We start from the raw sequence: 118,554 nt of genomic DNA, 5'->3' as shown, positions 1-118,554 counted from the left end.
AGTTTGGCAGAAGCTGGAGCTGCCAGGGCTCCTGGGAGGGATGGATGCCCAAGTGACTGCTTTGGCCAGAGAGAAGACCTTCCTTTTGGCACAGGACTAGCACAAGTACTGCCTTTGCTGGCTTTCACGCAAAGATGGCCTCAACCTACAACGTTCCAAGTTGGTTTTTAGCTCCTGTAGTGATCTGGGATCCTCTTGTCAGCCCTGGGAGAAAGGAGGTGATGGTTTGCTCAGCAAAGCCAGAATTCCCTGGCTGTCGCCTCCTCTTTGGTTTCCTGCTTCCCAGGCACTTTGAGGGAGGGGTGGCTGAACTGCTGGGCACCAGTTCTAGCTTGTAGCTCTTGCACCATTAAATGCTGTCTTCAGAAAAGCCCTTGGAAAAGCCCTGTCTGTGCTATGGGCTCCATCGGGGTTATGATTGATTGGAAATGTGGGACCCAGACTGAAAAGGGGGAGAGGGGGCAGTGCAGGTGCTGTAGCCAGTGCTGCCCCCCATGCTCTGCATGCTGCCCCATCGCTGGGGCTCTTCCCTGTGAGGGTGCTGAGGCGCTGGCACAGGGTGCCCAGAGAAGCTGTGGCTGCCCCATCCCTGGCAGTGCTCAAGGCCAGGTTGGACACAGGGGCTTGGAGCAAGCTGCTCCAGTGGAAGGGGTCCCTGCCCGTGGCAGGGGTTGGAGCTGGAGGAGCTTTGAGGTCCCTTCAATCCAAACCATTAGTGCCTCTGATCCTCCCTTTAAAGCCGTTCCTGGCCGCAGGAGCAGGGTCCCGGTGCAGGGGGGAACTGCGGAGCACCGAGGACACCGTGCGGCGGCCGCGACAACGGCACCGGCTGGGGGGGTGTTTGTGGTCCAGGCCCCGGTGAGGAGCACGGAGCCCAGCGGAGGGCTCTGGGGTGAGGCTGCAGGGAACGGGGCGGCGGGACCCGGCGTTTGGGTCTGAGAGCATCCCTGGGGGGTGGGAGGTGCTGAGAGCATCCCTGGGGGTGCTGGGAGCATCCCTCGGGGGTGGGAGGTGCTGGGAGCATCCCTCGGGGGTGCTGGGAGCATCCCTCGGGGGTGGGAGGTGCTGAGAGCATCCCTCTGCTCGCGTGCAGCCCTGGGGGGCTGCATTCCTGCCCCTCATGGAGCACCCCTTCGAACTGGAGGAGGATGGACGGGAAGAGGGAGCCTTCTCCTCTTCCAGAACAAGCCCATGTCTCCCAGCACAGCCAATCTCCGTTCCGGCTGCCTCTGCACAATGAGAGTCTTTGGCTGTTAATGACGGGTTTTCCTTTGTCCTTAAGGAACCTTTCCCACACAGAGCACAGCCTGATGCTGCTCTGCTTTCCTTTCTCATCAGCACTAAGCCTTGTTATTGCAGCGAGGCTGCTGGCCAGGGCTTAGGGTTCAGTGCTGCTGTGCTGGCTTTGTTAAGCTGGAGCAAGGGGAGGAGGAATCCGCTCCCTTTGTCTGGCTGCAGCACAGCTGGAGGCTGATCCTTTGCTTTCTCCCTGCAGAAAGGCTGGGGAGAGTGACAGACAAAGCAGTGTCATGGGAATAAACCCGCTCCAGGACTTAATGAAGGGATGTCAGGGGCTGGGGACCAGGCTGGTTGGTAATCAAAGCTGGGGATGTGCCCAGCATTTAGAGAGGGAGAGAAAGAGCAGCTCTGCAGCGAGGGGCAGCTCCAGGTCAGCTGCCTTTGTAGTGAAGCTCCCATCACCAAGCAGGATGCCTGGTTCGGCCCAAGCAGCAGATGCTGTGGTGCTGGCTGCTCCTGCCTGGGGCTGCTTTTCCCTCTGCACAGCCAAGTTTTCCCTTGCTATAAAACTCCCCCAGGAGTCTGTGTCCACGTCTATCCCAGTTCCAGGACTGGGAGCTTCCTGGGCAGTGTGCTCTGCAGCCGTGTCCTGCTCGCTCTGCTGCCTTCTCCCCTGATCCTGCTGGGAAAGGCAGAGGCTCCAGGCACTGTGTGTCCCATCTACAGCACTCACACTGCACACCAAAACTGGCTTGGTCAATGCTGTTCCTGACCCCCAGCCTCTCCTGGGCTTCCTTGCTGTTGCTGGACTCCTCTGGTGGTTCATCCACAGACCCTTCTGGACCAAGAGCATCTCCCATGGGTTGGTGGGTTCCCAGCTCCTGAGCAGCACCAGGTTATTGAAAGTCCTTTCTAGGCTCATCAAAGACTGGAAGGAGGTGCTGTGGGACTCAGCAACAGCCACGCAGGCTCCTCTGAGAGCCAGCGGCTTTGTGCTGTCCTCCGGGTGATGGGGGACCCTGCGCCAAGGCTGGGGAGCAGATTCAGTCGCACCCTGCCTCTGTGTGTGTGTGCTGGGGATTGTTTTCCAGCTGGGCTGGGCTGAGCAGTGCAGGATGCGCTCCTGTTCTCCTCGCAGTGCTCTGAACGGCAGATGGCATCCATGGGCTGAGCGCAGGCTGGACCAGCACCTCCCGGCAGGCAGGGGGATGGAGGCGCTGGCTCCCAAGTGCCACTGGGGCTGTGCAGGGATCCTGGCTAATAAGGATCCAGCAAACAGTTTGGTGTGAGGATGTTGTGCATCTTCTCCAGCATTTCATTCCCATGAACAGGATCACCTGACTGCAAACACCTTGCAGTAGCTATGGCAGAGCTGAATCTGCTCTCAGTCCCCCAGGCACCCTCACAGGGAAGAGCTTCTGCCTAAGAGCTCAGCTCAGTCTCCCCTGCGGCAGGTTAAAGCCATTCCCCTTGTCCTGTAGCTACAGGCCCTCGTTCAAACAATGTCCTGGGACCAAGGGCAGTGTTCCCCAAAGCCACCCGAAAACAACCCATGGTGTTTGCTCTTCAAGGCAGGGAGCTCAGTGAGCTGCCACGTTCATCTCCCACTGTGAGCATCACTGGTGGCTGTTGTCTAACACTGATGCCAATTCAGGTGTGTAAGGGGTGTCTTAGCATAGAAGACCTGTTGATCTCAAACCATATTTGCTGAACCTTTCAATTGTGGATGCTGGTGCAAAGACAACCTGTTAGTAAAGCAAATACAAAATAACTGGGTTTCAACCCAACTTTCCTTCCAAAATACACAGTAAATATGACCTGCATTGAAGAGTGGTCACCAGCAACCCTGAGAAGGGATTGCCTATGGTCTGTACTATTTTCTTCTTGTTTAATACCTGTATTATCTCTCAGCCTTGCACTGAGCGGGATCACATTTCAGTACACCCAGTGCTCTGAGCAGTGCACTGCGGTACTCTTCCTTCCTGATCGTCACTGCATACATCTGCCAGCTCCCTCTGCCCCTGCGGAGCTGCGGGGGGCCCCGGCCTGCTCCCTCTGCCCAGGTTTCATCTCCCCATTGCTGTTCTCCGTGCGCCCTTGCCTGCAGCCCAGCCGAGCTCTTGCAGGTTTCCAGCTCCCTGATGGGGCTCCGCGAATCCCGGCGCTGGCAGTGGCCGTGTCCTCGCCTGAACCCCCGCTCCTGGAGGCTGTTTGCTGGGAGCCGGGATTCCCATTGCCAGCGCCGGGGGCTGCTCCTGCCCGCGGTGATGCCGGGGCTCTCCTGCCCAAAGGCGTCGCTTCCCATTGCCCCAAACAGCCCGCGTCTGCATGAACAGCGAAGGACAGCCTCTGGCAGACGGGGCTGTGGAGCAGGAAAGCCCCCTGGAGCTTCCCATGGCCTGGAACACAGAGCGCTGCTCTGCTCGGCTGGTCCTGGCGAGGAGCAGGGATGCTCTTTAAGATCAGTGCTGCCCTTTCGTTATCATTTGGCCAACGCTCCCCGAAAGGGACCCATACTGGTCTGAACGCTGTTGCACAGCTTCAGAGATGAGTTTATCTTTGGATACCTGGGCATAGAGCTCCTCCGTGTGCCAGAGCTGCAGTGGCACTGGGAAACACCGGGATGTGTCTGTTATAGCGGCTGGGAGATGGGGTCCTGAGCTCTTCTGTGCCTGGTTCAGCTGCAGAGCAAGCAGGACACCAATGCCAGAGTCTGTCTTTCTGCTCCCTTCTGCTCTCCTCCCCACTCCAAAGGAGATACGGCAGGACCTGGCTTCACAGCACCACAATGCAAATGTTATCAGGTTGATGGGGTTCGCAAAATGCAGTCTGGGCACAGAATCTGCTCATCAAGTGGTTCCCAAGCTGGGAAACATGAGCATGGCTTTACCCAGGGCAGGTGGCTGTGATGGATGGATGGATGGATGGATGGATGGACGGATGGATGGATGGATGTGGTGTAATCCACATCTGCAGTGGAAGTGGCCTCTGCTATAATCATTAGATGTGGTAGGCAATAAATGACTTTTCAAAAGGCCCTTATTGGTGCTAATGTGTTTCCCTCCTTCTGCTGATGGATGGGGCACCCCACTGGGAGGGTCAGAGCGAACCCAGCTTCCTCAGAGGACCAATGGCTTTCACACCTGCCCGAGCACTACTGAGGAATGCTGCCAGCTCGGAATGCCACTAACAGCGGTGATCATTAAACCTGGCATTTCAAGGCCTGCTGGGGCTCTTTCCCTGTTGGAGGGCTCGCTGCTGTCAGCTTATCCACAAGCAGAGGTGCACAGAGCTTTGCTGCCACCAAACCCAAAGGCAGAGCCCTAGGCTTTGCCCAGAACGTGGCTGTTCTTAGCACTGAGGCCGCGCTGGAGCATTTAGTCACCAACAGCCAAATCAGCACCAAGTGAGGAGCCTGCAAGTGAATAGAGCTTCCGTCAGGACAAAGCAGCGAGGTGATTAGAGGAGCGTTAAGCTGGTTTCCCTGACACAGAGCCAAATTCCTCGTTGGCTTTCACGTCGGTTTAGTGGACACGCACTGAGGGCTGTGGGGCAGCCCGGCTTGGGATTCCTAAGGCTGCAGCTGGGAATGTCAGTGGATTTCCCCACTGCCGCGGTGCTGTTACAATGGAGGATCCTTATCAGTGGATTCCAGTGGACTTAGATCTGTGTCCCTTGACATTTCCATTAAAATAGGCTTCCTGAGCCGGTCTAGAACAAAAGCGTGCCTAAGCCTGTGTATCAGCAACAGCACAGCAAACTGCAGAGGAGAATTTATCTGCTAGAAACAGAAAGAGAAGCTACCCAAGGCTTCCTTTCATCACCGGGAAAGCCTCCGGGAAGCATCTTTATAAACCAACGGGGCTATTAAACGTGTTTAAAGTGCTTTCCTGGCCCGGTGGGCTAAGCCAGGAGCTGCTGATAGCTCTGCTGGGCTCACCCGGGAGCTGCTGATAGCTCTGCTGGGCTCCCAGTGTTTGGGGCACACAGGCGGCTGTAACTTAGGAGAGTGAAATCGCTTTGTTTATTGCAGTAATAAGGGAGCTTTGGACCTTCCCCCTTCTCCTGCAATCTCTGGGCCGTGCCTGAACAGGATCCTATCTGTTTACTTTGACATTGAAATTGCAGCAGTTGAGTTAATCTCATCTACGCCTTGTTTATCTCCCCTATGGGCCCTGCTGCCCGTTGGTTCGCAGAGGGAAGCACAGCTCCTGTTACTGCACAGTAAATAATTCATTATCACAGCTCTGCTTCAGTGTCTTCCTCAGGCAGGCTCGTGTTAAACCAGGGGGAGAGATTCACCCCTGGGTCATGGTGTGTCGGGGGAGGTTGGAAAGGATGCAGGGGCAGGCTGGAGCTGCCAAGCTGTTCATCCCTGGCATCTTGTGTGGAGCGGAGGAGCCACATGGCCACAGGCAATCAGAATTAGGAGCAGTGGCAGTACAAGATATCTGTGTGTCTTTAGTGCATTGCAATGATATTTCATCTGTAGTTTGTCCAGCACTGTGATCTGTCACAGTGATGGATGAGCAGTGTTCCGGTGCGTGGCTGAATCCAGCTGAACCCTGCAGGGCAGATGTCCTCAATGGGTGATGTTATCATCTCCATCCTCCAATACCCTGATTGCAGAACCACCCAGGGCACGGTGACACTTGTCTGGGTCTCATCCTGACGCGGAGGTGGCTCGGCTGCAATGCGCTGCTGCTGGGACACGGCACAGCTCCGTCCTGAACCGCCTCAGGAACACAAAGCCCGCAGAGAGGGGCCGGTGCTGGATTAAATCATCCCTCCCAGACGCTTCCAAACCCCTGAGCTGCTGGAAGTGGTGGGAAAATCCAGCTCTGAGCGCGGAGATGAGTAATGCTGCAGCTATCTCTTTCTTCGATCAATACGGTGTGTCCTCACACATGCCAGAGCTGGGCAAGACCTCTTGTTTTGGCTGCTCTGGGGAAGTAATTGCATTCTTTTAATATCTCAAAACAAAGATTTACCACAGGGGCAAAAGAGACCACACGGGAGGTGCTGCGGAGCCGAACAGAAGCGGCTGGGAGAAGCCTTTGTGTGGGAGCACCCGAGCAGCCACTGATGTGCTCCCCCAGTGCTCCCCCCACAAGCCGGGCAGCCAGGACGGGAAGCATGGTCCTGGGATGAGCGCGGTCCGGCTGCGCTTGCCCGGGGCTCTCACTGATTTTGCCCTCAAGAAATGTTTTATTCTGAGTCCCTGGTGCAGGTTGAGGCGCTCAGTCCCTCCTTGCAGTCTGTGTGTGTGTCTCGGCTGGATGTGCATCTGCCTGCCTTGTGTCCCTGCATCTCTCCTGGGGTCTGACACCCAGGTGCTTTGCCCCGCATCCTCCCAGTGCTCTGGTCCTGGGCTTCTTAGAATCATAGAACCCCAGACAGGTCTGGGTTGGAAAGGACCTTAAAGCTCATTCACAGGCAGGGACCCCTTCCACTGGAGCAGCTTGCTCCAAGCCCCTGTGTCCAGCCTGGCCTTGAGCACTGCCAGGGGTGGGGCAGCCACAGCTTCTCTGGGCACCCTGTGGTGAAATCACAGCCTCTTCTCAGCCTTTGGGTCCGGGTCTCTCCCTGCATCATCCGGAACCTCTTCAGCTCCCCATAATCTGCGGGACCCTTTCACAGCCGCTGCTTCCCCTTTGTGCCTGCGCTGCCTCTGCCCCCTCGCACCCAGCTTGTGGCTGCCCCCCCGCACCCCGGGCTGCGGCTCCCCCTTATCCCTGCTCTCTGCGCTCTCCCCCTCTGCCCATGGGTCTCCCCCCGCCGTGGGGTCTCCCCGCAGCCCGGCCCCCCCCGCTCCTCGCACCGGCTCCCGGGCGGGGCGGCCGCCGCCTTGCGGCCAATGGGCGCGGGGGGGGCGCGGCCGCAGCTGCTTTTAGCGGCCGGGGCGGGCGGCGCAGCCGGTACCGGGGCTGGAGCGGGGCATGGAGCGGGGCATGGAGCGGGGCATGGAGCGGGGCATGGAGCGGGGCATGGAGCGGGCGGCGCTGGCCGCGGAGCTCACCAAGTCCCCGCGGCCGCTGATGAAGAAGCAGGCGGTGAAGCGGCACCACCACAAGCACAACCTCAAGCACCGCTACGAGTTCCTGGAGACGCTGGGGAAGGGAACCTACGGGAAGGTGAAGAAAGCCCGGGAGCGCTCCGGAAAGCTGGTGAGGAGCCTTTCTTCCCTTCCCAGCCTCCGCGCATCCTCCTGGGGAGCCGGGGCGGGCTTGTTGAGCATCCCCCCGCGCTGAGCAGCGCGGCCGCGGTGCCTCCATCCCTGTTCCCTAGCCCCAGTGCGGCCCCGCAGCCGGTCCCGGCCCCGCTCCCCCCGCCGCAGCGGTGCGGGAGAACCCAGCACCTCCGGGGGCTGCAGCTCCTCTCGCCCACTTGACCGCGCCGGGCTTCCTGGTGAAAGGAGCCCACAGACATCCGGCAGCCCAGAGCAAACACAGCTCTCGAGTCTGAAGAGCTTTCCCCTTCCTCTCGCCCCGGTTCTTGGCTGGGTTTGATGCACGCCAGCAGCACCCGGCCCCTCTGAATCAAGGGGCTCTGTGTGACGTGTGGCTCAACCCAGAGCAAAGTGGTGCAGTGCTGGGAGCTTGGAGGGGGGCCCCGGGGAAGTGGGTGCTGCTGTCATAGCATGGTTTGGGATGGAAGGGACCTTAAAGCTCATCCATGGCCATAGGCAGGGATGTCTTTCTGTAGCCCAGGTTGCTCCAAGCCCATCCAACCTGGCCTTGAAGCCACACAGCCCTGTCCTTGGGGAATCTGCAAGGGCATAAGGGGAAAATGACTGTGATTTCCCTGCCTCTGCTCCATCCCCAGCACGCAGCGGTGTGGGATGGACCCCACGAAAGGCACTTGCACATCCACCAGCCTTGAGGCCATGGGTGAGCAAGGAGGTTCGCTGTGACCAGTGAGACTGGCCCAGCCAGCCTCAGATGGGCAGAGCAGGGTGTGAGAACAAGTCACTAAGAGGCTGCAGAGGCATGGCAAGGGAAACAACTTGAATGTGAGAGGTTTTCTTGTGTAACGCGACAGCTCGTCATTAAGTCCCATCTGTGACTTCCCGCAGCCGATCTGATTCGGAAGAAGCTGCTGTTTTGCTGCATAATCAGGGCCTTGAAATGCAGCTTCCACCCACAGCCCTAGAAGGGTCCCTCCCTCGGGATGGGCGAGAAGTCTTGGCTTTCCCTGCCTGCTCCTCACAAAGCTGGATCAGGGAATCTGAACTGCAGGAAAACCTACCGGTGTGGGGAGCCCCTCAGGACAGGGCCTTTGACCAGCAGCATTGGGCTGTTGTAACGCAAACTGAACACGCAGGCCAGTGACTCCTCAGTAGGAGATAGTCACAGCTTTGGCTAACGAGTGCCTCATCGGACTGGCCCGGTAGGAGCAGGAGGTTTAACCGCGGATCTCCTCTTCCCACAAATTCCTTCTTGGAGCACTCGCTGTTTCCGGGCCTGGTTAATCTGCAGTTTATCCGGAGCAGGGTGCTTGTTTGCTCCTGCTTTAAGTGGCTTTCACTTCCCAAACACCGAGGTGTGAGAGCAGGTAGTGCCACCTCCGCCGGTTGCCCTTCGCGGGATCCCATGGTACCGGCTGAGGTTGTAAAGCTGGAGCTGCTCCATCCATGGGGTTTGCCTCTGGCTGATCAGAAGCTGCCCCTGTCAGAGGCACTGAATATTGAACCATCTTTGTACTGCCCAGCTTGCTTCTTTCCCTCTCAATTTGAACCAACCCACCAGGACTTAGCCTGGGGTAAGATGTGTCTGATCAATTGGTCAACTGCAGGAAAGACCAGGCTCCTGCAGCTGGTTTTGGGGGGGGGTTCCATGAACGTTCTTTGTCTGAAAACACCATGTTTTATGGTTAGAAAGCCTTTAGGTGAAACAATGCTCATGCCTTTTGAAGTGTGCCCTTAGAAAACTGTTGTGTCCCTGAAGCATCAAGCAGATTGTTTCCCTTTCCTTTTTCCTCCTCTTTGTCCCTGCATCTTTTGGGTTGAAGGCTCAGCATCGTGTGCCATGGTGGTGTAAACTGCCCTGTGTACCTGTTTGCATGGCAGCATCCGAGCCCTGTGGGACTCACTTGCCCTGTCTGTGGGCTTGTGTGGTGTCAAGGGGAAGGCAGCACCTGGAATATTCCCAAGCAGCAAAGCCTCTTTTGATCTCCAGCGAGGGGTGAGCCCTGGTCTCTTCCGTAGTGGGTTGTAATCCATATTTCATGGAGCATGAAATGCAGCACTTTGCAATCTGGAACAACTTCTGAAGTGCTGCCTGAGGTTGTAGCTTAATGCATCTTTCAGCAGCTGCTGAAAATACCTGTTCTGCCCCCAAAACTTTAATTAAAGCCTCTTTGACTTGGAAAGCACTTTCAAGTTCTCCAGGCTCCTACAGTGGGACTTCTTGGGGCTGTTTCCTGCAGGAGATTCTTCTCATAGCACTGGTGGTGAAGGCGCTGTGTAGGCTGGGGCTGGTCCCCATTTGCAGGATGGGCAGGCATGGCCTCCTCTGTCTCAAGGGGAGATCCTCTGCTCTCAGCTCTCTTGGGTAGGGGATGGTTTGGAGCAAAGCTGCTTCTCAGCATCCCTGAGGAGGGAAGGGATGGCAGGGACCACCCTCCCTGCAGGGCTGCACCACCCCCCCCCCGAGGGGCTGCTTCAGTGTCTGTTGTAGATGCAGACCCTGATGGTGCCGTGCCCTCACTCTGTGCTGTGCCCGTTACAGGCAACACTCAGCAAGGGTAGCCCTGGGCTCTAACAGTGCCCTAAACCTGCTCCCTGCTGCTGCAGCCCTGCTCTGGAGGTCACTAACTGCAGGCTCAGAGGCGAGGGCGTTCTCCAGCCCTGCTGGATGCAGCCGATGGCATCTCCCGAGGCTCCCAGCGCCGGCAGCCTGGAGCCGCCGGGGTTTTTATGGGCTGTGGATCCTGCCCTGAGCTCTGGCTCGGCAGCGGATGTGCAGGAGCACCTTGATCTGCAGGCAAATGTGTTGGGCTGGGTGCTGAACCCCAGCAGGGAGGTGAACAGAGCGAGCCAAGAGGAATTTGGGAGGGCAGGAGAGGCTGATTTGCTGCATAAAGGCTTTGCCTGCGTTCTAATGGGGGTCAGGAGCAAAAAGCTTGTTAAACTTTAACCTGTTCACTTAGCGCAAAGGTCATGGAAAAGAATAGCTGGCTTTCGAGAAGCTATTAAGCACTTTCAGCATTGCTTTGTACAGAAACCTGGGCCTGGGTTGTTGAACTTCCCTTGGCCGGAGTCCATCCTGCTTCGTTACTTCAAGCCATAAGGCTGGTGCAGGCACCATGCTCTCATGGTGCACTAGGGGCACCCCCTGCCCTGGCCAATGCAGCAGGGATGTGCTCTGAGGCCAAAGGGATCCCATGGTCACCTCTCCCATGCCCACCTGAGCCCTCAAAACTGCCACGTCCTTCTCCCATGAGGACACTGATGTGGTGGCTGAGTTCTTGCTGCTTTAATGTCTGGAGACCTGCTGTGGGTACGATGGGCTTGGCTTAACAAAGGCTGCAGCCCTGCTCCGAGCCTTTTGCTGCTTGGTGGGCCCAAGGAGTGAGGTTTCCAACCCCCCTAAATCAGAGGGAATCACGGCTGAGCACCCATCCTGCACAGCCAAAGCTGGAGGAGGTCCCTGTGCAGTGAAGCCATGAACATCACTGCTGTGGGGGCTGGTGGGTGCCCATCGCCCCTCTCCCCGTTGCTGGGAGACCAGCGTGGGGGTCCCTTTGCAGGATTAATGCTGTTCTGCATTCTTGCCTGGTAGAAATAAAAGAGGTTCTGCTGGATTCAGTTGTAAATTCAACCCTAGGAGCACATTGTCTCTCCCCAGCCCCTTTGAAAGAGGATTAGAAGGCATCTATTCTCCAGCCTTTACTCGTCTTTCTCCTCCCCTTTCAATTTCCTTGTAGAGGATAACTTGAAAAGCTTGGAAAGGGGCTGCATCATCAGCGCTGGGTCTCCTCAGTCCTGTGCTGGGAAGGAGCTGCTCTTTATCCCGGCCTCTCTTACCTCTCCATAATCAGCTCCTTGAAATAAGCATTTCCAGGGAAAGCAGAACCTGGTTTGTTCCTTTTCACTTTCCTGACCCCGGGAAGACGTCGGTGTTGTTGTTGATATCTTCCAAGTCATGTGTGCCGGTCACATTCCTTTGGCTGGCTGCGGTCCAGCGGCGGCTGGAGCCGGGGACACGATTCCTGTAAGCCACGGTGCATAAAGGAGGAGCAGGGGCTCGCCACCTGCGGGAGGAGGCTTGGGAGCTCCTCTAGGAGGAGCGGGCAGCAGGTTTCCCTTGGGAAGTCTCAAACCCTATTTGCTAGAGTGCATGCTTATTGGAGTTGATGGAGAGGCTGGGCCACTGATGTCCTGCTTGTGAGCCCCTTCCCGGAAGAAGAGGGTGGGTTTCTTGCTTGGCATCAGGCTTTGGGAAGGCACAGCATTCCTGCCTCTGGCAGATGGGTGACCCTGTGTGCGTGTTCCCATCCGCAGGTGGCGATCAAGTCAATCCGGAAAGACAAAATCAAGGATGAGCAGGACCTTGTCCATATCCGGAGAGAGATTGAGATCATGTCCTCCCTCAACCATCCCCACATCATTGCTGTCCATGAAGGTGAGAGCCCTCCTCTTCCCTCTCCTCCCCTTTCCAGCAGCATCCCCAGGCACCCCAGGGCTGGGTACCAGAGCAGGATCTGCAGTGGGGCTCACATTCATGCTCTCCTCCCCCTGCTCATCCAGAGCCAAAGCTGTTGGCTGTGTCCGGTGACTCAGTGCTGCCGGTGTCCCCCTCACTTTCCTGCAGCTTCGAGGGGAAATACCTGCTCCAGAAATAGCCATTTCCCATCCCACCCCCTCCTGCCTGGAGAGGGAAGCTGATTCCAGACAATGACGTGGCCTTTGGAGTCAGGAAGCTGGTGAGAGGATGTGCCATGGTGGGGAGCTGGTCCCCATGAACCCAGTGCTGTGTGTGGCTCGTTGTGCTTCATGCTCATCCCAACCACGGCAAGTGCTGGAGCAGTGGGAACCTGCAGCTATGCTCTCAGCCTTAGGCAGGAGCTGATCTCGGTGGTGGAATCCTCATTCCCTCCCTGGAGCATAGGAAAACCAACCCACAGGGAGCTGGGAGAGTTCTTGATGCTGCTTTATGGCCAGGGCTGCCCCATTGCCGAGGTGTGGGGCAACACCAGCCAAAGGGGAACTTCTCAAGCTATAGATAGGACCAGACTTTGAGCAAATCCCAACTGGGTCAGTCAGTCTTTGCTGAAACCCCGGGTGCCCTGTGCTCTTCATGGGGCTGGATCTGCCCAGGTTCATTGTGCTGGGCCAACACGTGGCCGGTGCCACCTCGCTGCTGTATGTGAGGTATCCAAAGTCCTTCTGTATTCCAAACAAAAGCGAGTGGCTTGGCAGCTCCTGCGCTGTTTGCAGGGGCTGAGTCACTCATTGCTGGAGCTGAAAATGTGGAGGGAGCGTTCTGCAAACAGCTCTTGGCTTGGACGTGTGGGAGCAATGGGGACACAGAGGAGGGCCCCATGGCTGTGCCTACCGGGGGCTCCATCGCCTTTCCCCTTGGCAGGGCTCTATCTAGTGAAGAACCACAGGTCTTGGTCCCCTCCTGGCAGAGCAGAGCCCTTTCTCCTATGGCTGCAGCAGCCCCGGTGGCACTGTGGGATGAGGGTAACAGCTCCGCCATCCCCTCCTGCACAGACCCCAACACCTTCTGCCCTGCAGAGCAGACCGAGGGACGGGCAGTGGGGTGGGAAGTGTTAGAGCCACCCAGGGAGGTGCTGGGAGCTCGGAGCATCCCTCTGACGGGTTAACCCCCACCTCCGGCAGTGTTTGAGAACAGCAGCAAGATCGTCATCGTGATGGAGTACGCCAGCAAGGGCGACCTCTACGACTACATCAGCGAGCGGCAGCGGCTCACGGAGCACGAGGCGCGCCACTTCTTCCGCCAGGTCGTGTCAGCCGTCTACTACTGCCACAAGGTGGGGGAGCACCGCGTTCCCACCGCGTTCCCACCGCGTTCCCACCGCGTTCCCACCGCGTTCCCACCGCGTTCCCACCGCGAGGGTGCCGGGGTCAGCGCCTGTGGGCCCAGCAGGGCTGCAGTGGGCCAGTTGGGATGCGATGCTCATGGTTCCCGCAGTGCCACCCTGCTCCCAACAGCACCCGTGTTGGGATGTGGTTTACAGCTCATCCTCATGGCACACCGGGGGCATTTACTGCTCCTCTGATCGCTGTCACCGCCTCCTGGTTGCGTGACCTGACTTTCCCTTTCTCAAACGTGCTGTAAAGTAACCCCTGCTCCCCCTTCCCTTGTGCAGAATGGGATTGTCCACAGGGACCTCAAGCTGGAGAACATCCTTCTCGATGCCAATGGGAACATCAAGGTGAGAGCCTGGCCATGCTTTGGTGTCACCCAGCACAGGGGTCTAAGGGATGCTGCCCATTGGGGATGGACAGGGGGTGACCACAACACCCCATTCCCTTAGGACACATGCTTCCCAGGGCTGTGGAGAACCATCTGTCAGCTCTGGGCCTGCTGCCATCAGCCTGCAATGCTCTTTACCCAGGAGATGGGGAGCCAGGAGGGTGCTGGTCCCTGCCCCTGCTGTCTGTGCCTGGCAATGGAGCCAGAGAGACTGCAGAGCCGCAGTGCTGCCCAGTAACACCAGAATGTGTATATGTGCCTCCTGATAAGAGGGCAAAGTCTGAACACTGAGGTCAAAACCCGCCCAGCTGGATAAGGAAGGGCTCTCCCAGGGAGATTCCCAGCTTCACTGGCCCTGGGTGATGCTTTTTGCCTGCAGCCTCCCAGGGAGGAAGGACACGGCCACAGCTTGGAACTGGTGATGGACAGGGTGCAGGGCTCTATCTCTTGGGAATTGGGACCTTCTGCTCACTGCGAGGGGCTGGTGCGAGGGGGATGGTGAAAGCTGTATCTAAGTGGAGCAGACAGGGACTGAAGCAGCCTCGTGTGGCTGTGAGGGAGCTGGAGGCTCTCCCTATAACCACACCTTTGCCTCTGTGCCCTGTGTGCTGATGATGGAGCCACAGAGCTGCCATGAGTGGGATGGAGCAGCCTCAGGGGTGGGAAGCCGGGCTCCTGCTGCTCCCTGAGCACACCAGGGTGCTAAGCACAGCGCTGGATGCAGCCAGCCTTGGAGCTGGGGAGCTTTGGGGTGATGCTGCTGGATAACGGCTCTAAATCATCTTTTTAGATTGCAGACTTTGGCCTGTCCAACGTTTACCAGCAGGACAAGCTCCTGCAGACATACTGCGGCAGCCCCCTCTACGCATCCCCCGAGATCATCAATGGGAGGCCATACAAGGGCCCCGAGGTAGGTGATGCCTTACCCCTGTGTGCGGGAACCTCTTGTCCTCTCTTTGCTTGCACTCGGGGAAGTCGCTGGTTCATAGAACCACAGACTGGTGACAGCCCCCCCTTGGGGCTGCCTGGGGGGGTCCTGCAGCCAGGGTGGGGGCCGGGGCAGCCTGGTCCTGCTGTGCCCCCTCTCCAGGCTCATCTGTCCCCCCGGCAGGTGGATAGCTGGTCCCTGGGTGTCCTCCTCTACATCCTGGTCCATGGCACGATGCCGTTCGATGGCCACGACTACAAGACTCTGGTCAAGCAGATCACGAGTGGGGACTACCGGGAGCCCACCAAGCTCTCAGGTAGGCAGATCCCCAACCCCCTGTGTGTGTGTGTGTCCCCTTCCATGGGCAATCCTCAGCCCCTGACCTGCCCCTTCCACAGATGCCTGCGGGCTGATCCGCTGGATGCTGATGGTGAACCCAGAGCGCCGCGCCACCATCGAGGACATCGCCACGCACTGGTGGGTGAACTGGGGCTACAAAGTGCCCCTTGGGGAGCAGGAGCTGCTGCGGGAGAGCGACTCCCCCCTGGCCACGGTGGCAGAGTGGCTTCGCCGCTCCTCGCGGCCCCTGCTGGAGAACAGCTCCAAGGTGCGATGCTTCCTGAAGCAGCACCTGCCCGGCGCGGCCCTGGAGCGGCAGCGCTCCCTCAAGAAGTCCAAGAAGGAGAACGACGTCTCCCACGCGCTGCAGGAGGTGGCCCTGGCCCCGGAGAACCCCTCCAAGTCCATCCTCAAGCGGCCCAAGGGCATCCTCAAGAAGAGAAACTCCTGCGAGCAGAAGGTGCCCGGCCCCGGCCCCCCGGCGGCAGTGCCCATGGGAGAGGCGAGGGGTGAGGATGATGAGGCGGCTGCTCCGGGTCTCACCCGCATCCTGTCCTCGGGAATGCTGCCTGGCAGCGCGGCCGCCGGAGCAGTGCCCGCAGCCGTGCCCAAGAAGGGAATACTGAAGAAGCCCTCGGCGAGGGAGTCGGGGTATTACTCGTCCCTGGAGTGCTGCGAGTCTGGGGATGTCCTGGATGCAGCCAGCTTAGACCTCGATGGGAACGTGTTTGCTGACACCCCGTCCCCGGAGCCGGGCGCCCAGGGTCTCCCTGCCCGCAGGAAAGGCATCCTCAAGCACAACGGCAAGTTCTCCTCTGGCAGCACCGAGGCGGAGAGTCCCCCCGGGCAGGGCTTTGGGGGGTTCAATGAGGTGCCCCTGCCCCAGGCGCCCCGCGCCCGCCCGTCCAGCGCCGTCAGCGAGGACAGCATCCTGTCCACGGAGTCCTTCGAGCAGCTGGACCTGCCCGCCCGCATCCCCACCGGCAGCAGGGGCATGCGGGGCTGCGTCTCTGCCGAGAGCCTGCTCCGCCTGCAGGAGGAGGAGGCGGCGGAGGAAGGGCGCAGGCTGCGCCGCTGGACCGTCACCCACTGCCGGAGCCCGCTGGTGGAGAGCAGCGCGGCCCGGAACGGGTGCGGCAGCGTCACCGAGCTCTACAGCCGGGCCGTGCCCATCGGCATGAAGCTGAGCTGAGGGCACCCCCCCACCGCGGTGCTGTGCGCGCCTGGGGGTGCGGAGCCGCGTCCCACACATTCACCTTGCAGCCTTGTGCCCTGCGGGGCATGGGAGGGGGATGCCCCAGGACATTAAATGGACCAAAGCCCCAAGTGATCCCCCTTGGAGGGGCTGCGGGGCCCGGAGGCTCCTTGCTCCATCCTGCCCTCGCAAGCAGGCTCATCTCATGGTGGGGAGGGTGAAACCGGGGGGCTGGGTGGGTGTTTTTGTCTTTGCACTGTATTTTGGCTGCACAAGGTAGCGATGGGGTGGGTGATATACCTCAAACAAGCTGGACATGTAGCAGGGTACTGCGGAGGGCTGGAAGCTGCTGCAGGGCTCTAGGCTCTTGGGATGTGCTGGCAATGGGTCCATAGTGCCCAGACCCTGGCTCTTCCCTCTCCTGCACTGAGAAACACAACTGGATCTGGCCAAAACCCATCTGAGAACGCTCTGATGCCAACGTGGGGTTGGGGGGGGGGGAATTGTTGCTTTTTAATGGTGAAAGGAGGAAAACAGAAGTGCCTTTGGGGAGGCACCACTTTATTTATTGCCTTTGCCCACCTTGGTGCAGAGCTGCAGCAGCACGGGATGTGCCTGGCTCCATCACAGCCTCCCGCAGGCTCTCTATGGAGGGATGGAGGTGTCTGTGCTGTCGTCTCATGTGCCACATGTGGAAGCTCCGTTGCACTATTGCCACCTATCCGCTGGCCCTTTCCCTTCTCCAGGGTGCGGTTTTCCCTCCTCCCTACAAAGTGGTCTTGGAAAAACCATTAAATTCAAAGCAAATAGTAGACCCGAGTTGTTCTTGTGATTGCTGTGCAGCGCCGGGGGGGCAGGGAGGTGGGATGGGTGCTGGTGCCTGTCTCAGCATCCTGTGGGATGGGGCTAGGCCTCACGGCAGTATAACTGAGAGTGAGTTAGCTCTGAACACACATCCTATGGGATGTGAAACCTCCCTGTGGCTCTGGACACGTGTTCTGTGAATGTAAAATCTCCATGCACTGTGTGAGTTTAAACTGGTGCCTCCGTGCTGTGCGTTGCTGAGCTGTGATGTGGTTCAGCCCTTTACTAGGGGCTCAGCAGCCATGGGAGGGTGATGGATGGAGGTAGGCCCTGCTGTTGGGGTACCCCAGCACAGTGATGGTGCCAGAGCTGAGCCCCTGACCCAGAGGCATTGAATGAGCTGGAGCTCGGCTGGGACAGGTAGCAGGGGCTGCCTCTTCTCCAGCCCTTTCCCCCCTCATTCCTTCCTCCTCTCCTCCTCCCGTGCCATCGAAACCGGTTTTATGGCTCTGTCAAGTGCTGGAACAATTTCCAGTTAACAGGAGATGCTCCCAGTCTCCACCATGGAGATCCTGTGGCACGGAGGCAGGGCTGCCTGCCAGCAATGCTGCCCCTCTGCCCACGGCTGAAGCCGTGGGGGGCCCAAGCGCTCTGCCCCCACTGTGCATTCCCTGCGTGCTTCCCTTGCTATTGGGAAACTCCAAGCTGCTCCGAGGGCATCCAGCTTAGCCAGGGCAAAGTCCCTGTGCCCTGTGGGTGCTGAGGGTGAAGTGGGGGCTCCAGCACTTAGAGCATCCCTAGGCTGGGCTGCGGTTTGACCTGAGGGGCAGGGCCTCCTCTTTGGTTTGATTCTGGAGCATCCCTGGGTGCTGTGGTCTGGTTCCATCAATGATGCAGGAGAACCTCCCCTCGTGCTGAGCTGGGGCGATGCGCAGGGCTGGGGAGCCAATGGAGCCCCCAGCCTGGAGGAGCGGGTGAAGGAGCCTCAGCCCAAAGGCACCCCTGAGACCCCCCCTCCGCACCGTGCCCGTGTTCCTGGCATTCCCGCTCCAGCCCTTGGCAACGCTCCTTTCATCCCAGCCCTGGTTTCCGCTGCCCCCGTACGGCAGCTCCCCCCCCCCCCCCGAGCCGGGGGCTGAGCCCCCCTTTCAGGCCACCACTATTATTAAGGGCTCTCTTTTATCCAGCCCTTTCATCCCTAGGATTCTCAAGCTCTTTGCTTCCCGAGCTCCCGGAGGCTGCTCAGCTCCATCCAACCCACTTGGTGAGGGGGGTTCGAGGGGGGTGACCGTGACCTCAGCAGCATTTCTGCTGAGAAAATGCCATCTTTGGGGCATTTGGCCCCTCTGTCTTTGCTGCCTCTGCGGGGGGGAGCGGAGCTGTGCTCCTCGGTGGGTCCCTTGCACCCCTATGGTGGGCGCTGGGCACCTGGGGGTCCCCGTGCGCCACCCCCGAGCAGCCGCAGCGCCCGTGCGCCCGGAACTGGGGGACAAAGGGGGTGCTTTGGGTCAGGGCTGGGGAGCAGGAGCGGCTCCAGCGCCACTCCCCGCAGGTCCTGCCCGGCCGGGCTGGTTCCCCCGCACCGGGAGCTGAGTCACCCCGCGGGCCCGCTCCTGCCCGGGCTTGTGCCGGAGCACGGATGTGCCGGGCCCATATTTGGGGCTTGGAGCAGGACTGGGGGGAGGGAGCCGTGTCCTGGGACCCAAAGCACATCACGGGGCTCTGCTCCCCGTTGCATCTTGTCCCTGCTCACGGCAGGGGTGGAACTGCGGGAGGGTCCCTTCAGACCCGGTCTGTGATTCTTTAACAGCCGTGCATAGAGCCCCTCTCAGAGGAGCGCAGAATGGGTTGGGTTGGGAAGGACCTTAAGCTCATCCAGTTCCAACCCCTGCCATGGGCATGCTGGAAAGGAGACGATGGCAATGCCACGTTTGCTCTCACAGCAGCCAGCTCCTGCTGATGCTCAGGGCATGGAGCAGCTCAGTGATGCACAGGCGGGTGCCCCAGGTACTCTGGGGTTTCGCTATCAGCTGCCCGCTGGCTGTCATCTCCCCAGCAGCCACCTCCGGCCATTCCTTCCGGTGGGAATCTCCTCTTGGTGGTTTCCTTTCCCTCAGCTTTCCTTCTGGAGCACTTTTCTGCCCCTGGGCCCGGAGCCAGCCCCAGTTCTAAGGCGTTTTGTCCTAACGTGGAGCCAGAACAATTAACACAACAAAGTCCCGCTGCTGCTTTCGCCTGTGATGCTTTCAAAGTGGGGCTTTTTTTGTGTCTTAGGATGCCTGCACAGGGACCTGTTTGATTGCTGCAAGTCTTTGAAGATCTGAAGGAGAGAAATCCCCACATGAAAGTGCTCCCATCTTCAATGGCGCTTTGCTGCAGGCCGGAGCAGCCCAAGGAAGGGGAGAAAGCAGCACCCGGGAACTTTGATCCTGTTCCTTGGAGCATGAGGAATGGCTGCGTCACATCTGAGACCTACGCATGGGATCCTGGACCTCACCTCCTGAAGCCCCTGGGCCCCTCTGGACCCCGGTGGTGCTGCTCAGGGAGGCAGCTCCCAGGTTGTCTCCAAGCAGGAGGGCTCTGCCCATGTCTCCAGACCAGAGCCTGCAGCACTGGGGCTGCAGCAGGAGGGGGCAGAGCATGGAGCAGGGATTTCACCTAAGGGACCACCTCCTGTCATAGAACCACAGAACCCCAGCCTGGTTTGGGTTGGAAGGGACCTTAGAGCTCCTCCAGCTCCAACCCCTGCCACGGGCAGGGACCCCTTCCACTGGAGCAGCTTGCTCCAAGCCCCTGTGTCCAACCTGGCCTTGAGCACTGCCAGGGATGGGGCAGCCACAGCTTCTCTGGGCACCCTGTGCCAGCGCCTCAGCACCCTCACAGGGAAGAGCTTCTGCCTAAGAGCTCAGCTCAGTCTCCCCTCAAACCTGCCCTGGCTTTCACCCCGCCATGAGCTGATGGGATGTGAAAGCCACACAGATGCTCTCACCCTTTACCTGAGCATCCTGCCCAGCACAGCCCCATCCTCCGGGCACGGCCGCATGGAGAGCTCCATCCGGCAATAAACCCCTGTGCGCCCCCCAGGGCCTTCCCCCATGCGCAGAGCAGGCACGGGAGGCACTGATGGGGACACTGAACCAGCCCCGCTGTGCATCACCAGCGAGCGCAGTGGGGCCCTGGCACACCCCGATGCTGTCTCGGTGCCAGGCTGCCACCGGAGCCGGCTCAACCGCTTCCTCCGGGTGCGGGTTTGGCTCCGTGCACAAGCAGGTGAGGCAAGAGACGAGCCCGTTCCGCGGGCAGCGGCTCACACGTGGGGCAGAGGTTCCCAGCTGGGGATGCAAACCTGCTCCTCCGTGGCAGTGATGTCCCCACCTATGCAAACACCACGGGAGCAAGAAGCAGGCCCCGTGGCAAACTCCCTGGTAGGTCCTGTGGGTACTGGTGTTCCCATTCCACCTGGAGGAACTGGAATCAGTAGCTCACACAGTTACTCGGGTGCCTGGAGATGCAAAGCGCAGCCTCGCTGGATCATCGAGGCTGCCTCGCTTGGCTGGGTACCACCTCCTGGGTTCCGGACCAGCCGGGTCCAGCCCTCCCAACAAACCCGTCTGGGTGCTTCTGTGCATTCACAGCACCCAGATTTGCTGGGAAATCGCCCTCCCCTGCAGCTCCCAGCGGTCCTGTGCTCCGCTCCCAGGTGAGAATGGGATGAACTCCCCCATGGCGCTGGGCTGCGGGATGGAAGCTCCCTCCTGGTGCACAAAAGGCTCTTGGCAGAGGTGTTTCAGAGCCTTCTGCTCCCCACAAGATAACGGCGGCCCTGTGCTGAGCTGGGGCAGCAGCAGCGTTCTGAGCCCTTGCCCATTGCCTTTGGCCATTTGGAGCCTGCTGTGGGGCACCAGATGCTGCATTTGATGTACACTGGGACCTGCGCAGCCTCGTGAAGGCACAACCGAGCCATGGCCTGAGCTGGTGCCTGGCTGGGTGAGACGAGGCCGTTTGAAGGGGACAGACGATGCTGCCCCGGCCCCTGCTCCTCCCTGGTGGCCTTGGCCGCAGCGGGGACCCCCAATCTCTGCCACTCCCCGATGGACCCGCAGGCCCCGGCCGCCCTGGGGACATCACCATCGGTTCTGTCTCATCTCTGTCTTCCTCCTGCTTTCTCTTGTGCCTTTCTCCCCTCACCTTCCCCTCCCTCCCCTGCGCTTTGTAGCTGCCCGACAGCCTCACTTCCCCCTCCAGCCCGTCCCTTTGATCCTAGGAAAGAAGCAATTGATCCTCCTTATCTTTATTGTGGTAGAGACATTCCCAGCACTGCCCTTAATTAAATTCCTCTTCATTTTCCTCCTTAAAGCCTCCCTTTACCCCAGCCCCAGACAAGTATTTGTTTTCAAACGTGCAATTAGGCTGTGAGATTGGCCACGAGCAGCCGGATCCACGGGGATCAACACGGAGTTCAGGGGTAACCTTGAGCCTTTCCCCTCCCTGTGGAGTTGAGACGGGGGCTGACGGGTTCATAGGAGCTGGAGCGGCTGCCCCATGGGTGTATGGGGCTCAGAGGCCGGCAGGAGCAGGGAGCAGAGGGCAGCATGGCCCCAGCACAGCACCCACAGACACTGCCCCTCCTGAAGCCCGGTGTCACCACAAGCTTCGGCTCATGTGCCTGTGGTGGCTGCAGAGGGATGCTCTGCTCTGCCCCTGCCAGCCTGCCTGCCCCTGCCTGTGCGCACCCGCGCAGGGAAAGCTTCTGCCTCGCCTGCAGCCTGAACTCCCCCTGCTCCAGTCTGAGCCCATCACCCCGTGTCCCATCACTGATGCAGGCCCTGCCGGCACCCAGGTGAGCCCCAGCGGCCCGGAGCTGCCGCCGGCTCTGCCTCTGCTCCGCTTTAAGCTTTTCCGCTCGGATCTTTGTCCTCCAGACGCGCTGCCCCCGGGGGCAGGAGCATTTCTCATGCAGAGCAGTCGAAATTCCCCCGGAGACAGCGCAGGAATGCGAAGCATTTTATCCCCGTACCAGCTCTTTCTTTAGCGGGCCTAAGCCTGGGCGAGGGGGGGGCGGAATGCCTGGGGTCCGGCCGGGTTTCCCATTCATGAGTGCCAACATCCCCCCCTTTCCTCCTCATCTTCCTCCTCCTCCTCCTTGGGACACCGCCACCTCCCTGCACTGCACTCCACGGTGTGCCTGGGTCGGGTGTCCCCATGGGTGCCTGGGTGAGGGTCTCCAAGCCAGGGTTTGCAGAGGGGTGAAGGGGGTGTGGAGCAGGGCTGAGGCAATGCCAGTAGCACCCCAAAGAGGAGGTGAGCACCTCTGGGTGCCTGCATGAGGGAGCAGCCTCCAACTCTTGGTGCTCCTCTCCTTGGGCACTAAGGATGCTGCGAGGGTGCGTTGGGAGATCCACCAGCAGAACAGAGATCAAATACCGAACCCAGGACCAATACCTGCCTCGCTCATCTCCAATAAGTGCAATTACCCCTTAGACACCAACCCCATCCATCATCATTATTGCTTCCAAGCTCACTGCGGTGACCATCACGCAGGCAAGGCAGGGGATGGGGGCCACCCCTCACCCCGGGCACCCCAGGGTGCAGGAACCCTCCAACCTGTCTTTGACTTCCCCAGCTGAGCTCTGCGTGCTCACAGTGGATACAGGCTGGGAAGGGGTGGCTGAGCCATGGGGTGACGAGGCTCCCAATGGCCAATGGCACCAGGGCCGTGTGCCCCACAGCCACCAGCGCTGCCTGGGTCCCCGCTGGCGCTGTCCCTCTGCCTTAGCCCGCTCTCAATAGAGAGCCCAGCTGCAGCTATTACATAAAGTGCAATTAGCGGCGAGGGCGAGGGAGGCCTCAATGGCATTAAGGAATTCCTCCCGGGCTGACGTCAAAGCTTCCCCTCCCCTCCCGCCACCGGCACAAAGGGGCACGTTATGAGCCCCCGCTGGGAGAACGCGAGTCCTCAGGGAGCCCCATGCGGGAATTGTCCCTGTCACCGGCAGCTCCCTCCTCCCCCTGCCCATGGGAAGGTGCCATCCGGCCCTGCGTGCCAGCCGCTGGCCCGGGAGATGGGCACTCGGCTGCACAGGGATGCATTGGGAATGTTGCTCCTGGCGGGATGGCACCACCCAGCCCATAGGCACTGCTGCTGCCCAGGGCAGGATGGGCTGGAAGTGGGGACCGGTCCAGGCAGGGATGCGGGCAGGTACCAGAGGTCCCGCGATTCCCATGGGGAGGGACAGCAGTGACCGAGCAGGAGCTGCCCCAGCACCGGGGCCTCCTCCAACCGCTGCCAAGGAGGTCCCAGGGGCTGTGGGTACCAGGACAGGAGCATCTTGGTGTGAATGCCCCGAAGTGCCACAGGCCCCTTCGCTGATGGCACAAGGGGAGGTGTCGGGGCCCATGCCCTGTGCTCCTACCCTGCGCTTTGCAGGGGATGCAGTGACTGCGGGTCCCAGGCATCCCCTGCAGACCCCCCCGAGCAGGGGGACGGGGCTGCTGCGGGCAGGGAAGGGTTAAAGCGTTAATTGAGGTGAGGGACCCGCCCTGCCCCATGCGGCATTTAGGGAGGATGCTCCCGAGCTCGTTCCGTTCTCTTCTCTGGCGGAGGCCGGGGGCCCCCCTGCGGCCGAGAGCTCGCAAAGCCCCGGTCCCTTCTCGCTCGGTAAGACCGGTAGCAACGAGGCTTTTCCGCCGTCCCCTTCCTCCCTTCGGGGTCTGGGCTCGGGCAGAACGCAGGGAGCTCAGGCTCGGAGATGCGGCTGCTCACGGCTTTGTTCCCGCAGGTACTCAACGGTGTGAAGAGAGCCGGGCCGGGGCAATCCCAAGCACAGCTTTAGGCTGGGTGGAGACTGGATGGAGCAGTGCTGAGGGGGAGGACTTGGCGGTGCTGGTCAATGAGAAGCTCCCCATGACCCGGCTTGAGCCCAGACCCCCGTGCTGAGTGCACCCATAGAGCGTGAGAAGCAGCTCAGGGAGGGGATCCTGCCCCTCTGCTGACTATGGGGAGCCCCCCCCGCAGTCCTGCTCCACTGCTGGGGCAGCAGCACAAGAGGGACCTGGAGCTGTTGGAGTGAGCCCAGAGGAGGCCATGGAGATGCTGCGAGGGCTGGAGCAGCTCTGCTCTGGAGCCAGGCTGAGAGAGCTGGGCTGGAACGTGAGGATGGGGCAGGTTCCCCAAACCCAGTGCAGCTCTGAGCAACCCCACCTCGAACAAAGGCAGCTCATGGAGATAATGGCCAGAAAGGATGGGCCCTGGGTGCCACCTGCAGCGATGCACCTGGCTTCACAGAGCATCCACAAAGGTCTGTATTGTCCTTGCTTGGTCCTGGGAGCGTGGAGGAGGTGGGAGATGTGCACCTTCCCCTCTGGAGCTGCCTCTGCCCCTCCTGTGGGACCTCAGAGCAACCCCATGCCCTGTGCATGGGGCTGTGAAGTGCCACCAAAGAGGTAAAGGGCTAAACTCTCAGCTAAGGCAAACTGGTTCTAAAGTCAGTGGAGTGGCACCATTTGTCCCAGAGGAGGCCGTGACTCTGCATATTTATATATATATTTATATATGTGTGTGTATAGATATATTACATAAATATATATGTATGAAATCATCTGGGACCCATCGGAGCCAGCATGCTGTGCTCTGGCGCAGGGGCTGCCAAGGCGCCTGCTCGCCTCCTCCTGCTCCCCCAGCTTGGGTTCACAAGTGGGACCAGTCTTGGGTTCAATGGGAGCTCACACACACACACACACACACACAGAGGACACGGTGCAGGGGCTGCCAAACAGCGGCGGATGCAAGTCCAGGGGTCCCTGAAGAGATCGGATCAGCGGCAGCCAAAGGAGGGGGAAATAAATAAGGGAGGGGGAAGCAGCGGAGGGGATCTCGCTTGTGCTGGAGCCCACTCCAGCATCAGGTCCCCTGTGCCTGCCCGGGCCCCTGTGGGCACACAGGGACAGTGTCACAGCCCTGCTCTGGGCGGCGCTGGGGCTGGGGGGGGCTGTGGGATGCGCACGTTCTGCTGCGTTCACCTTGGACCCGCGTTCTCCTTCAGCACCTGCTTTGCTTTCGCTCTTGCTCTGTCCCAGGACCGAGATTTTGCTGGCTTGGTTGTCAAGGGTGAAAGGGAAACTCCAGCCCCAACCAACCCCGCGCTTCTCCCTGCAGAAAGTTTGCATGGAGCTGGGTTCGGTCCAGCTCAACCCTTCCCACCACAGGGAACCTCGGCAGAAGGCCTCCCCACAGACCTTCTGAACAGAATTACACGTAGAAAACACCCCCAAAACCCTAGAAAAACCCTGCACCCCATCAATCTAACCAGATTCTTCCAAAACTCTTCATTGCACACCCCACCCTCCTTAAACATCCCAGGAGACCAACGGATCCCAGCCTCAACACGCTCCAAGTGCTCACCGCTGGCTGCAGCGAGGATGGAGAGACGGGAAAGCAACTGAACTGAGTGTGTGAAGAAGCAACCTGAAGGCTTTGGACCACGGTCCCCCCAGCCCTCTCCTCTGCAGGAAATGGAAAGCCCCCTGGGGCTGTGGATCAGCTGGGGAGCAGGACGTGCTCCAGGAAGTAGCTGATGGAGTCCCAGTGCTTCCAGAGGAAGAAGAGGAAGAGGACGAGCAGGGCGGTGCTGAGGATGCGCATGCGGGTCTTCATGAGCGGGGTGATGAAGTTGGCGATGGTGGAGACGAAGACGAGCAGCACGGCCATCAGGGCCAGGATGACGTTGATGAACTTGCCCAGCAGCGCCCGGGCGTTGGCGTTCTCCACCCCTTCCAGCTGCACCACTTGCTGCTGCTGCTGCTGCAGCTCCAGCTTGGTCACCCGCGTCAGGCAGGACTCCACCGCCTCCTGCAAGGGGCAGCACGTCAGCACATGGACCTCATCTGCCCACCCTCTCTCCCGCGCCCCATGAATGGAGGGTGCAGAGGGCTCTGAACTCCTACCTGGATGTCCCGTGCCCTCTCGTAGGACTGGTAGGCCACCTTCTCCTCCATGCTGGCCAGCTCCTGCTTCAGGTTGGTCATTTCGTTCTGGTGCAGCTCGGTGAGGTCGTTGAGCTGCTCCTCCAGGCGCTCGTACCTGCACACAGGGGGTGGAGGGGCGCTGGGGCAGGGAGGTCTCCCCATAGAGAACCCCTGCCCTCCTTCCCCTGGCACTGAGAACCCCCCTGGACCCACCTCACTGCTGGTTGTAGCTGGTTACGATGGCCAAAGGGATGGGTCTGGCAGGAAGGAGGGCAATAGGGATGGCAGCTCCCCATGTCCCTGGCTTAGCCAGACAAGCCCTGTGGCTCCCAAAGAGCCATGGAACGGTTTGGGGTGGAAGGGACCATAGAGCTCCTCCAGTTCCATCCCCCTGCCACCAGAGCAGCTTGCTCCAAGCCCCCGTGTCCAACCTGGGTGATGCGCTTCCACCCTGGCACCCCCCCATCCCTACCTGTACCGCTCCTCCTGCAAGCACTGCGTCATGTAGGTGTAATCCCGTTGCAGCTGCGCCTTGAGGTCCTCCATGGAGTCCTCCAGATGCGACTGGCTCTCCTTGATCTCGCGGAGCTCCTCCAGGATGGTGTCGAAGTTATTGTGGTGGCTGTCCAGCGTGTTGCACTTGGGGCTCCCCAGCCCGCCGGCTCCGGCCCCGGAGTTGCTGCCTCCAGCCGAGCCGGAGGTGGCACTGGAGCACTCGTCATCGCTGCCGTACTTGGGGCTGGAGACCAGCGTGGCGCTGCCGCTGAGCGCGCGCGAGGCCTCCTCGGGGTGCCCGTCGTCCAACGTGTCCTTCAGGTGCGCGATGTTGTCGGCGCTGCCGAACTTGTTCCGGATGAGGCTGGCGAACTCCCGCGGCTTGGAGACCACGGCCGTGTGCGTGGCCTGCGACAGACCCGAGAGCCCCCCCTTGACGCCTTCCACCACGCCGCCGCTGAAGCCGCTGATGCTGGAGCGAACGTTGGCACCCACGTCCTTGAGACCCTGGTGCATGTCCCGGAACACATCCTTGGGCTGCCGGGAAGGGCCGTTCTGCTCGATCTCCTTCAGCTTCTTGTGGTAGTGCTCCAGCTTCTTGTGCAGCTGCGCGATGGTCTGGGCCGACTTCTGGTTCTTCTTCTCAAAGACCTGCTTGATGCGGGACGCCTGCTGCTTGTCCGCGTTGTTGGCCAGCTTCAGGTACTCAGCCACGTTGTCGTCCCGGGCCTCCTGCTCGATCTTGATCTGCTCCGTGATCTTGAGGATCTTCTGGTGCAGGTGCTCGATGGCTGCTTTCGTCCTGTGCGGGTCGGGGGTGCCCTCGGGAACGTCCAGGCAGACGGTGCCATCGGTGTCGCCGTGCCCGGCGGTGGAGGGCAGGCTCAGCGCGGTCACATCCCCCTTGTCCAGCTGCGGGCAAAGAGAGAGGAGGAGGATGCTCAAGGAGAGAGGTACCGCCCTGGGCAGAGGGTGGGAGGGGAATGGAGCTGGGCAGGAGAGCAGTTGACCAGAGCGATGGCTGCATCACCAGCAGGTCATGGGGGGTTCTCCCCCTGTGCTGCGCTCTGGGGAGGCCCCCCCTGGAGCCCAGTGTCAAACCTCCACCAAACCAGTGGAGAGCGCAGGAACTGAGCTACCTGGAGGGACTTCAGTCTCCTTTTCAGGCATTGCCTTTTAGCCTCCTGCACGCAGCAGAAGGGGAACTGCCTGGTTTGGGTTAGGGTTAGGGTTTGTGGGTGTCTTCTGGTCCCCAGGGAGCAGCAGGCTGCAGGAGCAGGGACTCCTCTGCTTGCTTTCCCAAGGTTTCTCGCCTGGCAGGGCCAGACTCCTCCTGCAAGCACAAGCTGCTGCCTGGGAAGCTCAGGCACAAACCCATTCCCATCTTACAGACAGAACAAGTGGGGCTTTGGGGGAGCTCCTCGCCTGAGGCCACGCTTGGAATCACGGGCAGAGCCTGCACTCAAAGCCAGGTCCTGCCTCCCACACTCCGCCCTGGCCACGCTGCTTGGACCAGTAAGTCACTGGATCTTCCCGGTTCCTGGGGTTCCCATGCAAATCTCAGTGGTTGTATAAATGGCTCCTGGCATCTAATTAAGAGCTGCTTGAGAGTTAAATACTCTTGGCAGACCTGAATAATGTCTAATTTCCATCACACTTTCCCCGAATGACCCTTTAATAGGGATAATGCTGCGGGATCATTACTTAGGAGTGTGTTATCACCAGGAAATGCCTTGTGCGGGAGGGAGGAATGTTCTCGAGATGCTGCTTAGGAACACTCCGGCCTGCAGCAGGTCCTGCACGGGGCTGGGAAAAGGAGGAACAAACACTGGTGTTTCCTTGCATCTCCTCCTTCCCTGGTGCTGCTGTCCCGCTGGGAGCCCGCAGGCTTCATGCCAGGGTCTCAGCACGGAGACAGAGGATTTTGCTTGGGTTTCTTATCAAAGGGCAGAAATTAGAAGCAGGAAACAGACTTTTTTTTTGCCTAGATCTGCAATTCTTTGTACAGAAACAAACCAGACAGAAGGAAAAGGCAGCCCCGGAGATGCTGAAAGGGGAAAGCCCAGTGGGGCACTGAAGGGGAGAGTTGCTCAAGCTTTGTTTCCAAAGAGGGGAAAGGTTTGGGAATCACCCAAACCTTTGCCCCTGCAAAGCTGACCTCTGGGGTTTGTTCATTGGAGCATATTTGGGAGGGTAGGAGGGGTGGGGAATGGCATGGATCCAGTGCTGCTGACCCACGCTGACAGGCCTGGGCTGAAACCTTCACCCGAGTCCCACTGAAAGCTCTGTTTGCCCTCAGCCCCACCACGGGAAAGCCCCACCAGGTTATTGCTTTGAAAGCAACCCCCCAAAAGAGACAATACCGATCCCTGCAGCATTACCAGCCACTGCCTGCTAAATCCCAGCAAGCCTCGATGACTGTGCAGTGGATTAAGCAGGGGATTAATAGAAGGCACACTTTCCCTACATGCAGAAAACCTGCTGCTTCGGCACAGTGAAATGAAAGGGCTGTTTCCTAGCGCTTGTTTTCCAGGCAGGAGAGCAGGGGCTCATGTGGGATGCGGGAGGAATGCGGGACGCAGGGAGAGAAATTGTTCTTATCAACAGAATTCAAGCCAGGACAGCTGAGATATGCAAAAGGCTCAAGCTAAGGAGCTGAGCAAACAGGACCTGGAGGGCCACGGCTGGGCACAGTTATGCAATGCTGGTTTCTTTGATGGAGCAAAGCCTGGTGGTAGGTGAGGAGCTTGGGGCGCAGGTTGTGGCCGTGGCCCCAGCAGGGGCTGTGGGGGTCCCTGCACACCCAGGGCTGGAAGGGATTGAAACCCATTGCTAACAAATTGCACAGTAATTGCAGAGTTCAGCACAAAGCTCCCTCATGCCCTGAACTATTCCGGTTTCCATCCCCTTCAGCCTCCTAGGAAGCGCACTGGATGAGCTCATGCCTGGCTCCAGCTCCATACCCACCCTGAGCAAGGACTTTCCCTATGAGGAGTGACCGTGGTTCCAAGCTGAGGTACAACGTGGGGATGAAACCTGCACCAAGCACCACGAGCACCTTCAAGCGTGGAGAACACGAGTCCCACCAAGCTGCCAGGGAATGCTGGGCAGACCCAGGACCTGCTGCTCTGAGCTGGCCCCTCTTCCCCAGAGCACTTTATGGGCACAATGTGGGACAGGATCCACCCCATGGCTTGATGATTGCAACTCAAAGCCAGCGTGGCAGGGCTCTGGGTGTCCCCACGTGCATTCACAGCCGGAGCAGAGCTCTCACCGACCCTCCCAACCGCGTTACCCATCCCAGGGGCTGAAAATAGAAGCAGGAGCCCTGATTCACTTCCCAGGCTCCTCAAGCCTGCGGCAGGGACCCGAGCAGGCAGCCCTGTGCCCCTGTGTGCTCCCCTGCCAGCCCTGCACGGACACAGCAGCCCGGCAGCAGCTGCCTCTGCTCATGCACCCGCTTGGGAACGCTTTTCCTTACATAATACAGGCAGGAACGTGAAGGTTTCAGCTCGCAGCCGAGCTCCCACCCCTGCGCCGGCACGGACCGTACCGGTGGGCTTCATTCACCGAGCGCCAGCAGCGGAGGTAGGTAAAGCCCCCGCGGCTCTCCCTGCCCATCCCCATCCTCCCCACCCCAAGCAGCTCCAGCACCTACCTCCATCGCCGGCAGCGCTCGGGTTCCCCAGGGCTACTCGGTGTGGGCAGCTCGGCCGCGTCCCCGCTGCATCCCGGAGCCCGGCAGTGATGCACGGGCAGCGCAGGCGGCCATGGCCGGGGCACAGCGGCAGCTCCGGCAGCAAAGTTTGGGGGTAGCAGCGAGGGGGGGGGAGGAACACCCCGGTGCAGCCCCCGTCAGGGCTGGCCCCGTGTCCCCGAGCGCGCCGGGATGGAGCCGGTGGCTGCGGCGGGATCGCCGAGCCGGGAATCGCGCCAGAGCTGTTTACAGCTCCCAGCGCCGGAGCTTTCAGGGCTGTAACGCAACCCCCCCGTCCCTGTGGCGGGATGTTCACACGCCTCCAGCCCCATACGCTGCCTGTGCCCTGACGCAGGGGGTCGGGACGGGCTCCTGTCATCTGCTGTGTCACGTACCAGGGCGCCGAGCTCGGCAGAGGCAGAAAGCACAGCCCCGGCTGGGACCGACAACGGCAGCCGCCAAGCAGCGACTGGGAAGCCTGAGGGAGCTAAAAGCCACTTGTGCCAGGACCTGGTGGTGTCTTGGCCGACACCATGCAGCAGGATGGACCCGGATCCAGCCCGCTCACACCATGGAGAGTGATGGGGAAGGATGCACCGAGCCGATGGGAGAACAGGCGGTGCCCCGGGAACACATCCATCCGGCTGAGCAGATACAAGTGCTGGAGACGTTAAATGGGACAGCCAAAAAGCAAGCAGCGAGCTCTGGGTCTGCAGGAGCTGGTGGCAGTTTTGAGTCACCCTCCAGGCACTGCATTATTGCTGGGGCCAGTGGAGCTGGTGAGGGGCTAAAGCGAGATTCCTGGGCGGGAAAGGAGACCCAGAGCTGTGGATTTGAGCCCAAACCGATGGGGGTGCACAGAGCAGGGTGATGTGCCCACTGCTGCAGGATCAAGCCTGGATAAGAGCGACAGAGGGAAGCAGAATTCAACCCCCACACTTAACACTGTGCCACACCAAAGCCCTCAGTGCCCAGAGCTGATGCTGGGGCTGTTTGAAACAGCCGGAGATCAGAGCCCCAGACCAGGGGCTACACGAGGAAGGGTCATTTATAGCTCTGGTTTGAGCTGTTTCTCATTAAAACCCCAACCAAACGACGAGACAACAGCAGCTTAGGAAGCATTTCCAGGCACAGTGAATTGTGCAGGCCGGACCGATGAGCTGATCGTGACCTAGATGCATGTTTAATGGGGAAGACTGTGCTGCTCCCACCGCTGAGCTGAGCCCAGCACCGCTCAGCCTCCTGCTTCCCATCACCTCTTGGGCTGCCCCTCCATCCATCCATGCCCTGGCAGGGGAACCTGCTGCCTTGGACAGGCTCTGGGTGCAATGCTGCACCTCTGAGTGACGGTGCTCAGTGCTGCCCGTGCTGGCGCTGGTCCTGCCCTGGCAGGGATGGATTGGGAAGGTTTGGTTCCACAGCTCCACAAAAGCACCATCCCTTTGGTCCCTTCTTATCCTGCCAATGGAGCCTCCCTAAACCTCACCAGAGCCACCAAACACCCTTGCGACGCCGGCAGAGCTTCCCTGCGGGAATGCTTCCCTTGCTGGGCTCTGCCAGCTCCGGAGCAGGGGCTGTCTGCGCTGCTCTGGTAACCTCAGTGATGTGACAGGAGGAAACCAGCACAGCAGCAGCCTCGCCGGGCTGCTCGGAGCCAGGGAGGCATTTCCTTGGATCACCTTTATCCCTCCCAGCCTGTGCTTGCAGCCCCGGACACACGGAGCAGGGAGGAGGCAGAGCTGGAGCAGGCTCTCATGGACCGATCCGTGATGTGAAGCTGCCAAAGCACAGTTCAGCACCAGGAACTAAAACCCTTGGATGCCTTTAGCCCAAGCTCTGGATGCCGTGGCCCCAAATTCCTGCTCAGGGTATCCCCAGCCATGCCTGGCAGCGGTTTGGATGAGAGTGTTTGGGAGCAAGGGACAAACTGCACCAAGCACCCTGGGCTTCTCAGTCTGTGCTCTCCGGAGGACAGGGTCTTGGAGGCAAAAGCCTCCTTTCCCCATCTGCGTGAGCAACCTTTGTGCACACCAGTGCTGAGCCCCTTTCCTGTACGCTTGCCCATCAGCAGCGGCTGTGGTACCATCCGTACCCAAAGCACAGAGAAGAGCAGACTCCCCAGGGCAGTCACAGCCCCAGGAGCAGGAACCAGCCGTGCCTCCCATGTGGTGCTCAGCCTCGATGGGAAGGGTGAGAAGGAGCAGGGATGGTCCTGGGGCCGCACGGACACTGCAGCCAGGGTGGGGTTTGCAGCCTGGCCAAGCCTGGGGGCGTGGATGCCTGTGGGCAGGTTACTGAGGGGCATCATCTTTGGGTGGCTGTCTCTCATAGCATCACTTCTCGTTTCAGCTCAGGAGCCAGAGGTCACTTCCCATCGCTCTCAGCAGGGTGGGAAACATCCCCAGCTGCACAAGGCACTCTGGAAAACACCCTCTGCTTCCCAGCTCCCCCTTCTGGGGCTGCCCCAAAGCCCATCCGCTCCCCCCACAGCCTTTTGGGGCTGCCAGGAACAGCCCTGCTTCCTGATAAAGGACTTGGTAAATGCCAGGATGCTTGGGATGAGGCTTGGTTATTCCTTGGGCACCTCAGGCAGCTGCATTCAGAGGAAACTGCCTCTTCTCAGCTCCCCAGCACAAGGGGAATTTTAGGAGCAGCAAATAATGCAGAAGCAAGACCGGTGCCTGTTGATGCCCCAGCAAAGCAGCAGTGCAGCTTCTTCCCTCCCTTTCACACACAGAAACCCTGCTGGGATGGCAAAGAAAATCTCTGGATGGCCACAGAATCACAGCACATTTGGTGTGTGCGGTGCAGAATCCAGCCCTGAGCACCTACAGAGCCCTGGTCCGAGCATCTCAGCCACGAGACGGGTCACCTGGTGATGCCACACAACACAGAGCAAATGGTAGGCTTGGGCTTTGCCTTTATGGGGTGGCAGCTGCGGATGGGCTTAGCATGGAGAAGCAAGGAGGAATTCCGGCTGAGCTGCACTAGAGTGCTCTCAGCCGGGCTGGGAGAGCTGCATATGGATTACTGGGAGCCAGGACACTGCTCCTGAGTGCATTGGGTGTCCAAAGCAAGTGGCTTCTTGGCCAAGATCTCAACCCTTGCAAGCAGGGAGCTGCACAGAGCCCAGCAGCCGCCTGCCCATCGCCTGCAGCTCCTCACCCCGTATCCCTGGGCATCCCGAGTCCTTGCCTTGCCTAAGGAGCAGGGAGGAGAGCAGAGGGGGATACTCACAAAGACACCCAGCAGCGAATTCAGGAGCAATGTCCTCTTCCCGGGGCAGGGCTCGGGGGGATGCAGCTCTGCCATGAGGATGCCCTGGTCACTCCTGCAAAGCGCCTGGGCGCTGCTCCGGGAGGCAGCCGCATCCTCTCCCTCTGCCATGGCTGCGGTGAAGGGGCCGAGGATGGCGCAGGGAGCGCTTGCAGGGGAGGCAGCCAAGAACAAGCAGCACAGGCTGGCGAGCAGGGAGGCAGCCGGGAACAGGCTGGGTGCCACAGGGGCCGGTCCTGCTCCTCCACAACAACAGCACCGCCAAGCGCTGCCTGCCCGGGCTCAGCTGGGACGGTGCCATCGTCCCACGGGGCTCTGGGGGCAGCAGGAGGGGAGCGGATCCAGAGGGGCAGATCCCGGGATCCATCCCTTGGGCTGTGCCCTCCCCTACCCAGTGTTCCCTCACCTAACACCGCATCCTCCAGGCTAGGAACTGTCCCTTGTGCTTGCAGGTCACCAGGAGGGACACTGCAGGGAGGGCTCAAGGAGCATCCCTCACGGGTGAGGCTGCTCAGGGCCCTGAGGACACTTGGAGCATGTGGACAGACCCCCACTGCTGTACAGGTAATGGCACTGCCCTTTCCCTTGCTGGGGGACAGCACTGGAGCCAGCAGCAGCACCCCCAGCCCCTGCTGTGCCCGGGTTCTGGCCCCTCTGTCAGGGTGTTTGGGAGGCTTTTCAGCAGGTTTTGTGTGCTTGAGGGGGAAGCAGGAGGGGCAGAGAGGAGAGGAGAGGAGAGCAGGCACAAAGCAGGACCCTGATTTGCTCATCCTGACTCAGGAGCCAACCCCTGCCCTCAGTGATAACCCTGGGGTGGGAGGGGACGGGCAGAATGGAACACAGCAAAGTCATGGGCACTCCCTCCTCAGTCCTGCCCTACCCACCTTGGGCATCCATGCTGACCCCCAGCCGCCTGCTCCATCTAAATCACCCGGGACAGGCAGCACTCCCAGTGCCTGCCTGCCATGGAGCGGGAGCTGCTGGTGGGCTGGAAACAACAGCCATATGTCAACGAAGGCTGAGGAACAGGCTGTCTTTTGCTAGGGGGTGAATCAGTACGAGAGCCTGATATTCTTCTTCAGCTGAATTAATTAAGCAGCAATCGCGGGTATCTTTGTCTTCACAGCTATTATCTGCTTTTCCCAAAGTGCTCCTCAGCGCATCACCCCAACGGGAGTGAGGGAACGAGTTCCCACCACCACCCTTCGCTCACGCTCTCGTTCCCCTGTGACACGTGGGGAGGTGGAGAGGTGGGAGCTGACCTGGACACGATGCTCTCACACCTCCAGATCTGCCATGCAGCCAAGGTCAGTCCTGCCCCCCCCCCAAAACCCTTGTAGGGATGCTCCCGACTCATCCCCTTGGGATGCTGCTGAGGGGATGTGGGGCCAGAGGGCTGCAGGCAGCACAGCTTTACCACCACCGTTCCCTCTATTCACACTTGCAGTCATCCCTGGCCTGTTTTAGCTCCTTCCCCTGGGATTTTAACACCAGAACTCGCCTGAAGTTTGGGTGGGAGGGGAGGATGCACGTTGCCTCTGTCAGCAAATCCTACTGAAGAGATGCAAGGGACTTCCCCAAACACATGGAACTGTTGGCTCTGGCTCCCAGCTGGGGAAACTGAGGCAGGGAGGGAGGGGAAACCACTGCTGCAAGTCTCCTGCATGGGTTAATGTGGAAACAGCACCAAAAGCAGTGAGACTTGAAGGTCCTGTGTCTCTTTAGCTGTGACAGCACCTCCACACCTCCAGAAAGCAGGCTGCCTGTGACCCGTTCTGGGTAACCAGAGCTGTAGGAGGTGACAAACCACTTCCCTGCCCTGAAACCGATTGGATGCTGTGGAGCCAGAGGGAGCAGGGATGAGCTGGACACGCGGTAGCCAGAAAGGAAAGGCCAGGGCAAGGGAGATGAGCTCTGCCTGGTGGCCCTGAGCTGTCCCATGGCCTCCCAGCCACTGATGGCCACAGCCACCCGGGGTGATGCTCAGGGACTCTCTCTGCTGACTCTAATCCGCCTCACCCCGATATAGCCACTGACCCGCTGGGCAGCTAAATTTAGCAGGATGAATCCTGCCCGGTGGCAGCAGGGCAGTGGGGACGGGGCCATAAGAACAGGTCCAGGACCCTCGGCCCACCTCCCCCAGGCTGGGCAGGCAGCAGGGGTGTGGATGGAGGAGACAGGAGCAGGGAGATGGGGCACTCAGGCCATGGGCTCAGCTCCCAGCCTCGCAGCAGCCAGAGCTGCCCGTGAGCCCAAAGAGGAGATGTGGCGTGAACCCCCTTTAGTCCCCCCCGCTCCTCCCCTGTGTCTCACGGGAGAAGCATCCTGGGGAAGGTGGCACAGGGAGGGCCCGGGGGTGCAGCGGCCGCTGCTGCTGTCACTTGCGAGGGACCCCGAGGGCAGAGGGGCAGGGGCCGGGTCCGGTCCCTCGCATCCCTGGGGAGCTGCTCGGGGGGCTGAGAACCCCGCACTCGTGACCCGTGTGAGCGGGGGAGCCGGCCCGGACGTTACCGCTGCGGTAACGGTGCCCTCTAACGGCCGCTCGCCGGCCCCGCTCCAGCCCGGCCCCACGGGCCCCCCCGGCGCTGGTTGCGGGGGGCTCGGAGGGACCCCCCCCATCCCCAGCCCCGTCCCAGCGCGGGTCTCACCTGCGCGTGGACCATGCCGCAGTCCCCGCAGGCCTCCGCGCAGCTCCCGGGCAGCACCAGGCACAGGACCCCGCGGCCGCCCCGAGCCGGCTCCAGCGGGGATCGGGGGGGCCCCCCCGGGGGGCTTTGCCCCGCCAGTCCCGGGGCTCGGCTGAGCCCAGCGCTGCAGGGCCCGGGGGCTGCCCCACAGCCGCCTGCGTGCGGCTCCAGCGAGGCGCTGGCGGGGCACCAGGGGCGGATTAGTGAGGTAAGGGGAGAGCTCTGAGCGCGCTCCCGTCACCACGCGCGCTCCCTGCCCCAGCCCAGCCGCTGCCGGCGCGTCCTCGGGTGAACCACAACCGTCACCGGGGTGCGCTCCCCCGGGTGCACCAGCAGCCGTGTACGCCCCAACTGTGCCACCCTGCTCGGGCTGAGCACCGGCCATGCACCATGGGATGCACAGGAGAGCGATGCTGGAAGTGCCGTGGTACCCGCAGCCCTGCAGAAGGGGCGCCCTCCCAGCTCACCAACAAGCAGAGCTCCGTGGTGCTGCAGACCGGGGAACACTCATCCCATGGGCACCCACCGACCAGCTGCAGCTCCTGGAGCAGTCACACACAGAACCTCAGTCCCAAGCTGTATGCAGCTGCAGGTGGGAGGCAGGGGGATGTCGGAGCCAGCTCACCCTCATGCAAAGCTCTGTGCATGCACAGGGTGGGTAGAGAGCGGGGTGGAAGGATGCAGGGGAAGCATCACCCTGCAAAGCACAGCCTTGTCCCAGAGTGTGGCACGGGTGACAGGCCAGCAGCCCCTTCGGGGTCATGGCTTGGTGATGATGCCCACACTGGGCACAGTGCAGGACACATGAGCATCTCTGGGGTTACACCATGCGCCCCAGTGAGGACCAGTGCCTGGCGCTGGATGCTCAGCCTAGGCCATATTCCCACCCTCCTCCTCCAGCCACCCCATCTGCTCCCCAGCAGCTGCCTCTTGGGGGGATTTAAGGGGGAAGAGCCATGTGTGCCTGGCCTCAGCAAGGCAGAGGGTGGCCCAGTGGTGGTGAGGAACAGAGCAGCGAAGGTAGGGAAGGGAAAACTGCAAGAAGCCAATTACAAAGTAAAAGGCAATAGGAATCAGTAGCTGCTCAAAAAGCACTTGCTGAGGCTGAGCGATCCCACAAGGGATTAACCCAGCGTGAGCTCAGGCCCTTATGCAACAGGTGGAGAAAACAGCGTGGCATTTCTGGGGGGAAACTGGGTGCAAGCTGAGCGCTGGGGTCTGGCAGAGCAGAGCCACGTGTGCTCAAGCCTGGCAGCACCATCCAGCCCCGAGGATGAGGGCAGGGGATGGGTTTCCCGAGGGCTACAGGAAAATAATACAGCCTGACAATATCACCCAGCTCTTGTTTCTCTAAACAGGATATTTTTCCACTGCCTCACAAAGGCCCCAGTATCGCCTCTCTCCTTATTACTCTTTGTGTCATATGCAGTTAATTATTCATCCCCTTTGTGCTGCTCCGGGAGCGGACACGGACCCGGGAGCTTCTGTCCCGGTGCGAGCTGCTTGAGCTCACAGCATCAGCCATAACCCAGGGGCTCAGAGGGACCCAGCTCCTTGCAAGGCCAATGCCACAGGCCAGAGGGATGGAATTTTGGCTGCTGGTACCCAAGTTACCAACCCGGATGGCTCCTGGCCCTGCCCAAGTGCCTGGTCCAGGTGCCGTGGGCCAGTGGGGAGGAGCAGGGACTGCCAGGGAAGGGCCAGGGTGTCCTGATTTGCACATAGTAAAGGGGAATAGAGGGACCTGGGCAGCCAAGCCACTGATTACAATGATGGGGTTATCCTCTGGGACCAGATTCCCACATCCTGGCAGCGGCCCTGTCCCCACGTGGCTGTGGCAGAGGAGCAGCACTGGCACCATCTGCGAGCTCTGAGCATCAGCTGCAGCACTGAACCCCCCGAGCGAAAACAGAAAGGAAAAGGATCTGTTTGATCCTCTTTCCATGCGCTCAGAGGGCAGGAGTCTCCAGGTCAGATTTCCCCCTCGGTGCCAAGGAGAGACAAGCGGCTGGGGAAGGGGAACCTGTGGGAAGCATCACCCACAGTCCCTGCGCCCGCTGGGTCCCACTGCTGGGGAGTAGCACAAGGACCTCATCCACCTGATGGGTGCCAGGACCTCCCTGGCCACCTCCCCACCCCAGCCCTACAGCTCTGCCAAGTCACTGCTGTGTTTTCAGGTAAGTTAGGAAAACCAAAGGAAAACGAGGGCTGGATGGAAGCGTCGCCCTCTCTGCCAGCTCTGCACGAGGCTGCTTTAAAACTCACTTTGGACAGGACCCGCTTGGCCAACCCCTTGCAGACACCCAGCGCTGGGCTGCCTGGGCTCCCCTCCAGCCCCGTGCCGGGTCCCACTGCGCACAGAGCTCCTGACAGATCCCTTCCTCTCTCCCCCAGATCCCACTCTGGGAATCGGAGCTGGGCATCTCCCTGCCTCTGCTCCTCTGCAGCAGGAGCATCAGCTCCAGCAGCTTCAGGACCTGACTCACTCCCAGTCAGGGGCTGCCACTGTTGTGCACACCCAGGGTTGCCAGAGGGACAATCTCTCGACAGCATCTTGGTGTGCTCTGCCACAGCCCCCCATGCATGCTCATGCCCCCCCGGTACCTTATCGGCCAGGCACTCGGTGTCTTCGGTGAGCAGGTAGACGGCCCCGCTCTCGGCCAGCAGGATGGCAGTGTCGGTGGTGGAGGAGGACCTGGGGCGGCCCTGGTGCTGATGCAGGATGGCCGTGAGGCTGCTGTCCTGGGGGGCCTTGCGGAGGAGATGGGGGCTCCCCTTCTGCGGCTCCAAGGAGCCGCTCTTGGCGCGCCGGCTGCCGCTGTGCAGGCTGGTGCCGCGCTTGATGGAGGGGCGCGAGCGGATCTGCTGCAGCACGCGGTTGAAGGCGGTGGGGCGCGCCGGGAGGTCGTGCAGGGACACGGCGTAGGACACGCGGTGCATCTCGGGGGACCTCTCCTTCTCGTCGGGGGAGTCATGGTCGGAGGCGGCGCAGGGTGCAGCATCCTGCGAGCTCTGCTGCTCCCGCTCCCGTGAGCGCCGGCGGCTGTGGAAAAGGTGCTTGAGGCCGTGGCCGAACATGGACCCTTCGGAGAGCTGCTGGATCTTCTGCGGGAGAGGAGAGGAAAGAGCCCCGGTTACTGCCGGGAGGGGACGGCATCGCCCTGCTCAGCACCCACGGCTCGGGAGGACGGTGCCTGCCCCAGCACCGAACCCAAACACAAGGCTCATGGGCTCAAAGGGCTTCCGCAGGGCTCTGGTGACCCCACAGCAGCCCAAAGAGCCCTGGGGAAAGGAACACAGCGCTGCTCGAGCACTTCACTGGACACCCACGGAGAAGCATTAAGCATTAGTGGCCATTCGATGGCACACCGGGCTGAGCGCGGTGGCTTGGGATGTCCCAAACTACGCAGCTCCAACAGCGTTCCCCATGCTGGAGCAGCAGCAGGTACCCCGAAACGCAGCAAAGAGCAGCAGAAAGACCCTTCAGTGCAATGGGGGTTACTCCCAGCCTCGGAGCCTTGGCCACAGTGCCAGGAGCAGCTGCTGGCTGGAACAGGATCAGGGAGCGCTTCTCCCTGGGGGATTTTCCATGGCTCCTGAGCACAGCACGGACCGGGCTGGCCTCGCTTATGGAGGTGGAACTGCACCAAATGCAGTCCCTGCTGGGCAGCACTGGTGCCTGGGGCACGCTGCTCCCATGGGTTCCCTGTCCCAGGGGGCTCAGCCCTGTTTTCCCACACGACTTTCCCTGGGATGGCTCCTGGGAAGCGCGCTGGCTGCAGCCGGGTCATGCAATATGGATGTGGAACGGATCCTGCTCACGTTACAGCCGGGTCACTCCGGAGCGGGCTCCCCGCAGCCACTGGAATGCCCAGATTTGCATCCCCAAGAGATCCTGGCTGGGTTCCCTCCGCAATCCCTGGTGCTGTGGGTGGCAACTTCCAGCACTTGCAAAGGATGGATCCCAGATCCCAGGTCTATGGCAGCTGCCAGGCAGCAACTGTGATCCTGGGACAATGAAAGAGCCTCTCTCCTCCCAAAGCACCCGCAGCTCCCGGGAACCCAGCACTTCGCAAGGCACAGGTCTGCCCTGCTGCTCTGCCTGGGATTTGGAGGGGAGCCGAGCACGCTGCCTGTGAGGACACCAGTCCTGACCCTGCTGACGTTCAGGGGCATCTCCGCACGGATGTACTGCACCCGGGACTCTCCCCAGGGATGCTGGTTCCTGGAACTGCAGCACCGCATTTACTGGTGGTTGAAAACCAGTGGGAGATGGGCACAGGACTGGGAGCTGCTTGGCAAAGCAGTGACGTTTGAGACACGACCTCCGGAGCTGCAGACCATGGAGGATTTCATGGCCAGAAGGGATTCCTTAAAACCCTGGGCATAGAACCATGCAATCAAAGTTCGTGTTGGAAGGGATCTTAAGGCTCATCCAGTTCCATGGGCAGGGACCCCTTCCACTGGAGCAGCTTGCTCCAACCCCTGTGTCCAACCTGGCCTTGAGCACTGCCAGGGATGGGGCAGCCACAGCTTCTCTGAGCACCCTGTGCCAGCGCCTCAGCACCCTCATAGTAAAGAATGAACACCAGGAGTCACAAATCCATAAGGGCCTAATCCCCATCGCACCTGTAGTATTGGCAAGGAATCAGCAATCAGATCCTGTCACTAAACACTTTAATCCTCCTGTTATCCACTCCCCGTGAAAACTCCTGACCTTTTGGTTTTTCCTAGGAAATACATAATAAATCGACGGTGCTGAAGTGCTACTTTGGGAAATAGTGATTTAAATTTTATTCTATTTATAGAGTCTCTATGGAAACGGAGGCAGCATTAGGTAGGTAATAACTACAAACCCACAGATTCCTCCCATCAAGGGGATGGCACAGTTAGCCCTTTAGAAGGTCTCCACGAAAAGAAACGACCAACTTCCTTCCTTGAGTGTAACCAAAATGAAGGTGAAGCCAACAATAAAGGAAATAAAGGAGAGTTTTCCCTCCTCAGATGGGTTCTGGGCCTATCTGATAGAAACTCACCTCTAAAAAGAAGCCCGTGGGGTCCTTTCCAAGTGTTAATGAAAGAGCCTTTCATGGGCTCTGCAGGTGAGACTCCCAGTGGGATGGGAAGGGATCAGCACAGGGAAAGAGGGGAGGAGAGCAGAAAGAGGAATGCCAGCACCACTGCTCCAGGCTTGAACCTCACCTTGCCAAGCTCAAGGCTTTCCTACATTAAAGAGTTGTTGGGAACGGTCACCACAAACAAGTGCTATTGCAGAGCATTTGTTGATGGAAAGCCTCTCTTTTCCCACATTACTCCAGGGTTCTTACTGCACTTCCAAAGCAGTGGCATTTTCTGGCATGAAACCGCTCGTGGCTCAGAGCAGAGCATCTGCACGGGCTATTTTGGAACAGCCATTGCTTAATAACTGATGCAGGGGATACAGAGGCTCGTTTCTCAGTACAGACAGCTGTAAAGCACTGAGATTGATACAGAGATAGCTTTACTTCTGTTGTCTTTTCCTTTACTGCAGCCAGGGTCTCCCAGTTGGCAGCAGGGATTGTTTCCATGGACTTCAAAGGAGCAGCTCCTGCTTCATGTCCCAGGTAAGTGGATCAGTTCTTGAGACAAGCCAAGCCTGGCCAAGAGCTGAAAAGCCCCCGTTTTAACCCAAACCAACACTACCTTGCAGGGTTTGGTCTGGAACACTGCTCTTTGGCAATGTCCCACAGGAGACACCAAATGCTCCTGGTGCTGCCTGTGCCCATTGTGCAGGGATGTGCTGCAGCATTCCTGCTGCTGCCACACATCCTGAAACCTCCCAGTTCCTCACTAACTTCCAGCCCTGCCCCGACATCCAAACCTCTTACTCGGCTTTCAGACGCACACTGAGAGGATCTGGTTGCCACGACCTCATGGCACTGCCGCCCGCTGCCAAATCCTGCTTAATTACCATTGTGATTAATTATTCATGGCCATGGCCCGCCCAGAGGCTCCAGCCAAGGCTCTGCAGCCCTTTAAAGACATCGCACAGATGCAGTGGAAGACCGTTCCACCCCATCCCATCCTGCCCCATCCTATCCTATCCTATCCTATCCTATCCTATCCTATCCTATCCTATCCTATCCTATCCTATCCCATCCCATCCCAGCCCTCCTGCTGCTTTCTCCAGTGGACCCTCCTGCGGTCCTGGGCACATCCCTCTCCTCCCGCTGCCACAAACGCCAAGGAAAATGCACGGATGCTCTAAAATGGAAACGCGAGCACTCCCCCACACGCGCTTCTCCTCCCGGGGCCAGGATGAGAGCACAGCCATGTGACAAACATTAGTCACGTTGTGAGTGCTCTCCCCAAACGCTGCTCCCCAGCCACTCCAGAGCAACACCTGCAGGGCCAGCAACAGCTCCCAGATGTGGCCATGGGGATGCTGCAGGCCCCCACCAGCTCCCCGCCTCAGGTGGCATTCCCAGGGTGAGATCTTTGCTACCAGAGGAGCCAGATGTGCTCCTGGGGGGAATAACAGCGAGCGGCTTCTCCCACGCTGTCACCTCTGCATCTCCCGAACTGATTGCTGGGATGCTGCGTGCTGAAAGGCAGTGGGAAGCAAGGATGGGACCCTGGGGGATGGCACTGTGGGCAGGTGGGCATGGAGCATCCCACTCCAACATGAGTGTGTGCCTGCAGGGACACAGCACACAGCATCCCGGTCTCATCTCCTGCCCTCTGCTGCGCCTGGCACAACCCCAGCAGGGACCTGATGTCCCTCTGGATGCACCCCAACAGGAGGATGGGATCAGGGGGGTCCTGGTGTGCAGCTCCACACTGCGAGAGTGGGAACCTGCTGGGGTCCCTGCCAGCAGCCTGAGTGCTTTGGATGAGTGATGCCCCAGGAGATGATGGATGCGTCTGCTCCAGGGACTGCACTGCTCCTGCTCGAGCTGCTTGACAACAGCAGCTCCATCCCGCTCACCGCAGGGAGCCGGCTCACCTTGGCCGTGTCCTTTCCACACCAAAATATGCCTGGATGTGCGTGGGATTAACTAGAAATGTACCTGAGGGCTTAGAACAGGGGCTGGAGACCTTTATGGAGAGGAGGATTCCTCACATCCTCCCTGCAGTCTGCACAGGCACCAGCATGGAGGGTCTGGGAACCACATCATGGGGTCCCCAACCCCAGACCCATCCCCTCGTAGTGAAAGGATTAAACTAGCTGGGTTTGAGCTGCCATGAGGCAACGGGAGGTCAGTGCTTCACCCCATCCCAACCCCTATGGGCTGGGCACTGAACTTCCCATGGTGGGGCCTCCCCTTGTCTTTCATCCCCCTCCTCCCTAGGGGAGGTTCCCCAGCTCCAGGAAGCCCAGGGGAAGCTTCATGTCCATGGATATAAAGTTTGGATCAGGCCCTGGGAAAAGGGAAGAGCTTTAGGCCAGTGCCTCCGGACTCCTGCTGTCCTTGGCTTTCAGGTTCAAAGGAGGAAAAGGTGGGAGCCAGGAAGACCAAGACAGTGAAACTGGAGATGGAAACGATGCCAGGCTTCAACTTTCAACCCTCGTCTCCTTTGGGAAAACAGAAAGAGAGCCAGGGCAAACATCCAGAGGTGCCTGAAAGCGGGAGTGGGGCCAAGAGGTGAACACCGTGGTGGTGGGACACCCTGGAGACCCCGCTGGCTGCGAGAGGCTGGATGTCTCCTTCTGCAGGGCTTTGTATGGCTCCAGTCACTGCACTGCAGAGCACAGAGATCCCCACCACCTGATGTGTTTGTGAGCAGGACTGTGTCATGCATCCGCTGTGCTCCGTGCCAGAGCTCCCTCCTCGCCTCCCTAATGGAACCCTCGCACTCAGCAAAGGAGCTGGAGCCAGGAGCTGCTGTGGATGTGCCGGGGTCAGGGAATGGAGACAGCGCAAGGCAGGCTGCTGTCTCCAGGCTGCCAGCTCAAATCCATCTTCAGCTGGCAGCAAACAAGAGCTTACATCTGGTGTTTGCTCCCTATCCACAGGGAGATGGATCTTGGTGTGTGACACCAGGCACGAGCATGAGGACAGCAAAGGGCCCTGCTCGTCTGAACCCACCCCACAGCAGTGAATGCTGGGGCAGGGCCAGAGGGGGTTTGGGGCAGGAAAACCTTCAGGATCTATTAACGATGCCACCAACGGTAGCAACAGGAGGTAGAGGCTGACTCCGCGGTGGCTGTGGCGTGGCCAGGCAGCGCGCCCGGCTCCGCTGCGGCACCTGTGGGCAGCACCAAGATGCAATTCTTCATGTGTCCTGCCTGGCACAGCGAGTCTGAGGCTTCCATCCATGAGGGCAATTAATTGCTGAGCTACAAATGCGTTAAAGGTGAACAGCACAAAGCAAACCTGCATTAGGGCATCAATAAAATCAATGGCCGTTTGGCCACTGCTCTTGCTGCGAGCTGGACCGGGCTGAGCATCAGCTCCGAGCTGGATGAGCAACCAAGGAATGCTTGGCTCCGTGGCCATCCCCTTTGGAAGCTGCAGCTCCCTTTGCCCCATGCTCCCCCCCGTTCTAAATCACTGTGCAGGTGAAAGGGCCCAGATGGGATGGAGAGAGGCTGGGGGTGATGCGGATGAGAAGCATCACCCCGGTCAAGCCAAGCTGAGCCTCCTCGAGGTCAGGGTGTCCCTCTCCACCCAGCCCTGAGCAGCATATCCCCATGGATGCGCCTTCCCCTGGCACCAGGCTCTCCCCTCCGGCTGTTTTTAGGGCAGCAGCAGCTGTATCATCACGTCAGCAAAGCCAAAACAGCCTCAGGAGCAGGAGCTGCAGCTCGGACATCGAGGGGAAGGTACCACGTGTCCTGCAACCAACCATGGGGCTTCCTGCGCTTTAAAGCAGCCGAGTTCTCCTACGGGAACACGGCTTTTCCTTCCTGGCTGCCTTGCTGGAAGGGATGCAGGCAGGCACGGCAGCAGCCTGGCAGGGCTGGCTCTGCTTCCCTGACCTTGACCATGCTGGTGAGACCTTCTAGGCCAAGCGGCAGGCTGGGGTGTCCCACAGCAAGGGTCTCCATCCGGGATGCCAGGCTAAGTTTTGTCCAGGTCTCTTTGAAACCCAGCACCTCCATCACCACCTCGGTGCGACCACCACACCGCCTTTGACAGCGCTGCCGCGAGCAGCCCCTGGAAACACCAAAGTTACAAGCAGGGAATTCATCTCTGCAACATCAAACCCCACCACATCCACACCAATGGGACCCTGTTGAACAGCCGGGGCTCAGAGCTGCTCCGCTTCCCAACCCATGGCATATTTCTGCCCGATTTCCCAAGGGATGGCCCTGTCCTGCCCCCCTGCATCCCTGCCGCCGGGACCCGGTCCCTTCCCTCCCGCAGCGCTGCAGTGCCGCGGCGTAACTTGTTTTCCTCAGGAACCGGACACAGCCCGAAGGCACCGGGAGGAGCAGCCTCGGGGCCATTTACACGCTGTCACTTCCCGGCTGCCGCAGCACTAATCCCATTGCTCCCAAGCATCTCCCCCGTACTCAGCACCGGGGTGACTCTGGCTGCTCTCCACCGGGCTCTGCACACCCCAGGAGCACTCCCACCCCTGGGAGCATCCCCCATCTGGCAGCATCCCAAGGTGGGACCACTTCATCCCGGGAGCATCCCCATCTCAGCAGCATCCTCATCCTGGGACCATCCTCATTCTAGGACCATCACCATCCCACCAGCATCCTCATCCTGGGAGCATCCTCATCCCAGAAGCATCCTCATCCCAGGAGCATCCTCATCCTGGGACCTTACTCATTCTAGGACCAACCCCATTCTGGGAGCATCCCTAGCCCCGGGGCATCCCCATCCCACATCCTCCAAGGTCACACCTGTAGCAGGGCACGGACCAGGGTCTGGGGATGCTGGCACCCCATCAAGGCGTCCATCCCACCGGGACCCCCACTGGTGACGCCATGGGGTGCTTGCCCGACTCTGGACCCCAAGGAGTCCTCCCCCTCCGGTGCCCCCCCGGGGTGCTCGCCCCGCTGCCAGCCCACAGGTGCCCGGTGCTCACCTTCAGGTCGGGGGGCTTGGTGCGCGGCGGGGGGACAGCGCCCGCCTCGGGGGCCGCCGCCGCTTCCCCGGGCTTGGCCTCCATGGCAGCAGCGCCGGGCGGCTCCCCCGCGGCTCCGGGGTCCTCCTCGGGCTGCCGCAGCTCGTCCGAGCGGCACCGCTTCATAGCGGCGCGCCGAGCCCCCGGGCGGCGGGGGAGTCCTACGGCCGCGGCGGCGGGCGGCGCCCGGGCGGCCGCTGTGGGGCCCGCGGGCTGCGCGCCCCCCCCGCCGCGCCCGCGCCCCCCCCGCCGTGCCCGGGCCGGGCGGCGGCTCCGCGCCGCGGCGGCTCCGCGCCCGCCGGCACCGGCATCGGCATCGCCGCCGCCGCCGCCGGGGCCTGAGTGGCGGCTGCGCTGGCCAATGGCGAGGGGCGAGGGGCGGGGCCGGAGGCGCTGATTGGCGGCGATTGGCGGCGCGGAGCTGGCGCGGCGCGCGGTGCTGGCGCGCCCGCCGAGCCGGGCCGACAGCGCGGGGACGGGGCGAGCCGCGGGGGGGCGACGCGAGCTTCGTGCCCCCTGTCGATACAGTTGTTAATTGATATTAACTGTTTATTAATTGGTTCTAATTGTAATTAATAATGAAACCTCTCCTGCGCCCCTCGGAACGCGGCGAGGTGAGCCCTGCCCCCGGGGAGCGCGACAGGACTACAACTCCCAGCATACCCCGCGCGGCGCGCAGGCTCCTTGCGCCCCTGAACTACATCTCCCGGCATGCCCCGCTGGCCGGGGTCCGCCCGGCCTCCTCCCCCTTTGCCCCGCGGCGCTCCGATAAAGGTTCCGCGCAGCGCGCAGCGCGGTTTGCCGAGGCGCTGCCCCTGCGGAGGAAGGCGGCGGCGGGGGTAGGGGAGGCGGGAGGGGTGGGTGGGGGGAAGCGAGGAAGGCCCGGCCGCCGGGGCCTCGCCGTTCCCTTGGGGCGGGCGGAGCGTCCGGGAGCGGCAGGCTGGCAGGGGCCGAGTGTCCCCCGCGGTGGGGAGGGGATAGCGGAACGGACCCGGAGGACATGGAGGGTGAAGGGGCCCCTCTGTGGCGGGGTCCCGGCGGGGTGATCCGGGACCTGTGTCGCTCCTTCGGCCACTACAACCGGCACCTGGCGCGGCTGCAGCACAACCTCCGCGAGACCAAGAAGTTCTTCCGCGACGTCAAGTACTCCCAGGGGCACCCCTTCGCCTCGGCGGCGCTTGGCGACGGCCTCCCCGCCGCGGCCGGGGACGGGGCCCCGCAGGACGGTGAGAGGGGGACGGGGAAGGCCGGGCCTGGGGCGGGCGGGGAGGCCGGGGGGGGGGGTGTGTGCGGGGAAGGGAGGCGGCTGTAGGGGTAAACGTGGTGCTGTGGGGTGAGCCGGGAGGCGTTGAGAGGGTTGGGGAGGCCGGGGGTGGGCTGTGGGGAGCTGCTGGGTCTGGGATGGGGGGCTCGATGGGGTGGGAGCGCGTATGGAGCGCTGTCTTGGGGGTGTGAGAAGCTTTGAGGGGCCCTTCTGCTCATCATCGGGATCCTTATGGGGTCCGGGAGCTGGGGGGGGGAGTTAGGAAGGTGCAGCTCATGGGGCTGGTGTGCGTGGCAGTGCGTTTGTTGTGGGCAATAGCAGGGATGGTGCTGGGCTTCATTCATCACCTTCACCCCCGTCTGTCGCGGGTGCAGGCTGTCCTGCGTGTGCACGACTCTGTACAGAAGACTGTCTTGTGAGGAGTTTGCTGTGACCTAAGACATTTATAAAGCTCTTTATTCGTTTCCAAATGGCTCCTGCGTCACCTCTCTTGGCTGTTTGTCCACGGTACTTGTCCATTCCTGGCTTGCCCTTCATCTAAAGTGCTGCTGAGCTCTTCTGTCACCCTGTGTCAAAGCAGGGCTGTCCCAGTGTGCCAGGTCTGGCTGAGATGGGGTTAATTTAACCCCTAGCAGCCCTGCAGTGCTGTGAGCATTGAGCTAGGACGGTGCTGACAACCCACCAGGGGCTGGGCTGGTGCTGAGTGTGGGAGGGGATGGATACAGCCAGGACTGTCCCAAAGTGCCCATGGCCTGGCGACACAGGCTGAGAGAAAGGAGGAGCAGGGGGTATTTGTTGTTATGGCAGTTGTCTTCTGGAGCCACTGCTACCTGTGCTTCACGGGAAGTGGCTGGGCATCGCCTGCTGATGGGGAACAGAGAATAAATCTGTTGTTTGCCTTTGCTTCTCCATGGGGCCTTTGCCTTTGCTTTATTAAACTGCCTGTATCTTGACCCACAAGGGCTTTCTTTTCCATCTTCTATTCTCCCCTCCCTCCCGTGCTGAGGAGGGCAGTGATAGAGCAGCTTGGGGGGCACGTGGTGGCCAGCCAAAGTCAAGCACGTGCATGGGAACTGTCAGAACAGAAGGGAATGTACAGGTGTGCTGTCTCTGTTTGCATCTCTGACTGCTGGGCAGCAGGAACTAGTTAGTTCCTTTCTAACTAGTTGCTTTCCCTTATTTTCTGTGGGTCTCAAGGCTGTTTGAATGGCAGCACTTCCCGGGAGTTGCTCTTCTGCTCGGTGACTTCTTGTAAAACAGTGCTTGTCAAATAGCATCTCTGCAGGTCTGCTCATAGAGCTCTGCAGGTGGGGATGCAGCATTCCTAACGCGGGACACACATATCACCAAACCTGGTGTTTCTAATACAGAGCACTTAGAACCTTTTCTGTTTAAATACCTGCCTTGACCCTGTTTGACTTCTCCTGCTCGGTCTGTTGCCAACTGGCCCTTAAATGCCAGGGCCCCAAGGAAAGGCTCTGACTGCTTCAGAGCTTGTTCATGCAAACTAATAACAGTGTGGCCTCTTGGTTCGGGGTTTCAGGCGGCAGAGGTTGGCTAACATTGACCCTTCTTGTAACAGAGACCTCAGCTCAGTAGGTTTGAAGCTGGTGAAGTGGTGACGTGTTCCGGGCAGGGCACACACAAGCCAGTAAAGCTGCTGGAAGGTGGGAAGTTGTCTTGAGGGGAGTGTGGGAAGAGGAAAGGAGAGGATGAAAAGCAGCACTTGGGGGAATAGGGAGGCTGCACAATAACTGTGAAGCAGTGAGGATGAGGAGCCATTGATGGTTGATTTGGGTAAGACATGGGAAGATGCATAGCCCAGAGCCTTGGTATTTCTTGTCTCCATAAAGCTGTAGTTGTGTTGTTTCTCTGACAGTTCATGGCTGGGGATGAAGCTCCTGACAGGGGGAGATCATTTGCACTCTCAGGGGGTTTAAGGAGCACAGTTCTCACTGACAGAACCACTTTTGCCTCGAATCTGCCCTACAGGTGGTGTCAAAGGGAGAGGAATTGTGTCCAAATAATCCTGCAGACCTTCTGCAGTGGGAATTAGTCTGTGAGTGCTGATGTTTTGTGCAACACAAAGAGCAGGAAGGTAAATGGGCAGGACACTTAGTGCTGGGCTTGAAGTGCAAAAACAAACTGGGAGAGTAAATTCAGAGGGCTTGGAAACAAACCAGATGTGAAGGGGTTTGCTCTTGAGACACCTGTGAGCTGCTGTACCAGCATAGAACTGCCTCTAGAGTCAACTCAAGCAGCCTAAAGCACAGCCTAAGTTACTGTGTCTAAAATCAGGCCCGAGTGTCTGCTAAGCTGTGAGGTAGCCACTGACCTTTCAGGTAAGCTGAGGCAGCCAGGGTTGGGTACTTGAAGGAGCAAATATCTGCTTGCTTTTATATCCCACCCTCCTCTGCTTAGGAGCATGATGGGCAGTGTTTGTCCATACAGGATTGTCATTGGCCAGGTGGCTCCTCTGTGGCCTCTCTGGCACCAGGAGTTACTCCTCATAGTAAATTCAAGGGTAAAAAAGAACTGCCTTCCAGCTACTGTTTGTGAGGGGAGGGAGGGAGCGCTGCTTGCACTGTCTGTGTTTCTGAAGCATTCAAGGAAATGTTGTCTGTTCTCCAGGTCTGCTTTGTCATGAGTAGGCTTTGAAGAATGATGTGTTGAGGTACACTGACAATCTGCAGCTTGAGCCTGTGCAGCCCTGGCAGCTCTTTATTCCTGTGTGTTGTGTTCTCACTTACTGTAAAACCATATTCTTAGGGACTCAGTTGCAGATTTTACTTAAATACATAAAGATACTAAGAAGAAACCCAAACCAGCACAACCCTTTCTATTAATAGTGGTTTGCTTCATTCTGTGCTTGAAATAATTTGAACTCTTGGCTGAGGAGCCTGAGATTTGGGTATTTCTTTCGCCTTATGTCACAAGTAAACTGCGTTTACTTGTTTCACAAGTAAGCCTCTTGTACTCAGAGCAGAGCATCTCCAGGGTTCTGGCCAGCAGCTCTGGTGTTATCTTAATGAGTGTGTGTGGAAAGCCGCAGGCTTGGTAGCCTAATGACTCTGTATAGAAATGCCTTTCATAGGGGGTGAATGTATTAACTAGAGGGGTTAGAAGAGTTCTCATCCTGCTGCTGTGTTGACAGAGGGTCTGTATCCTGGTTAAAATGTGACTACTCTGCCTGGATCACTACGATGCTCAAAAGGTTGGGGCTGCTGTTGTGCTGTGAGCTGTGTCAACATGAGAAGATGGGGTTTAAGACTAGATAATGTGTGGAGGGGTGGCTGGGAGGGTACCTGTGAAACAAGTCCTCAAACAGATGGGAGGAGGTACTCACTAGCAAGCTTCAAGTTAAGCAGAAGGTGAAGCTGGGTTCTGCAGCCCATAGAAGCTACTAATGGTGCAGCAGCTGTATGTTAAGTCTTGTAGTGGTCAAAGTATGCTACGAATCATAGAATCATAGAATGGTTTGGGTTGGAAAGGACCTTAATATCATCCAGTTCCAACCCCCTGCCATGGGCAGGGACACCTCAGCACTAGATCATGTCACCCAAGGCTCTGTCCAGCCTGGCCTTGAACACTGCCAGGGATGGGGCATTTACCACTTCTCTGGGCCAGCACCTCTCCACCCTCACAGGGAAGAACTTCTTCCTTATCTCCAACCTGAACTTCCCCTGTTCCAGTCTGAACCCATCACCCCTTGTCCTGTCACTACAGTCCCTGATGAAGAGCCCCTCTCCAGCATCCTTGTAGCCCCCTTCAGACACTGGAAGCTGCTCTGAGGTCTCCACACAGCTTCTCTTCTCCAGGCTGAACAGCCCCAGTGTTCTCAGCCTGGCTCCATACAGGAGCTGCTCCAGTCCCTGAGCATCCTCTTGGCCTCCTCTGGACTTGCTCCAGCAGCTCCATGTCCTTGTTACGTGGGGGACACCAGAACTGCACCCAGTGCTGCAAGGGGGGTCTCAGGAGGGCAGGGCAGAGGGGCAGGATCATCTGCTTTGACCTGCTGGTCACATTCCTTTTGAGGCAGGCCAGGATATGGTTGGCTTTCTGGCAACCATCAGGAATGGAAAGATTCCTGTGAAAGGCAGCGGTATTTGCTATAGGTATGAGGGTCCAGCTGTAGTTAAGCACTGTTATGTGTGTGTACTATTGAAGCTAGAATAGGAACACAAGTGAGACCAGGAGTGTAGAGGGAGTGAGTAAATGCTTATGGCTTCTCAACCTAAAATTCCATAAACTCAGCCTAGGATTCATCTGTCAAGTGTTTGAGTGGATTATGAAATGAGTCTTGGTGAGAGACGTCCTTGTTTATGGACAGGCCTCCTTTCATCAAAAGAGGCTTAACAGGATGCATGCACTGGAGGACTCCCCCTGCAGCCATTTGTTTTGATGTCTTTATCACATGTCTCCCAGTGGTGTGGTACATTGACACAAAACATACCACCAGCTAAGACCTCTGGCAAGACTTCTGTCACAAACAGGAGCTGTTCCCATAGATATGGGAGTATCCCTGCCTCTCTTCAGGAAGCGAGATCTAATCTGGTTTTTGTTAGGTAATCGGGGGGCTCGTATTCCTCCGTGCTTGAGTTCTTTATGTTCCGAGTGTTGGCATCACCCTTCATGAGAGTTTTCACCTTGTGTCTTATTCGGATGTGCAGAAATAGTGCTACGCTTTCTGCAGTGCAGAATGTGAGCCACAGCTCCACCACCGTGCCCTTGCTTGGGTTTGGGAGCTTGACGTTGCTGTAAGATGCCCAGGGATGGATTTGTGCAGCATTAAACCACTGCCATGATTTGGGTGCCTTGGTGGTGCACTGGATTAGTTGTGAAGTGGTGAATGCTCCACCTCTGGAAGTGTTCAAGACCAGGTTGGACAAAGCCTTGGGTGACATGGTCCAGGGTGAGGTGTCCCTGCCCCTTCAGGGGGTTGGAACTGGATGATCTTAATATCCTTTCTAACCCAAGCCATTCTATGGTCTATGAGAGAGCTGAATCTGACTCCTGGTGCTGGTGCCAGGTTTGCACTCGGAATATTTCACTGTGACAATGTGAAGTATAATGGCTTTGTTACTGACAACCACTTGTAGTAAACTTGTTGACCTATCACAGGGAGGTTGTGTGCATGAAAAGATGGGAAGTGTTTGAAAGATGTAGGGTTTCTGTATCCATCCTGTGCTTCAGTAACTGAGCTGAGCTGCTGTATTTCGGTCATTTTATACTGACAGTAAGTACCTGTAAATGCAGAGGCCACCCAGAACAAGGAGAGGGTGCAACCAGCCTCTTCTGTCCTTCTCCAGAGCCTGGGCAGAGGTGGTTTGATGCGTGTACAGCTGAACAGCAAGCTTGAATTCCAGTTGAAGCTTCAATAGATGGAACCAGATCAAAGGAGCTCTTTATCTCGTACATGAAGGCTTCAGGGTCCTATTTGTGGCTTTTTGCTGGATTTTCTCTTTCTGAGCTGCTACCCAGATTCTGCCCTTCACTGCGTGTGGCCACTCTGCTATCACTCTGAGTCCTGAAAGGCTGCTTACGGTTCTGCGCCAGTCCTACTTCAAGTGACATCTCCCATAACCTTTTTCCAAGCTGTCAGTTTATGGGGCCAGCATCTGGGGCTGTGTGGGGCAGAGGTCCAGGAGAGGGGCTTGCTGAGACGCAGAGAGGGGTTTCCTTAGTGTTGTATGGGATGGAAGGATCCATCTTGGGGCTTGAGATGCTGAAACAATTTTGGATGCCAGAACATGATTCATTAAAAGGATTTTAATAGCCCTGGTGAAACGGGACTTCTCCCTACAGAATCCCTACTGCTGCTTCTCTGCTCTGTTGTATTTGTGTCTCTTCAAACTGGTTTCCTGTTGCTTTGCCTGATACCAGGGCAGTTGTACTGGGTTCTAGCTGTGAGCTTTGGCAGCTCTTCTGGGGACTGCTGTCACCATTTGCCATTTTGTTCTTGGGTTCCATCTGCCTTCAGCCCTGGGAACATGGGCCAGCTCCCTGCCTGTGGTGGAACACTGGCTGCTCTGTGCTCCAGGGATTGTGCTCAAGTGCAGCAGATGGGGAATTTGTTTGTATCCCGGGTTTTTTGTACTACCAGAATTACTCTGTTGCTATGCATAAGGTAACACAAAGCTGCTTAGGCTTCAGCTTCGATGGCTGAGCGTGGGAAAAGCTGTATTTAGGACTTGTAAAAGAGTACAGGACCTAAATTCAGGGCTGAGACTGAATTAGTGTGGCAAGGCAAATGCAAGGAGTAGTGGCACTGTGGGCTAAGGGTTCAAAGGGCCTGCTTAGTGGGATGGTACAAGTGGTGCTGCAGCTGGAGGATGGGTGAGTCCTGCTACTCTGAAGAAGATACAGATGTTGAATTGTTTCCTTTTACAGCTTAAATCTTCTTAAAATCCATAAGAATATCTGGCAAACCGTGCCTATTTCAGCTGTGCAGGTTAGGAGAGGAATGTAGTGTTGGTGTGCTCAAGGGAGCCAAGCTCCCTCGTGTTTAGGCTGCACTAGGAACCTGGCTGCTGGCAAAGAGTGTTTGACTTCAGCTCATCTCTACCCTGGTGGAAGCATGAGCTGGGACTGTGCTTGCTGACAGAGGCTGCTGGCTCTGCTGCCATGTCTCAGCAAACTGGGTCTTGTCATCTGCCTGCTGGAGAAAAGCAATTTAGCAAGACTCTTCCCCTGAGGCTAGAAAGGAGCTTTTGCTGCTTCACTATCAATGATCTTAGCCTTTGGTCAACCAGCTTGGGCAGTAATACTCGTGGGATTTGGTCAATGCAAAGTATTTGGCATTTTGAAGTGTGTGGGTGGGACTGTCACCTATTCATAGTTGAGTTTATTTCTGGTATGCAATAGGAACATTCTGTGCAGCCAGGGCATCAAAACTGGGCAAGAATTAGCCTTGGTGACCCATTGGGCCTCCTTGAACTCTGGAGCAAGGCAAAACACTTCCAACCCAAGGCAAAATTAGTCCTTTGGTTGTTTCAGCCTTGACAGGAGTTGCCTCTTGACTCTTAGAGCCTCCCATTCACCTGCTGAGGAGAGCTCTGTGTAAATGCTTTTGGGTGGAATAGGTGGCAAGTTGTCTTAATGGCTTTGTGTGACAGGCTGCTGTGGATCTTTGTGTGGGGCTGGTAGGCAGCCTTGGTGCTATGTGGGTTTCTTAGCAGTGGGACAGTGGTGTGAACATTTGGCTTGGAGATAGACTTGTTCAGTCAACCTGCCCTAACGCAGCTTGTCCTCAATTCTAGGGCAGAGTTTCATCGCCTTCCCTTGCCATGAAGAAGAGCAGCTCCAGCGGACCGTGAGCTGGCACCCTTGCCTGCTGATCCTTGGCCAGAACTGCAATGCCAAATGCCAGTTACTCAACATCCTGCTGGGGGAGAAGCTGCTCCCCACCACCAAGATCACCAACGAGGAGAACTGCAAGAGGCGCCGGATCCGTTTCACCCATGGCACACAAACCCGGATTAGCCTGGCGCTGCCTGGGCAGTATGAACTGGTCCAGATGATGGCAGCCCACCGTGGGCACTGGGACACCATACCAGAGGAGGACCTAGAGATCCATGGGGACAATGAAGATCCTGCTCACCAGATAGCAGAGCTGGAGGTCATGCTGCCCTACTCACTGCTAAAGGTAACTTGGTGTCCATGTACCATTGTCATAATGAACTTCAGTTATAAGTTATGGGCCACAATAAAGCAAATGGTGAAAACTCTCCAACACAGGAATCCATTTTAATAGGGGAGCTGGAAGTCTGGTGCTAGGATTTTAACTGGACATCACCATCTGTTTGTGTGCTCTGTTTCCATGTCAACTCTGAGCGTTAGCATTCCTCTGTAATGTTTGCATCCATCTCGGAAGCCAAGCTTGCTCACATGGAACTCCAAGTGTCTTCTGAAGTTTTACGCCAGTTTCCAGGTCATTCAGAGTTAGCTTTGCTGTCTGATAGTAGCTACAAGCTGTCATGCAAGAAAAAAGCTTCTTAATCCAACATCTGATAAAATGACCCGACTTCCTTTGAGAGGATGGCTCTTCACATCCCTGTGGTGCCAATGGAAGCTGAGGATGTTAAGAGCTAGAAGGTGGGAGTCTGGTCTCAGAGCTGTTCCTGACATTGCATCTTGCTTTGTGCCTTTCCTTTGGCTTGTCTATGTAACACGTTCCTGTTCTGAGTGTTGCAGTTTGGTGTTCAGCAGAGAGCTTTAAAGGTGGGGGCTGTATTTCATAGCTTTTTATAGCTTCCATGAGCTTCCATTGCATTTCATATCTTACATTGAGCCTTTGCTACTGCAGTAGAATACTTGTGGAGCGTTGTGCTTGGCAAAAAAAGGGGAATACCTGGAATAGAGAATTCTTAAATAGAAATTGCATGAATAGGATCTCTTGTCACTTGAATGAGAGCCTGAATGTCAGAGTTGAACAATAAAATAGCAAGGTAAGTTTTTTCTGGATGTGTGGTTGGGAACAGGCAGCAAATGAAGACCCAGTATGCATCAGTTTGAAATATGGTTGACAGAGCCAGCCTGTAGCTACATTTAAGCCTATCCTAATGAGATCAGCCACATCAGTGCTCTGTTGTGGTGCTTTTATGACTTCCAGGATCCACAGAGAGAGGACAGAAGAGCCATGTTTGTATGAACTCTGTGAGGCATCCAGTGCTTCCGCAGAGAGCGCCAGCCCAGCTCCTGGTGCTGCAAAGTAAATGCCTGTTCTGGATCTTCTGCCTTGCTATGAGAGAAGAGGATTTAGCTTTACACTTATTTGGGCAGTTTACAACCCTCTTTCAGATTTCTCATGTGAGTGACAAAGATGCTTCTGTCTGCCTTTGGTTATATTTAGGCCACTTAGATGAAAACAGCTACTCAGATGGATCTGAAAAGGGTTGGTGAAATAAAAAGCTCTTCCAATAGAAGAAGGGAGGGTCAATCACAGCTAGCTTCACATGGAGGCGAAGGATTCCTTCCATGAATTCAGGGGGCTAAAGGATGAACACAGTTTTAAAGCTGATGGGAGAACACAGTGCATTTTAGCAGGTAACAGGGTTAGGGATAACCTCCTGCTAGATGCCAGGAGTCTGAGCTCCTGTTGAGAGGCATGTGGGTTTTTCCACCCTTCCAGCTAACGTGAGTTCTCCAGCTCTGCCCACACACCCCAGGATGTCAGTTCTTAAAGTGAATGTCTGCTGCTCGTGGGCACTATTCCTGTACCAAGTGGAATATGGATCTGGAGCAATAATGGATGCAGGTCTTTGGATGCTATCCAAAGTGTCATGTCTGCAGAACTGCTCCGAAGGAACTTCTTAACTTGTGAAGCAGAACCAGGAGCCCAGTAACAGTTGCATGCTTGCTGCTAACCTGATATTCAGTACAGAGCTTAAGGGACCAAAGAATTTTGAGGAGCTCAGCATCTTTTGGGCAGAGGGGGAAGAAATCAACCTGAGTTTTACCATACCAGGTACCTAGAACTCCTTGTTCACAGAATCATAACTATTGTTAGAGTTGGAAAGGGCCTAAAGATCAGCCAGTTCCAACGCCCTGCCATGGGCAGGGACACCTCACACTGGCCCATGTCACCCAAGGCTCTGTCCAACCTGGCCTCGAGCACTGCCAGGGATGGGGCAGCCACAGCTTCTCTGGGCACCCTGTGCCAGTGCCTCAGCATCCTCATAGGGAAGAGCTTCTGCCTAAGATCTAACCTGAACTTCCCCTGTTTCAGTTTGAACCCATCAGCCCTTGTCCTGTCACTACAGTGCCTGATGAAGAGTCCCTCCCCAGTGTCCTTGTGGCCCCCTTCAGACACTGGATCTGTTTGGTTTTCTCCCAGCAGCAGTGTGCTGGTAGGTGTACTGTGTTTCATGAAACCCTCATGTTCTAGCCACTCAAGCACCTTCCCAGTATGTGAAGGAGCATTTGTGGGTCTGTAGTGTGGACTTACAGGAGATGAGCATTTCATTTGTGCCTCTCTGTTTGAAATCATACTTGTTCCCCATAGTGAGGGCACTGACCTACCAATGGGCTGCCCTTGAGCTCTCTGTGGCTTCGGGACCTGGGGAATGCTGTGCAGCTCTTCATGCCTGAGAGCATCTTTACCAAGAGACTGCACTGCTCAGGCTGGCTGGAGCACCTACATGACACGCTGCTGGCCTGTGCAGGCACCTAATGCTGACTCATGCTCCCTGATGCACATACTTGTGTGCTAAAGCTGGTTAGCCATTGCTCCAAGGAAAGAATGGCTGAGTTATTGGTAAGTTAACAGTATCCAAATATTAACTAAACTGCTTGCTGTCACTTGGAGATGAATTCAATGCAAGTGCAGAATACACCACTTCTGAATACTGAACTGCCAGGGGAGCACCCTGAGGCTGATATCCAGGGTGGGATGGTGCTTCCTCAGAGGATGTCTTATTGCAAACTTGTTTCACAGAAAAGGGGGTGAAGAGGGAGCAGAAAGTCCCATTAGCATGGCTTGGCTGCTGTGGGAACACCACTTTGTGCTAATAGGTTGGTGAACTTGGTTATTTTTAAACTTAAAATCTCAGGGAAGGGAGAACCTTGGCAAAGCTGCTCTGCTCCTTGGGGATCACTGCACAGGAATGCATCTAGGTCATGGGGAGTAATCCAGCTAAATGGAGAGATTGTTAGATTTATACTGGGAGTCAACAGTTGGCTCTTTTCCTAAATCTTATCAGTTGTGCCTGGAAGCTGAAAGGGACTTCTCTGAAGGACTGGTTTTCCTCTGGATGGTGCAGCTGAATGGGAGGAGGGTCTCAGGGCTGAGAGCTGCTGCTTCGTGCCTTTATCTTGCTTTGTGCCTCATGGGACTCTGGGTCTCAGTCTGAAGAGTTTTAGCCAGGATTTGTAGGGAAAGAAGCATTTTCAGCTGCTCTGGCAAAGCTGGAAGGTGACTGAAGAAAGACAAGATGGCTCTGTGAGCTCTGGCAGGAGAAGCCTGGGTTTATTGTTACATCTCTTCAGGTCCTACAGCTCTGATTCACGTTGTATGAATCAGGAGTTGTTACAAGCAGCAAAGGATGTGGTTAAGTACCTATTGGGTGGTTATTTTAATGTCCATAGAGTGTTTCAGGTTTGGAAGACTTGGCAGGATGTGCCCTGATCTCCTGACCAGCAGTGTTTGCTGGAGACCAGAGGTGTTCAGCTTTCTTTGAGTCTCTCTAGATGAGAGCTCCTGATCTTCAGCTTTGGATCCTCATGGAAGCACAATAAAACGGGAAGATTTCAGACCAACTGGGGAGGAGTGTGTATAAAAACAAACACAAAAATCCCAACTAGGATCTGAGGGTAAATATACACCACAGATTAATAGGGAGGCAGTGGAATTAGCTCCCATATGTCATAAATGCAGTAACTGTCAGACTTGAGTGATTCACAGACTATTCTTAGAAGGCAGAGTATTCAAACTGGTTTAGCAAAAGCCTGATCTGGCTGGGAGGAGTTTGGGTAAAAATGGGTCTAAATTGGGTTTAGCTTCTCAGCACCTCAGCTCACAGAGCAAACAGTGATTGAACTGCCCCCAGCCTGGCAAAACAGGAGCAGGTCCTCTTGGGATGCAGCAGATAAGTGCTTTCTAACTGATGTTGACTGAGGAAGACAGCACTTGAGTGGTCCCTGAGTGCATTCAGGGAGACTCCTCTTGTCTTACAGGAGGTCCTGACCTACTTGATCCTTCATTTTTATTTTAGGATGGTGGGATGCAGCAGTTACCCTGCAGCTCTGAATCCATGGATGAGTACATGGTGTCTGCATGGTATTCTCTTTAGACCCCTTTGTCTTGGTGTTGACAGGCATCTCTGCATCACAAGTGGAAAAGCTTTGACTGATCTTTGCATTCCTGATGTCCAGGTTGCGAACTAGGAGGCTTTCATGTTTCAAAAAGGGCCTTTTCATTAAGGGAAAGAGGAGTAAAGTTACTTAAGCACAATTTCATGCTTCCAGCTCTGTCAGAAGTGTTCCAAGTGTGCTTCCAGCGATGTGACCCTGTGAGAACCACCTTAAAAATTCCAGGAATCTGGTGTGAGTCAGAGGTATTCCCATAGAAGAAGACTTGATCCCTCATAGTATGAAACTGCATGGCCTGTGCTTAAATTCTGTAGGCCATTTAAAAGAGGGGGAGCAAGGAATGTTACTGATGGTCTCTGAAAGAGGCTGAGTGGCCTCTATGGAAGGAGGAGACCCAGTTGCTGCTGTTGGTTTCCTCCCTGTCTCCTAGAGACAGCACTGGCTTCCTCCTGTGTTTACAGTGCCTGGGGTGAGTCAGCCCTTCTGGTGAACACTGCAGCACTCCGCATCCTGCTCCAGCCTCTGGTGCATCACTCAGGTTTGGGTTCAGCACTGTGGAGCCCCGGGGCTTTAAGGATTCCCTGCTAGCACTGAGAGCAAGTGGGAGATGGGGCCAAGTGTCCTCATTTTGTTCACATTCTCATCAAGTCTCCCCATTTTTCTGGAGGAGAAAACGTGATTGAAGAATGCTCAGTTATCACCCCTGTTACAGGTCAGAGATTCGAGCTTCACTTCAAAGCCTTTGACACTTCCCTTCCTTAGGGCGCTACAAGAAACCTGGGGAGGGGCTTTGGACAAGGGCCTGTAGGGACAGGGCAAGGGGAATGGCTTGAACCTGCCCGAGGGGAGACTGAGCTGAGCTCTTAGGCAGAAGCTCTTCCCTGTGAGGGTGCTGAGGCGCTGGCACAGGGTGCCCAGAGAAGCTGTGGCTGCCCCATCCCTGGCAGTGCTCAAGGCCAGGTTGGACACAGGGGCTTGGAGCAAGCAGGGGTTGGAGCTGGATGAGCTTTAAGGTCCCTCCAACTCAGACCAGGCTCGATTCTGTTTTACTGGGGTCATACATGCAATCCTAACACTTCTTGCACATCCAGAAGTGAGTCTCATCTCCTCCCTTGGAAGGGGAGGAAGCGGGTTCAAAACTGGCCCTTTTTAGTAGGGTTACTAAGATGTTCTAACAGCAAGAGCATGATCAAAGCAGTGAAACTGTGCAGTACGAGAGCTAGTAAATAAATCCCATCTCTTAGTTTTCATTTGGATCTGCAGCAAGTCAGAACTAAAGCTTAGTTACAGCCATCTGTTCCCCCGCCTGTCCTTTGGCTGCCTACTCTTTGGAATTGGTTGTTATGCTGCCTTTGTCTTGGCAGCAGTGGCTGGTGTGGTGCTTTCTGCTGTTGGAAGCTGCACTGGAAGCTGATGGTGTGGGTATCTCCTCAAAGAGCTGCAGCTTTGGTAAACATCAGTGGGAGAGGTTGCAGAATGGGGCAGCTGTAGGCTAAGGAATGACATGGAGCACTTTGGGAATCTTGTTCTAAGTCTTGATCTGAACTGAGCTAGAACTGGAAGGCTTAGTTCAACATCAGAGTAATAACTAATAACTTAGTACAATAATACTAATAACTTAGTACAAGGTAAGAGCATGATGTTGTATGTGAGACTCCGTAAGTGCTCGAAAGGGTTTGGTTGTTTCTCCTTTTGCTCTTTGTGAAGGAATTACGGTGCATTTTTGGATAGATCCATTTTCAAAAGGCTCTGTACAAAACCCTGTGTTTTTCACTTCCTCCCCTGCTAGGAAGTGGACGTTGTGGTAGCACCGTGTCGCGGATTCCAGTCTGCTGAAGCCACCCTCGGGGAGTACGTGAACCAGGTGTTGCCTGTGGTCGTCTTTGCCATCAGCGAGGCAGAGCTTTCCTCATCCGATGAGAACGAACTGCGCCAAATCAAAGAGAAATTCTCTTTGCCCATTTTCTTCTTCAGAGTGCCCGAGGCGGGGGCTGACCTGATCTCTCCCAAAAAAACTGAGCAGGAAAAGTCCTCCCTTTACTGCCAGCTGATGGACTTGGAGTACCTGAGTAGCAGCCACTGCAGCTGCGGGGCGCCTGGTGCTGAGGCTGATGCTCAAAGCATGCTGGTGGAGCAGCTCGAGAAGCTCCGGCTCCTGAGCACCTTTTCCAGGCAGGTCCTTCAGAAGCACCTGGTGGAAGCAGCCACCAGTTTAAACGAGGTGCACTGCCGCTGCCTCAACATCTTCATCAACCAGGCCTTTGACATGCAGCGGGACCTGCAGATCACCCCCAAGAGGCTGGAGTACACCCGCAAGAAGGAGAACGAGCTCTATGAGTCGCTGATGAACATTGCCAACCGCAAGCAAGAGGAGATGAAGGACATGATCATAGAGACTCTCAGCAATATGAAGGAGGAGCTCTTGGAGGATGCTGCTAATATGGAATTCAAAGGTAACTACTGCTGGGAGAGTAATGGGAAGGTTGGGGGCTTTGAAGAAGAGTGGCTTCCCTTGCTGTCTGCTAAGGGAAGGTTAATGACAGCCTAGGCAAGTGGCTTTGTAAGAAAACTGAGAAGTAAAACACAGAGAACTTAGCTATAGTATTTCATGAGTAAAAAGCACTGTCCTTAAACAAGGCCTGGACCTCATGTGCAAAGAAATGCACATACATACTTACTGCAGGTGTTTTATCTTGTGCAGCCCCTAAATGCAGCCTTGGTTTCCTACAAATCAGACCTTTCCCCCTGGAGCTTGCTGCACACTTCTCAGGGTATGTGACTTTCCTGCTTTCAGTTCTTATTCTGCTGAAAAAGAAAGGAACTCTCCCTACTGTGCCTCAGGGAGACTTGGGAATAAATCTGTCCTAAGAAAAAAAAAAAGCTCTTTGAGATGTAGCAGCGAAGGTTTGATTTGTACTTTGTGTGATTCCTTTGAGAGGCTTGCGTAAGGCTTTTGGGTCGAAAACCTCCTAAAATAAAATCCTTCTGGGTAGGTAAAGTTCTTCTTTTAACCCCCCCCACCCCCCAAATCTGTGCTCCTGAGGCCTCTGCTTGGCATTTAGTGTGTGGGTTTGGCAAATGGAAGGATTCTCACTGCATCTTCTTGTAGCACAACTGCCAGGAGCACAGGAGCTGGAAGCACACACAAGGATGTGTAAACTGCGGAGGGTGAGAGCCTGCCCAGAGTTTGTCTGCAGGGATATGGGGTCTGTCATAAACATCACAGTGAAAAGGTGTAGGTTGGATATTTCACAACTCTCTTTTTTCTGCTTTGCTTTTAAGTAGAGGTTTTATAGAATCATGGAATGGTTTGGGTTGGAAAGGAGCTTAAGATCATCCAGTTCCAGTCCCCTGCCATAGGCAGGAACGCCTCACATAGGCAATGTCACCCAAGGCTCTGTGAGCATGGCCTGGAACACTGCCAGGGATGGAACATAGAGTAAATATTGGTTTATGTTTAATACTGCAGGTTAGGATCTGATGGTTTTGCTTCTGCAGGTGGGAACTGGGTGAGATCTTTCTTGTTCCTTGAAATGGTTGCTTTGTAGTGCCCCCACAAAAATGTAGTCCTCATAAAGAGCTCGTTTTAATTGCAGTATAGCTTATTTGCATGCCATAAAGTACCCCAGCGAGCTAGTGTACACTAACAGTAGTGTGTTAATTCTACCTGTGTAGGGCTGCTATTGTTCCATTAGCAAGACAGGTAATTCCTGTGTTCTGTCTGTCCCACTCTTCCCAGAGTTGGAGCCCTGCAGTACCTGAGTTCAGGTTTCTTTACATCTAGGAGAATGTTTAGGGGCAGCACAAGGTAAAACATCTGCAGTAAATACGTGTATGTATTTATTTGCACAGCAGGCATCACTTAGAGTGTAGCATCTCGTTGGATACCAGTATCTGCAGTAGTACCCTAAAAGAAGGAAGGTGTTACTTGAAGGAGCTAATGCCATCTGCTGATCACTGGGTTTGTGTTAAGTACACTAGACTGGTGTTGGCCAAACTCCAGAGACAAGGCCTTCATCTCCTGGTAGTAACATAGTAGTACTCAGTGTGGGAGCAGTGATTGCTCAGTGTGTGTTTACAAATACCAAGGTGTTAATGAACCTTTCCAGGAGCAGGAAAGAGGTGTCCTGGAACCAGGGTGGTTGTTCTGTCACTTCCTTCAGAACATTCAACATCCAGCAGTGCTTATGGATGGCCTGGAAGCATCTCCTGGCCTGTACTTCTTTAGACAGAAATACAGCTGTGTGCTTCTGCCCTGTGCTGTTTGAGGTGATAGTTGACTTGTCATCACTGTAAACCTGTAGTAGCTACAGAGTGCTGGTGGTGAGTATTCTGTGAGTTCAGCCACCAGCTGGGGCTGTGCTGGAGCTCCTCTCTACAAACCACTCCAAGCAGCTCTCAGTCCTTGGCGCACCGATGCTGTGTTGAATACAGAAGATGCCTCTTTCTTTCCTTTGATGCAGATATCATCATTCCTGAGAATGGGGAGCCTGTGAGTTCCAAGGACATCAAGTGTTGTATTAAGCAAATCCAGGAGCTGATTATTTCTCGGTTAAACCAAGCAGTTGCCAACAAGTTGATCAGTTCGGTGGACTACCTGCGAGAGAGCTTCGTAGGGACTCTGGAGAGGTGCCTGAAGAGCCTGGAGGAGTCCTGGGAGGTTTCAGTGCATCCTGCAAGAAGCTGGGAGAAGTCCAAGGATGTTTCTGTGCACATCACAAGCAATTATCTCAAACAGGTCTGGTGGCTTAAATGGCTCTCTAGAGTATCCTTAGTAATTGTCTGTATCCTGATCCAGCAGGGGTGGGAGGAGCAATGCTCCCCGAAATGAGAGGAACAGAGCTCTGGGTGGGTCTGGTGGCATCAAGGGAGGTTCTGAAACTCATGTAAAGGCCCAGGAGTTACCTTTCCAATATCTGGATATAGGATCCAGATAAAAACACCTATGAGCTTAATACAGGAAATAAATTAAACTGAGTGAATCATGGAGTATCCCGTCTCATTTTCGGAGGGTCTAGCACATTTTATAGTGATCAAAGCTTGCCCAGTTCCTATACTTTCATCTTTCCCCTGCTTTCTAGATCCTAAATGCAGCTTATCATGTTGAAGTCACTTTCCACTCTGGCTCAACAGTAACCAGGATGTTGTGGGAACAGATCAAACAGGTATGAGCATCTTTAGCATTGATTTCTGATACCTGTCACTGTGCAGTGAAATGCTTTTGGAGCAGCTGCCCTCTAAATTTTGGCTCTGGGCCCATGCATTGAAAAGCTGTTGCTTCCCCATTAAAGCATATGTATAAGTATATAAGTATATATATAAAGTGTAGTTTTCTCCTGGGGATACTAATACTTGATGTGAGGGAAGTATCTCTTTGGTGTTTCCTTTCTGTTCTGATGGTTAGCATTTTGAACTTGCTGTTTGCTTTGGGTAACTGGTGGGGGTTTGGGGGTTTCTTGTGGGTGCTTTGCTTGTTTTGCAGTGTCACTTCACCCTCCTCCCTCCAGAGCAGCCCAGATTTCCCCAGGTCTTTACTTTAACAGGCAGGAATTTAAAGCATTCACCTGTCTGGAGTTCTTTCTCTGAGCTGTTGATGACCTTTACTGCTTTCTCCCCTTGAGATTCCTTGTATGGATGGGAGGAATATGACTTTTTTTCCCCAAGCAGGTGCAGTGCAGATGGAGTGGTACCAAACCTTTCGATTTCTTCTTCAGCCTGGGTGAAGGATCCAGCCTGGCTGTGCAGAGCTGGATTTCTGTGGCTTCTGATAAAGGGCTGAGCAGGGCATCTTCATCAGCCAGCAATTTCAGAGATGTGTATACCCACAGCAAGGATTTCCACACCTTGACAGCATCTGTCCCCCAGAAAGCTGCTTCCCTGATGCTTTCATCAGTTTGGGAACAGTTCTTTGGGTTATTGCTCATGCTGTGCCTGTACTTAGCTGCACCACAACTGTGCTTTTCCAGGTGGTGTTGTCCAGTCAAGTGTGTTCTTGGCCAGACATGAAAGGATGGTTGGCATGTAGAATTGAACTGAGCAGATATTGAGGAAGAATCAGATCTCTTAGTGTGTGTGTACAGCAACAACATGTTAACTCTAAGTTGTTAGTAGTTTATTGCAATTCTATGTTTAGATGACTGCATTATCACAGGTATCTAAGCAGGATGAGTTAAGTGGACTGACCCTTTGTGGGTTTTTTGTGCTAGTGCCTTAATTCTCTCTCCTGTTGGAGTAGATAATCCAGCGGATTACATGGGTCAGCCCTCCTGCCATCACCAGTGACTGGAAGAGGAAAGTTGCTCAGGATGCTATTGAGAGCCTCAGTGCATCCAAGTTAGCCAAGAGCATTTGCAGCCAGTTCCGGACCAGGCTAAACAGTTCCCATGAGGCTTTTGCAGCTTCTCTCCGTCAGGTGAGTGTGTGGAGCTGTTGAGGAGGCCTTGGTTTCTACCATGCCACTTCTGGAAAGAGGGGTTTTAATTGCAGAGAGAGCTAAACTTGCAGCTCATGCAGTTAATGCTGCCATTCTGTAGGCAGAGGTTGCAGAGCTGATGCGAGTGCCCTAATACAAGGTCCTGCTTTTAGGCATGCTTTAAGTAGGATCTTTACCCAGTTGTACAAGGCCTGTTGACCTCTTTACAGGAGGCTTCAAAGCAGGCAGGATTGCAGTGTATGTGGGCTATCTCTTGCAGTTAGAAGACGGCCATTCTGGCAGGCTGGAGAGGACAGAAGACCTGTGGCTGAAGGTGCGGAAGGACCACGCTCCTCGGCTGGCCCGGCTCTCGCTGGAGAGCAGGTCCCTTCAGGATGTGCTGTTACACGGTGAGTGTTGTGCTTGGTGTTCTCTGGATTACCTCCTGAAGCAGCCAGTGGGTGTCATGGAGTGGGAGAGCTATTCTGCTTTTCGCTCAAGGGCTTCTGTGAGGCTCCATCTGACACGTGGTTGAATGGTGCCAGGCTCTGGGCTGCCAGCCTGATTGATGGTCTACAGGAAGCAATAAACATGGTTTGAAGTCTGACTAAATGGATGTTGTGCCTTCCAGGCAAACCAAAGCTGGGCCGTGAGCTGGGCCGAGGACAGTATGGAGTGGTCTACCTGTGTGACAGCTGGGGAGGGCATTTCCCATGTGCACTCAAGTCTGTTGTTCCTCCGGATGAGAAGCACTGGAATGACCTTGCACTCGAGTTTCACTATATGAGGTGTGTATCACAAGCACTTATCTCCTTGCACATGGATCTCCTTCACTTCACTGCTGCAAACAAATGCTATTTGCATAGGCACAACCTTGCTTGTTGTAATTCTATGCTGTAACCAGTGACTTCATCTCATGAAGCTGCCCCTTCTAGCAGAGACAGGACATCTTGCCAGTGCCACTGCAGGAATACACCAGGCATGGGAGGCAGGCATGCTCCTTCCTGCCTTAATCTGATTCTCTGGTCTGTGTGCTGTTCAAATGCAAAGCAAATTAGAGTTGAGTATGATAGCAAATGGTTCTTCTCACCTGTTTCTTGGTGTTGGGAAAGGAGGGATGATTCAATCTGCCTTTGTCGTGTCTGAATTCACAAAGGAAAGTGATGGCTCTGTACTGCAGAAACCAGCTTGTTTTGAGTCAAGAGCTGCAGGCAGGTACTGCAGTGCAGACAGCTGAAATCCTGCAGTGTTTCTTTGCTGCTGTAACCTTTAATGGGCTTTCTTGTGTTTTACTGGATTGGGCAGATGTATATTGTTATGGTCCTCAGAGCTGTGGGGTGCTGGGAGCTGTCAGTGCACGGTGTAAGTGTATTGTACTGTTGTGCTAAAGCTGCAGGTACTGGGCATTTGTCTTCACGAGGTGAGGCTTGGCCTGGGGAGGAAGGTATAAAATTGACCAAGTCTGTGCTGAACTGCTTCTAGGTCTCTGCAGACACACGAGAGGCTTGTGCATCTCCATGGCTCTGTGATTGACTATGGCTATGGAGGAGGCTCCAGCATTGCTGTCCTACTCATAATGGAACGGTTGCACAGAGACCTCTATACAGGACTAAAGGTAACCACAATCTCTGTGTGTGTGTGTACATACGTGTTATATCCCTACATTAAAACAGTCCACATCTAAATACCTGTTAATCTGTAAACCAGGGGTAGAATTGCTTAGTTTTGAGTGTTTTTTTGGCACATTTGTAGGAATGAAATCTGTGTTTGTTCTTCAGGCTGGGCTAGAATTAGAAACACGATTACAGATTGCCTTGGATGTAGTGGAAGGAATCCGTTATCTTCACAGTCAGGGGCTTGTGCACCGGGATATCAAACTCAAAAATGTCTTGGTAAGGAAAACTTTTGTATCTGGCTAATCCTGAACCTTACAAGGTCCTTTTAGTGGGAGGGAGAAGCCATAATGGAAATGAAATGATAGCATCTTTATACAGGATCTTTTAACTTGTGGTCTCAGGCACAACTTGCCTTGCAGTGAGGGTTCCCTAGCTCATTTCTCAGGCAGAAAGTCTAGGGGAAAGGGAGCAGTAGAGTGACTTCTCTTGAAGGTGGAGAGCTTGAGCTACAAGTAGGACTTACAGTTCCTGGTTCTGTTAAATCCCAACCACACCCTCTATGGAGAAGACAAGTGAAGGCATGTCTTGTTACTGAGGTGAGCTAGGTAAATGTTCAAGAGCAGCCAAGGAATCAGAGAAGGTGACTTAGGGAGAGATGCCCAGCCCTTCAGTGTTAAACAGTTGAAAAGCAATCCTGAACCTGAGAAGTGTGGTGCTCAGCTGCCTGTGTATGAATTCTTCTACAGCTTGACAAAAAGAATCGAGCCAAAATCACTGACTTGGGGTTCTGCAAACCAGAAGCCATGATGTCTGGCAGTATTGTAGGCACACCCATTCATATGGCTCCTGAGCTCTTTACAGGTATGCTCATTGACTGAATCCGCTGCTGTCCTGCTCTGCCTTGAGTTTTGAAGGCCATTCCTTTGAATGAGGATCCCAGCTTGCTTAATGATAAAGCAAACCACAAACCAAACCCAAACCCCAGAAGCAAACTGCTTACAATGCATGCTTTCTATTTTTTCCTGTATTTTAAGTTGGTCTTAAATTTTTGCTTACTTGAAGGAGAACTGTGGGATTCAAAAGCTTTGCTGAAGTTGTTAGTCCTCTTGGCAACTGGGAAGTTAAATTCTTAGTTCTTAGGAAGCTGGAAATACTTGGCTTTCATAGGCAAATACTGCAGAAAGGGTCCCCTGGAAGGGATTTCCAGGCTGTTACTAACATTTGGAGTGTGTTCAAATTCACTGTGAGTTGTGCTTCTAGCAAGCACTCTCTAAACATTTCTCCTAAGCAAGCATCTTAGGGTAGCACCGAGGTCCAGACAGAATCCTTTTGGTCTGAGATGCTGTCCCTGCTTGGACAAGATTGCAATTACACAAATAGGGTTGCTTCAATTTGATTTAGACAGTACCATTTAGGTAGTTCTTAACCGAAACACTCATGCCTAGCAGGTTAGACTTGGCCTTACAGAGGTGAGCATTGGCTCTTAGTGTGCTCAGTCTGTTCTAATTCAGTGGGTGGAATTGCCCAGCTTCTGCGCTGAGGCTGATGTTGGCTCTGACAGACCCCCAGCAGCAGCAGAACTGAGCCTTACAGACGTTGGTGTTGAAGTCCAAGCACCTGCAGTGGTCTGTGAGCCTCAGCCTGGGAGCTGCTGGTCCAGGTTAAGTGCATGAATCCTCTGAGAACCAGAAGGTGTTAACTCTTATCCCTCCACCTTTGGCAACGACTCCTGCTGGGTTCCTTGGCTTCACACAAGCCTTGCCTTCAGGCATTGAAGTTGTGGCTTTAAGTTGAGGCAGTGAAAGGAACACTGACATTTGCTCTCAGACTGCTGGGTTTGCAGCGATGAAGGTGCTGTTTGTCCTGCTGATCACATGTGGTTTTGTCACAGGGAAGTACGATAACTCAGTGGATGTTTATGCGTTTGGCATTCTGTTCTGGTACATCTGTTCGGGACACGTGAAGTTACCAGAGGCTTTCGAGAGATGTGCAAGCAAAGATCACCTTTGGAATAACGTTAGAAGAGGTATCAGTGGCTTATTTGAACTCTCTTGGTTGATGCTTTGATGCTTGAGTATAATGGGAGGAGAGGAGAAAATCCAGTCTTAGCCCTTGTAACCAAAAGGTAGAAATACAAGTTCTGTTGCTTTACTGGCAGTCTGAAGAGTTAAACTTGGAAATACTCTCGAAGTCTGACTAAAACCAGCAGGGATAAACCAGGCTTTCAGTTAACCACCTCTTTGCCATAGTGTTGTAGAGCTCTGCCAGCGCACTGCTTGAACCATGCGAACAGTACACCACTTCGGAAGTAAACCAGGCCCCAGAGCCAGCCAAGCATGATCCCCTAAGGAATGTTTAATCCCCTGCAGTTTCTGGAGGCTGTGGTGATCTGTACCATTATAGTGTGCAGCATGCTGAGGAAGCTGATGTCGAGTCAAACACAGAGTTGTTCCCCAGAATAGGAACTTACTCTCATACTTGTGTAGGTGCAGTGTATGTTTTATGGTAGCTTAATCCTTTGTGCTTGCCTCATGGTGTTGGAATGTTTCCCTTCTTTGTCTCCTTAGTTCCTGTCCATATAAACTCTCCCCTTCTCATGTGAAAAAGATTTAACTCAGATGAGTGAGTCTTGTATTTATTTGGTCAGGAGGCTGCACTCAGTGCTTGTTCTCCTGTTGAACTGGCTCCCATGGCCACCACTATGATTGGGGGGGGACCTGAGTTTGCTCCCAAAGAGTTGCAATGAGGAAGCTCCAGTGAAAATGGCTTGAACCTGCCTGAGAGGAGACTGAGCTGAGCTCTTAGGCAGAAGCTCTTCCCTGTGAGGGTGCTGAGGCGCTGGCACAGGGTGCCCAGAGAAGCTGTGGCTGCCCCATCCCTGGCAGTGCTCAAGGCCAGGCTGGACACAGGGGCTTGGAGCAAGCTGCTCCAGTGGAAGGGGTCCCTGCCCGTGGCAGGGGTTGGAGCTGGAGGGGCTTTAAGGTCCCTTCAACCCAACCCGAGTCTGGGATTTTAGGAGAATCGATGTGTTGGCCATCCCCTGGAAGTGTGCATGATCTGAGCAAACCCAGCAATGCTCCCAAGGATGTCAGCACCACTGCGAAGAGTAAGCCTTTGTCAAGAGCATTAGACCCCAGCCAGTCCACTTGGGTCACTTCAGCCTGCACTAGAGCAGTGAGCACCAGGCAGTGTTTTCTCTGGTTGAGCTGTACTGATGGTAACCATGTCCCTCTCCATTTGCCAGGAGTTCGCCCGGAGCGTCTCCCTGTGTTTGATGAGGAATGCTGGCAGCTGATGGAAGCCTGCTGGGATGGAGACTCCTCCCAGCGCCCTCTCTTGGGCATTGTTCAGCCTATGCTGCAGGGGATCATGGACAGGCTCTGCAAGTCAAGCCCTGAGCACCCAAATAAAGGGTTGGATGACTCGACTTGAAAAGGAAGCACAGAAGAATCTTTGATTGTGGGAGAATTCGGAAGCCCTGGCTCTGCAGGGGGCTTCTTGCGGTGTAGCTCTCTGTGGCTAACACGAGTGGGACAGGTAACAGCAACCAGAAGAGGTGAGACCTCGGGGATGTTCCATCTTGAATAGCAGCCTGAGATATCTCCCCCAGCACACCCCACTGATGCCAGTTATCCCACTGCAGCTTTTACTATGGAATTGTGCAACTAAGGTAGAAAATCCATGCCCTTGAACTGAAAGGGATTTTTGCCAATCCCACACAAACACCAATCAAAGAAACATCTCTTGTGCTTCAGGTAGCACCTGTGTTGCCAGGAGCTGATCACAGCAGTCTTTACTTGGGAAAGTAAAGACCTTTCCCATTAACTGCTGGTCCTGGGTGGCCTTTGGTCCACACATAACTACATCCCAATCACTTTCCGATTGGCACCAATTACAGCGTGGTTGGAGAGGAAGGAGAAAGCAGAGGCTCTAGGCTGGGAAGTGTTCAGAAGCTAAGAGAGCATCCCTGGAGGAGCTTCCTGAAACACTCAACATGTTTACATTGACAGGAGCAAAGCTTCCATGTTTTACTAAGGGGGTTTACCTACTGTGCCAGTGCAGTGCAGATGCCCCAGGTTATAAGCTATTTATCCTTTCTGTACCCTTCACCTCTTCCTTCTGCAAACAAGCTCTGTCTTTCTGGTCATTCTGCTTCGTAAGAGTTATTTGAATGTCTGAAGAAACCTGAGCGGCCTTTTCCAGTCTTCCAGTGCAAGGGAAGGCTGCTCAGACGTAACACGGTGGAATACCAAAACCAGGTCGTTACAACTAATGACTGTCCATGGGGGAAATGCCAATTCCTTTTAATGACATTTGGGGTTTGGAAAAGCAGTTTTAACTTGTGCTGTGCCAGCCATAGTTTTAAAGAGCTCTTCTTCAGCTTTTTATTTCAAGTCACATGCTTGGTGAGAGCATACTCGAGGGGAAACAGGTCATTCATTCATTCATTCTTCAGTGGCTGTGCCTGTTCATCTGACCACTGCACTCCGGGATCCTGAATTTGGCTGTATTGAACAAAAAAGGGGGGGAGGGATCCTTTGCAACAAGGGTATGGGCAGGGGGGGCTGCTTCTGCAAATAATCTCCTTGCCCTTTATGCGTTTCTGGGGCAAGATTGATCTTAATGTAACCTACTTACAGGGTGGAGGCTGAAATAGAACACGCACCTTGTTTATGACATGAGGAAATAGTGAGTTGGCAAGTTCTCCCTGGGCTTCCTGTTCCTTCCAGTTGCAGAGGATGGGCACTCAATGGCTTTGTTTCCCAGGAAAGCTGACATGCTGCATCTGAAGTAGGGGAGGGATGTGGAATTACTGCACCTTGTGGCTGGAATTTATTGGCTAGGATACGGCAAAATGACAACCGATAGTCTGCCTGGTGAACAGCTTGAACAAAGGAAAGGGATACATAACCCTGCAGTATTAGTTTAGTTTAAATCTTCCTTTGTGCAATAAACAGAATTAATGCTTTTTTATGTATATATATATAAAGACTTTTTTTTACTTACCTGCACGTGTGGGCATTCTTCTGGTCTGTGGTGGCATTAATGCTGTGGTTCTGTCCAGACACTCAGGAGTTGCTCCCAGCGCAGCCACCCGGAGCCACACGCGCAGGATGAACCCTTCAGCATCCCACTGCCTTGGTGCCACCAGTGCCACTAACAGCATTAACCCTGTCCAACCGTGTGTGCTGGTCCGTAACCTTATTTAAACCTAGGAGAGTCAAGGTCAGTCTCTTGCAATTATTAGAGGTAGCTCGTGTAAATAATAACTGTATGAATAAAATCTCAATCTCTGTATGTGCAATCCCAGAGCTGTCGTGCGTAGCTTTTCCTGTGTGGCCATCTCCATCTTCAGCTGATGCCTTTTTATCCCTGGTTGTAGCTGCCTTGTTGCCATTCAGTTTCTCTTTCGGCACGGGTGGGGGGGGTCTGCAGGTTTTCCCTGGCTCAGTACAATGTCTCTGCATTACTTTGGCCTGAGGTTGTGCTGAGCCATTCCACGCACCCGCTTTATGTTTAAAACTAGAGTTTTCCCTCCCATTAGAGCAAGGCAAATGAGGTGAATAATGGCTTTATTCACCTTCCAGAGGCTGTACACTGGAGGTGGTACTGAGCTGAGCAGGTATTAAGGCCACCTTTATCTCCTCGTTCTACTGAAGAGGTTTGGGACAGTGTGTTGTAAAAGGGCACCTGACCTGACCTGACGCCGAGCCCGGAACCTCAGCCCCGCGGCCGCGGTACCCGCCCGGGCCGCTCCCCGCGCAGGCGCCGGGCTGCCCGCGGCGCTGCCTGAGCGCCGCCTGAGCGCTGCCGGCCGCCATCCAACGCCCACCGCGCGGGGAGAGGGGTCGGTGCCCGGCCGGTGCCCGCGGGGCGAGGCGGGGCGGGCGGCGAGGGGCTGGTGGCGAAGGAGGAGAAGGGGAGCGGGGCTCCGTCAGGCGAACCGCAGGGCAGCGCGGAGCAGGCCCCCGGCGGGGTCCTTCGGCGACGGGCACGGAGGGAGCGGGACGGCGGCCGCGATGAACCTGGAGCTGCTCGGTGGGTGCGGGCCGGGGCCGGGGGATGCGGGGAGGGCCAGGGGGTGCGGGCCGGGCCCTCACTCAAGCGCTGCCTTTGCGTTTCCTTGCAGAGTCTTTCGGCCAGAACTACCCTGAGGTAAACGCCCCCCCCCGCCCGCCCGCTGCACCGAGCGGCTCGGTGCGGCCGCGGCCTGACCCCCCCCTCCGCCCCCGGTGCTGCCCTGTCCCCGCAGGAGGCCGATGGGACGCTGGACTGCATCAGCATGGCCCTGACGTGCACCTTCAACCGCTGGGGCACGCTGCTCGCCGTGGGCTGCAATGACGGGCGCATCGTCATCTGGGACTTCCTGACCAGGGGCATCGCCAAGATCATCAGCGCCCACATCCACCCCGTGTGCTCCCTGTGGTGAGAGGGGCGCGGGGCCGGGGCGCTGCTGAGCTCCGGGGTCGCCCTGGGGGAGGTGGGGTTGCTCCAGTGGAAGGTGGCCCTGCCCGAGCAGCGCTTGGAGCTGGATGAGCTTTGAGGCCCCTTCCAACCTGAACCAGGCTGGGAGCCTATGACTGAGCCCAGCGTATGCACCCGGTATGAGGGTGTCGTGGTTTAAACCCAGCTAAGTGCTATGCAGCCAAGTCCCCCCATTCTGCACCAAGCCTGGTGAGCTGTGGTGTGGAAAACCCCTTTGGCTGGTGTGTGGAGTATCCCCCTGGCCAGTGTGGGGCAGCTGTCCTGGCTGTGCTCCCCCCTCTCAGCTTCTTGTGCCCCATGTCACTAGCAGAGCCTGGGAAACTGCAGTCCTTGGTGAGGGTAAACAGTGCTCATCGGCAACCAGAACATCAGCGTGCTGTCAGTGCTGTTCTCAGGCTGAAGCCAAGGCACAGCCCTGTACCAGGCACTGGGAAGAAAATTAACTCCATCCCAGCCATTAGCAGGACTGAAGAGCTGTTCTTTTGATGGAATTTGCCCGTGCCTGTGTTTGCTGAGCATCAGGTGCTGATGTCCTGACAGCTCCTAACACCCAGGTGTGCCAATGGCCTAAATGCCAGCCTGCTGCGGGATACTCCCTGCATTCCAGGGTAGTTTCCTTGGAAAGAATTTGGAAACAGGTTATGCCTGTTAACGTTTTGGGTTACTTTTCACCCTAACAGGGTTATATCTGATACAGATCTCTCAATGATTATGTATATATATGTATATGTCTCATCATTTGGTTAGGGGTTTATGCATTTGAGGAATAACTGATTCAAATTGCCTCTTGTTCCTGCAGCTGGAGTCGAGATGGTCACAAACTGGTGAGTGCTTCCACAGATAACATCGTGTCACAGTGGGATGTGCTCTCTGGAGACTGCGACCAGAGGTTTCGATTTCCTTCACCCATCCTGAAGGTTCAGTACCACCCTCGAGACCAGTAAGTCCTGTGAGAAGGGGGTTGAATGCTCTGCTTTTGGTAGAACTAATGGTGATTAAAATGTTTTTCCTGTAGTTTGCAAAGGGATTTTTCCCATATTTAATAGAGGGTTTTGGTGTTATCGACTTGTAATTTGTTGTGGCTCTTTTTATTATGAAAACAGCAGGATGGGGAGAGAGTAAACATGGGAATGAGCCTTGGAAGTGTGGGCAGAAATGTCTTCTTTGTTTTGGTGTTTTCTGGAGAAGAAACTCCTAACCCTTCTTTTCCTGCTCTGCAGAAACAGGGTTTTGGTTTGCCCCATGAAGTCGGCGCCGGTGATGCTGACGCTGTCAGACTCCAAACACGTTGTCCTGCCTGTGGATGATGACTCTGATCTCAATGTCGTGGCCTCCTTTGACAGGCGAGGGGAATACATTTACACAGGCAATGCCAAGGGGAAGGTGAGGCTCCAGCAGGTGGCACTGGGTGCCATAGCTTTGATTAATTCCTGACTGTAGCAAGATGCTTCATGTTTCTGGGGTGCTTTCTTTGTTTTAGTACCCAAATAAAGCTTCCTGAATGTCTCTTGAGCGATTGATCCTGCGTTGATACAATCTTACAAGTAACATCATGCTTTACCTTTGAAGATCTCTAGGCTACAATCTGTATCTCAGGCCTTTATGTTGCTTTTGACCATATTTGTTGGATCCTTTTCCAGTGTAGATAAAGCAATGCTTATGTCGCAGAACTGTTGCAGAAACTGTAGTACAGCTACAGGTGCAGAATCCCAACTATTCCTGTGTAGATTGCTGAGGCTTCTGTTGTCAGGGTTAGTAGCTGGTGGAAGAGGTAGCAAAAGGGGATTGAATTCTAATGATGACACTGACTGCCTCCTGTCTCCTTCATCTGCAGATTTTGGTCTTAAAAACAGATACTCAGGATCTTGTTGCTTCCTTCAGAGTGACAACTGGAACCAGCAACACCACAGCTATCAAATCGATTGAGTTTGCTCGGAAGGGAAGGTGAGATACTTCATCTACCAAGTGGTAGCTTTAAAGATGAACAGGGTATATTGACTTAGCATTTGAGGTGTGAATACCCCCATAACTCTTACGTGGAACATAGAATCATAGAATGGTTTGGGTTGACCTTAAGGTCATCCAGTTCCAACCCCCTGCCATGGGCAGGGACACCTCACACTAGGAGATGTCGCCCAAGGTTCTATCCAACCTGGCCTTGAACACTGCCAAGGATGGGGCAGCCACAGCTTCTCTGGGCACCCTGTGCCAGCGTCTCAGCACCCTCACAGGGAAGAGCTTCTTCCTTATATCTACCCTGAACTTACTCTGTTTTAAACCGTCACCCCTTGTCCTATCACTGCAGTCCCTGTGAAGAGTCCCTCTCCAGCATCCTTGTAGTCCTTTAGATACTGGGAGGCTGCATAATCTGATTCTTTCTGTTTCTCGGTCTGTTGATGTCATACGTGTTCTGTGCCCTCCTTTTACAGCTGCTTTTTGATAAACACAGCTGACCGGATAATCAGGGTGTACGATGGCCGTGAAATTCTCACCTGTGGACGAGATGGGGAGCCTGAACCCATGCAGAAGCTGCAGGATTTAGTGAACAGGTAAGGGGCAGCAGGGTGGCCGGTCAGCCTCACTGGCAAAGGTGAGGTTTGTGTGCTCAGCACTAGTGGGAGAAGGCAAGATCTCAGTCTCAAGAACAAACCCACTCCGCAGTCCTCCAGCCTCCCTGCTCTCCTCAGGTCTAGGGGTTTAACCTGTGTTGCTGTCTTTGCCTGCAGGACACCGTGGAAGAAGTGCTGTTTCTCTGGTGACGGTGAATATATAGTGGCAGGGTCAGCACGACAGCATGCCCTGTACATCTGGGAGAAGAGCATTGGAAACCTGGTGAAAATCCTGCATGGGACCAGAGGGGAGCTGCTCTTGGACGTAGCGGTAAGAAAACTGACTGCATTTCTTGTTACTTTGAAAACTAAGCTTTCTTAATTCAAATTAGTTAAACTTCTCTTTTCTCTTTCTAATAAATCCAGTGGCATCCTGTCCGACCCATCATAGCTTCTATTTCGAGCGGTGTTGTCTCAATATGGGCTCAGAATCAAGTGGTAAGTGTTTTACATAGTTTCCTTAAGAGGATTCCCAAACCTAACCTGCAGTATTAAGCATAATCCAGTATTTATTATGTGCTCCATCCCTGGCAGCATTCAAGGCCAAGTTGGACAGAGCCTTGGGTGACATGGTCTAGTGTGAGGTGTCCCTGCGGGTGGCAGGGGGTTGGAACTGGATGATCTTAAGGTCCTTTCCAACCCAAACTGTTTTGTGATTCTATGATTACAGTGTTGTATTTTCAGTAAGAACTAACTTGTGCACTTCCTAATTTACTGTGTGACTCTGGACCTGACTGAAACTTGATTTTATTGTGAGCCTGTGTGTGGCTTGGGGGATTTTAATGCAGAATGAGACTGTAACTGTTTGTGTCCTCACTCCAGTTGTTGTTCCTTTGCATAAGGTAAAAATCACTTTGACTTTGTGGTTTAGGAAAACTGGAGTGCCTTTGCTCCTGACTTCAAAGAGCTGGATGAAAATGTGGAATATGAAGAGAGAGAGTCAGAGTTTGACATTGAGGATGAAGATAAGAGTGAACCAGAACAGACAGGTACTGTGTAAACTGTGTTTTCAGTCTAATTACGTATCCATACCAGGAATGAAAACTAGTGCTCACAGTGGTATAGGTGGGTGTTAAATGACAAAACAGGAGAGGGTAAATGAAGACAGGTGAACTAACACAATTGGTATGATTCAAGGTCAGGTTGGATGGGGCTTGGAGGAACTTGGTCTCGTGGAAGGTGTCCCTGCCTGTGGCAGGGGTTGGAACTGGATGAGCTTTAAGGTCCTTTCCAACCCATCCATGATTCTATGATCTTTCTAGAAACTCCTCCCCTCTTCAGTAGGTGTTTAACAACAGAAAACAGTAGCAGATAAGACAGGGGTGGCTGTCCAGGCCTCCTCAGCAGCAGCAGTGCTGAACTGGAAGCGATGGCCACACAACCTGGCCACTTGGTGGTGCCAGAAAACTGTGTCCTGTGCCAGCCCCGCCTCTAAGGACAGAGCGGATTATTCCCAGCACACCATAGAGCTTTCCTTGCTACCAGGCTCTGCAGCACTTCTCCTGGTTGGATGAATTGCTGTTTGGCAGTTTCTAATATTCAAGTGTAATGTTGGTTTGTGGGTATTAAGCATTCTTTCCCTGAAATTTGGTCTTTTCCTTGCTGTCTTGAATTTACCTTTTTGCCTGGTTCTCAGGTGCTGATGCTGCAGAAGATGAAGAAGTGGATGTGACGAGTGTGGATCCCATTGCTGCCTTCTGTAGCAGGTGGAAGAACCTTTTGTTTATGAATACAGAATGTATCACTAATATTCCCTGTCTAATATGTTCTAATAACCCCTAGTTTTAAATGAAAGCAGACATTTTTCTTTCACAGTGATGAGGAACTGGAGGACTCCAAGGCTCTGCTTTACTTACCCATTGCTCCTGAAGTTGAAGATCCAGAAGAAAACCCCTATGGGCCTCCACCAGATGCGGTTCAGAGCTCTTTAACTGATGAGGGAATAGGCTCTGAGAAGAAGAGGCAGTGCTCCTCTGATGGACCCCAGGCACCAAAGAAGAAGCCCAAAACCACCAACATTGAACTACAAGGAGTACCTAATGATGGTGTGTGGTAGCTGCAGTTGTTTTAGTGCTTGTTCTGCATCTGAGATGGCTTTTAGCTTTGCCTTTGCCTTGTCTGAAGAGCAGAAGTTCAGAAGGCCGCTGGTTATTTTGAAGTCACTTTCTTGTAACACTTATGAATAGCCACCCACTCTTGCTGGCATTTTGCAAGCTAGGGAGAAGTAAGATATCTTGATACTGTTGGTTTCTAATGCTGTTTGTATCTGGTGCTGTACATGCTGAAGTTTAATTCGCTTTGGTGCCATGTTGTCTTTCCACAGAAGTCCATCCGCTGCTGGGTGTGAAGGGAGATGGTAAATCCAAGAAGAAGCAAGCAGGCAGGCCTAAAGGATCAAAAGGTAAAGACAAAGATTCTCCATTTAAACCGAAACTCTACAAAGGGGACAGAGGTGCTTTACCTCTGGAAGGAGCAGCGAAGGGTAAAGTGCAGGCGGAGCTGGGACAGCCTTTGACAGGTAAGGAACCCAGCGGGAGCGTCGTTGCCTTGCTTGGTGGCCTTGCTTTGTACAGACCCTGACTTAATATAGTCCTAGTTTTATCTTCCCAAATGGCACTTGCTCACTGAATGTTCAGCTGCTGTCAAGGAGAGGCAAAATTTTACAGCACTATTATAGTCTATAGACTGCAGGTTGAGTACTATCTCAAAGGCAAAACATCTTTGGATATCTTTTGGATAACTTCTGTCAGTTCTTCCATAAACAGTAACAGGGTTTGGTTTTGGTGGGTCGATGTTGAGGGAGGAAAAATGTAAAGAGTGAAGGCTTCTGAAGCTGAGGTTGACATTTTGTGCCATCAGTACCAGGCAAAGATGAGGAACAGCAGAGTTCTGTAAGCAGAAGTAGGAAATGGAGCATTGGTAATGGTCTGTTTGGTGAATGAACCCCGAGGGCTCATTCATGAGAGGAAATCCAGGAGCTGAATTTTCTTTTCCAAACTCCACGGCAGCCTTATTTAAATTCCAGGCAGTGCAGTTGCTGGCAACGAGGGTAGGTTTCGGTGGACTTTAATCCTTTTTCCCTCTGGTCATATTTTGTTGGTTGTGTGCAAAACCAGGACTGTTGCAGTCACCTTTCTGGGGGCCCATAGTCTCTGTGAGACTGAGTGTTTCCCCTCAGTCTCCTTTGCTGCTTCAGCTACTTCACTGGGAAAAGTCCAGTTAAGCTCAGTGACAAAAGGACGTTTGGATGAAGTGATGTGGGCTCCACTGTTTACTGCTTTTAAAGTGTATTTAATAAGTGAGGATTGATACATAGACAGTCTCAATGGCACTGCTATTATCAAATTTTGCATTTCCTTGAAGTCAGCAGCTGCTGCTGTGGATTTTAGACTGTACAGAAGTGATTTTATTCCCCCTCTTCCTTCCCTCACTGCTGGTCCTACGCTACCCACCTTGCTCATTGTCCTTCCTGCTCAGCTTCTGTCCCATTGCTTGTGCTAGTACTGACAACTGCTGTTTGCTGAAAAAGGGGAGGGGATGAAAGCAACTTAATCTGTAAAGTATGATAGTAAGGAGTTACCTGGATTGTGGGGTCCTCAGGTGTCTTTGCTGGCATGTGTGACGCATCCTGACTGCTCTGTTGTACATTGCTGGATGGATAAGCCTGGTTTGAGGACCAGATGATTAGAACTATTACATATCCTTGCAAAGCTGTATGTGGGAGGATTTTTGTGTGGTTTTGCTTGTAGTGCTGCCATGGAGTTGTTATAATAGAGTCTGAGTTGCTACAAAAGCCAAGAGTGGAACTTTACTGCTGCTGAGTTTGGGATGTGCATATCCAGGCCAGGCCAGTGAGTTTTGGGGTTTGGGCACTGTAAAATGGAAGCTTTCTCATGAGCAAATGCATTTAAACTCATGTTCCCCACTTACTTCACCAGTCTAGAGGAGATGGTAGAGCTTTCTGAAATAGATTTTAACCTTTGTTGCCTGGAAGCACTTGAAGGTGGTTTTCCATGGTGCAGTTCTTGGACTTGATTGGGATATAGGCAAAGAGTCAAAATGAAGGACTTCTGTCTCGTCAGGACCTGTTGTTGTGCTTCATTCTACACTTAAGAGGATTTCATAGGTCCATGCAGTAGATCTCAGTAGTCAGTGTTGGAAGTGTCTCTGTAAGTTATGTTGTAAGAAGAACAGATCGGCCACTAAAGGAACTGTTGCTTGGATCTTTCCAAACTCACAGGAGGCTTTTACTCCATGAAGCTCATGTCTGCCTTCCTTTATTCCCTCTATGCCTTGCGCTTACACGTCCTATTTTGGGCAGCCAGTTTTTCTGGGTTCCACCACGTGCAGATGCACACATCCACATTGAAATGGCCACCTGGAATCCTGGAGCCTTTCCTGTCTCTCATGCATGGAGCTGTTAATTTTGCTAGTTCCTTGTGCTATTGCTTTTGAAGTAACTAATCAGCTACTAAACCAGTCACACAAAGGCATTTCTGCTCTCATATGCCCTATTACAGTGTCTTGCTGCAAGCTTCATGGCTGGGATGAGGAGCTTGGCACTGGTGCATCTGTATCACTGTGCTGTGCAGTCTGGAATGCCTTCTTCAAGCTGCTGTGTCAAAATTGGGCTTCAAACAGACTGAGAAGCTTGATGCATTTTGTAGCTTCAGAATAAAATCTTACAATTTGGGTTAACACAGGCTTAGGTGAGGCTTGTTTTCTGTTGGGCTTTTGCTCTCAGGTTTTGGGGTTGTTTGACACCAGGTAAGTTGCTTTGCAGCTCAGGAGTTTCTCAGCCACCTTGTCATAGACAGTACCATGTTGGTTGTACCTCATTAGAGTGAAAAGAATGGCTTTAGCTGGGAAATCTTGTTCTTCTTTCTCTGGAGATGCTGAATTTGGTGGTCTCTGGCTTTTAGGAACATCTGTCGGAGGCTGGTTACTTACTTTTGACCTGTCTTTGATCTCTTTAGCAGGTGGTGCAATCTCAGAATTGTTATGAAGACACTCTCCTTTAGCTTCCTGTATTCTTCCCTATTTTGGCACCATAATGTGGAAAGTAGATGAAATGCTCAGTCAGAGTGGACTGACTAACACAGCAGACTGATTGCTCATGGATTCAGGGAGTGACTTTTGTATGCAATGACTACAGAAGAGGAAGCAGCTTCATTCCTCCTTACCTGCCTCTGCATGGAACAGTGTAAGATGATAACTCTCAGGTCATGGGATTTGCAAAGAGACTCGTTGGACTGCCTTTGTGGTGACATACAGAACTGTGTCTGAAGTGAGCTGGAAGGGACCTCCAGAGCTTACCACCATTGTCTTTTAAATCCCCTTTTTTTTAATTCCTGGATTGAAGAATACCCAAAGTGTGCATTTTTATTCCTGGTGACTGTATTGTGCAAACATCCCTTTCTGTGCTGTTAAGTTTCATTTCGGTGAGTTGTGACTGCTCCCATGCCAGCTTCTCACCTTCCCAGCTCTTTGGGTAGCTTGCTGTGATGTCTTCTGTGCTGAGACTCCTGCTGACTATGTGCCAGGTGGACAGAGACCTGAGGTGAAGAATCAAGAGGCCCTCTGAAGTCTGCAAAGAATGAAGCTTCATATTGTGAATAGCTCAGACATGAAGGATGACCCTGCTTATGGGAGAAAGGGGCTCTAGATAAAATACTCAGCTGTTACGCTCTCTTTTAACCTGTGATATGAAAAGCAGTGTTGGCAGTTTCCGTCCTAGCAAAAGTGGTTTTATTCTGTCCCCTTCCTGTGCAGTGCCCTACTGGAAGCAACTGGTTTCCTCCTTAGCTGATAGGAACTGGCAGATAGAGAAAAACCAGAACCCCACCTCTGGATCAAGAATGGAAGATGAATGCTAACAGCTCACTCCCAGCCATGCTTTAACCATTTCCTCCTTAAAGATGGTTGGAATATTTTCCTTGTGGGAACGGAAAGAGACACTTTATCCAGTACCGACAGCCTGAGAGCTCTGTACCAGACTGACTGTCTGTTAAAAGGTTTTCTTTCCTAAATGCCCTTTGCTTTATAGACTTTTATAGTTCCTATGCAATTACTTTTAGTTTTCCCCCAGCTGTAATTATTGAGCTCATCATTGTGTATTGGAATTGTCAAAGCATCCTGCAGACGGTAAAACCCAACAAGAGGAGTCGTGAAGAGATCTCTTCAGTTGCAGCTGGAAGCGTGCAGCAGTTGCATGAGATGAAGTATGGGAAGAGAGGAGACACTTTAAATCAGGAGGGTTTTTAAAAGTGGTGGTTTCATTTCTGGCTTTGGTGCAGTGGCTGCTTCGTGTAATGAAATCCGTGTGTACAGTAGGAGTTTTCTTTGTTCTTTCTGCTTGTAGGATGACTTGCATCTCCCCTGGAATATGTTATGTCAAATCCACCCTAGTGTGGCGTGGCTGACCCCACAAGCTTTAAAAGATGCGCAGGCAGTGGCTCTTCAGGCTGTGCTAAAGCATGTGATTTGCCACAGACTCCAGCCTCTGTTTCTGGTAAACCTTTGCTGTACAGTGTATATGTCCTTGCTTTCTTTTCTTCCATCTCCTATTTTATTTTCTAGTATCTGTAGTTTTGTACAGTATTTGACAGATACTGGCTTGATGGTAGTCTGCAGCAGTGATGGTAGGGTTTGTGGTTGTAAATAAAGAGGTATGTTTCATTTCCTAAAGTCAATGGCTAAGTCTTGGCTTTTCCATACAACCCTGACTGTGTATATGGGGACAGTGGTTGGGAAGAGCAGCACAGCTCTGGTGTGAACACACTGTGCCTTCACCACAGCTGGTGTGTTCCTTTGGGACACCTGAGCACTATGTGGGTTACACTGGGATGTCTCATCCCCGGTTTGCTGCAGTGGCAGCAGAGGAGTGGCTTCTGTTTGACACACGCATCACTTGGACATGGGGCTTTGGGGTTGGTGGCTGCACATGGCACAGGGCTTGGCCTTGCAGCTCCTCTGAGCGATGCCATGGGGCCGGGGCTGGTGAATCCCTCCTGAGTCAGGCAGTTGATGTCAGGAGCCTTTTATGTTGAGCCCTCATCTCAGAGGACTTTGGCTTCCAAGGAAGGGGAGTTCTTTGGGGCCACACTCTGCCCCAGGACTGTGACATCAGCACTGTTCCCTTGGAAACGGGGAGGTGGGGCTGCACTGAGCCCTGCACAGCCAGGATAAAACACTGCTGAGGTTGGCTTCCGTTTTCAGTGCCATAAGATACCCAGAGGTTGCAATGCTGGTTTTGTGATACTGGTCACTTGAGGAGTACTTTAAGATTTGGGATATGTGTATATATAATCCAGAACTGTGCAGGTGCTGTGTAAGGATTCAGGTTCTCCTCATGCCCCAACAGCATTTTAAATGTTCCAGGAGTGATTATTTATATTGTCTTATAGTTTGGTGGGGAAGTTAAATTGGAACAGTACTTCTTTACAGTGGGAATAGACTCACAGAATGGTTTGGGTTGGAAGGGACCTTCAGGATCATCTAAGATAGTCTGTAAAAGTCTTGCAGAGAAGGTAGGATTTCATCTTTAAGTTGTCAACTATATCCAAATGGCTGGAATGTGGAGGATTAAAACATCCTGCTGCCCTGTGCCCACAGCTGTGCTCAGGGTTCACGTTCTGACCAATGCAGTAATGTGTTGCATCTCTTTCAGCAGCGTTGTGCTTCAAGCCTGTCTTGCTGGAGGATTTTTCCTAATGGAAGCATTAGGTCTTGAAGGTGATGCTGGTGGCAGTTTGAAGACTTCCAGAGAATGCCTGTGGTGACCCATCTGATGGACAACCCCAGGATGGAGCCCCTGGGGAGCAGCCACATCCTTGGCCTGCTCCTTTGTGCTTTCCACGTGCCTTTGGTGGCTTCCCTTGCAGGCGTTACCATCCCGGCAGAGCTCTGGTCCATCACGGCCCCGGTGGTGGTGAGCACCACGCTGTGCAGCGTCACCTGCGGGCTGGGCTTCAGGCTGGAGGAGCTGTGTGAGCTGAGCCCGGCCGGCCAGAGGCAGAACTGCACCGTGCGCCGCAGCGCCTGCCTCACCAGCTGGCACTGTGGCCTGCACCACTTCACCCTCCCAGTGGGCCAGCCCTTCCAGCTGAGCTGCCTGACCTCCGGCCCCACGGGCAATGGGAGCCAAGCCTACAGCTACACGTGGAGGTTTGCCCCAGGGCTCATCACCACCAAGGACGTCCTCTTCAGACCCTTCAGAAACCCCAGGCCTGTTGTCAGGTTTTCCCCTACCAAGGAGTCGGACGCAGGGACGTACCGGTGCGAAGTGCAGGTGGTAAAGACGTTCAGAGTGGTCAAGAGGATCTACTTTGCAGTCAGAGTGATCCACAAGGACCTGGTGGATCTGAACTTCCAAAAATTCCTGACTCGGGAGCAGAAGTTAGCAGCAAACAAGGTGGAAGAGAACCTAGAAACCGGCATCTATGAAGTGCGAGAAGAGGAGCCCTTTTGGAAAGGGGAATTGTTTTATCAGTGCTTGGTAGGAATTGGCAGTGGGGTGGTAGGGGGAATCTTGCTGAGCGTGGTGCTCCACTGCATGCAGAGGATTTGGAGAGGGAGAGCTGCAGAGCAACGAGCTGAGATTTAATGTCACTTCTTGTCTGTCTCTTTCTTGATGCAGTGTTTCATGGGGGTGGCTGTGGGTTTTCTGGCTGACACAGTTTATGCCCAGATACTTTCTGAAGCTTCAGAGTAATTCAGTACATGGCCATAGAACCAGAGCTTGAGTCTGAATGGAGTGGTGCAGAGAGAGCTCCAGATGGAGCAGGGCAGTTTGCCTCTCCATGGTGTGAAAGGGTGGGCTGGAATGGTCCAGGCAGGAGTTAAAGGACACTGAGCCACAGAAAACTGCCCATCGCCTTGCTGTGCTCCTCTAAGAGGCCTTTATTTTACTTCTGTGTGTTTAGGGGGTTTCATTTAGCTAATAACTTGTGATCCTTATTCCTTCCTCTTCTGCCTTGCTGAGAGCTCTGGTGCCAGGACTGACACACATTGCCTGTGGTAGGTGGTGTTTCTCCAGCAAGAGGTGCTTTCGAGGCAGCATTCCAAACCTGCTTTCCTGCCTCTGGTGTCCTTTGCACCAGCTCAAGGTAGATCTCCAGGGTCTCAGTAGCTGTGGGGCAGTGTTGGGACAAGCAGTGGGTGCCTGATTCCCTAGGAGGGATTTATCTCCTTCCACTAGAGCTGGGTAAAGTACCTTCAAGCAGTAGCTTGGAGCTTGCCCTGCTCCTGTGTAGTGGAGAAGAGCGAGGCAGGGAGCACTGGGGAGCACAAGCAAATCTGCTGCTTAGGAACATAATGGGGTGGTTTTAATCATGACTCAGAGGTGAGCTCGTTCCTAAGGGGGAGGAAGGGAGGAGCTCAGTGAGCTGCGGAGCTTTCCTTTTGCCTGGTGATTAATAAGTATAAACCACGCAGCATCTCCATAGGCAGTATTGTTCCCCCCTTCATAGCAGTATTCACAGAGGGACCTATTAAGTCTTTCTCTTTCTACTTTGCCTCTTATTTTACAGCAAACAACTATATTTACTACGTCTATTTCCTTTTTTCTTCCCCTGGGAACTAAAGAACAGGAATGCACAGCACAAAATATTATAGATTGAAGCATGCTATTCCTTTCTCTTTTTGCCAGAACAACTAAAAAGATGCTTTAATACGGAAAGAGTTGGATGTGGAGGTACATATCTGATTTGATTAATCCTATACAGAAAATCAGGCTGAAATAGGAAGCTAAGTCTTCATGTGCAGTGAGGGAGGTAGGAAGTGTATCGGGTCAATGGGCTGTGGACCTTGTGTAGCTGTATCCAAATGGAGGAGCAAGCCTGTCAGCCGGCTTCATTTCCTGGTGTATACTGGTAGGAGTTCCCTCTTTCTATGGGGAGACTTTAATGGGCACAAGAACCAGCAAAAGTTTGGAACCTGACATTTGGCAGTGCCAGGAGATGCCTTTGGGAAGATGCACTGCCCCTTCCTGATGCCTGGGGCCACCCTTTGGAAGGGACTTCCCACACACAAGATTTACAGAGCTCTTTTTGCCCCCTGAACATGAGGAGATGGTGATAGTGTTGGTGAATGTGATGCCCATCACAGGGAGAGGAAGCTGCTGTCTGCTCTCCTGTCTGTTGTGCTGGGTGGGATGAGACCTGGGCTGCTTTGGGGCAGGCTGTGCTGAAGAACTCCCTGAATAGCAGGAGCAGACATGCTTGGATTGGGAGGTAATGGCTAAAATCAACAGAGAGAAGCTGCCCCATCTGGAAGAGCCTCTCTGCTCTTTGTCATGGAAATGACATTGCATCCTGTGGGCAGCTGTGCTTCAGACACACAGAAAGATGATAGGAAAGGTCCAGGACAATCCATTTTCTCCCTGCTTAGCTGAGGAGGTCAGGGTGGGAGCTAACAGGGTCCTTCATCTTATGGTGTCCTCTCTTTGTTCTTCTGAGGGGACCCAGATGCCCACAGCAGGAAGTATTAATACATATTTTAATGGTTATTTCAAGATGGATAATGTACATATTTTTAATGCTTGTTTTAAGAGTGGTTTTGTGATGGCCAATGCAGCTTCAGCTGTCAGAAGGGGTGGATTTGAGCTTCTTATCGGCATCAAGGCTGTTTGAAATGACACTTTCCTGATGTGCTTTTGAGGTTTGGCTGCTGTCTGGATTAGCTGGGGGTGGAGGAGAAGGAAGAGAGAGCAGAGTGAGCTGGGGGGAAGGAAGGGCACAAAAAGGGAATAGGGGAGGTGGGATGTACAGGGAGTCAGTGAAAGCTGAAGCAAGGACCCCTCGTAACTGTTCTCTCCCCATCCATACGTTTCGTTCTGTCTCTTCCTGTAATATCCATGTTTTCTTAGCCCCTGTCCCTGTTCTTACCAAGATAACTGACTCAGTTACAGGACAAGAAGTGTCTTTTTCTGCTCTGCATTGGTAATACGGTGCCTGAACCACTTCCCAGCCCAGTTTGTCTCCCTGACCCGTGGGGAGGCTGCAGCATCCACACACACCAACCCTGCTGCTGCCTGGTACCAGATGGAGACTGCTTCTTGGGACAAACTTGTGCTCAATCAGTATTAGGAAGCAATTAGCATTGTACAAACTGAAGGCAGACAGATTGTGTGAGGGAGGAAGTCAATTTGCTAATGGCATTAGCACTTGGAAGGGAGGAGGGAATAACAGAATGGGGAGGCACAGGCAGCTTTTCAGTTGCTGTCAGCTCCTGAAGCTTATCTAAATGGAATAACTGGATTGCCTTAACTGCTGGAACTTGAGGGGCAGCAAAGAGGAAAACAAACCCCTGTAAGCTTCTATGGCACCAAGACAGGGCTGTCTGAACTCCTCCATCCCCTGCACACTGACCTGAGCTCATTCCTTTACCTGGTCCTGCCCTCGCAGGAGCTCTGTGGCCTTTGGGCTTGCTGCAGTGCTGGTGCTGTGCAGCTCCGTGTGCACCCCTGGTCAAGCTCAGTGTTTGTTTCTTGTAGGGGCTGCAGGAAAGTGAATGCATCCAGGATGGGCGGCCTGAGGGTGAGGTTCCCCATGACCCCAGTACTGCAGAGCCCGGTTTCTCATCTCCCCACTCACCAGTGGAGAGCCTCAGGCCTGTTGCACTTAGGGTTGCTCTGCCTGATCTCCTGGCATCCTTCCCGAAGGCACAAGGAAGCCAGTAGATTTAAGGCAGACAGGATGACCATGCTGAATGAATCTGACATCATGTAGAGAGGTGGTTTCATGCAGCACTTGCTGCTGTGAAGGGAATTCTTTTCTCTAATGGAAGTGAACCTTTGCAAATCTGCTCGCTTGTAGCTATCTATCGGATATCTTCCCTGGAAGGTTTCCAGGCTTGGGTTAAAGGCTGTGATTGATGAGGAAGCTCTTTGGCAAGCTGCTCCAACAATCACTTACACCTTTAGCTAATCAGGTGCATGAAATCTGACTTTCAGTTTCCTAGCATTGCTTCCCAGCCATCGGAATACCAGAGGGAGCACATTGCATGAACATCTCCAACCTCAACACTTGTGATGCCTTACTCCAGGGACAGTCTCTCTTTTGGATAATTATCATTGCCATGGGATAGAACTTGAGTTTACCATTCTTCATTGCCTTGGCTTTGACTGAGGGGTCCAGCTCGGTGCAGTGGGGTGTCACTGGCTCCTCAGCAGGGTTAGTACCTGTGGTATTACTGGCATTTAAAACCGGACAGAAGTACTCCAGACTCATAGCTGTCTAAAGCCTCTGGATACCTTTATTTATGAGCTGCGTGCTACTGGAGCCAATAAATACCATCATTACAGTAAGTACAGGCTGCTTACAGCTGGGTTTCTTACAGAAATAGTGTACAGCAAAGGTACTGCCCCGTTGGTGTGGGGTGGGTGAAGCTGGGGTAAAATGCTCACAGCAGGGGTGTCCGTGGCGCAGGCTTAGAGCAGATGGGATTTAGAGCCCTCAGGCAGTAGCTGAATGTGCTTGCTGCATTATCCAGCTGCTTCCTTGGGCACATATCAGTGTCTCCTGTTGAGGGCACAAGAGTTCAGCTGGCCTGATTCAAACTGCTTGAGCTGCGAGCTGAATTTAGCCCAGACAGCCTAAACCCAGAAGCCCCATCTTCAGTTTGCAGGTTCCATAGTGTCAGGTAGAAGGTTATTTTAAGGCTAAATCAGAGCTGTGAAGCTTCTCTCGCGTGGGAGGCTGCAAACACTCCACCTTGGTGGTGTACTCCTCACAGCATCCTTGTCGAGCTGGTTCCTACTCCTGACACGTAGGATGGACCCCCCGAACTGAGGTGCTGAGAGCAAACCCCCACCACTCAGCTCATCCCTGTAAGTCGATCTCTACAGCAGACACTCAGCAATTCAATGCAGGGGATTCTTAATGAGGCAGGAAACTGATTTGCAACTCGATGCAGTGGTGCCAAGCTCGGAAGCTCTATGGAGATGTTGAGATCTGTTTCTCTCCCCTGGCTCTAAACACCTTTTAACCCCTGTGCTGCGTTTTAGGAAGCTCTGGCTTTACAGAGGGCTTCTTCCACATCTCTTCTCCTGTTGGTGCCTCTGGCTAGGCTTTCTATATAGGGTTTTTATATATAGGGACCCTTGGAGGGGAATTCGCTGTCCATGGGCATGGCAGCCCTCGGGAAAGCAGCAAGTCCTGTATCAGACTTCATCAGCATGAGGGTTTCTGTTGTGGTCCCCTCCACAGAGCGCTGGCAGGGGCAGACCTGGGGCACCTCCAGCACCTGCAGCTCCAATTGATGGAGGCTCTTTGGTTGTTTAACCTGGCTGCTTTGGTTTGGTCCTCTCCTGAGCTGTGCCTGTGCTGCTGCAGGGGCATCATCCAGCCGCGCTCTGGAGCTCCGCAGGTCCTCCTAGTTTATGCCTCCTGAACACTGTTGTTACGGCTGCTGCTGGTGCTGCATGTTGAGCAGGTAACCCTTGCCCAAGCCCTCATTCCCTTTCCTTTTGAGCTAACACTGGGCTTTCCTTTCATCCCTTCTTTTGGGGGAGAAAGGCTGAGGCCCAGCGAGGTGGAGGCGGTAACAGGAATGCGGAATGCAGCACAGGGAATATTTGCTAAATGGAGCTTCCAAACATCAGTAAAAACATGTTAAAATCTTCAGGCACATCAATAGTACAAAGATAGAACCGAGGGGTAGCTGTTGTCCTGATGGACGGGGGAGGCCATGGAGAGCTGTAGAGGGACCTGGAGAAGGCTCAGGCCAGGCGCTGGGGTGATGGTCCCTGCCTTCACTGCCTGTCTCAGGCATCCATCAGCATGGAGCTGGTGGCTTCTTTTTCCCACTATATCCCAGTGGCTACAAGGGAGCAGGGAGGTCCCCTGGTGAGGGATGCTTAGGCTCATTTGTTATGCTTATTTTAATTTGTCTGCTCTTGTTTGCTCAACACCCCTGGGCCTCCTGTCTGCATCCCCTGCTGTGAACCTACCCCCATTTACCTTCTGGTGGGCCAGATGCTAAAAACATTGTGATGGGATCCTGGGGATCTATCCCATAGCAGGACTCCGGGAGGCCAGGATTTATGTCATCTCTCAAATGCTCCCTAAGGCACGGTACTTTTAAAATCATGGAATCAGGGAATGGTTTGGGATGGAAGAGTTGTTAAAGCTCATCCGGTTCCATGGGCAGGGACCCCTTCCACTGGAGCAGCTTGCTCCAAGCCCCTGTGTCCAACCTGGCCTTGAGCACTGCCAGGGATGGGGCAGCCACAGCTTCTCTGGGCACCCTGTGCCAGTGTCTCTCCATCCTCACAAGTGGATTGGGGAGAGCAGGGATTGGTACCTACAACCCGTGTGTCAGTGCTCTGCCATGCACAGCCCTGCCTGTGTCCAGTGGTGCTGGAGCTGAGCGCGCTTGGGCCATCGGTGTTATCCACTGGGAAGGAGGAAGGTGAAGGGATGCCCTTGGGATCTGACCAGGGAGCAACATAAATCAGCTTCTCATTGACTTTGCTCGGTTGCTTTACCAGGAGACAGATTTTCATATGCAGCCTCTATTCCCAGCCATTTTAGTTAATGGGCACCTCCCCCTGTACTTCTCTGGGGTATCAGCCCTCCCATTCACATGAGCTGTGCCAGCCTTGGAGCTGGAATCCTTGGCTGGATCTCAAGCTCGCAGCCCCAAGTGGAGCCTGGCATCGTGGCTGGAGGGAGATGAAGCTGAGCCCGGCTTGAACTTTGTTGCCCCAGGGCTGGCTCCTGAGTCTCCAGCTCCTGTTTAACTTCTCTGATACCCCTTTAGTTCCTCCTTTAAGACCCTCTCTCTAATAAATGGGAGATGCTGACACCTCCGTCAGGAGGCAGGGCTGCCTCTCTGGATTAGCAGAACTGTCTCCTTTTCCCTTACGCCTTCTCCTCCCTCCCAGGAGCTAAGGAAAGAGGCCAACAGTGTAAGAAAACCACCCCAGAGCATATGGGCCGTGGATAACATGGAACGTTGCACCTCACAGCAGAACAGTTGGCACAAACAGGAGGCTGGCCTTGCAAGTTAACACCAGGGTCGTCAAAAAGGCTTTTCACCATCTAAGCTCCGTGCTCTTCAGGATGGGGCAGAGATCAATCCCTCTCGTGGCTTTGTCTCCTTGGGCTGTGTATTGAGTGGGGAAAGCAGAATCCTGTCCCATGATCCGGTAGAGATGGCTGTGAGTGGGCTTGGGATGGAACATGGTGATCACTGTGAAATCTCAGTCCCCAACCTCCCTTCTCCCCCCCCCCCCCAAAATTCACTGTACATGTTTAAAACCACAGGGTAAATGTAGCAGTCTGGTTATTTTAGTACATGGCTTCATAAGGCAGAAAACCTACTGGGTGCAGTGTGGGGGCAGTTGCTGTCAGAATTCATGTGGAATTCTTCACTTGTTTGTGTATAAAAGCTTTAATCTCGGTTAAAGACCCATTTCTTGTAGGAAAGCTCATGTTCTTCCAAAACACCACCAAAAAAAAAGGCTCTTTCCCTCTTCCTGCCTTAAAGCCACGTTGTCAATCCTTTTGCTGTAGTGCTGCCGTGCCACAAACGTGATGCTGCAGCAGCCAAGTGTTGAGGAGTTCCCCACTGCCTTGGGAGGGAGCGTGTCCGGAGTCCTCTGCTGCTGTGGCCATCGTCAGAGCTCCAGGTACCTGATCAGGGCCACCAGTACTAGAGAGTGAGTTGTGATGGTGACGGCGTGTGGCACCGGCCTCGTCACGGAGTCCTCCACCATCATGCTTGTCCCTGCAGGAAAGGGAACAGGCAGGGAGTGACTGTTGTGTTGCACTGAGACAAGCGGGTGCCCTTAGGGCAGGTTGGTAAAACGGTGGCTCTGGAGCTGGGCTTGCTCCTGTTGGGATTGTCCCAGGGAGGGAGAGTGGGGCTAAAGCAGAACAGCGGTTACTGTCCCGCTGTGCTATGGCCAGCTCATTGCCCATCAGAGAGCAGCTGCAGTGAATGCCCTGCAGCCCGGCACCTTGTTGCAGGGGTGTGCAGCACCCTGGGGTGGGTGTTTGCAAGGAGGGGGTGTGCTCAGAGGAGGGCCCCTACCACTGTTGCGGAGGATGTGAACCTCCGCTGGGGTTCCGTCTCCGCCGGGGCCCGTCACCCGGATCTGCACAAAGGCGTGGGTGAAGTCTTCAGGGACAGGGATGTCGAGCTGGTTCTTGTTGGCCAGGAACAGCGTGGGAGCCGAGTGGGAATCCTGCCTGTAAAGCATCTGTTGGAAAGGGCAAGGCTCAGTTTGTGTGCGCTCTGCTTTCCTTAGGGTCACCTACAGGAGAAGCCAGCTTCAGCCTGCCTGTACCTTGTAGCCCGTAACTGCAGACTCATCTGCCTTCGCCACCACTGGGTCCCACTTGATGTTGACTGTAGACCCAGAAAAAGTCCAGGAGATGTTCCCAGGTGGCCTCTTTGGTGCTGAGAGATAGAAACCAAGGACGTTAGGGATCGATGAGGAGGCTGTGCTCATTACAGCCGCCTCCTGAGGCTTTACGGTGCTCATGGCACCACCGTGGTTGGTTTGAGCCCAGCAGAGGTTACTCTGAGCTCAGGTCTCAGAGGCAATGCAAGGCACAGGAGTTCTATGGCCTACTCTAAACGGTGTTAGAGCACCAAGATAAAGCTGCCATGGGTCCAGGGGTCACTGGGGATGCTCTGGAGGAAGCAGCAGCCCCAGGGAGGGCCGTGCTCAAAGCAGGGTCACTCACGGGGCTTGGTGGTGGTGACGTTGGTGGAGGGGCTGGGGGGGCCGGTGCCAGCCCGGTTGTACGCTCTGACCGACACGTGGTACTTGGTGTTGGGGTGCAGGCCTGTTACATGAGCTGATGTGACCAGCCCCGCCGTCCTCACCCTGTCGGCTGCCTCCTCTTTGTCACCATCCTTCCAGTACCGGATCTGAGCAGGAAAGGGAAGGGTGGATTTAGTCAGGGTAGAAGCTCCTGCAAATACCAGACTAGGTCCATCCGTGGAAGCATGGAATGGTTTGGGATGGAAGGGAGCTTAAAGCTCCTCCAGCTCCAGCCCCTGCCACGGGCAGGGACCCCTTCCACTGGAGCAGCTTGCTCCAAGCCCCTGTGTCCAACCTGGCCTTGAGCACTGCCAGGGATGGGGCAGCCACAGCTTCTCTGGGCACCCTGTGCCAGTGTCTTTCCATCCTCACCCACAGCCGGTGCTGGAGACTCTTTGGTATTTGTGCATTTTGCTTGGGAATAAGGTGACAGCCTTCAGTAGTGGGGCAGCAGCACTGGCATCATTAGAGCTTGTGCTGTCCATTAGTTATCCCCCATCCTTGGAAGCAAAATGCCATCTCACTGAGCCTGGGTGATGTTCTCTGCTGGGCGTTCCAGGCTCAGTTTCAGTGTCTCTCATTCACATGCAGGCTCGTACCTCATAGCCCAGAAGCACTCCGGTCATGTCTCCCTGCTCAATGGGCTCCCAGGATACATCCATTTCTGAGGACCCAACAGCCTTGGCTATAACCCTGAATGGAGCCACTTTTGGTTCTGAAAGAGACAACAAAAGGGAAGAAAATCCTTTTCCTACCTCCAGGCAGCACAAGGGCAGTACTGAAACCAAGGGCTCTCCCCGTTACCGTGCAGGCAGACAGCTGGTGTTATGTGCAGGGAGGAAGGGATTTAGGGACTTAATAGGACAAGCAGGGCCACAGATGTGTGCTGTGAGGATGTGTCTGCTCTGGAGCTCCGGGTTAGAGGGAAACATCTCCCTGTGTGTTTGACACAGGTCAGTGTTACAGTGGAACCTCTGCCTGCTGCTCTGAGTTAAAGGAACCTCTCCTGCTGCTGAGCTCCCAGAGAGACCCAGCTCTGCCGGGAGCTGCTTGAGGACGCATTGGTTGGCTCATGGTGCATTCAGAGCCTCTGCAGCCCCTCTTTACCTTCCTCTGCCGAGTACACGATGGCGGTGAGGCTCTCCGGTCCCTCTCCCTTCCTGTTGTACGCTTTGATCTTCACTTCGAAGGGGGTGTAGGGGCCGATGCTCTCGTTGCGGTACACGTAGTGCAGCGACTCGGCGTGCGGCACCCTGGCTGTCAGCCACCCCTCCGTGCCCTTCTTGCGGAAGGACAGGAGGTAGCCAAAGCCGTCCCCGTTCTGGTAGTCCCGCAGCGTCGGCTGGGAGGGAATGGGAAGAGAGAGGGGCCTTGGTCCATGCAAAGGAGCAAGGCGTTGGAGCCAGCGCAGCGCCCGGCTCGCAGGCACCCTGCAGCACCGGCTGCTCGGAGGGCATGGAGCCCGCTCCTCCCCATAGCCCTCCCCCAGCCTGCCCTTACCGTCCAGTTGATGATCAGCTCGTTGGGGGCCCCGCCGCCTCCGCTCAGCCCAGATGGTGCCACCGTTGGTGCTGTCAGGTCCCCAGACAAGAGCAGACAGCAGAGGTGGGGTTAAGGCAAGGGCAGTGATGGAGATGAGCGCAGGCACTGCACAGGCTGGGGGTAAGCCAGGCCTGGAGAGCTCCTCTCAAAGTGCTGGGCTGGGTTTCCAGCCCTGACTATGTCAGATATCATAGCCCAGAATCTGCCTAGTGCCTGATGAGCTTAACTGGAGGCAGCACACCCGGGAGGAGACAAGAATCAAGCTCAAAAGCAGGGATATAGAGGGGAGCTTTAACAAATGATTTCATGTGCATTTGGTGTGTGAAGAGCAGTTCTGCTGTTCTTACATCCCTTCTCCTTGCCCATGCAAGCAGCAGAAGATAGAATGAACATTCACAGCCATTTGCTGGCAAATTTACCTTGTCTTTGCAGAGCTGTGCTCTGTGATCTACTGGGGCTCTTCCTAAGCATTACTGCCCAGAAAGTACAGGATCTGGGGCTAGGATTAATAATGGTTTAATATCCTGTATCTCGTGCTGGTGAAGTGAGCTGCCAGCTCTAGTACTGCTCCGTCTTTGACATGTAAATGGGCAAAGAGGCGTAAATATGATGGCATCACCTCCAGGAGCCCTCAAGGAGATGACTGGTTATTTGTGACCAGGGCATGCTGCAAGCCAGCCTTCCCCCTCCAGCACCCAGGTACCTTGGATTCCCCCTTCCACCCCTGAGCACCCCTGCACATACCTGCTTCTTTGGTGCGGATTTTGCTGGAGGGTAAACTCGGCTCCCCAACCCCGAGGATGTTGCTTGCTAAGACCCGGAACTCATAATCCATCCAAGGAATGAGGTTCACCACTTGGGCTGTCTCCGCATTGCCTTCAATATTTACAGGATCTATATAATCCAATAACAGGAGAGGGGGACAAATAGAGCATAGGAGCACAGAGCAAGAGCTGGGCGCCCAGCTGGTGCCCACCACACGGGCCATGCCACCACCACTGCCCTCAGGACACTTACTGGTGCGCATTTGCTTCCAGTGGCTGGAGAGGAGGGTCCGTGCCTCCACGATGTACCTGGCAATGGGGCTGTGGTTGTCAAAGCCCCGGCTCCAGCTCAGCTGGACCGTGCTGTCACTGATGTCTCTCACCACCACCCCCCCAGGGGGGCCTGGAGGTCCTGGGGTGATGGGAGACACAGACATGTTACTGAGCTGGGAGATCTGGAGGCTCATTGCTCTTCTTGTTGGGCCAGTCCTAAACCAGGCCTTTCTTTTCTGGAAGCCTCCAAGTTTGGCCTCCGGAAAAGCTCATAAGCCTCTCGCATCCAGGTCAAATGTTAGATGCCCATGGCAGGGGTTGGAACTGGATGATCTTAAGGTCCTTGCCAAGCCAAACCATTCTATGATTCTAGGTGAGCTGGTCTCATGGGAAGAGAAGCTGCTTCCTTGCAAGGACCATGCTGTGACTTCAGGCTTGTGAGGAGCAGGGGACTTTACAACAGAGAGATTACCTCTGACAGTCAGCGTGGCTGACTCCGAAGCACTGTCCACCACGGTCTGGGCTGTGCACGTGTACCGCCCCGAGTGCTTCAGCCGCGTGTTGAAGATGCTGAGGTCCCCAATAGCTTCCTTCTGCGTGGGGAAAAGACAGTGGGGAGAGCACTTGAACACGCATGATCACACCCAGCATTCAACCAGGTATTGGCTTTGTGGGGCAAGGTTTTGGTAGTGGAGGGGCTACAGAGGTAGCTCCAAGAGTTTGTGAAGCCCATGGATTATCACGTTGGAGACATCGCCTGTCACTGGAGACGTTCCAGGCCAGGCTGGATGTGCTTCTGAACAAGCTGATCGAGTGGAAAATGTCCCTGCTCATTGCAGGGTTGGACTGGATGAGCCATTCCTGTCCCCTTGTGCCCCTGGTGGGGAGGAGGTGGAGGATTCAGGGGTGAAGAGAGAGGTGAGGGGAAGGTGTTTTGGGTTTTCCTTCTCGCTGTTCGGCTCCGATTTGGTTGGTAGCGACTCAGTTTCCCCAGGTTGAGTCTGCTTTGGCCGGGATGGTACCTGGTGAATGATCCCTCCCTGCCCTCACCTTGACCCATGGGCTTTCTGTTCCGTTCCCCCAGCCCTGCTTGCCCTTTCTACTCACCATGCTGGCCCGGCGGTAGTGCCCCTCCGACCTGTCGAAGTCAATGGGGAAATCATCGAGTGACCAGGTGAAGGTCAGGTCCATAGTGGGGTCGTGAGACGCGTGGCACTGCAGAGTGACGTTTTCACCTACGTTGATGTCAGCACTAGATGGTGCCAGTGTGATTTTGGTGGCATCTGCAGGGAAAGAGCAGGGAGGGCTGTTAGCTCCAAATGTCCATGTACCAACCAGCTCCACACGAGTGCTGCTGAGCATCCAGACCAGCTAACGCTTTGCAGCTTGTCCTCCCTCTCTGCTGGCTGGGGCTTTACAGGAGGAAGGTGGTTAGAAAATGGAAATGCTTTTCCCAAGGGCTGGTTGTTGGTAGGGGTGATCTGGGGGGGTCAGGCAGGAGGGTTGCTGCTCCACAGGCTGAAATGTCTTTGGTTCCCTGAGTACTGCATTGATTCTGGGGAGCATAAGGAAAATCGTGGCACTCTTAGACATCTCTTGTTCAACTGACCCCAAGACAAGGCAAACGTCTCTACCTCGAACAGAGAGGATCCCAGTACTGTTGGCTTTGCCCATGAAATTCTCAGCAAAGCAGGTGTACTTCCCCTCATCAGATTTGCTGATGTTCTGGAGGATCAAGGTGCCGTCTGTGGTAACAGTCACCCTGGAAGGGAAGAAGAACCACACAAGAGGAAGGTCACAGTGGCTGTTCACTCCGTGCACCTGACAGTTTCCAACACCTGCTGGTTTGAGAGGAACTGGTGATAAAGACAGGGCTCAAAAGACTCGTAGGAGTTCTCTAAAGAAGCTATAGACGTAGCAGCGCGCTTTGGTCATCAAGTCCAGGCTTCTGGCAAGAAAAACCCATTGTTTTAGCTATGGTTTCTAGGTAGAGGCTGACCCTGTGCTGCTACCTGCTGCTGTTGACCAGAAGTTCAGTCCCTTTGGTCCAGAGAATGGTGGCTTTAGGTGCTGCTCTTGGTTGGCAGGGGATGATGACCTTCCCGCTTCGGGCTGCAGGGATCAGTCGCTTCACTGGGTTTAGTCTAAAATCTGGTGCTAAGGCTACAGGGGGGAAAAAGAGGATTGAGGCATGGTTAGAAAACGCTGCGATGGGAACACTGAAGTGCCAGGTAAGTAGGGATCCATCTGTTGTTAGGTGGGTTGGTAACAGAAGCATGGCAGTATCTGGTGAGCAAGATGAAGGAGGGATTCCTCGGCTGCCGGCTGGTTTCTAACCAGGAGGGCAGATGTTATGTGCTGTAGTAGCAATGGGGTATGACCCTAACAAGTGCAAGGTCTTTGAGAGACACAAGAACAGCTGCTTTTGAAAATGTAGAGGATATTCTCTTCAATTCCCTGACCCAGGTCACCAGTGGAGGCATCCAGCTTGCCCACAGCTCCTCCTGGAACTGCAGACACACAATTGGGGTTTATCTGTTGCAGTGTGTTAATGTTGGGCAATGGAGGACTAGGGCCTTTAATTTCTCCCTGACCAGAGAAGATAAGCTTTTAGACTGATAAGGACCAAGGCTGGCATCAGCCCAGTTCCAGTCAGCACCCATCAAAGGCTGAATGGGTACTGAACTCTTTGGCCTCTTTCCTCTCCAAAAGAGGGAGGTTGTGTGGTTGGGTTAGAGCTCATGCTGCTGCTCTCTGTCCTGTACACTTTCTGTAACTAAACAGATGTCCTTGTTCTCTTCCAGCATTACTGAATTTACACAAGATGTCAATTTTCAAGGCTTGTAAAGGGTCTCGTTGAACCAGCAACGACATCCCAATGGTGAGTGAAGCCGGTTTTGTCTGCTCTTATCTCACTCTGACATCACAAGCGCAGGTTGTTAGGAAAAGATCTAAAATGCCTCAGTGTCCCACTGAAACCCAGAGCACTGGGAAGTGAGGAATTACCTTGCACTGTTAATTCAGCACTTGCATATACTGTGCCATGCTTGTTCTCAGCCACACACTGATACATGCCAGAGTCCTCCAGGACTAGCTTGGAAAATCTCAGCTCTCCACCGCTCACTTCAATGCGGTTCTGTGCAAACAAGAGGACGAACCCATTAGATGAGAAAAACACAAATGGAACTCAAGCCTCGTGTGTTCAGGATTGAGTTTCATTACAGACTCTGATGCCAGGTTGGAGCCAGCCTGGTTTTCCATAGGAGGAAACGCAGGATGTGTTCATGTCTGTCCAGTCACTACCCCACATCACTGTGCTCTGCTGAGACTTCGGAGTGCCTATGCAGCAATGTGCAGGTCATACAAAGACAGGTCCAAGGTGCTATTTATCCACCCTGGTAACTGGCTGTGAGTCCCTGTAGTTGCATGAAGCAATGGCTGGGATGGTAATGCCGGGAGAGGGAACTTGCCGTGGGTAAGGACTGTGGCATTGCTTTGCAGCCTCATGGGGGCACATGGGATGCGGGATGACAGAACGGGGTTGAGATGCGCTCTGAAGCAGGGGAGCAGCAGGTCCAGCACTGCGGGCTGTGGCTGAGCTGCCCTCGCTGCCAGACCTGGGTGCTGGTACCTGGGAGGTCAGGGGCTGCCCGTCCCGCAGCCACCGCACCGCGGGCCTGGGTTTGCCAGCGGCCACGCAGCTCCAGCGCAGGTCGGAGCCGATGTCAGCCTCCGTGTCCGTGATCACCTCCAGCCACTCCGGCTGAGCTGCAGAGAGAGGGCAGGTGGGAGCCGCGCAAAGGATGCTTTGTGCCATGGCTGCTGGCACGAGTTCAGCACAGCCTGTGTCACCACAGTAACAGCCCTGCCCTCGGGCAGTGATGCGGGGCTGCAGCCTCGCTGGCTCTGCCTGCAGCCGTGCGTGTTTGCTGCACAAAACTGAGGCAGAATCCAGATCTGAGGAAGAATTTTAGGGGTTCCCTTCTAGCTGCAGTTAGCCCTGAACTTCAGGAAAGCCTTCATTCAGACTAAGGTAACTGGGTTAAGTTCTTGGCTAGATCTGATTAACAGCTCCAAGCATTAGCCCTTGTGGAAGCAGCCTGGGCTTGGAGAAGATCTTGGTTCAGAGCCAAGATTGATTGTAACCACTATTCTCCCTTCCCCTGTTACCTCATTGTTGCTGGAATGATTTCAGAGCAAGTTAGCTCTCTCTACTTGCTATAGCCTAAATGTACCCATTGAGGGGAGGTACCAGTGATCGCTACAGGTCTTTGTTAGGGCTTTGCAAAATCAGGGCTGGTAGAAGGCAGGATGAGAGCTGGTGGTTTCCCTCCCAAAGGCTCAGTCCATTGCCTGGAGCATGTTGTTTTGCTCTGGAAAAGCATGTGCTTAAATGTGTTACCTTGAATGATGATGCGGCCCTGGTAGGTGTCTCTGCCTTTGATGTTTTCAGCCTCACACTCGTAAGTGCCTTCATCCTCAAAGCCAACATCCTGGATCTGCAGGAGGGGCTCGCTGCCGATCCACTTGGAGGACTGGGAGCCATCCAACTTCCTCCACTTGATCCGAGGAACAGGGCTATGGGAGAGTAAAGCTGGTGATGGGCAGCTCTTGGGTCCCCCCTGCTGCACTGCAGCACACCCCATCCCCATGTAGCCACCCAGCTCCCATCCCCGCTGGGCCGTGGCCAGCAGGACAGATGGCTTTGGCCAGTTCCTCCTCCTGCTCCCCCTCCATCTCTGGTCTCCAGCAGACCCATTGAGGAGAGGGGTTGTTGAAGCTGCAGGTTTTGCCATGCCCCCCCCTTCCTGGGCAATAGATGCGGCACTCACTTTCCAAAGGCAAAACACTCCAGCGTCACCATCTGCCCAGCCAGAGCGTAGGTGTCTGCAGGAAACCTGGCCTTGATGCTGGGGGCGTGCTGCCTGGCATCTGTGAAAGGAGAGCACCGATGACTGTAAAACAGCACAGGTGAGGTCTGGAAGGGCAGGGGTACTGGGAAGTTCTGCTGCTTCCCAAACCCCTGTGTTCGGAGAAGGCAGCAGAGGCCGAGCTCAATTTTCTTTTCAACCCAGCTCTTACTAAAGACTCAGAATCTCTTCACAACATCTCATGGAACCATGCAATGGTTCGGGTTGAAGGGACCTTAAAGCTCCTCCAGCTCCAGCCCCCTGCCACAGGCAGGGACCCCTTCCACTGGAGCAGCTTGCTCCAAGCCCCTGTGTCCAACCCGGCCTCAGGGCTATTTCTCCTTCATCTCCTACCTGTTTACTCCCTTTGCCCTGCCCAAGAGGTCTCCTTGGCTGCTCCTCTGCGAGGTCACCAAAGGCAGAGGAGTTTCAGGGCTCTGTGAGCCTTGTGCCCTGCCTCTTTTACAGACACAGACCCCTCTGATGGGGTCTGTAGGCACACGAACAGTGAAGCCTGGAGAGAGGGCTGCTTCCTCCGGGTTCCAGGCAGGTACCACCTCTGTAAGCTCCTCAACCCCCTGCGAGGCTGCTGTTGCCCTGGGGAGCATCTTCCCATTCCCTGTGGGATAATGGCGGAGCACCGACCCTCTGCAGCGAGGCTGAGGCGGGAGAACTTGCTGAACACGCTCTTGGTGATGAAGTCGATGTGGCTGGTGGCAAAGCAGGAATAGTTGCCCAGGTCAGAAGCCTCTGTCTTGGCGATGTAAAGGTTCCCCGTGGTCTGGGAGACAAAACGCCTCCCGTCGGCTGGGATGAAGTTGGGGAACTCGTTCAGGAGCCATCGATAGGATAAGCCTGTGGGGAAAGGGAGCAACGTGCACAAGTGGGGGTGCGACTGAGCCCCGCTTGCTGTCTTCTAGCCCAAGGTGCTCCTTGGGTGGTGCTTGTTTTCCCCATGTGAGAAGCCCTGCCTCTGTCTTGTTGCTGAATGAAACCCAAATCCACCTCCCTGGCATTCCCAAGGCAAAGCACGGCGTGCTTCACGCGGCTGGGAATCCCTTTATCTGCTGTCCCTCTCCACCAGCAGTGCTGCCAGTCCCTGCTAGGGTGATGCTTACCTGGGTAGTGGGGCGGGGGGCTGCAGGCGAACATCACTCCCCATCCCTCAGTGATCTTCACGGGGTCACGCTCCTCTGCAGAGAATTCCTGCAAAACTAAACATGGAAAATCAAACCTGTCCATGGTGAAGGGGGCAGCCAGAGCAGGGGCTGCCTTTGACCCCCCTCCATGGGCTGCTCTGTGCATGCTTGTACAGAGGGAGAGCCAAAACTATCACACAGTAATGGGAAGTGCCCAGGGATGATGCTGGGTTTCACGCATGGAAAAGCTGCTTTCGCACCCCTGTTAATGTGAGCAGGGGGCTCAGTTTACCCCAGTCCATGTGGCTACACTTCATTTACCTGGTGGAGACAAACTTACAGCCAAAGCGGAGGGAGGCTTCCCTGCTCACCACCGTGCCCCTGGAATTGGATGCCACGCACTGGTAGGAGCCAGCATCCTTGGCTTTCACTGGGTTGCTTATCACGAGGTCACCTGCAACCAGCCGGTAGCGGGAATCTGGCTCCATCTTGATCTCTGTGCCATTCATCTTCCACCTGCCAAGAGCACGGTATAAATCATGGAATCAAGGAATGGTTTGGGTTGGGATCCCCTCTGGCAGGTTAAAGCCATTCCCCTTGTCCTGTCCCTACAGGCCCTCGTCCAAAATCCTCATTGCAGCTCTCGTGGTGCCTGCTGCAGGCTGTGCTTTGGTGGGATCTGGGTTAGACTGAGCCTGTGCCCTGGGAGGGATGGCACATCCCATGTGCATGGGGAGGCTGGCTCCCGTGGTGGTGGGTTTTCCATGATGGCTGTGCCCCACATCTCACCTGTAGGTCGCGGGGGGGCTGGCTCTGGCTCGGCAGGCCAGGGTGACTTTCTCTTCTGCTGAGCCTTCGGGGAAGAGGGTATGGGCTGGCTGCTCTTCAAACACCGGCCCATAGTTCCTTGTGCTGCTCTGTGCCTGGCACCACACTGCAAGGAGGGAAGAGAAGCTCAGCTCCATTCAGCTGGTTCTAAACTTGTCACTTCCAGTTCCGTAGGGGGGCCCTGCCAGCGCCAGAACCAAGGAAGAGCAACATGAAAATCACACCCCATATGTGAGCCCAGCCCCAGCCGGGGCTCTGGGCAGATAACGTGCGTTTCCCACTGAGCATCTCACACCATCTCTGCTGTGACAGAGGGACCAGATGGGCCTGAAGAGCTGCACATGAAGGAGATCTGACGGGTGCCTCCTGCAGACCTGTGCACAGAGACTGGAGCTGGGAGCCCCTGGATGCCCTCCGTGTCCCTGCGGTGAGGACGTGCTGGTTCCCCTCTGTCTGTGCAAACTGGCTGGTTGGTTCCTGTGAAATCCTCACCAGGACCTTGCCTCCCTGCAGATCCCCTCCATCCCCGTGTCTGCAGCATCATCAGCTCTCAACGACTCAAACCTGCTGCTTGCTGGGGTGCAAACTGGTGCTGCTGGTACCAGTTCTGTTCAGCTAATGGGATGAGCTTGAGGCTTCCTTTGTAGTGTTCAGACACGGGTTTGGTTCTGGGTATGGCTCAGGCATAGGCACAGGAGGAACAGAAGAACTTGCCTTCTCCTGCACTGTGTCACCCTTGGTGTGGTGATGGTGTTTCACTGGAACCAGCTATCCACAGCACCTCACTGTGCGTCTCAGATGGGGGACGAGTGCTGGCAGACCCCTCCCACACAGGCTGCATGGAGATGGGTGTGCAGATAAGGAAGAACAAAGCCTGGAAATCCCTTGCTGCAGCAGCAGCTGTTGGGATAATGATCCCCAGGAAGCTTGCTCCCTCCCTGCACCCTGTCCCTTAGCAGGGATGCGGCCACCTTGAGGCAGAGAGCTTCCAGCTCGGTTCCCCTCTGCCTCTGGAGCGAGAAGCTTAGCGAGCTCCAGGATGCTTCCATGCTTTGTATGTGAATGGATAACCATCTTCAAACTGCCGTGCCAGCCAGCAAGCTGCTTCCTTCCCCCCAGCACTCAGCATGCTCACCGGTTAAATTAAGTGGCTCCAGCCAGGGTGATGTTTTATGCAAGAGCAGCTTCCAGCAGGGAACGGGCAGCTCAGCACTGCTGGGCTCGGGGGAAGCAGCCCTTTACCTGTAGCTCCCGGGGCTCAGCCCGTGTTCCGGCTGCTCTTGCATGCGGAGATGAGGGTGGGATGGGAGATAATTGGCTCCGTGGGCTTGGAGCAGCTGCTCCTTGTGTCCGAGCATCAGGCAATTACCAGGCCCTCGGTGCTGGCAGCAGGGATGTGCTGCTGCTGCAAGGGAACCCGGTGGTGCCACTGTCACACAGGGGACAGTGGCTGTAGCCTGCGTCTGATGCTCTGGGAGAGGGGAAAAGCGGTGTCTTCAGTGTCTCATTCCCTCCCCATCAGTGTGGGTGCCACTTCCCTTCTAGACCAGTTCTGTTCACAGAGGAGAAGCGTGTGTAAGCACTGCTCTCAGTGATGGCTGCGCTGAGCAGGACTGAAGGAAATAACTGCAGAGCAGCCAGGGAAGTAATGAGTTAGCAGAGAATTAGTAAGAAAGGAGGGTGTTAATTGTGTTCTTATAAGTGGTAGTGAATGGATTAAGGTCTAAACCCCTTTAATTTTGAGATTTGTAGCGTATGGGAAATAATTTCTATGTCTTTACAATTAAAATATCTATTACTAACACTCACATGCTGCTTCTAATGGGGTGCTCTTTCCAGATCAAGCCACATTACATTAACAGTCCCCTCTGATTCCACCCAGACTCTGCACCCCTTGTTACCTGCTGCTCTCCCCTTCTCTCTGCCAAGGTTATGGACTCCAACTGTCAGGCATTGATTTTCTCTAATGTAATCGATGCCAGGGGTTTGGGTGAGGTTTTAGCTGCAGTTCCAAGGTGTCTGCTTAATGGTGAGGGTGAAATGCCTGGGTTTCAGTCATTAAGCAGAGCAGCAGTTAAAGTCATCACTCAACAGTTACAAGGTGAGGATATGGCTGGAACCGGGAGCTGAGAGCAAAGCAGAGGGGTAAAGCTCAGTTCCTCTGAGGTGAGCACTCCCATTCTTGACGTTACAAAACCTTGGGCGCTGTCATTTGGGTAGTGGGGAGAAGACAAACACAAACTAAAGCTCTTTAAACCTGCAAGCCAGCTCTGCAGGAAGCAGTGACCTTGCCTTATGCAGCCCTACGTTGTGTGTTAAAATCCAGCTAGGAGAGCAGGAGGGATGGTAAATACACTGTGCGCCTCTCTGGAACACACTGGTTACTAGGGAAGGTAAATGTTAACACCGAAACAAATAGGAATAGGTGAAAGTGGGAAAAGCAGGTTGGAGATTGCACCTAGCACAAGGAGTGACGTGTGCTGCTGGCGGGACAGTGCGGTGTCTGGGTGATGGATGGAGCGTTATTCCGAGGATGGGGAATACGCTGGAAGCCAGGCCTGGAAAGCCCGGGTGTCCAGAAGCTGCGTTCCCTCTGTGGAGCCTGGAGCTGGGCAGCTCCTGCGGGTACAGGGAAGCCGAACGCAGACGCCTGTGCCCCAGATCAGAGCTGTTCTTTCCCAGTGCGGCTCCGGGGGAGCCCGGGGTTGTTTTTAGGGAGAAGCTTCCTCAGGAGCAATGGGAACGGGACTGCGGGCTCTGCAGGGCTGTCACTGCAGCGGGAGCTTTCAGCCCTTCCCGATGGCCTCGTTCAGTGGAGCCTCATCCTGAGCACTCCAGGAGGTGTGAACCCTTCCATGCTGCTGGAAGCCACCCCAGGCAGGGGCGGTGAGGCCAACCCCGCCTCCCAGGCTGGAGCTGACAGCCTGGATCTGGAGGGTTTGGGTCTCCATCCATGCTGGGGTGGTTCCTTGAGCCTTACCTATAGCTGGTTCCTTGAGCCTTACCTATAGCTGGTTCCTTGAGCCTTACCTATAGCTGGTTCCTTGAGCCTTATCTATAGCTGGTTCCCTGAGCCTTACCTATAGCTGGTTCCTTGAGCCTTACCTATAGCTGGTTCCTTGAGCCTTACCTATAGCTGGTTCCTCACTCCTGTTCCCAGGGAGCATTTCTCTGTGTCCCAGCTGGCTCCTGAGATCCATCCCATCATCAGCCAAAGGTCGAGAGGAAAAGGCCCTCACGGGCTTTACACTGAGTCATTTTCTGTGGGCTCAGCTTGGATGAGGAGCGAGTTGCACGAGCTCAGCTGGTTAATGGGAGAACCCGACTCCGTCCTCCTGCCTCCCCCAGATTCGGGTCACACCAATTGCCAAACAGGCTAATTGCATCCCAATGTAGGGCAGCCACCCCTCCCTCTGCCTCCTCGGGGACCCGGAGAACATTAAAAGGTAATTAGATATTTATAGGGACAGGCGAGCAGCCTCTGCCCGGGATGGTGAATTACCTTGAAGGCATTATCTGGGTCTCAGTGGTCTGAAATTAAACATCTCCCTGCTGAAAAGGGACCTTTTGGGTGCAGCCTGAGACTCCCCGGGATGCAGAAATGGTCCCTGAGGAATGGGGGAACCTTTGCAGTCGGGGAATGGCCAAAAAGGCATCCTCAGAGTGTGTCCTGCTGGCAGGAGGATATTCCTCCTTGCTCCAAGGCGAGCACAGCCTGGCTGTGAGGGACGCTGCTCCTGCCAAGGCATTGCTGCAGGTTCTGCATCTCTTGCACTTCACCTGAACTTGAATTGAGAAAGGGGGAGGCTTGTGTCTCAACCCCTGTCCTTGTCCTTGGGTGGAACAAAGGGAAGTTGGGCAAAGCTGCATAAACCACCAGAGAATTGGGCTTGAGCATCACAGAGCACAGAGAGGCGCATCCGGATGAGCCATGACCATTGCATGCCCTGGGGGACTCCTGCTCAGCATCTCCAGCAGCCCCTCTGGCTTCTGCCATGGATGGGACAGGGATGTGGGGGCTGCACTTACCCAGAAGGGTGATGGCAGCGAGGGATGTGCGGACAAATCCAGCGGCGCTTCCCATCCTGCACCTGCAGCCGGGTCAGGGTGCGTGGGGACGGCGGCCCTGGGCGAGACACGGACACAGGAGTTAGAATGAGGGAATGGTTTGGGCTGGAAGGGACCCCAAAGCTCCCCCTGTCCCAATCCCTGCCACGGGCAGGGACCCCTTCCACTGGAGCAGCTTGCTCCAAGCCCCTGTGTCCAACCTGGCCTTGAGCACTGCCAGGGATGGGGCAGCCTCCTTTACCTGCTGCTCACTCTGCTTGCGCTGCAGCCAGCACACGCTGGACCCGGCTCAGGTTCAGTTTCTCATTGACCAGCACCCCAAGCCCTCCTCAGGCTGCTCTGAGCCTCCTGTCCCCCCAGCCTGTGCCTGTGCCTGGGACTGCCCCGACCCAGCAGTTATCCGCAGCATTCCGGTGCCTCGGCTCCAGGGTCCAGCATCCAGCTGCTCATCCCCGTTGGCCACAGGCCCGGGGTGAGTCACACGGGGACAAACATCCAGAGGAACACGCAGGGGCTGAAGGAGCTCTTTTGCTTTGTGAGAGATCTGCTTGGGAATTGTTCCTCCTCCTCCCTCCCATCCCGTATCCTTCCCAGCCCCACAAACAGGGCTTCCTTCCCAGCACTTCTCAGTAAAAGCACAGCCAGAAGCCCACAGAAATCGTTCGTTCCCGTTATTTGGGGGAAAAGCATCTTTAATTCCAGGCCTTCAGGCAGGGATTGACCATTCCTGTGTGGCATCCCCTGTTCTGGAGGGGCTTTGGGGGCCCAGCTCAGCACCATGCACCGGACCCAGTGGAGCGGCTGCGCAGCGCTGGGTTATTTCCTGCTTGCCCTCCAAGTTTAATGCCTGTGGAGAGTGCACCGAGCACCTCCTGATGCCCTGGGCACGGTGGAGCAGGGCTTCCCAATGGAGATGAGAACGCAAACAGAACCCACGGAGCTGGTCCCTGCGCTGTCCCTGCCCGGCTGAGCCCCGCGGGGCCGCATCCCGCACACACCGCTCTCCCCTCGGGCCCAGCGGGATGTGGGGACCGGGGTTCCCCCCTCGCTTTGTCTTGGCTGCGGAGATGAAGCGCGGACGGAGGCAGAGCCCCACGTTCCCAGCACGCAGCCCCCGGCTGCCAAGAGCCGGGCTGCGGGCGCAGCTTCTCCCTCTGCTCCAGCTGGTGCCGCTTCCACTGCTCTCCCTGCCCATCTGCCCCCCGAGCAGGGATTAACTCCTTACCCTGGGCGATGCAGCCCCTGCACACGGCTGCTTAACCCCCCCCCCCCAGTGTCCTGCTCGTTAACGGCAGCCCTTGAAATGCACCTGAGCAAACAGCGATAGCCCCGTGTTCGCTTCGCATCCTGCTGCGGGCAGCCCCGGAGGGGCTCTTTGTGCCCGCAGGCAGAAGGGAGATGTTCAGAGAACCCCAGCCTGGTTTGGGATGCAGGGACCAGAAAGCTCCCTCCCTGCCCTCCGCTGCTCCTTCCCTGCTTAAACCCGGACCTGGCAGCCCCCTGAGTGGGAGCTGCAGCCACCGAGTGGGCTGAGGCGAGGGGCGGCAGGGACAGCGCGGGGGAGATGCGCTGACACGGCCGCGGCTCCATGAGCTCGCTCCCGCAGCCCGAAGTGACTCAGTCACATGAAATCACTTGGATCGTGCCCCGATAGTGTCCTGAACCCACGGCCCTGCAGCAAACACTGCCTCATTGTTCCCCCTCTCCTGGGTCTTGTGCTCCCCTCGTAAGCACTTTGGGACAAGGAGCAGCTTTTAGCCCGCTCTGTTTTGCAGGCAGCGCTGGGCTCGGCGCTCGCCCTGCACGGATTCAGGAGCTCACTCCTCCGAGCCTCTGCAGTTTGGTTTCTTCACCGAGTGCCCAGTGCTGGGAAAGGCAGCGAGCACCAGAGCTGCTCCTGCACCCGGTGGCAGCTCCATCACTGCCAGCCCCTCCTCTGGGGCTGAGTCCTCACCCTGTGCCCGTGAAGGCACTGCCCGGCTGCAGCTCTGCTGCTCCTGCTTGTCCTTCTCTCTGGGCAACCTCAGCCCAGCTTGAGCTCCTCTCTAAAAGCCTTGGGAATGTGATAGCCAGGGAGAGCTCCAGGTGCAGTGAGCACAGGGGAGAGGAGCAGCGATGCCCACAAGTGCTGACACTGCGTTAGTCTGCAATTGGAGAGCGGATGAACCAATCCTCTGGGATCCTGTTTAGTGTGTTCCTGATTGCCTCGGCACCTAAGTGCCACGATCAGATTGTGCTCCAGGCCCTGACACTGGGAGGTGACACCTGGGATGGGCTGGGACCCCGGGGGCACCTTAAAGCCATGACCCTGAGCCCTGGGTCCTGCACCCAACCCTCGCTTCTCCATAGAGTGGCTGTGTGCTTTGCAGCTCAGATTTAGACCCACTCTCCCCCTTAATTAGAAGAGGGCCCATGGGAACTTGTTCTTACCCCTCTTCATGGGCTATTTTGACAGTCACTCAGGAGCCTTCTGTTGTACTGAAAGGGGATCTGTCATCCCTGCTAATGGATGCTGTCATTAATACTAGTAGCAAGGGAGGCCATGGGCACGCTGCATTAGCCCTGTCCTCTGGAGCCCCTGGACCTGGGAGGGATCCATTATCATGGGATCCATTATCATGGATCCCCCCTGGACCTGGGAGGGATCCATTACCATGGAAGCAGAGTTAAAGAGCAGCAGAGAGATTCTGAGCCTGTGGGAGAGGGGACGCTGCCTGGTCCTTGTCTCACTTCAGAGGAGGTGACTCCAGCAGGACCCTGGGCATGCAGGGGCCAGAAGTGCCTTTTGGTAGGAGATGGGGAGGTGACATGGCCAGAACGGGGCAGATGTCACCATGTCCCCGGAACAAATGAGTGCAACTCGATCTGCTGTGGGTCGGTGATGAGTGTTCATGTAAGGCTGCAGCGTTCCTCCGGGTGCAGGAGTGCTCTCAGTGTCTCTTAGGGATCACTGCTGAGGCTGGAAAGGATGCGCTTTTGATGGCTGCTGTGTTCTGCCTTGTGAACCCTTTCAAGCTGAGGTACATTTTGTCCTGCTCCAGACAGTTTCAGTGCCTGGCACATGGTTCTATTGTATCTGTCCTCCTGTAACGCTGCCTGTGCTCGGGGGAGGCTGATTTAGATACGAGCTCTGCACTAAGCCCTTTCTGAGCCTTTCGGGTTCAGGTGTGTTGGTGGCTCCAGGACCTAAGGTAGAGGAGTGCTGCGGGCCCTGCCTGCTGGCTCTGGTCCCTGTCCCAGCTGCAGCAGGGCTGTGTCCTGTAGGACACAAGAAATCAATGGCTTTAAACTGAAAGAAGGGAGATTGAGAAGGGGCCTTAAGGGTGTCAGACTGAATGAGCTTCAAGGTCCCTTCCAACCCAAACCATTCCATGATTCCATGACGGAGAGGGGAGGAGCAGAGCTGTGCCCCGGTGCGCTCGGGGATGCTGGAGCAGGATGCTCAGGGCAGATGGTGCTCACAGCCGGGGCTGGAGCTGGATCTGTTCAGATCCATTTGTTCCTGCCCAATGGGCTGAGGCATCCCCGCAGGGATGCGCTGTGCACCCACAGCACCCACAGCACCCACAGCACCACGAGTCCTGCCTGCAGGAGGGCACGGGGGCACCTCTAGCCCTGGCGGGGAGGGTTAAAGCAGTTCCAGTCTCTGTCCTCACTGCTGCTTCTGCACCTGGGCCACGCAGGCAGCGGGCAGGGGAGCGGTGCCAGGGCTGTGATGCTCAATACCCAGCTGAGGGGCAGGGGGTCTGGGCCCTGGCATGGGAGCAAGGCCACGAAGCAGGGAACAAGGAGCTTCCCCAGGCCCCATCAGTGCTGGTGCCTCTGCCCTGGCCCCTGCCCCAGCTGTGGGCAATGACAATCAGCCCTCGTTAGTATAACTGCAGGCAGGGGTGGGCTCTGCCCTCCCAGCCCAGTGCAGAGATGGGAGCCTTGCTGCAGAGAGGTAAGGGGGTGTTCATGTTTGATTTGGGGGTGTTTGAGCATCCAGAGGAGGGGGTGGGAGCTGTGGTGCTGCAGGACCCTGTGTGGAGGTGATGGGAGCAGGGGTTTCTGTTGGGAAGGGTGCTCGGAGCCTGTCCCTGTGTGATCTGCTGCTGGCTTGGTGGGCGCTGGAGGCCTTGGTGTCCCTGTCCCTTCCTTCGCATCCTGCCTGCCTCTGGAGCTGCTGCCGGGGGAGGAAGGCACCAAGATGCCAGTGTGGGCGCAGTGCCTGTGGAGCTGCTTTGCTGCTCCCACAGAAGTGAGCTGCGGTTGCTGGGGCTGCTCCTGGTGCTTCCTCTTGAGTGGGTTTGGTGCCGCAGCCCTGCCTGTGAGCCCGGGGATGCTGCGGGGTTGCAGTGGGTGCAAACCGGGTTGTACCCGGAGCAGGTCTGGGCCCCCACATCCATGTACCAGGGCATGGGGAGTGCGCTTGATGTCCCCAACCCTTGGTGTGCTGCGGGCTGGGGCAGCAGAGGCTTAAGGCATCCCTTGCCGTGGGCTCTGAGCCCAGCCCCGTTGCTGCCCTGCTGTGTTTTATCAGGCACTGATTGACTCAGTTGGGAGGGAGCTGGCTTGGTGAGGATCCGTATTGGAACTTCTGCCTGAGAGCTCAGCTCAGTCTCCCCTCGGGCAGGTTCAAGCCATTCCCCTTGCCCTGTCCCTACATCCCTTGTCCCAAGCCCCTCTCCAGGTTTCCTGCAGCCCCTTTAGGCACTGGAGCTGCTCTCAGGTCTCCCCTTCAGGAGCCTTCTCCTCTCCAGGCTGCCCCAGCCCAGCTCCCAGCCTGGCTCCAGCCCTCTGGAGCACCACAGGCACCAGCACAGGTTATTGGAGAGCAAAGCAGACCAACAGAAAGAGCCAGGAGAGCTCCCATGGGGCTCAGGCCCGGGGCAGAGGGGATGGAGGAGGCTTTGCTCTGAGCTGCCTGGCTGCTGGGCGCACGCACGGGGCTGGACCGGGGCCGCCAGCCCGCAGCTCCTAACCTCTCCCTGAAGAGTGTTCAGTGCCCGAGTCGATAGCAGCTGGAAGGATGCTTAGAGCCTTTGAAAGCAAGGCCACAAGTGGCTCCAGTTCAGCGCTGGGTGTTTGAGGTGATGGTGATTCATGGGCCGTATGATTCTGTGTGTGCCTGGAATCCGTGTTAAGGGCCTGGTCAGGGATGCTGCAGTTCCCAACACTCCCCTGCGGCTCCCTCCAGCCTGCCTGGCAATGGGGGTTACTGCCCTGGAGCTGCAGGGGAGGGGATGCTGGGACAGGCAGGAGGGATGGAAGTGAGTCAGGGCCTGGCTGTACACGCTGCTGTTGTCATCCCCAGCATAAAACTCAAGCTCCCAACTCAAGCTTCCCGTTGCAGGTTTTCCTTTGCTCTTGCAGCTCAGCTCCATGCACTGAACCCCGGGACACCCTCAGCACTGTCAGCCTCCCAAACCCACCCACTCTGTGCTATTAGCGCTGCCGTGGTGTCAGCAGCAGAACCTCTTTGATGTGGCACTGGTATAAATAGCTCCCTACCTGCCATGGAGCCGGGCTCCATCCCCTCCTCTGGTACCTCCCTTGGCAGAGCTGGGCCTGGGAAGAGGCTGTAGTGAGGGAAACCAAGTGCAGAGCTTGGGGAATGTGTTCTAGGGGAAGCCCTAACATCTCCCTACCCATCTCCCCAGCCCCACGGCTCCTCAGCTCTTGCCTTCGCCGCACTGTAACTCTGGGTGTGAGATGCTGGGGGGATGCTCTTCCCCATAGGAGCAGGGTAGGGTATCCCTGCAGTCATGGTGTGTTTATTGTGCTGCTTGGAAGGCATCATCTCTGTGTCCAACCTGCTCTCCTGTCTTGGTTCAGTCTCCAGAGAGTGCCAGGCAACAACCAGCACAAACCAGATCCTCTTCCTTCCTCCTGTTGTGGGCTCCCTGCTTTATGGTTCCCTAGTGCAGGACTGATAGCCCTGCATGCTGGGCAATAAATAATACATGGAATCATGTAGGACGGGGCTGGGCTCAGTGCTCCCCAACTGGCTGTGGGTGGGAATAGGTCGTGTGCTCCCTGGGGACATCTCCCGTGGTGCCAGGTTGCACATCCCTCTGCTAAGGGTCTGGATGCTGCGACTGCACTGGGGCAATGGGACCAAGGGTGAGTGCTGTAGCAAAGAAAACAGTCTGGGCTCAAGGGAAGAGCGTTTGTGTAGCTTGAGCACATTTGATTTCCTTGCCTTGATTTCCCTCTCGACAGCTCCAAAAGCACCCAGAGGCGTGGAGTGTGAGGAACAGACAGGAGGTGTCTACAAAGAGCCTGATGCATCCTTATCACAGCGGGTTTCAGTGTTCCTTCCCTTCCACCTCTGTGGTTTTGAGTCTTAAACCACTCTAAGGCACCTCTCTGGCTTCTTTCTGCCTCTCTGAAAGCCCCTGGTCAATGCTGGGGTTTCCTGTGTGGCAGCTTCATGTGGCCACACTGCAAACTGCCCTGGTGGGAGGGGATGTGTGCAGCGATGTGGTCCCGTTACTGCAGAGCCCTGGGCTTACAGGGTTGCCACCAGCCCATCCCCAAGCCTTCCTGGGCATCTTTGGTTCCTCATCCCTGGAAAGCAGGGCTGATGGTGCATGAGATTGATTCAGGAAGGAGGGAGATGTGCCTCGGGCTGTAGGATAACTACAGGCAGTGCTGTGTTAAGCCAGTCCCTGTGAAATGGAGTTAAACCTGTTCTGAGCAGGAGGGCAATGCTTTGGGCTGCTGAGCCTGGGGCTTGCTGGCTCCTGAGCTGCTTGTGGAGCTGTTGGGATGCTCCATTGGGATGTGATGATTTCTAGGTCACTGTGTGGGATTCCTTCATGCCCAGCACCTTCCAGGGAAGCGATCTCAAAAGATGAGAGTGGTGGCATGGTCATTGCGCACACAGAGTGCTGCAGGAGTCCTTTGGGGTGCTGAAGGCACTGAGGAACCTGGGAGGTGTCTGCTCCTCATTGGGTCCATGGCTTTCCATGGATTACATGGGCTCTGGACACACACAAAGCATGCAGGTGGCCGAGCATCCAGGCTGGGCTTTAATGCACGTGAGCTCTGGGTCTGCGTGCGTGGGGAAACCCCTCCCTAATGGCACCGTGGGGTTTCTGCCTTTTAGGCTCTGGTGATGGTAAATGCAGAGCAAATGACACAGGCCATTAAATTCCCTGCAGAGGGTTTGAGTGACAGGAGTCGTGGTTGCTCGGGTTCAGAGTAACTGAGCAGGTGATGGAGAGGAGCGTGAGCATCCCTTTGTCTCGCGGCGCTCCAGGGAGCGCCTGGGCACGGTGGGACCCTCTTGCTTTCTGCTCTCTTTAGTCTCAGATAGTTCTGATCAACCTGTGGGAAGTGCAGCTGTCTCTAGGAAGTTTGGGACCTGCTGCTTGCCCAGTGCAAGGGGCTCTTGGGGTTGGTGCTGCCGAGTAGGGGCTGTGCTCAGGACCAAGCGCCTGAAGGGATTCATCTGTGGATGCAAACCTGCTCCTAAGGCTTGTGAAGAGCCTGTGCCTCGGGTTTGTGCCCTTGGACACGGCCTGGGAGGAGCAGGAGCCGTTCTCGGGGTGAGGGGGAAGCCTTGGGCTGGGGTTGCTCCCAGCCCTGGGATCTGAGGCTGCTGCTTCCCACCCTCAAAGCAACCGGTGTCTCCTCAGAGCACCGATCCCGCTGCAGCCAGGGGGATCCCGCTGCAGGCCGGGGGGGCCGCGATCGCTGTGGGGAGATGCGGAGGGACGAGGGAGCCCGGGAAGTTCAGGATGTGGGAATGCACCAACCCCGGGGAGAGCGGAGCCCCGGCCTCCCGCTGCCGCCCATCCCAGCGCTGGGGCCTGCGGGGGGCAAGGGCTCCTCTGTGGCTTTGCACTGAGCCCCAGAGCCCCCCTGCAACCCCCAGCCCAGGCACCGAAACGCCCCCGGTGAGCCCGGAGCAGCCCACATCTCCCAGCCCTCACCCGGGTGCGTAGGGAAGGGGTCTCGGGGTACCCCAGCCCGAGAGGAAGCAGAGGAAGCTCTGGGGCTGCTCTGGGCTCTGCCCCCCGCCCCGATGCTGGAGATGCCGAAGTAGTTTTGTGCATTAAAAGCTCTATGAGCCCCCCGCAAGGCGCCACATTCGAGATGCCCAACACCCCCCAGAGCAGGCTCTCCAAGTGCTTCCAGGCAGGAAGCGCCAGGAGAAGCCTGGCAGTGATAAATAACGGGGATATTCCAGACTTATCCCGTAAGAGACGTTGCTGCTGCCACAAGTGACACAGCGCGGCCCCCGCTTCCTCCCATCCCCGCCCCTGCATCGCGAAGCCATCGCCGCGGCAGAAGCCCCAAGCACCCCCCTTGCTGCTGGCTCCCGAGCGGGGCCGGGCAGGGTCCCTCGGCCGGAGCGGAGCGGGGCGAGGCGGCTCCGGTGGATGGGGAGCGGTGCCTGCAGCGCGGACGGAGGGAGAGCGGCGCTTACCTTGCGCGGGGCGCTGCGTGCGGCGGAGCCGGCGGCCGCGCTCGGAGGCAGTGCTCGGCTGGTGCTGCCCGAGCGAGGCTGTGTGCGCCCGGAGCCACTGCAGCATCTCTGCATTAGGATGTGCTCCTCCCTCTCCTCCCGCCTTGCGTGCGCGCTCCCTCGCCCGCCGCCAACCACCGCGCCGGTCCCTGGAGAGGGGGGCTCCTTCTCCTCTGCCGTTACCTCACTTGCCACAGGCCAGGGACCGCTCGCAGGCAGCATCGTGCGTAATTGATGCTGCTCCTCAGCCCCCTGCCTGCTGCTCCCCAGCAGCAGCCCCCTGTCCGTGCCCATCGCCGCCGGCTCCCCCCGGTCCCTGGGGCTGAGGCAGGTGAAGCCCTGGGGGGGTCAGTGGGGGGGAAGCAGGAAAGGGATTAGCCCCAGATGGGGGTGTCGCGGCAGGCCCCCCCCCCCCCCCCCCGTGCAGTGTGTGTGTGTCTGTGTTGCTTTATGTATGCACCCCTGTGCCTAAATACATCCGTGTCTGTGCCCCACGTAACCCGTGCTGGCAGAGCTCTGCAGTCACAGTGGCCCTTGCGAGGCTGCACCCAGAGGCCTTCCCAGTGCATATCTGTAGCTATAGGATCATGGAATGGTTTAGGTTAAAGGGACCTTAGAGCTCCTCCAGCTCCAACCCCTGCCACGGGCAGGGACCCCTTCCACTGGAGCAGCTTGCTCCAAGCCCCTGTGTCCAACCTGGCCTTGAGCACTGCCAGGGATGGGGCAGCCACAGCTTCTCTGGGCACCCTGTGCCAGCGCCTCAGCACCCTCACAGGGAAGAGCTTCTGCCTAAGAGCTCAGCTCAGTCTCCCCTCGGGCAGGTTCAAGCCATTCCCCTTGGCCTGCCCCTACAGGCCCTTGTCTCAAGCCCTTCTCCAGGTTTCCTGCATCCCCTTTAGGCACTGGAGCTGTTCTGAGGTCTCCCCTTCAGGAGCCTTCTCTTCTCCAGGCTGAGCCTGCTGCTCACACTGCAGACACGGTTGGTTTCTAGGCTGTCGGCTCAGTGAGAGCTTCTCATCAACCAACACCTTTGCTGTTCTCTGAGTGCTGGGGGGTGATGCTCCAGGCTGGGACTGCGATGCTCAGGATACCCTGCAGGTTCTGAGCTCTGGGGGAAAGAGATGCTGCCCATCCCATCCCATGGCTGCTTAGGGAGCTGAGGTGCAAAGGGGCCCCATGGTGTGGGGTTTTGTTGGTGGGGAGGTCACTGCCAGGCTGCAGCAGGGTGGGAAGCAGATCTGGGAGCATTCCAGGAACCACGCTGCACTTCATCCCTCCCAGCTCCAGCCCAGACCTGTTAATGATGTAAGGAGATCAATGGGCACTGGGGCTGTCCACAGGTTAATGGCCTGCAATTACAGAGGAGTAATTAAAGCATTAGGATCTCTATTGATTAGAAGAACTCCAGCGATCCAGGCTCCTCCAGCAAATGGGTGCAGGCAGGAGGATGCCTGTGATGGAGCAGAGCTGGTCCCATCCCCTTTCCCCTTGCTCAGCTTGCTCCGTTCTCTGCTTCCTGCTGCTGTTTTGGGCTGAGACTGGGAGAAATTGGCCATAACCCTTCCCACAGAGCTCACTTGGGGTAGCGGGCACCTTTGTGGGGCAGGAAGAGCAGGGCTGGAGCCTGACCCCCACCTACAGGACCCATGGAGGGCGACCCAAGAGAGGAGATGAGCCCAGCAGAGGGAGGGGGCCCTGCCCTCTGGCCCCTCTCCTCTGTCTCTGTGCTGTCAGAGCTCTCTGAGGGTCTCTCTGCAGGGGACAAGGGCATCGGTGGCCTCTTGCGTGCTCCTCCTGGTGCAGGCAGGGATTGAGACCACAGCGATGGCAGCTGGGGGGGCAGCAGCTCTGAAAGGGCTCCCTCGATGGCTCTTGGTGCAGTAATGGGCAAGAGGCTGGAGCTGCCTCTCGGAGGAGGAGGAAGGGTAATGGGACGAGTCTGTCTGCATTGATCCAGTGCTGCTGCCCCACCAGGTGGGCAGAGGTCAGGGGAGGTGTGGGTGTCATTACTGTGCCATAAAAAAGAGGAGTGCTAATGCATGTGTCTCCCCCCATATCGATTGCAAGGATGAGGATGGGTCCATTGTTGCCTGCTCCTGGATGATAAAAATCCTATGTCCTATGGGAATGCTGGAAGGAGCTGCCTGCGCAGCCCTTCGTGAGCCTGAGACCTTGTGCTGTGGGTGCTGGGAAGTGGTGCCTTTGTACTGGGGGGGTCCCTGGGCTCCAGGTAGCTTGAATTCCTGTATCCAGGGTCAAGTCAATTCCTCCTTCATCCTTCCCCAGGGCAGGGGCAGAGGGCAGCTGATGCCTCCGGTGCCCTGGGCTCCTACCAGTGGCAAAAGGTGCTTTTTTGTCTCTCTGTTGTTGAAGGAAGTGGTGGGGATGGGGGTGGATGGAGCCCCCGCTGCAGCGCTGGAGGAGGCAGCATTAATGCTCTCATGCTATTAGCGAGGGCTGCAGCAATTACATCCTCATCAGATAGACTGTGCCGGTTCCCCCTGCCTTCAGCCCATTCTCGGCAAGGCTTTGCACCAGGGAGCCCCTAAGAGCACTTCAGAGCCTAAGGGGCTGGGGTTGCAGGATCGGCCCCAGGGAGCCATCACTGACTGCTGGGGGGATGCGGGGCAGGAGGGGGGAGCTGGCTCAGAGCCTGCTGCTCCCATGGGCCATGCTCAGTGCTGGTCAGCGAGGAGGCAGCGCTGCTCTGCGGGGTGGCTCCCGTGCGCGCTGACAGAGGGGAGCGGGAGCCCTGGCCTGGGTTTTGACAGTGTTTTATTTCAGGTTTAGTGTTCTCTATACAAAAAAACTCATCTGCTCTTTAGTGCATGGTTCAAGAAACACTGTCCCAGTGGTTTGGCCTTCGTCCGTCTCATGCGCTCGGTTTAGAGGTCCTTAGGTTCAACGTCTGTTCTTCCATAGTCCATAAATCCTCTTGCTGTAAACTGTTAACTTCACAGCCTCAGCTGTACGTTTCCCATTGGAACAAGTGGGTTAACGCAGAGGTGTGGGGTTTTTTTTTGCTTTCAAAACAGAAAAGGCAAATAAATACACAGAGTAGTTGAGAACAACCGGGAGGTTTCACAGAGAGGATGGATGGATCGCGAGGTATTTACAAATTAAAGGGGAATGAAAGAGCCCAAAACTTCCCTTCTGATGTGAGCAGGAGGAACGAACACTGAGAACTCTGGACTGCAAAGGAAGGGCTTTGCTCTGGGTTTGATGGGGTTTAGACTGGGTTTGACGACCAAAGCCCGATGCCCACTCATGAAGGACATGGAGAGACAGGCGCTGCTGGGCATGGGGAGCTACTGATGCGTTGGGTTGTTAGGACCAGAGAAGCTTCGTTATTCTCGTTAATAGAACAGGTCTTAGTGCAAGAACTAGAACATGGTCTCCTCTTTATGTTCCACAAGGTTTGCTTATTGCTGAACTGAACCGGGTGCTGCTGGCACACGTCAAGCCTGG

At 55.4% G+C, this 118,554-nt stretch overlaps 6 protein-coding genes across 11 annotated transcripts; 4 read left to right on the top strand and 2 right to left on the bottom strand.

The window, feature by feature from the left end:
- Window positions 1-7,137: 7,137 nt before the first annotated feature.
- Window positions 7,138-16,959, top strand: NUAK2 (NUAK family kinase 2). Its single transcript, XM_061362824.1, has 7 exons — window positions 7,138-7,406; window positions 11,744-11,864; window positions 13,088-13,239; window positions 13,579-13,644; window positions 14,476-14,595; window positions 14,797-14,929; window positions 15,012-16,959. The coding sequence occupies exons 1-7, from the start codon at window positions 7,179-7,181 to the stop codon at window positions 16,142-16,144; spliced, it is 1,953 nt and encodes a 650-aa protein (XP_061218808.1). The 5' UTR covers window positions 7,138-7,178; the 3' UTR covers window positions 16,145-16,959.
- A 7,517-nt stretch (window positions 16,960-24,476) lies between these two features.
- On the bottom strand, window positions 24,477-46,284 carry TMCC2 (transmembrane and coiled-coil domain family 2). 2 transcript variants are annotated; one of them, XM_061362825.1, is made up of 5 exons: window positions 46,094-46,284; window positions 38,675-39,175; window positions 26,388-27,322; window positions 25,895-26,030; window positions 24,477-25,799 (listed from the first exon to the last, which is right to left on the bottom strand). In XM_061362825.1, exons 1-5 carry the CDS (start codon window positions 46,256-46,258, stop codon window positions 25,488-25,490), a joined length of 2,049 nt encoding a protein of 682 aa, XP_061218809.1. In that variant the 5' UTR covers window positions 46,259-46,284; the 3' UTR covers window positions 24,477-25,487. The 2 variants fall into 2 exon arrangements, with proteins under 2 accessions (XP_061218809.1, XP_061218810.1); XM_061362826.1 differs by lacking the exons at window positions 38,675-39,175; window positions 46,094-46,284 and adding an exon at window positions 30,069-30,327.
- A 710-nt stretch (window positions 46,285-46,994) lies between these two features.
- DSTYK (dual serine/threonine and tyrosine protein kinase) lies at window positions 46,995-72,542 on the top strand. Its single transcript, XM_061362823.1, has 13 exons — window positions 46,995-47,358; window positions 54,656-55,041; window positions 60,994-61,657; window positions 63,668-63,942; window positions 64,286-64,369; window positions 65,440-65,616; window positions 65,897-66,026; window positions 66,248-66,404; window positions 67,099-67,231; window positions 67,395-67,508; window positions 67,979-68,093; window positions 69,124-69,258; window positions 70,477-72,542. Exons 1-13 carry the CDS (start codon window positions 47,133-47,135, stop codon window positions 70,662-70,664), a joined length of 2,784 nt encoding a protein of 927 aa, XP_061218807.1. The 5' UTR covers window positions 46,995-47,132; the 3' UTR covers window positions 70,665-72,542.
- A 595-nt stretch (window positions 72,543-73,137) lies between these two features.
- Window positions 73,138-83,014, top strand: RBBP5 (RB binding protein 5, histone lysine methyltransferase complex subunit). Of its 5 annotated transcripts, none has more exons than XM_061362820.1 (14): window positions 73,138-73,271; window positions 73,363-73,388; window positions 73,486-73,658; window positions 74,518-74,658; window positions 74,939-75,101; window positions 75,553-75,662; window positions 76,148-76,267; window positions 76,445-76,598; window positions 76,694-76,765; window positions 77,199-77,316; window positions 77,964-78,033; window positions 78,143-78,372; window positions 78,651-78,728; window positions 81,307-83,014. In XM_061362820.1, the coding sequence occupies exons 1-14, from the start codon at window positions 73,253-73,255 to the stop codon at window positions 81,330-81,332; spliced, it is 1,500 nt and encodes a 499-aa protein (XP_061218804.1). In that variant the 5' UTR covers window positions 73,138-73,252; the 3' UTR covers window positions 81,333-83,014. The 5 variants fall into 5 exon arrangements, with proteins under 5 accessions (XP_061218804.1, XP_061218803.1, XP_061218802.1 ...); XM_061362819.1 differs by having other exon boundaries at window positions 81,304-83,014; XM_061362818.1 differs by having other exon boundaries at window positions 78,651-78,845.
- A 1,066-nt stretch (window positions 83,015-84,080) lies between these two features.
- On the top strand, window positions 84,081-84,937 carry TMEM81 (transmembrane protein 81). The gene has a single exon (XM_061362821.1). The coding sequence runs from the start codon at window positions 84,096-84,098 to the stop codon at window positions 84,930-84,932; it is 837 nt and encodes a 278-aa protein (XP_061218805.1). The 5' UTR covers window positions 84,081-84,095; the 3' UTR covers window positions 84,933-84,937.
- Window positions 84,938-91,239: 6,302 nt separating this feature from the next.
- Window positions 91,240-115,214, bottom strand: CNTN2 (contactin 2). Its single transcript, XM_061362837.1, has 23 exons — window positions 115,048-115,214; window positions 106,590-106,686; window positions 102,522-102,666; window positions 102,073-102,248; window positions 101,712-101,807; window positions 101,239-101,448; window positions 100,516-100,615; window positions 100,086-100,261; window positions 99,315-99,451; window positions 98,690-98,819; window positions 97,696-97,846; window positions 97,318-97,445; window positions 96,791-96,966; window positions 96,156-96,276; window positions 95,664-95,822; window positions 95,391-95,540; window positions 94,605-94,675; window positions 94,212-94,446; window positions 93,704-93,819; window positions 93,025-93,211; window positions 92,622-92,734; window positions 92,366-92,534; window positions 91,240-92,059 (listed from the first exon to the last, which is right to left on the bottom strand). The coding sequence occupies exons 2-23, from the start codon at window positions 106,642-106,644 to the stop codon at window positions 91,950-91,952; spliced, it is 3,111 nt and encodes a 1,036-aa protein (XP_061218821.1). The 5' UTR covers window positions 106,645-106,686; window positions 115,048-115,214; the 3' UTR covers window positions 91,240-91,949.
- Window positions 115,215-118,554: the final 3,340 nt, after the last annotated feature.

This window comes from Neopsephotus bourkii, unplaced genomic scaffold (genome assembly GCF_033783945.1).
Source record: "Neopsephotus bourkii isolate Nb327-2 ecotype Australia unplaced genomic scaffold, CSIRO-AGI_Nbou_v1 NB_1139, whole genome shotgun sequence".
Classification (NCBI taxonomy): domain Eukaryota; kingdom Metazoa; phylum Chordata; class Aves; order Psittaciformes; family Psittacidae; genus Neopsephotus; species Neopsephotus bourkii.
This window is presented reverse-complemented; position numbering and strand designations above follow the sequence as displayed.

What these genes read in the sequence shown, in the direction of transcription:
- NUAK2 (XM_061362824.1), top strand. Translation starts at nt 7,179, where the DNA reads ATGGAGCGGGGCATGGAGCGGGGCATGGAGCGGGGCATGGAGCGGGGC. An exon ending in GGGAGCGCTCCGGAAAGCTG is followed by an intron (nt 7,407 to 11,743) that starts GTGAGGAGCCTT and finishes TCCCATCCGCAG; the next exon opens with GTGGCGATCAAGTCAATCCG. An exon ending in GGCCATACAAGGGCCCCGAG is followed by an intron (nt 14,596 to 14,796) that starts GTAGGTGATGCC and finishes TCCCCCCGGCAG; the next exon opens with GTGGATAGCTGGTCCCTGGG.
- TMCC2 (XM_061362825.1), bottom strand. Translation starts at nt 46,258, where the DNA reads ATGAAGCGGTGCCGCTCGGACGAGCTGCGGCAGCCCGAGGAGGACCCC. An exon ending in CCGAGTGCCTGGCCGATAAG is followed by an intron (nt 27,323 to 38,674) that starts GTACCGGGGGGG and finishes CTTTGCCCGCAG; the next exon opens with CTGGACAAGGGGGATGTGAC. An exon ending in AGAGGGCACGGGACATCCAG is followed by an intron (nt 25,800 to 25,894) that starts GTAGGAGTTCAG and finishes TGCCCCTTGCAG; the next exon opens with GAGGCGGTGGAGTCCTGCCT.
- DSTYK (XM_061362823.1), top strand. Translation starts at nt 47,133, where the DNA reads ATGGAGGGTGAAGGGGCCCCTCTGTGGCGGGGTCCCGGCGGGGTGATC. An exon ending in TGCTAATATGGAATTCAAAG is followed by an intron (nt 61,658 to 63,667) that starts GTAACTACTGCT and finishes CCTTTGATGCAG; the next exon opens with ATATCATCATTCCTGAGAAT. An exon ending in TCAGGATGTGCTGTTACACG is followed by an intron (nt 66,027 to 66,247) that starts GTGAGTGTTGTG and finishes TGTGCCTTCCAG; the next exon opens with GCAAACCAAAGCTGGGCCGT.
- RBBP5 (XM_061362816.1), top strand. An exon ending in GAGTTTGCTCGGAAGGGAAG is followed by an intron (nt 75,663 to 76,147) that starts GTGAGATACTTC and finishes CTCCTTTTACAG; the next exon opens with CTGCTTTTTGATAAACACAG. An exon ending in GAGTGAACCAGAACAGACAG is followed by an intron (nt 77,317 to 77,963) that starts GTACTGTGTAAA and finishes CCTGGTTCTCAG; the next exon opens with GTGCTGATGCTGCAGAAGAT.
- TMEM81 (XM_061362821.1), top strand. Translation starts at nt 84,096, where the DNA reads ATGCCTGTGGTGACCCATCTGATGGACAACCCCAGGATGGAGCCCCTG.
- CNTN2 (XM_061362837.1), bottom strand. Translation starts at nt 106,644, where the DNA reads ATGGGAAGCGCCGCTGGATTTGTCCGCACATCCCTCGCTGCCATCACC. An exon ending in CCCCCCGCCCCACTACCCAG is followed by an intron (nt 101,449 to 101,711) that starts GTAAGCATCACC and finishes CTTTCCCCACAG; the next exon opens with GCTTATCCTATCGATGGCTC. An exon ending in AGCCACGCTGACTGTCAGAG is followed by an intron (nt 95,823 to 96,155) that starts GTAATCTCTCTG and finishes CCATCACCCCAG; the next exon opens with GACCTCCAGGCCCCCCTGGG.